General features: G+C 40.1%; 7 protein-coding genes and 1 long non-coding RNA gene across 15 annotated transcripts; 4 read left to right on the top strand and 4 right to left on the bottom strand.

Annotated features, from left to right (window-relative positions):
• Nucleotides 1-9,713: 9,713 nt before the first annotated feature.
• On the bottom strand, nt 9,714-24,554 carry CMC2 (C-X9-C motif containing 2). Of its 5 annotated transcripts, none has more exons than XM_069026776.1 (4): nt 24,472-24,554; nt 18,050-18,186; nt 13,870-13,941; nt 9,714-11,958 (listed from the first exon to the last, which is right to left on the bottom strand). In XM_069026776.1, exons 2-4 carry the CDS (start codon nt 18,128-18,130, stop codon nt 11,884-11,886), a joined length of 228 nt encoding a protein of 75 aa, XP_068882877.1. In that variant the 5' UTR covers nt 18,131-18,186; nt 24,472-24,554; the 3' UTR covers nt 9,714-11,883. The 5 variants fall into 5 exon arrangements, with proteins under 5 accessions (XP_068882877.1, XP_068882878.1, XP_068882880.1 ...); XM_069026777.1 differs by lacking the exon at nt 24,472-24,554 and adding an exon at nt 24,233-24,465; XM_069026779.1 differs by lacking the exon at nt 24,472-24,554 and adding an exon at nt 24,119-24,211.
• A 219-nt stretch (nt 24,555-24,773) lies between these two features.
• Nucleotides 24,774-33,389, top strand: CENPN (centromere protein N). Of its 2 annotated transcripts, none has more exons than XM_069026632.1 (11): nt 24,774-24,909; nt 25,495-25,684; nt 26,797-26,842; nt 27,419-27,475; nt 27,894-27,970; nt 29,005-29,181; nt 29,882-29,983; nt 30,547-30,604; nt 31,022-31,131; nt 31,726-31,849; nt 32,180-33,389. In XM_069026632.1, exons 2-11 carry the CDS (start codon nt 25,514-25,516, stop codon nt 32,293-32,295), a joined length of 1,038 nt encoding a protein of 345 aa, XP_068882733.1. In that variant the 5' UTR covers nt 24,774-24,909; nt 25,495-25,513; the 3' UTR covers nt 32,296-33,389. The 2 variants fall into 2 exon arrangements, with proteins under 2 accessions (XP_068882733.1, XP_068882732.1); XM_069026631.1 differs by having other exon boundaries at nt 31,019-31,131.
• Nucleotides 33,390-35,184: 1,795 nt separating this feature from the next.
• On the top strand, nt 35,185-50,026 carry ATMIN (ATM interactor). Of its 2 annotated transcripts, XR_011154543.1 has the most exons (5): nt 35,185-35,409; nt 40,471-40,596; nt 41,550-41,749; nt 42,691-44,661; nt 44,885-50,026. XR_011154543.1 is itself a non-coding variant. In XM_069027195.1 (4 exons), the coding sequence occupies exons 1-4, from the start codon at nt 35,197-35,199 to the stop codon at nt 44,519-44,521; spliced, it is 2,370 nt and encodes a 789-aa protein (XP_068883296.1). In that variant the 5' UTR covers nt 35,185-35,196; the 3' UTR covers nt 44,522-50,026. The 2 variants fall into 2 exon arrangements, 1 of the variants encoding a protein (XP_068883296.1); XM_069027195.1 differs by having other exon boundaries at nt 42,691-50,026.
• Nucleotides 47,740-52,765, bottom strand: LOC138117146 (uncharacterized). The gene is made up of 3 exons (XR_011154544.1): nt 52,681-52,765; nt 50,678-51,404; nt 47,740-47,814 (listed from the first exon to the last, which is right to left on the bottom strand). It is a non-coding gene; the product is annotated as an uncharacterized lncRNA (long non-coding RNA).
• Nucleotides 52,766-59,825: 7,060 nt separating this feature from the next.
• On the top strand, nt 59,826-67,681 carry LOC138117145 (protein phosphatase 1 regulatory subunit 3E-like). Its single transcript, XM_069027196.1, has one exon. The coding sequence runs from the start codon at nt 59,914-59,916 to the stop codon at nt 60,862-60,864; it is 951 nt and encodes a 316-aa protein (XP_068883297.1). The 5' UTR covers nt 59,826-59,913; the 3' UTR covers nt 60,865-67,681.
• A 6,577-nt stretch (nt 67,682-74,258) lies between these two features.
• Nucleotides 74,259-81,327, bottom strand: GCSH (glycine cleavage system protein H). The gene is made up of 5 exons (XM_069026673.1): nt 81,185-81,327; nt 77,746-77,825; nt 76,653-76,716; nt 74,968-75,099; nt 74,259-74,388 (listed from the first exon to the last, which is right to left on the bottom strand). Exons 1-5 carry the CDS (start codon nt 81,303-81,305, stop codon nt 74,291-74,293), a joined length of 495 nt encoding a protein of 164 aa, XP_068882774.1. The 5' UTR covers nt 81,306-81,327; the 3' UTR covers nt 74,259-74,290.
• A 290-nt stretch (nt 81,328-81,617) lies between these two features.
• PKD1L3 (polycystin 1 like 3, transient receptor potential channel interacting) lies at nt 81,618-118,176 on the bottom strand. Its single transcript, XM_069026728.1, has 43 exons — nt 117,726-118,176; nt 117,015-117,179; nt 114,213-114,398; nt 113,319-113,429; nt 112,752-112,899; nt 111,947-112,176; nt 110,901-111,305; nt 109,702-109,800; nt 108,931-108,980; nt 107,729-107,834; nt 106,927-107,134; nt 106,216-106,336; nt 105,821-105,962; nt 105,112-105,312; nt 104,780-104,925; nt 104,110-104,304; nt 103,152-103,277; nt 101,738-101,920; nt 100,583-100,707; nt 99,656-99,782; nt 98,634-98,768; nt 97,742-97,967; nt 97,274-97,467; nt 96,594-96,824; nt 96,282-96,383; nt 95,901-96,079; nt 95,411-95,557; nt 94,700-94,899; nt 94,318-94,544; nt 93,587-93,800; nt 92,413-92,641; nt 91,414-91,645; nt 90,874-90,970; nt 90,047-90,187; nt 89,160-89,345; nt 88,020-88,347; nt 87,795-87,928; nt 86,759-86,886; nt 86,262-86,422; nt 85,358-85,568; nt 84,737-84,838; nt 83,470-83,601; nt 81,618-82,699 (listed from the first exon to the last, which is right to left on the bottom strand). Exons 1-43 carry the CDS (start codon nt 118,174-118,176, stop codon nt 82,574-82,576), a joined length of 7,587 nt encoding a protein of 2,528 aa, XP_068882829.1. The 3' UTR covers nt 81,618-82,573.
• Nucleotides 118,177-126,337: 8,161 nt separating this feature from the next.
• BCO1 (beta-carotene oxygenase 1) lies at nt 126,338-141,730 on the top strand. 2 transcript variants are annotated; one of them, XM_069026585.1, is made up of 11 exons: nt 126,340-126,491; nt 129,218-129,346; nt 130,669-130,798; nt 132,041-132,188; nt 133,063-133,210; nt 134,169-134,389; nt 135,244-135,501; nt 136,646-136,748; nt 137,342-137,436; nt 139,046-139,157; nt 139,334-141,730. In XM_069026585.1, exons 1-11 carry the CDS (start codon nt 126,428-126,430, stop codon nt 139,510-139,512), a joined length of 1,587 nt encoding a protein of 528 aa, XP_068882686.1. In that variant the 5' UTR covers nt 126,340-126,427; the 3' UTR covers nt 139,513-141,730. The 2 variants fall into 2 exon arrangements, with proteins under 2 accessions (XP_068882685.1, XP_068882686.1); XM_069026584.1 differs by lacking the exon at nt 135,244-135,501 and having other exon boundaries at nt 126,338-126,491.
• The last annotated feature ends 488 nt before the right edge of the window (nt 141,731-142,218 follow it).

The raw sequence follows: 142,218 nt of genomic DNA, 5'->3' as shown, positions 1-142,218 counted from the left end.
AGCAACCAGTGGTCACATTCTATGCTCTAGAGCAATAGTAGCTTTTCATTTAATTAAGAGAAAATATTTAAAACGATCACTGCCTCCATGAACTGTTCTTCTCTAATACAAATGAAGGGAATTACCATGGTGTCTATGATCGACAAGTTTTTCATACTACTTTTCTCCTGTCTTAAACCACTCTCTAAGTGAAGATGTTTAATTGCAAATGCCGATGTAGCTATACTAAGATGGCACTGCAGGCTCCAGAAACATGGAAAGCACCAGCTTTGAAAACTTTGCCAGTTTGAAACTGTTTAAAAGTTTAGGAAAACAAATGACAAAAAGTGATACTGAAATTAAATACACAGAAATAACTGCAAGGCTACATTAAATGTATGTGCTGTGTACCACAAAGCCAAGGGGACAGGATCAAATAGGTCTGCATTAAACAAGGGGGAGCAGGGTGGAAAAAAATACTTCAGGAAAACAGAACAATGGCATAATTTAGCATATTTGTACTTGGGTCAGATCCAGCTGATTGCTTTGGAAAGGATTCTTCTCAAAGTGAAAGGTAAATGGAGGAAGGGAGTTCAGGCAAGAGGCAGGTGTTTGTGTTTAAAATAAATTATGTGGAGAATGCAATGAACAATGAATGTATTACATTGCAGTAAACACTCCAAATACCTCAAAAATACTACAGCAGTGTCTTCATTGCCTTGATTGTTATTAGGTAGTTGGCAAACAAATGTTTCTTTGTGGAAAAAGAACTTGGAGCTCTGCCAGGAATGGTCATCACGTTAACACACATTATTTATGACTGTATAAAGTGCAAGAATATTAGTCACTTAATGAATAGCTGGAGGACGCCTGTTAAAAGACATGAAATGATCATAACTTGTTAAAGAAGGTTGAAAATGAGAATCCCTTCAGTCAGGAAGCTGCTGTGAGGCTCCGCCTCATGTCTACAGAAATGAAGTTTCAAGCTTCTGCCAAAACAGACATCAATGCTGACCTTTGTAAATTCAAGACTGAACATTTTCTTCTCCACATCTCTTACACACCCCCACTGACATCTTTGACGTCACAAATTACCCATCTCTCCCTAAAACTTCCATTTGGTACACAGTTTATACTGTGGGCTTCCTCCTTGCCTTTCTTTTTAGAGCTCCATTCAGTGGTCTCGTCTTTCTCGTCCTCCCTTCATACTCTGTGGACATTTTCCAAGGGGCTCTTCTAACCCACTCCTTTTTCATATTGTCTATTTTTACCCTCCTGTTGACCTCATTAACTCATATGGTCTCTCCTCAAGCAGGGACCGACAGCCCTCAAATATTCCTCTTTTGCACATCTGTACCCTGCTACCTTTCTCTTGGCTCACAGATGCTGCAATACTAAATATAACAATAGAATTACACATTTATCCCACCTAACCTTATTCCAACCATCACCTTCCTCTCCAAAAGAAATCTTTTACCCAACTACACATGAAGGTTTTGAGACAGAGCAGTCATAAGATAGATGTTTTTCCTTTATGTATATCTCACTTTTTTCCACTTTATATTGTTTATTCTGCATGTTAAAGAAGGAGAAAAAAAGAGCTGTCTGAGAAGGAGGAACTCTCTTTGGATTTATATTCAAACAAGGAGATGAAACAGGACAAGAAGAAACAATAGCTTTTTGTTGTTGTTCAGAAGATAACTGAAATTTCGTGAAATGCAGAGCTCTTTGTACCTGGAATCTAATTACATAAAGTGTTCTGTACCTCTGCCACTGAATGCTGTGGGTTATAGGGTTTGTTGCTCAGGGGTTTTAAATTGTGCTTTTATATTATTTTGGCTCTTTTAAAGCAGCTCCCCATTTTCCTAAAGAATGGCTGTTTCCAGCCATCAGACTTTGCTACCTCTGCTACAACAACGTGACCATGCCTGGCTAAGTACTTGCTCAATCTATTTATTCAGCTTCCAGCACAGCTCAGCACCATGTATCACACACATCGTGCAAAAATTTCACTCAAGCATAATCATGGTTCTTAAAACTCAAACTTTGCCACACAATGACAAGGTCTCCACATTACCAGAATTACTTTCCCTCCTCCTCCGCCCCCATCCAACTCCTCATCAGTCTCTAGCATGACTCAACCCCGTTGAAAAGCTGTAGGTTTACAAGTCATTTCATTTCTTTCAAGTGAGATACATCATATGGAGGAAATAAATAAAATGTTTTCAGTGCCTGGTCCCCGGTGGATAATAGGGTCTATCTGGTTTCATAAGCTGCTTCTAACTGACAATTTTTCTCCATTAGTTTTGGCTTAACCAGAGTGAAATCCCCATTTTGAAGCCCACTCTCTGATGGCAGCAGAACCTCACCCAGTAGCACGTCAACATTTCCTTCTTGCTCTTTGGGCTGACCAACGTATTTTGGAACTGTTCCTGTTAAAATTCCCGCCTTATCTCCAAGACTGCGGGCAGAGTAAAAACTGCCTTTGGACAAATGCATTTTTCCTAAGGTCCTGTGCTGAGAGCCATCTTTTACTTGCCAAAACCCCAGACTTCAGCTACACTCTTGAGGTTTTCAACACATTTTTAACTATTTCACTTCCAAATCCTAGGCAGTTTATTGGCTATCCAGGAGATATTTGTGTATGTCGTCTTCTCTGTCTCCCTCTCACTGGCCTGTGTTAAAATTTACACAAAATGGGGAGGCAGGGGGTGGGGGGTAGCAAATTACTATCATGTATCATCCTAAGGAAAATGAAGTTAAAGTATCTTATTTTCAGTAGTCATGAGGGATTAAAAACAGAAGCAAACATTTATCTGGATCAACTGATATATCATTATGATTGCAGCTGCTTTTCCTCTCCCCAAGAGCTTCATAGTGTTAAAATTTTGAGGATGAATTATGTCAAGTTTTGAGTATCCCCTGCTAGCTGCTACTTGCCCTTACTTTAAGTCAAATTACTTGAACTGCTCACTGTCAGCACCATGCAAAATTAAAAGGCCCATTGGAAAAGCATCCCCAAACCTACAAAAATAATTGCAGAAGAATCAAAAGGGGCAGATGTGAAAAAAGAGCAATGAGGGCTAACAGAGGAGAGATGGTTCATTGAATTGAAAGGGGCCAGGTAGTAGCTGAAATTTCAGTATTATAAATAGGACATTATGTAGCTGAACTAAAAATAGGAGCTTTATTTTTACTTGATGTTCCTTGCTGCTGGCTGCTGACCCAGAGAAAGAGGACTCAGAAAGGAGAATTAAACAATTCCCCACAACCATGCAAAACAAAACCACTAGCCAGGTGCCAGTGCCTATTTGTAAACTAAGAAAAACACAATTTTCTTAAATCAATTTCAGAAAATGTCTAATTGAAAGAATTCCCTAATACTGCTGTGAAAAGAATGTAATAGAATACAACAATTTCTGCAGAAAACCAACTGCAATTACAAATTCCCTGTCTACATACTTGCTCATAAGAGAAAACGGCTGGTGTATGTACTCTGATTCCTTCACCCACTCTGTATGTGTACAAGTGCTCTCTGTGCTGGAAGCACTCTCTGCACAGCAGTAATAACACATTATCATTCCAGTACTCAGTTTCAAGTCAAGACTAAGGGGCCCAGCACAGGTCTGGAAGAAAATGCTCTGCCAACTTGCCACCTGCCAACTATCTCAGGACAGTATCTTTTGTTCTTCCCTTTCCTAAAGGCCAATTTTACAGTTAAACAGAGAATCCTAATTTAGGTATGGTAAAATGGAAGCTTTTCTAGCCAGCTGCTGAGGTGGTTGTTCATACTTTGTTTCATTTTAGAAAGAAAAAAGAAAATTAGCACAAGCCTAAACCACCAAATCTGGATTTAAGTTTCAACCCCATGCATCTAATCCTCGGGACAAAAGAGACTTGAAACCATGGTTTTGGTTCTGCTTGCAAAGATAAGAGGAAGTTGTAGAACAAAACCAGATCTGAATCTGAACTTAAGCTCACAGCTGTTTCAATCCATGGCTTTCGGGGGAGCCCATCACTAGCTAAAATCTAAAGGACTCAATAGACTTGAGGTTTCCCTGGTCTGATTTTGGCTTTATCTGCTAAATACTGGCTCTTTGCAATGTACAACAGACCCCAAGGGGCTGTGCTCAAGTATTCATCCATCACCACTTCTGTAGAAAACTCAGATGAAGATGAAACATGGTGATTTAATTTTGAAGAGTAAGCCATAATTACTTAAAAGATTTTATGGCATCAACAAAAATAACTTGCAGCACTTGCCATTGCTGATCAAATTGAAATAAAAGTATTTATTATAAGAAATTATTGTAATTATTTAAGGAAAAACACTTAGCACTTAGTGTAGTCCATATCTAAAAAATAGTAGATCTAAATCTACTAGTCAGTCATCCTTTCCCACAGACTGAAAAATACCAAAATTCTTACTTGCTGTATTTGTACACCATTCACATCCATCACTACATACAAATCAGTGATTTGTTTGGGAATGGTAAGACTCAGAACATAATTCTGCACTTATCTTAAATAATTCTAAAATGCAGGTTAGCACAGAGGCAGATGATATTTCGAAACTTCTTGCTGCTGCTAAGCTATTTTAGCTTCTCTCACTATCAAAGCCAAGTCAAACACACCTAAATTAAAATGCCTATTTGCAGTGTCTCAAAAGACAACAGAAAGATTAACATATTTTGTTTTCACTCTTGATTTTTGGTAATATTTTTTTACTTTTCATATGTTGAATCAAAATCCCCAAATAAAAAAGTAAATGCCCTCACTAAGGCTGCACTATTGTGTTACTGGTGGGTTTTGATCCATCAGACAGCTTGAGAGGAGAACAAGGAACAAAACACTCCCATACTGGAAATGCTGGCTAAATAGGCCATTTCCTTTCTTTCACCATTGTACTAATTTTTATACATTTATACATACACATACATACAGATATAGGTACACATATACACACACAACACTACTTCAAATCTAGTTTTAGATGCTACGATAAATTTTGTCAATCCAACATTTCTGCCTCTACTTTTTCCCCTTCCCCTTCCTTAATAACTCACTTGCATAAAACAGACAAGGGTTGCTGGGCAACCTCTGGAACAGCAGCAAATGGAAGGAATACAGCTAAGGAATGGACATAGCAGAGACCCAGGTTCACCTGACCCACACTTGCCAGGCATGACCTACATCTCTTAAGCACCATTTTTGGTGTAAGGGCACGAGGAAACTTCAACTTAGCAGCACCACAATACACTAAAACTGGCCTGATGATCTATAACCATATCAAGTCACAAATAAAAGTCCTGATGATTAATGTTCCACGTTCTTCCTCAGATATTCAATCTATTAAAAGACATATTTTCATAAAAAGAGGTTCCCTTCCTGCTACTCTGCTCAAAGGGAGAATTCTCACTTCCCTTGCAGGTATCTTCACTTTTCTGTTTCTGTACATACAGTACACAACTTCTGTGTGCATTATCTTCTAAAACACTGTAAGACCTAATAAACAACTAGAAATAAAATTACAACATCTTCAGTGAGTACTAGACACTGGAATTGGTTTCCACTCAATGCACCACTCCCTGCAGTAATATGCAACTACTTCCTAACCAGGAGATCTAGATCCACTACATAATTTTTGCCCTCACCTTGGACACAGCCCCAAGCATGGAAACAGAAGGTCATGAACACAAACCCAGCACAAAAAAAATTCAAGGGAGAATGTCTAGCTCTTGTTATAACCAGATGATTTAAGAGTCTCCATTTTGAATTTCAAGTATCTCCAGAGGAAAGTGTCAGGTTTCCTTGTTGCTGCCCCTCTTCAGCCCTTACCATCTATTCTTGGCCATCCTGCAAACAGAACCAACAGCAGCACAGCTGCATCACACTGAGGACAAACTGGCTTTCTGAAGAAACTTCTAATATTCACATCTTCTCCTTGCAGGAAATATCATGACTCAAACGAGCCTTTTCTATTTTCCTAGTTCAAATAAACTCTCTTATCACACAAAAAAAGGCATCTTGACACCCGTTCTCCACAGTTGTTCCCTCTCTTGCAGTGAACAGCCGAAAGGCTTTGGACTGTTTGCTGCCACACACCACACACTTGTACATCCACCTAAATGAAGCCACTGTGGACCAATTATGAAAGATCTGTTATTCCATTTGGAGTTACTCATTTGGGGGTTTGATTTTTGATTTGTTTTCCTCTGAGATTTTTTAGAAGCACTAGTGGGATGAAGTTTAAATTAAATTGGGACCATCAGCATCCCAAAGACAACTATTCAGTAGCACACATTTAATATTGATTTAATATGATTATGTGGGCTGTTTGTAACCGCAGCTGTCTAACTAATGCCACTTAGACACAAAGTACTTTATATATTCATTACCAGGAATGTTAGAATATGAACCAAACCAAAACACAGCTAAATAAACCACACAAATATGCAGCTCTGAAAGCTAGAGGAAAGTTAAGAATTAAAAGCTGCAGTTTTCAATTAACAGAGACAGCTGAGGTGGATTGTTTTGTGCATTGCATGAATGGTCTAAGGTACCACTGGATAAATAATTACAATATTACAGAATACCCAAAGCAAGTGACAAACCAACCATTATGCTACACAAAATGAATTGGTAATAAATCAAAACTGCATCCATGCCAGTTGTCTTTGAGGATGACCTTTTATTCCTGGCTGCTTCCAGAGCCAGGTTAATCAACTAGTTCCAACATCCTGCTGAACTTTGGAAAACAGGAATGCCTGTATTAGAGCACAACATAGCTGTTTCTAAAATACATCTTACAGCTGTAGCTACCAACCCAGGGGGATAGAAGAGAGTGAGGTCTAGTCTTCTAATCCTACCAAACACCATAGAGAGGATTTTTGGTAATGTCAGCGCCGATCCCCCGTGGTTTGTGGCCACATGTGGGGCCCTGCACCAGGGCCCTGCTCAGCACTGGACACAGCAAAGTCCAACTACATTTGCTTATTTCAACAGTGCTGTTCTGAGCACAACATGGCCTTGATTTAAATAAATAAATAAAGTGGGTGATAAATAGAAGTATGATTGTGCAATAGAATTCAGCATCAACGAACGATCAATAGCATGCAGAGTATGTCAGAGCACGGGGTTAGTTGTGACAACTTGTGGCCCATGAGGGAAGAGTGTGGATGTTGTTTTAGCCGAAGCAGACACTGTGGTTGGGCTGCACAGAATCCAGTGGCGATGGCACCTCACCAGCACCCAGCACCCTGTTCTTACGAGGGCTGAGGCCATTCCTCAGCACAGCCCCAGCACCTGGGCAAAAACCAGCACCTCAACACCACACGGCTGAGGGAGCACAAGCACCCAGGGCCCCGCCAAGATGGCGGCGCGGCCTGAGGGAGCCCCGCCCGCGCGGCGGAGGTGCCGCCGCCTCCCGCGGGACGGAGCGGCCGCTGGGCGGCGCTGCCGAGCCCCGCGGCGCGGGGTGCGGGAACGGGATGCGGAATGAGGGGAACGGGATGGGGGAACGGGATGGGGGAGGCCGGGTCGTGGCCGCCGAGCCTGGCGACGTTCCCGGCTGCCAGGCGGCGAGCGGAGACGGCACTGGCGATCGCGGTGATCCCGCAGCGCCGAGCGCTGGCGGCTGGCCCCGGGAGGCAGCGGAGGCCGCCTTGTGCAGCTGCGAACCGGCCGCCGCCCCCGTCTGGGCACGGTCACGTCCGGCGTCTGTCGGCTGACAGCGAGCAGTTCTGCCAGCGCTCGGGAAGAATACCAAAACATTCCCAATGTTCTTCCTGGCAGTGTGTAACGAAGGGCTTCCCAGTGGCACCGCAGGGATGGAGCAGCAGTCACTGCCGGCATCGTGACACACCCGGAGCGCGGTGATGCCAGCGCGGGGAGCAGCCGCCTCAGCCCAGGGCTGGAGGGGAAATCAGATTTATTTCAAGTCAAACTACTCAAGCCCCGGGCTGCTGGCAGCAAAGGTCAAGAATAGTTTGCAGTCGAAGGTTTTTGTAAAAATTAGACCTCTCATGTCATGCTAACAAAACAAGTCCCTTGCTCTCAGCACCTCAGTTTCGCGGATGACGTGGTTATAATCAGCGTTCCTGTAGCAAGACATATCCATACTCTTTCAGGCACTTGACGCTTTTGCCAAGCTGAAATAAATCTCCAGGTTGTGGACAGCTGATGTCTGTACTGGGGATGAGTTCTGTCAAGCCATCAGTAACATCTTTCCAGGTAATGAATGTCCCAAAAGACTTTTCTGCTCACTTGTATCTTTGAAATGTATCTTGTTTTATCTAAGGGTCTACATTAAAATACCTATAAAAGTCTCACTGGTTAAAGCAAAAGCACCACATGAAAGTTACCAGCCTTTAAAATGTCACCAAATAGTTCAAAAGAGTAATTTTAAAGCATGATGGCTCCACAAGAACCATTTTCAGGCTAAATATATAATTTTGTTCCCACTGATATTTTTTTGGTACACAGCAATTTAAGTAGGTTTGGGGAACCTGATGTGAATTTACTATTCACTTTCAAGTTTTTATTAGTAGACCTTCATGTACTGCAAGGCAGGTTCTGTTGATGAGCAGCATGGTTATCACAGAGCCTGTAAAATAATCTAACGGGACCACTAAGATTTGCTGATACTCCATTTTAGTTCATATTAATAAAACTCAACATGTAACATTAAGTTGCAGCACTAAAATCCATTATGTTGTCCAGGTAGAGAATCTCCTTTGCTTAAGCACTAATGTTAAAAATTCATTTTTAACTCAACTATCAGAATCTGGTATCAGTTTTCCAGTTGTTTAAATCCTTTTAGGTGTTCCACAAAAGTGTGTTTTCACTTGTATCAGAAAGAATTTGTATTAGATATCATGAATTTTTTTAAAGCATGGGCAGTGCCAAATTCATGATTGCCTGACTGTTGAATACACTTTATACAGGAGGTGTGGAGCTTCAGCAAAGTGTGTAACACATTGGAAATATTCATTACAGTGATTTCCAATAACAGGGGGAATAACTAACTCACAGGACTAGTCCTCACCCAAACTGTACAGTCAGCTCAACTAAATCAAGGCTTTGCTTCAAGGTCTAGAAACTACACATTATCTTTATCAGCAACAAAGAATTTCTTGAGGATGTTACCAACTAAAGTTTACAGGGAAAGACGAGCAGTACATTCATAACATATTAACACTCAGCACTGCAGCTTAACAGGACCACCAGATTCAAGCCCTGTTGTATAAAGAACACCAGATCAAGAACTCGTCCTGCTGTTCCTACACTATGCTGCTGCTATTCAGCAGTATATTTTTCCTTCTACTAAAAAATAAATTTAAAAAAAATTCAAAATAAGGCAAACAGAATGTCATAATTTAGTTTTCCAGCAAGAAAAAGTACACTATGAACAGTGTTACCAGGTGTTTCTGGTAAAGCTGGAAGGATTTTGTTGAACAGTTGTAATTCCCTTTACTCTGTCCTCCTCCTGTCCATGGATCCTAGACTTTTATGGTATTTCAGTATGGAAAATCCTTACCACTCTGGCCAGAGCTGCCGTTTGCCCTCTCTGTTTCCCCCTTCTTCACTTTCCGACATGAAACACCTATGAGCTTTTCACACACATCACGACAAAAAATTACATCAGATTTCTTTTTCGCTTCTCTCTCAAATATGCTCTTTCAGAAAGAACAATGGGAAAAATGCTCCTATAGACAAATGACATTACAATAAAGTGTCTTCAAAGTCTATAGAGATATATATTTATTTCTATAGAGATAAGGTTTATTTCACCCAAGCTTACTTTAGGAAACAAAACCCCACATTTAGTATTTCACCCTTACCTCTTTCTCTGACAGATAAATCGTATGTATTATTACACCAGTGGTTTTCAGCTTCAAGATTACATTAGCAACATGAATTCTGTCAAACAAAAGGAACAAAACTCACAGGAAACAATGGGCACTCTCATATCACACTACTAGTGGGCAATTAGTAAATAGAAACAGAAGGATGACCATGATCAGACTTTCACTAGGTAAACAAAGCTGATTTCTAAAATAGATTTATAAATAAATGCAGTTGAAAGTATCAATAGGAATTGTGTGTGCCATTTGGTCTTTCATTCACTAAGCATATTGATCTTTGCAAACATGATTGTGACTAATGAGCTGCGTTAAGTGGCTCGGTTTCTTATTCTGTTGCTGTGTGAAAGATCAGGACTCACAGAAGCTGATTAAAGAAACAAAAGCTTCAGTGCTTCTGCACTCAGATATCAGGTTCTCAACCTAATCTCTAGAACAATTCTCTATTTATTTATTTACTTAAAGGCTACAATCCTATTTAAGAAGTAGGTTGTGTCCTCTCAAATGGAAGAAGTATCATGGATGCAGAATTCCCTGCATAGGGGAGTTCACTACAAAGCACTCTGAAAATACTCCGAAAAGTACCAATAAAGAGTGCACCACTTCCAATCATTCAAGTATGAATTCAAACAGTGCATCATTTACTTGTTCCAAAAAACAAACAGCATGTCAAGATGCAGAAACAATTGCTTCAGCTTCGCTTGGAGCTTTCATTGAAAACATTTGTGGTTAAGTTTTACTGATTTAATTGGGTCCATCCAGGTATTGAAAAATAAGTAAAATTATTCTATCTAATTCACCTTTCAAAACAGATCACAAAACACTGTTTTATTCCAAAAATAGGGGCATGTACCAATTCCAAGACTGAGTATCAACAATGGTTTTTACAACAAACCATGTAATTCACTGTAGAATAGACACCTTTTTTTCAAAAGGTTTCTAGCCACTTTGAGTATTTGGCTCAACAAAATTTATTTTTTTAAAAAGTATTTTGCTGCTAGGTAGAACAGAGGCATTATTTAAAAGGTGAATCCAGCAGACACACAGAGAAGCAGCTCCATCACTGGACAAACCAGTGTATGTTTTGATATCAAATCTTCTGAATTCTGAGACTTGTTCTGGGCTTTCAGCAGTTTGATGGCAAATAAACACCTTTTATAGGCTAACAAGGCAACTTGGTAACACAATACATATTGACTTGCCTCAAAAGTTACACTTTTCTTGCACTTCAGTGTCAGCTTTGCTTCAACCTCAATAGTCATAACTTTACCTTTGTACCAGAGAAAATGGAAGAACTTTAGCTTGTATTTTTGGCAGCACTCCTCTTCAAAAATCACTCAGCACACATTGACTGTACTCAGTAAAAATCAAGGCGAAGCTTTGTAAATCCCTGGAAATGTTCCATTCTGGATTTCTAAAGCCACATGCTTTGGGTATGATGAACAAATTGTCTTACAGCAGTCTACACTGTACATATGGTTGGCAGGGAGGATTTGTAATCTCCTCAGCTGAATACAGTAGCTTCATCCTTTTAGCTCCAATAAAAATACTAGAACTCCAATTATTCCTTGATAGGCGATTTCCAATTTCAATCCACATCTGTTTAAAATTTCCTTTTCCTAATCCATTTGCTAAGTGTTATCACAACACTACAAAAAGTGATGGAAAAAGTAATTTAGTGTTTTGCAATGAAAAACAAACAAACAAAACCCTACAAAACCCAAGATATGTAAGAGAAACTGCTAAACACAAGGAAATAAATGCAACTCAGTAAAGTGGGGAACACAGCAGCCTTGAATATATAGTACCTCACACACACCGATTCCTCATTACTTAATAATCATAAAACTGTGCCAGAACAAAGACTTGCCACAGTAGTTTTCTTTTAGAGGTCAAAAATTAAGTTAGGTTGTGAGTGATGCATTTATTTCGTCACCATTTCACAAACCACAGGCTGGACATTGGTGATGAAACACAAGTATTCTGTCAGCTTCCAAGTGAATGTCCCTATGGAGCTCCAGCTGTCCAGCCACAGCACAGCTCACTTCTCTGAGGCTTTGTGAGCATTAATTATCCTCTGTCGTTTCTCCCGGTTTCTGAGCCTGTTTTCTTCATACTGGAAGACAGATAAGGAAATTAATAGATCAGCTGTTATCATTAAATAGATATGTCAAATTTAAAACTGTAGAGAGCATTTTTTTACCCAGGAACAGAAACAATATATTTGACTGATGCATTAGAAATACATTGCTCTTGTTAATATATACATACAGGTTCATTTTTACTTTGAAATTAACATTTATTCCATTAAAATACAGGTTTCTAAGTTTGAGGTTATTAAGCTGAAGAGTATTAGAACATTCTAATAAAGAAGATTCAGTTAATCTTAAGGAGGAACTTAATTATACAGAGATCTAACAATGACAGCTACACTTCACACGAACTAGGAAAAATAGTTGCTCTGGTGCTATTCTAGAGCACAGGTCAGGCTCTTTTCCTTTCACAAGATGCTGATTAATGTGTGTCTGCCTTCTGAAACATGAATTTGTCATCACAGACTTGGTCTATTTTTGATCCTGGTCATTAATTATATGCACAGATAAAGCAGGATACCAAGACGAAAGGAACAAAGGCAAATTTGGATTGAATAAGTGTAAGGCATGTGGGGATTTTTAATGGTTTAAACAAGAACCACATCAGAGGCAGGACTCCAGTGTAAAATGGAACGAAGAAAGCCTTCACAGTTAACATACATGTGTAAGACCACCATGCTTTCAAGTATGGCCCTGCACTAGCAGAAACTTGAAGAGCCTCTCTTTCATTGCAAACAAAAAGGAAACATTTTCATGGCTCAAATAAATGAAAAATTAAAAATCAATGCATCATCTGATCTGTATTTCACAAGAAGCAAATTATTCTTATCCTTAGGTTAGAGCATATATTTGTTCAATTTTTTAATAATTGGTATCAAGAATAAAACTGAAGTAAGCCACAAATATTCAGTTCTCTATATAATGTAATAAACTACTAAAGAAATTGATTTTGAAATGGATTTGCAGTTTTTCATCCATTATACTGATTGGTCTATAACTGAAATAATGACCCGAAACATTACTTAACCTTTACAGAATGCTTAACTTTTTCCCTTGCCAATATTTAATTTTTCAATAACCCATCCATGTTTGTACGTAGAATGAGAACAATGGATCTTTAATAGCTCTGTCTTTACCTATTCAGTATTTCTGAACAACCTTTCAGGGGCTTCCTAGTAATGGCATATCAATATAGGCACATTTTAAGAAGGCAGACAAATATAATCATCAAGAACTCCTTTAATGTAAAGGCTTCAATGGAAGAAAAAATAAGAATAATAAGATTATGTAGAAACTTTTTAGTATGGTGAAATTTACGTCAAAATTAGAAAGTACAATTTCAAGTTAAAAGGTGCATGAAATGTTCATTTATATGTTCTGTCATGTAGGCACAACCACCATAAATATAAAGAACAGTTGACACTCTTCTGAAAATGTGTCTATTAAGACAGTTAATCCACTTGAACTCCCATAGTCTTCATTCCTTCATATCTGCAGATGTAATACAGCAGTATTTTCATTTAGGGCCTAACTCAGAAACTCATTAAGTACTTTCCATCAGTATAACTGACTTCAGCTTTAAGTGTTACTTACGCAGAAGTGACCATTACTGCTTTCTATTTAATTCTGTGCAAATATCACTACTAAAAAAAATTAAGAAAAAAGTCAGAAGCAATCTGTGAAGTGCCAGCTCCTATCTGCAATATTTGTTTCATTAAAATGTGTTTGCCTATTTTTGTGTATCAAAAAATACACGCCATTTGTTGATGCCAGATTTTACTTGACAAATTTATCAAAAAAAGTTTAAATTTGGTCTCAAGTGCCCACACCAGAATGTGCTTACATTTATTGATTCGTACCATTTAGTAAAAAGCAACTCTAGTTCTCTCCCATTTTTTATTAAGCATTTAACTCACAGTAAATTTATTCCTTACCTCTTTTTTTAAGCACTTCCGCATCTCACGGTCAATATCATTGCAATGACCAAAAAACTTCAAAACATTGTGCTGATGAGTTAAGGAGAAAAAAAAAATTACAATTCAAAGGTTTCTTCCTCTGAAGCTCTAAATTTATTTCAATTCATTTGCATTTTTCAACATATACTGGTTTTCTTTTCCTCTCCCTTTCTTGTGAAAAGTGGTGTTTGGTAACTTTTTTCCCCCAAGCAGGAATAAGTTCGAGCAACTCCTAAAGCTCACTTGAGCCATCCCTACCTTGCTGAAAGTTGAAGGTACTCACCACATATAACAAGACTAAAGGAGGACACCTAAGCTGAAGCTGTTGTCTAAACGAACATACATTTTATTATCTAGAAGTCAAGTCTCACAACTCTCACTCACACTAAATTAAATAACGTACAAAAAATAAATATTCTGAACTCCAGGTTGTGATACAGAGCCAACATCCTCCCTGCTTTAGCTTTCATTTTTTCTTCGTGACCTAGAGAGGCAAAGGATTCACTGCTCCATTATCGCAGCTACATCAACAATGTGGTGTTGGTCCAGAAGATGCAGGCACTAGGTTTAATTGACTGGAACATTAGAACCAGTATAAAAAATCTCTGTGGATCTTGAGGTTAATAAATAAGATGCATTTTGCATCTTTATGGCACAGGTCAACTGTGGGCCTTACGCAAATTTAAGTGTGCCTTAGTTTCTGAAAAACTGCGGGCCTTGTCCTCATGAGGGCTCTCCACAGCTAACATGATGACATTCACCATAAAAATCTGTCCTCTTAGCCCACATTTCCTAAAGCAACTGCATACTATCAAGCATTAAACCTCTCTCAGAATGCATGGTTTTAGAAGGACTGCTTTTTCAGGGGGGTGCTTGTGCCATGCCACAGAATCTCACGGCAGAACCTGGCAGCAGAGCATCAAAGTGATTTAGAAGACCTGAAGGGGCGGCGGGTTTAGTAGATATTTGCAGCTACACAATCAATGGAGACAACTTGGCCAATCTTGCAGACAACTAATGAACTTTAATAAAAAAGACCATGAAGAACAAAACAGATGCAAATGAAGACACTTCCATATTTCAGAGGGAAACCTATGTGCATTTCCATAGCTGACCAGCAGCCAGGTGGATTTATACAGGTGACACAGGAAGACTATAAAAGATTCAAACAATGAACAAGATCTCAGCCAACAGAACACAACTGGAAGTAGGAGCGGGTTAATAAAGTTTATGACAAACACTTAACTATAGCAGTGCTATAATTAGCTTGTTTATACCTCTGTGATTTATAAAGGGCATCAGATGACTCTGAAGCAGTTGCATGGTATAAGTGATCACTTTACTGCACGCTAATCTTGCTTTTACAACATTCTTATTTCAGCTAATACAGATTTAATTTTGTGTTCTACTCTCATACCTGCATATGAAATTTCAAGGTGAATGCTCACATTTCAAGCTAACTCCACTCTGAATAGTGCATACAGTGGGTTTAATCTATGTTTATTTAGCCAGATTCCTAAAATGTCAACTTCTTGGCTGAGATTATGAGGGAAAAAAAGAATCAGTTTCTCAAAAATACCTATTACACCTATTACAGTGCTACAATTGCAAGAAAATATACATATCTTTGAGCTGCTACCTATAAAAATTAGTCTACTTATAGCACATACTTGGCACCAGAGTGGACTTATTAAAAAAAAAGTGACATCAAATAGGAATCCCATTAACCTCTCTTCACTAGATACAAAACTTGATATACAGGGCAGGTTCTAGATTAGCGATAAAAGAAATCAAATTGACTGTTGTGAAAATGGACACCCAATTAAAAAATAATGCTTTTCATCCCTCAGGAACAGTGATTTATAGATGAAGGTTCTTAAGATATTTTGGCATTATAAGAAAACAGCAAGTAGTCACCAATAACTCATTAAGATCACTGACTTCAGTGTCAGTGACTTCAATTTAAAAAGAATATTTCAGTACATTCCCCTGGAATTTCAAATGAAAAAGTATTGCTCCCTTTCAACTGAGTGTGAAAGAAGTCATCCTCACCCTTTCTGTTCTGAGACTGCCAGCACAAATATCCTCTCCCAGCTGAGCACAAGACTGACAAAAGTAATTCCTCTTCACGTAAAGATCAACTTCAAACACAACTAAGAGAATATAATTCTGTGCATGACTATTAGTGCTGCTCCTAGTCCCTTCAAAAGTCAGATTAACAATAGATTCCTTTGAATCACTTGCTGCCAAGAAGTTCAAGTGCACCTTCTAGTTCCAGTTCTCAAGGCAGTCTAACAAGCTATGTCCTACAAGTCCAGGGTACTTCTGGACATTCATTTAAAACAAAAAAAAAACCAAACCACAAACAAAAAGCCAGACAACCATTACTTTCAAGTAGTAAATCACTACTGCTGCCTTCCTACTGAAAGCATAGAAAGCCCAGCTTTGTATGTACCAAAAAGCAGGACAAATCTGAATGTATTTTCTTTCCTGATTGGATTTGTTTTCATAATTATGAAAAAATAATTACAACCCTTTAATTTTATATTGCTTACATACTGCCTATTTTCCTCCTAAATGATGGTCATTTTATTTCGCAATCTTACCAATACTATTGTACTTAATGCACACAAAGTGTTCTCAATTCTAGCTATTGAACACTTACCTACAACATTAAAGTTGCTGGGAAAAAAAAACCAAACCAACTAAAGAAAGAAAGAAAGAAAGTCTCTAAATCTCTCAAATTACCTGAAGCATTTTTAGGCAAATTAAAATTTCTGAACTCAGAAAAAAAAGCGTAACTTGTACATTTAATACAACTTTTAGTTTTAAAGCTTGGAGATGTTCTGTACAGGAGCAGTGGAATGGGAAGTATCACCTATGGGATTGTATCAACAGACTGCAGTGTGCTTATGTTCCAAGATACTGCACTCCAAGTGCCAACAAAAACAAACTGCATGTTGCTGAAGAAAACTAGTACAATATACTCCCTGAAATGTATTTTAGTATTAAAAGTCTGCTCCCTTCATTGTTGTAATTTAGAAATCACAACAAAGTGTGGTGCAGAAAATGTTTTTAATGTTACTTTAGCTACTTTAAAAGCTTGAAAAAATGTTGTTATCCCTCTTTCACTTAAAACATCTTCTCTCACATTTTGTGAATTATCAGCCTTGTTTCTCATCCTGTTATGGCTTTTGAAAAATAAAATTTACAATTCTGCTCAAAACAGTAAAGCTAACATTTGTATTGTCTTAGAATCTAACTAACTGCATTAGAAAAAAGTATCAACGTCACAACTGAACATGGAGGTGAAAATATTGTAGATTGCATGTAGTGGTGCAAATCAGGGTTTTCACATTCATAGTGAATATTTAAATGTATTTTTATCTCAGTAGAAACTATGAAATTTAACTTTTTATGCACAAATACAGCAAGATTATCTCTACAGAACATCTCTTTAGAGTATACTAGGAAAATAATTAACAACATTGCAATGATGCAGCAGAAAGCTTTCAATGCAGTGGGCAAATCTTGTACAGCTAGAGATGCAGAAGACATACACAAAGCAATTTTTAAAAAGGCCTTTAAACAAGTGAGATGACTATTCCATTATCTTGAAGCAATGAAGAGCCTGGAGAAGCCTGAAGACAATATTACATTTCACATCCTTGGGTAGGTGCCTATTTAAGAAGATGGAAGACAAGCAGTAATTCCCAATTAGCTCTCCAAGCACTGAATGTCATGCAGGAGGCTGTTGGGATCCCCATCAACACATCTCCTTATAACCACACTGACCAACTGCCCCAGGGACAGCTGGAATATGGAAATGCCACGAGCATACAAAAAGAGGGCACTTGATGCTGATTTTATTATTGTTTTTTTGAGGGGCATGCAGTACTAAGAGCGGAAGAAGTTATTTCAGTCCTTAAAATAATTCCCTAAATGTTAAGCTGTAGCATAGAAAATTTTAAGGTATATTTCCCAAATAAATCACTTTACATACAGTCATCAGACAGCTCTTCAGTGAAAATGCACCAGCTATATTTCATGGCTGTTCTGCCTAGAGGAGGGTTTTCTCTTCACAATCATATAATATCATCACTAATTTATCTGACACAAATTTCCCCAACCCACTCACTCTTAGCTCAACACTCCTTACCTCTTTGTGACACTTCTTGAGCAGACTGATAATTAGGTTACACTCTTCAGTGTGCAGATGAGGAGACAGGTCTGGATGCATCTTTAGTTAGAGATGATCTTAGTAGCACAAGGACAAGAATCTGAGAAAATTTCCACCTGCCAACATTAAGACAGTGTAACTAGCAAGTCTGATTTAACACAAAAGGTATTATCACAGTAATATTTTAACAAAAAATATCTGAGGTCAAAATGCAGTTTAATGCATATAATTTATATTACATGGTTACAGTCATTAAACCCATACATACCTGATCTTCTACAAAACCCAAATGTTAACAGTCAACTAGAAGTTCATTATCTTGACTATCACAGATGTAAGCACACAGCTGGGATTTTAATTTTCAGGGACACTCTGGCAGCATTAATCTTTCTTGAACTCCAGATTATCTTTTCACTTTCCTACTTCAATTTTCTGCTTTCTTGCTTTAAAAAGCTAAGTGTATGTGATTTTCTTTCTACCTTCTACAAAGATTACAACAGGAAGCACAATGCTATTGCATTACAGCACTCTGAGAACTGGCATTTTTTTTAGTTATCTACACGGTTTAAAAAAAATCCTAATCCAGACATTGGTGATGCTTTAAATACTGGTATTTAATCACTTCATCAGTAATGATATTTTTTTTTAAATCACTCAGAATTGAAATGTCCCTTCTTGCAATTCCATGGTTTTGCCTCTTGCTCTTCTCTGTGCTCCTTTGAAAAGCAACTGGACTCGTCTTCTACATGAATCCCCCACTCTGTCAGATAGTGGCAGGAAGCACTTCGGCTTCCCTCAAGTTTTCTCTCTGGAACACTACAAGGGAACACCCTTTCCTGCAGGGTTCTGTAGGGAGGGGGCAAGTTCCTTATCCGAAATGGATTGAAAGCATCATGTGACAGTGGCTGAAAGAAGCTGACATCTTTGTTCAGGAAGACCATCAGGAAGGGGAGGAGAAAAGTCCAGTTCACACCAGGACAAATGGGCTCATCTTGGCAAAATTTTATTTTTATGGCCCATACTGCCACTGAATTAGAGAGATGCCTGTTTGTTTACTTAGCAACTTGTCATTTCCCCTTCTCCCAAAGGGATCACCTTTCCAGTTGCATATATCAGGCAAACACCACTACAACTTGTATTAAACAGCCATCACTGTCTTAACACTCCTACAAGACGGACTGTACAAATAAAAGTAGGCAATGGTCAGATTTTACAATTGCAAAATCCCAAAAGTCAGCTGAAGTGCTCACAGCTATAATCTCCACTGCTATTCCTAAAATGCTCAAGGAATATGTTCTGCCTAAAGAGCCACATACATTCATATACCCAGCAGTTCCCATCATGTGTTCAGCTTAACAAGAGTTAGATCCCCACAAGCAAACTTAATTTTAAAAATCCAAACATTTAAAAGCCTCTTGAGAACCATGAGAATATGTTCCACATAGTAGTGTAGTGATTTCTTCCAAAAACCTTCCCCCAGACTATCTGGAAGTCTAACGTTACACTACACTTACTCTTAGCACAGAAGTTGTTGGAAACTGTACAAGTTGCTTAAGCATTCTTTTCAACAAATTAACAAATGAACCTTTAGAAATATGACAGCAGGAGCACGGCTGTAACAGCAAAGTGATTAAGAACCCTGCTGTGTTATTGCTACCAGCTTTTGATTGCATGCCACACAAAGTCAATATGTTTTAAATTTATCAGTAGAGCTTTTCTGATAGCTCTGGAGTTAGCATTCCCCTGAGAGGGTGACCTGCTCAATGGCTGTGTGTTACTTTAACATGTGTGAACCCAGATGATTATTAAAGCTCTTCATCATTCAGCCTCTGCCCCCACTTCCTAAAACTGTCATCGGAGCTGGCAGTCTCAGAAGAAAGCAAGAGCAGTGTCCTAATGCAACAGGGAATGCACATCGGCACCGGCCAGGAAGTCAAATGGAGCATTTCAAGGAAAGATACATTATTTCTAAACTAAGATTAGTAGTCACTGCCATTGTTTACAATATTATTCTCAGATTATGGATGAAAGCCATCAATGCCACAAACAGAGGTGATGGTGTGTTTCATCAATTAAAAGCCTTCTAACAACTCCAAGGGATTTTCCAATGGCACCTCTTGTAGAATAGATGCTACAAATCAAAGGTGTTAACTGTCACACCAGTTCATAGACCAGTACCCCTGACATTTTCAAATGATATTCTAGTTACCAACTAGCATTAGTCAGCTAGTATTAGAAAGTTTCAAGTTCAATTAATAGCACTCAGTTCAATGCAGGCTGCGATGGACAAAACATCTTTCTGAGCTTCCCTGGAGCCTTTAAGCACTTCTGAAGTTATGACGGAGCAGTGTTAGCAGTGCTAAATATTAAATTGCTGTTTAGAAATGTCAGATTAGACAGTGATCTATAAATGAGCAGGGAAGGCTAATCTTTTTGCTGGAAGGGAATGACTGATTTCAGTCATTTCAAAGAGTTTCAAGAGAAACGACAATGTGTGTGAAGAAAGGACATTGGGTTCTTTAGTTTCTTTTTAATAACATTCTAATGAAACATAAGAATTGCAAGTTGCCATCTTATCAGAATTTAAGTCCAAATGGACAGACTTTTGTATAGGTGGTAGCTCATAAGGAATTGAAGTATAAAAGAACATTGGGAAAACAAACAAAATAAAAATCATGGGACAAAATTGTGAATAAGTAATATAAAATTTCTGTACAAGAAATAGTAGCAGTGAAGTAAAAGAACAACATTTAGAAAATACAGGAATTGCTTTAGGACTGCAAAATGCTAAGCAAATGTTAATATCTGAAATGAATATCTGGAGAGAAGTAAAGAAATTATCTCTTTACATAATGGCACTGACATATTTCACTGGTTTGCACAGAAATGTTCTTCCCTTTAATGTGTTTGATATGAGATTCAGTGCAATTTTTTCTTCCTTGTTAAAAATTGCATTAAAAATATCTATCTCAATGATTTGGTTAAAATACCTTAAAAATGCAAATTTCTGTAAACTATTAGTCTCTGAACATAGAAGACATGGATAAAGATAATTAATCTTTCAACTTCCTAAACCAGTTTCTAAATCTATGCTATTCTTCTGGGGAAAAAAAATTAAGAAATTGTCTCGTTCCAGTATTATATTCTGTCTGGTTTCTCCTTAAGTAGGGAAAACACTGAATATTCTAGCTTTATGGTTTCCAACATAAACCAGAATTTTTTCTAAAAAATCAAAAGCCTAAAGCTTGAAATTCTCTAATAATGACACTGAACTTCCAATACTAGTATTTCTGTTTAGAAAAATAATGAGATAATTCCTTGTGTAAGCAATCTTGGGACACCAAGCAACTCAAATTTCCGAATAGCAATCAACATATAAATTATCAAGATGTGATACTCATACCAAGTCTGAAAATTATCTATACATGTGTTCAACACATTAAATATTTAATATTAATTGCAAAAGACACCTACATGTACTACAAAATTCAAATAAAACTGCAGACACCCAGGAAGTAGGCAGAAACCAAAGGCTGACCCAAAAGAGCATGGGAGAACACTGTGGGCATTTCATATTTCCCACCAAAATTTAGGATCAAGTGCTCATTTCTCTCCATGTGCCGATTTCTCCTCCTGACCTCCTTATGGCAAAAGGCAGCAAAAGGACCTAGCTGTGTGGAGAAACAAAGGGTTCGGTACATTCCCACTTCTTCCCAAAATCAAGTGTGAGGTCAGCATGCCAGGAATCCACGAAAGTTCCCTTCTTTTCTCAGAATCTCCCATAAATATGAACTAACCAGTTCCCTGATGCAGCAGGATAACTAAATTAGGTTCCTGTAGTTTTGCTGATTAGCCTAATGTTTAATATTTCCACACTTGAGGGACAACAATGAAGGGAAGGTTTAAATCTAGGTAATTGTTTCCATAAGATTCTTCTTCCATATTTAATTAAAACTTGTTAAAAGCCTACTTTTTAAACCAATTTTTAGTATTTTCCATAAGAAAAGAACACAATCATATTTTTTTCAACTTTCTAAAGTCAACGGTAAAAAAATCCCCAAACCACATGAATTCACACACTGTTCAGAAAAATGACCTCTTAAAGCAAAATGCAAATCCTTGTTTAGCAACCCTGATGATGAAAAATTACATCTGAGCACCTACATTGCTAATGATGAAGCTCTTTAACAAGAACACAGAACTCTGCTTTCTACAGCGCCACAGAAAACAAACATTTGCTGCAAACACTCAACTAACACCCACAAGGCGGCAGCAGGACCGTGCAGGGAGGGGAACAAACCTGCAAATTCCTCTGAAGCCACTCTACTCTCCATGTTTAACATTTATTTTTGCAGTTAATGTCACTGTCTAACCTGAGTAAGACAAAACACCTGGAGTTTCACATTCTCAGTTACACAGTACTGTTCTGTTTGGTGTTTAGAAATAAATATTTACAATCCAAACAACTTTTTGTTTAGTCAAATCCTTTCTGTTTTCTCTAAGATTGTACAAAATTTTAGCAAAGAAAATGGATTCAGCTCCATACCTAACAGGCTGGTGTTAGCTCAAGGTATCATTCATGCCACTTCAGCAGAACTCCTGCATTCCTAGTGTTATCTCTCATACACAAAGAATTTTGACAACAGCTTTGAGTCCTCAGAGATCAGTGAAATGAGAAATTGCAGTTGATGCATATCATTTCAAAACCCAAGGGAACTCAGAACTCAGGACTTTGTCTCTACCTAACAGTAATATCATTAACATCTTCCAGACCAGGACATTGAAGTGTCACACTGTGCTGCTGTCCTTAAGGCTGTGATTAGGCACATTGACAATAACCCCAAACTTTCCAGCATCTCCAAGAAATTTTAAAATCCACTTTAATAAACCAAGCTTAGCTAAATCTTACTAAATTTACTCATAACCTCTTGAATTTTGGTCTCTGAAACTATGCAGTGGTTTCCCAACATTACTTATTAGAATGGGGGGAAATAATTTAGAAACGTGTCTATGAAGACTAGAAAGGAAATTGAAAAAGGGTCAATTATGTCTACTTCTAGATCTTTTTCTTTATGTAGAATACATTTACTTTGCCTGAACCTAAAGAACAATCTTTTTTTAAAAATTTTATAAATAAGATTCATCCTGATTTTATCATTTTACATCACCATTTTCTGTCAACAATTCAATGTCCCTCATGAACTCACCTGCTACTTTTACTAGTAAGTACCTGATGAAACTACATCCTACCTGATCTCATACTTAGCAAAGCAAATTAAGGTGTTAGTCCTAAGAAATAGAGCAGGTTGAACACCAACTGAATATTAATATCTACAGTTTTATTTAAGGTTATCGAGTAAATCACAATAAGGCATTTTCACTTCCTGGCAACTATTTAAGGTCGTATTCATACAAGAAACATCAGCAGAGTTTTGGGACATTTAGTGGGATATTTTTATTATAACATACTGCAAGTACCGTTGCACAATACAACACTATATCACAGATTATTGAACCAGTCTCTTCCTATTCCTGCTATGCCTTTTCAGTACATACAGTTAAGAATAAAAAGATCCAGGCAGAAAAAAGTAAAGCACTGTCTAGTGGAAGGTGTCCCTACCCGTGGCAGGGGGTTGGAACGACATGATCTTTTGAGGTCCCTTCCAACCCAATCCATTCTACGATTACATAAGGGCAAGGTGCTGTCACCAAATTCCTGTTCTGGCAGCTGCTCTTGTACTTCAAGAGCAAGTACATCAGCTGCATCCACCAGACCAGGTTTCATTCCATCTCATCTCCATTTCATTAATTTCCCAAAGAAGAACATTATGAACCTAACAGAATCTCCTTGCTTACTGTAAAACAGCTTTTCCCCTTCAAAGAGAGCAAGAGGATCACCATTGCCATGTTGGAAAAGACAAGCTCTGACCCCTCGAGCAGCCCGATCCCGTGACGAAAGGCAGGTAGCACTCGGCAGAAAGTAAACACAGTTTAGTAACACAGTTCTGCCATGGGGTGCGAGGGGCTGGCTGGGGCAGCTGCTGTTACCAGGTCAAGGCAGGGGGGTCCCACTGAACCAGCCCGCGCTGTCCGCAGCTCCTCACTACTCCGGGAGGCCTTAAAGAAAGGACGGGACACACAGACACAGGAAGAGCAGCTTACGGCAGCCACAACGGAGACACCCCTGATTCCGCTCAGAGCTGCCCTTCCAAAGCGCTTCGGAAGCCCAGGGGCCGACGCACGGTGAGCGGAAGGTCACAGAAGCCGGACCCGAGCTCGGCTCGTCACGGCCCCCCAAGGCAGCAGGAGGAGGAGGGTCGCGGGATGTTTCCCTACACACCCTCTTTTCCCCGAATTTTTCTCTTTCCCGCTGGCTCTGCCCGAGGCCGCCCCTCACTCACCCCGGTGCAGGGCGGGCGCGGTGACTCGGGCGGTCCCGGCCGGAAGCCGCCTCAGAGCGAAGAGCGCGAACGGCGCCGGCGCCGGGGCGGGGCGGGGCTGCAGGCGGAGAGCTCTGTGATTGGGCGGACGGGCACGGCGCGGCGTCTGATTGGTCGGTTCGAAAGGCGGGCGGCGGGAGCGGCGGGAGGCGGCCGGGCTGGGCCGGGCTGGGTCGGGTCGGGCCGGGTCGGGCTGGGCCGGGCCGGGCCGGATCGGGCCGGATCGGGCCGGATCGGGTCGGGTCGGGTCGGGTGAGGTCCGGTCCAGTTCAGTCCAGTCGATCACGGGGTTCTGCGCGCTTGTGCCCGCTGTCTGAAGGCCCCGGACACTCACGGACCGGACAGACAGCAACAGCCCTGGGCGGGACCCAGCGCCCCATCCCTCTGCACCAGGCCTAGGTCAGTAAGGGAAATTTCTAAGAGCGTGACGTGACTTGGTCTGTTCAGCTTGAAGAAGAGGAGACTGAGGGGGGAACTCATCGCAGTGTACAACTTTCTCGTGAGGGGAAGTGGAGGGGCAGACAGTGACTTCTGACGATCAGTGACAGGATCCCAGGGAATGGCATGAAGCTGTGTCAGGGGAGGTTTAGGCTGGGTACCAGGAAAAGGTTCTTCATCCAGAGCGGGGCTTGGGCACTGGAACAGGATCTCTAGAGCAGTGGTCACAGCACGAAGCCTGACAGAGTTCAGGAAGTGTTTGGACAACACTCTCGGGCACCTTGTGGAATTACTGAGGTGTCCTGCGCAGGGCTGGGAGTTGGACTCAGTGATCCTTGTGGATCCTTTCCAGCTTAGGATATTCAGTGTCTATGTAAGTTATTGCACGTATTTTAACTTGCCGCTGTCTAAATCTGTGGTAGTGCTGCACTTAGGACTGACATCAATGTCAGCCAGTTGTGCCGAGGTGCAGCTTAGTACATCTTCGAAGGGAGCAAGTCCCCTGAGCTTGCCTGCAGCTTGGTCTTATCTTCTTTAACCTTTCAGCTTTCCAGGTGGTTCCATCATGGATGAAACTGTGGCTGAGTACATCCGAAGAACTGTGCTAAAAATCCCAAGGGATGAAATCAAGATGGTGCTAGAGAAATGGGGCTTTCTCTCTGAGGCACAACTGCAGACTCTAAATTTCCATCAGATAAAGGACAACATTTCTCAAGACGTTGTTCAACTCTGTGAGGTAAATCTTCTCCTTCAGAAACTGTTGGTGATGTATAGGATGCATGTAGAAGCATCACCAAAAAAAAAAAAAATATCTTTGGCCACAACCCAGCCTCAAATGGCACTTAGTAGTCTGGAAAATGTAAAGCTGTAAATGTAACACCACTGATTTTGTTTGATCTATAGGCATGTAGAACGAACCCATACTAAATATGGAAATACATGGAAAACATGGAAATACATGTTTTGAGCTCTAAATTACATATGGTAGATTAAAAGCTCAATGTGTTAAACCTTTAAAAATGGGTGTGTTTCTAAATTGTGAAATAAAGGCATTGATTGAGTTGTCTACTCATTACATAGTCCTGATTTAAATCTATTTAGTGTGGGTAATAACACTAGTTTGTATCTTTTAGACTTTAAATATTTTTTTTTAAGTTTCCTTGGCCAGAATTACTTCCATTCAGCATGCTGTAAGCAAAAAACTTATCTGATCTGATTTTGGTGTACCAGGAGTCTTTATATATAATATCATAACCTTGATAGATACAGTTATTACTGATATACCTTGAATTCTACAGCTTTTTGTATCATTCCCTTTAAATCTCTTACTTAAAGATTAATTACCTGGAGTGTAGATAAAACTTCAGGAAAGAAACTATTAAGTTATTCTCATAAGATAGCAAATGTTGTATTTTAAAATAACATTTTTTTTCTGAAATACTTGTATCTGTAACAAATTTTCATTCAGTTTCTTAAAAATCTTTTCAAGCATAAAAAAGCAATAACCAATTATGATAAAACTCCTGACAGTGAGATACTAGTCAGTGTTGCATTATGTCACGAATACTCATTAACTTTCTTTCTAATTGCTTGTACATCATAAGAACATATAAGGATTATGTTCCTCTTGCTGCCTCTGCAGAGGAACACTTAAACCTTGCTGAAATAGTTTTCATTATTGATTTCTCAAAACCTGAGATGAGGTGTGGTGCCTTTAAAGAGAGTGTACATGCTGTGGGCTTCAATGCAATATCCTTTAAACTACCAATACTGAGATTTTTCACTTGCTAAACAGTGTGATTGAGCATTCTGGACCTGTAGTTCACAATGCACTCTTGTTCTTTCCAGGAAAATTCTGCAGACATAAAACAAGCAGCTGTTCTAGACATAATTTGTAAGTAAAAAGTGAATTTAAATGACATTTATTTTTTCTGAGTAGATTGATAGTGCCTGTAATTACACAGCAATTACCCTAGTGTGGTGCAGATGCATGTGGGGTAAGCACATCATATTTTAGATTCATCTTTTTGGATGTGACCTCTTTTACAAAAAGCTCGAGATCAACAGAAGTATATAACTCTTAACTCCAATATTAATTTACAACTTGGAACAGGTGTGAACAATTAGACAATAGTGAAATCTCAAGGTTTCTTCTAACCATCTGCATGTCTTACATTTGAGTTTTGGGCAGTTTAGGTAAAACCCTTCCTTAAACATTGAACCCCAGGGATGCCCTTTATTAGCTGCTCACTAAATTGCTAAATAACTTTACATCTCTTTTAATAAAAAAACTATTTTGCTGTTATGATTGCTATGAGTGGTAGTTTAAGAATGTCAATACATTATATTGCATTATCAGAAGTAATATTTTTTAAAGTAACCTGTCAGTAAAAGTATTGTAAAATTCTTTGTTCCTTTAATTACTGTTTGATAATACACTGTGTTATTGAGCAATTCGTATTTTTCTTAGACAACCACATCTACCAAAACAAAAGAATGTGGAGTGTTTACCAGATGAAAAAATCAGGTAAAATGTCTTTCCTTGCTGTAATCCCATAATTCTCAGCAACTTAGTGTTGTGCTGCCTCATATCCTACATTTTAAACACAAATGTAGTCTCATCTGGATTTTTTCTATACAGACATTAACATTTTACTGCAGCCTAGTATGAATTTTTCACTTGAGATTATCTCTAATGTTTTTAGAATACTTTCTATTAACTTCTCAAGCAAATACTAGATATTAGTAACTACTAATTAAATATTAACCTGTTCCCTGTATAGCAATAACAAGGGTCAGAATTAAAGTGCAGCTCTTTGTATAAGGTTATGCAACTTCAACTGCTTCTGCTTAATTTTGTTTCAGCAAAACTGAAAACATCTCTAAACCTGCTTCTTGTAAACACAAATTTTATTTCTGCCTCGGTTTTTTGTCTCATGTAACAGGAGAAGAATTGGAATATTTTGACATAACAGATTTCAAAAAAAAGTTTAAAGGAAGACTTCGGTTAGCCTTGAAAAATGTAAGAATAAATCCATTCCAAATTTGCTTCACAGCTCTGGTGTCAATATGTTGTTTTCATAACTGTCCCTTACAGTTTGAGTCTAAACTTAAATGGAATTATTCATTTGGGAATGATAGGAGCTGCATGTGACATAGGAAAAATGTATTGCATGTCTGTTGTAGCAACTTCACAATTATCCTGGAAGGAAATAAAATGTAAGTTTGTCTTAAAATGTGACTGGCTTCAAGAAAGGCAGCATGTTCATGGTTTTTTATCAAATCTTAGCCCAATCTGCAGGAGCCTTTAGTTGCTTTAGCTCACCAGCTTCATTTGGGCAAGGTAATAGAAAATGCCTCTGGCTGATTACTTGTGTCACTCCTTGACACTCAGTGGGTTCCCACTGACAACAGGAGAGGGCAACAAAAACAAATCACACTCAGCCAATCAGCTGCAGCTCACATCACTTATAATGAAAAGTTTTGCAATACTTTGGGGTTTCTGTTTGTTTTTTTTTTCAAAGTCAGCTTTCTTAAATCAAGGCAAAAAGTAAACAAGGAGCAAATCAACAAGAATAGGAAAGGGAATGTTCAGACTTTTGGTTGTGTATTCTTGAGCACTGATAAATACTATATTCAGGTCTAAAATCACAAGTTGATAAAAAGTTTAGTTTCTCAAAAAAATGGACATATTGGAATTATTGCCACTAGCCCTCCTTCTAAACAGACATCTTTGTGTTGTTTTCCCAAAAGAGAAATCAGTGCTTTTGTAATAAGCTATTTTCAACCTTCAGAAGAAAATGTATACTGACAGGAAGAAAAGCAATATTAGAGTTTGAAAGGTGATTCTTCTTTTTATCCCAGTTTGTGAGGTTATTGTTTTTCTGTGGAAATTTTATTTAAATACAATTCTTACGACGCTAGTGGGTTTTTTTCTTATTCAAGTAGTGGTACTAAATTACGTTTGGGTCTTGTGAACACAGATGTTAAGAGATGAGAAAATCTTTATGGATACCTAAATGGGTTGGTAAAACAAAGCTTTTCTTTTTCCATCAGGTCACCATCACCTTTAAGGAATATGAGGATAATGCAATCTGGATTAGAGTTGCCTGGGGAACACCATATAAAAAACCAAACCAGTACAAACCCAGCTATGTTGTGTACCATTCACAGACTCCTTATGTCTTCATTTCTGCCTCAGTGCTGAAGAGCAACTTGCCTCTGCTGTGTCAGGTACAGAATGAAACTTAGACCCTGACTTCACCACAGTCATGTAGAGCTATAATTGGGTTAGCTTTTAAGAGGATGGGTAAAGACTCCTCACTTAACATAATTTGCTAAACTACATCCGTTTTTTTTTTCCTCCTTAGCTCATGATAAAAATGGGGCAAAACCCATACCTTTGGATTGGTGCACTGTGAATAAATTCAGTTTATTGGAATTTTTACTGCTCCTGAATTTAATTTCTTAACCAAGTCTTGAGCAGTATTCCATTAAATTGTCTCACAGAAGTTGAAGAATACTATATCAACACTGTTAACTTCAAGAACTAAGCATATGAGCTCATCAGGGAATGCTGTTCATTTCTGTTAACTTATGGTGATCTGCTTTGGTAGTCTTTTTTCCTCTATTTAGAAATTTCCTCAAATTTCTGTAGTAGTAATTCAAATATTTTATGATTCTGTTTGTTTATTTTTCAGCTGGTAAGACAATGGGATTTAGCTTGTTAATACTGGGAAGGCTTTTAAATATTAACCTGAGCTTAATAACAATCTCTGCAACATTTTTTCAGATAATGAAAATTTTGCTAGTTAAAGAGCAGTTGCTTACCTTGAAACAGACATCACAATGTCTAGAGATGCTATGTTTTTTACACATTACAAACAGTGATGATTAAGACTGATGTTAAAACAATTTCAATTTTTATTTAAAGGCCCTGATTGTTGCTTCCAATTACCATGACATCCGTGAAATGGAGCTTCGAAGTCATTCTTTAAACTCCCTTAAAGATATTGTGTTTAAGAGATATAGCCAGGTGAGCCACTTCACAAGTAAAGCCTAAGATAAGTCTTGCTTTTTGTTTCAGGCCTAGTTCTCACCCCCTAGCAAGGGGGAAAAATCACCTTTTCCAAGAGAGCATCAAGTTAAAATAATATTGAACTACTGAGGTCGACAGCCTTTCATGAAGGTAACATTGCAATGGGGATGTAATTATTTGGTGTCCCACATACTCTTTATTATTGTTATTCCTGATGGCTAAACTCAGACTAAAAATTATATGAACAATTCAGTCCTAAGTATTTTTAGCATCCTTTCATTAGGCTTCCTAGAGCCATGAGTTGAAGGCTGTTGGAATGGGTACTTAGCTTGCTCATCCATGTAAAACTGGTAAATAGTGAAATGTTCACAAATATCCTAAGACAGGCTTTTTTTTTCAAAAGTAGGTTGGCTTTCAGCCTTCTAGTAATGGTCAAAATTTGGAAGATCATTCTTGCAGAATTAGAAATAAAAGGAAGTATATTAAAGTTCTTTCCAGCTAGAGGTTCTAAAAGTAGAACTGAACTAAAATCTATTTTCTCTCTCTCTGTCTCCATTTAGAACTTCCAAACTTACTATGCAAAACCTCTGCAAGGAGGGAATGTAGAACCAGAAAGTGGTACGTATGTTTGGAATGGAAAGGCTGTTTATATGTCATTCCTGCTGGCAAGTGAAATGAGACTGATAAAAGGAAATGTACATATGCTCCATTCCCATTATGTTATCCATCCCTGGTGCCTTAATACTGGCTGGCCCTGGGAGAGGTCAGTATTTCCCATGACTGGCCTGGGACATGGAAAACAAAACCACTCAATGCCCAGTATGTCATATTAGCTTGTGTTTTTCTCTTGGTAAGAACTGAAGATATAAAAGGTAGACACAACTGCCTTATCAAAAAAAAAAAGAGTGCACTGAATTCATTAAAACTATTATTTTCAAATTTTCATTGGAATAATCTGATCAGAAGAACAGTATTGCAGCAGCTGACAACACTGTCTTTCTGTTTTCTTTTCCCTACTCTTTTCCCCTGCAGCAGATATAAGGATAGTTCAAGAAAACAGAAGTGAGAAAGAAAGAATCCACAGACTGAGCTGGGAAGTTTTTGGTGGTGGTCCTCAACCAAAACTCGAATTTGCACAATACAGGGTAGGAAAAGCAACCGATTTAATTAAGGGTTTCATAATTTTAAGGTAGTGGTAATCAGATTAAATTTCAAATTTAAGAAATCCTATGGGTTTTTTAAACTTTAGGGAGGACATTTTAAAATAAATGAGTTAAAAGTCTCTGTAAGAAACAGATTGAAATTTGGTCAGAGTTTTCAATTGTGTTTCAGTCTTTCAGCCTTGTGAACTCAGCATTTTGACCTGTTTTTGTAATAAAGGTAGACTTAGACCAGCAGTGTGTTGGAGCATGAGATATTAGGGTTATTTTAAGTACATGCAAAGCTTATGCTATGTATAACACCATAACTGACTTCTCGATGATGCACAGGTTTTATTGCATGAACAGATAAATTGAAAATTCTAAAGGATACTTAATGTTTTACATTACTGAACAAGCTGCTTCTTGTTTCAGCAGAAAGTCTTTGCCACATGGTGGCACCCTCAGATTTTACTACAACATTTCTCCAGCTGGAATCATTACCAATTGGGAATGGTCTTATTTAAATGTTTAAATGTAATAACATCTGAAAAAATATATTCATTGCTTATACTCACTGGTTAAATTTTGTGTTAACAGCTTGAGACAATGTTGAAAAGTGATCCTAAAATGGGTGTTTTGGATAAAAAAGAACCATTCAGATGTTTGGTCAAGTTTTCTAGTCCACATCTCTTAGAATCGCTGAAATCTTTGGCACCAGCGGGTGAGTGTTCCAACTCTATAAAATGGAGGGAAATTCCAGAGTTTTAAGTGTTTTTGACATCCTACATTCTGCTTGTATCTTGCATAAGGGAGCAACTTCATAGTTTGTTTAGAAAAAGAAACGTAGTAGAATAAAAATGTTACCACTTTAAAAACTTATGTCTAAATATATAACATTTTATTCTTAGAATTACTGGTTTGTACATGGATACTCAAGCTGTGGTTTTAGTTTTAGTGGTTTAGTTTTGCATTTCAGTTTTATAACAGTTATGAAAGGTAAATAATGGTGGAGTACAGCTGTAATTCTGTCTCTCTCTCTCTCTCTCTCCAGGTATGGCTGATGCACCACTTTCACCACTCCTTACATGCATACCACATAAAGCTAGGAATTATTTTAAAATTAGAGATAAAAAAGGTTTATTTCCAGAAAGTTTTCTAAGCCCTTAATTTAAAACTGATTCATAGAGAAATATGCAACTCATTTATTACTGGTGTTAATCTAAAACGATCATAAGCTTTTAAAAAATAACTCTTTGTTAATAGCTTAAAGTTTTTTCCAAATTATGGCTCTTCCTTGAATTATTTTTCCACAGTTGTCTTTAACAGAAGTTAACCTTAACTAATAAAAAAAGCTAATTGGAAAGTTTTAAACAGAGATGGTGGTTATTTTAAATGTGATGACTGGTCTTAACTGTATTTTTAATAGTATTTGTGTAGTTAAAGCTTCATAAAGATGCAATAATAACTGTAGCTATTCAGTTTGCTATCATAGCTGTAGATGGCTACGATATTGCAGGTGGCCTTTTGTATTTTGGACAGAACCTGCCCTGTTTGGAACAGGTGAATAGTCCCATTCAAATGGGTGGGGCTCCCTGGCTGCAGCTCAGGCATGTTTTTATCTAAGTAGATGGTCTGTATTCAAAGACTATTACAGGGCATGGAGGTGAATGGGCTTTTGGAATACAGATGTCAATAATAAGCTTCCATCCAGCTTTAGGAGGTATTAATTCAGCTTCCAAAGTCTTTCTCACCAAGGGCAACAGCCAGTAACAAATACTTGAAAATCTGCCTATTGCTGTTAATGTCCTGTGAAACTTTATCTTGGAAGAATACAGCGAAAGAGGCAATTTTTTCTTTTTAGGAAGGTACATGTTTTAGAGTATCTCAATTAATCAATTAATTTATCCTTCAGAAATCCTTGCCCATTGCTACTAGTTTTTTGCTTGGGGACAGAGATTATGGAATCAAGATGGCAACAAGTAACAAATGCAAACAGCTTTGCATTGGAGTTCTTCAGAGCTAGTAAATGTTGGTAATTGTATAAATATTTGCTGCTTTGGATTTTGGGATGGATTTGATCAGAAGATTCAGTTAAAATGTACAAGTGTTTCTTTTTAATTCTGTTATCGGGACTGTTTTGTGTGTAGTTGGTGTGTATAGAATTCCAATATACTTTCAATATCTCAGTGTGCAGAAGCAGCCATATGTCCAGAGGTTGTATGGGCATGTTTTTGTTTTCAGACTGTAAATAAATGTGTAAATTAAGCCTTATAAACGTTTGTTTGGCCTGACTTTAAAACATTACTTGTCATGTACTGATTTTTGGTTTGGTTCAGGTTTCAGCACCTCTATAACTCACACATGAAAAGAGGTTTAGGACTATCTGCTAGCAGTATGGATTTTAGGAATTCCACCTGTGTGATTTAAATGTTGCTTTGACAAAATACTTAACATAATGTCAGGATTCTGGAAGAATTCCAGGTTTGGTGTGATAGACATTAAGAGCTGGCTCTTAGCATGTCTGGCTCATACTTCCACGATTCAGATCCATTAAGATTCCAACGTGCATTTCACTCTGTGCAACTTGTTCTTCATAATGCTCTCTCCCAAATAACCTAAATGCTTGAGCTGGCAGTGATTTACCATAAATGTAAAGTTCCCAAATGCTCTAGAACACTCTGAGTACCTGGACTACTGCCTCTTGTTTCTGGGAAAGGCAGTCTCCATCCCGTTTTCAACATCCCCTTTTTGGTATTTCTTATTTTCAGAGTTGTTTCATCTCTAACTTCCTGTAAGCAGGGATATTCAAGGAACTATGCAGTATTTCCAGCTGTGTATTTATTAATTTTTCAGGAAACATCTTCAACTCTTGGGTTCCTTCTTGCTGAGCAGGTGTCCCCATCAAGGGAGGTGAGGAGAAGGTAAGGCAAAACGGGGAATGTGGGGACCAGACTTGTCATCCCCACTGCAGTTGGTCTCTTCCAGCAAGTTGGCAGTTTGGGGTTGGACTAGATGACTTTTAAAGGTCCCTTTCAACCCAAACTACTCTGTGCTAACCCCAAGCAGCAGAACACAGGCAGCTGAGGGCACAGAGGCTGCAGGAGGAGCACTCATCCTGGGGCTACACCTATGGCATAACTCCTACCCAATAAATGGTGTTCATCTTTTCCCTCAACTTGACCTGCTATAGGGGAAAAGCCTCTGTGTGTTGTGTTGGTGATTCCAACATCCATAAATCTATTCTGATTTGGAAGGGATCCATAAGGCTTGTCAAGTCCAGCTCCTGGCTCTGCACACCCCAACAATCCCACCCTCTGCCTGCGAGCATTTTCCAAATTGCTCCTGGAGCTCTGTCAGCCTGCTGCGGTGACCACTTCCCAGGAAAATCTGTTCCAATGTCCAGCTACGCTCTGGATGAAGAACGTTTCGCTAATATCCAACCTCACCCTCCCGCCAGAGCTCCAGCCATTCCCTCGTGTCCTGTCGCTGATCAGCAGAGAACTCAGTGCCTGCCTCTCCAGTGCCCGGTGCAACACAATAAACGCAGCCTCTCGGCCGAGCCGCCTGAGCGCGGCGTGCGTAGGGCCGGGTCCCGTGCCCAGGCGGGCACGCGCGGCTTCCCCGCGTGTCCCGGTGCTCCCGGTGCGCAGTGTGCGGGTCCGTGCCGCGGTCCCGTGCCCAGGCGGGCACGCGCGGCTTCCCCGCGTGTCCCGGTGCGCAGTGTGCGGGTTCGTGCCGCGATCCCGTGCCCGGGCGGGCACTGGCGGCTTCCCCGCGTGTCCCGGTGCTCCCGGTGCGCAGTGTGCGGGTTCGTGCCGCGATCCCGTGCCCGGGCGGGCACTGGCGGCTTCCCCGCGTGTCCCGGTGCTCCCGGTGCGCAGTGTGCGGGTTCGTGCCGCGGGAGCGCGCGCGGGCCCGCGCTCGGCCCTGCCGCTCGCAGCCGCCGCCGCGGGGCGCTGGCGGGCGGGGGCGGGGCCGCGCCACGTGCCTCATGAATATTCAGCGCCGCTGCCGCCGATTGGCGGCCGCCCCCGGAAGCGGAGCGGGGGCCGAGCAGCTGACAGCAACATGGCGGCGGCGGCCGGGCGGCGTGGCGGGGGCTTGGGGCGGCCCCCTGCGCCCGTGAGGGACGTGCCGCCCGCCGGGGAGCTGGTGCGGCCCTCGGTGACAGAGCTGTCCCAAGTGCGGACCAACATCCTGTGCACCGTGCCCGGCTGCGGGAAGGTGCTGCCCAACAGCCCGGCCCTCAACATGCACCTCAGCAAGGCGCACCCGCTCCAGGTACCGCCGTGAGGCCGGGCCGGCCCCGCCGCCCCCTCCCGCTCGGCCCCTCACCGTGGTTGCGGGGCTCTGTCGTGACGCAGCGCCGTGTTCCGCCCCGGGGCCTGCGGCCGGCTCGGGTCCGGGTCCGGGGGGCGGCTACGGTGTTGGCTCTGCTGGGGTTTGGTTCGTAGTGAGATTGAGGAGGGGTGTGATTCCCCACCCTGAGAAGAACTAGGATTCTTCCGAGAGATTCTGAGAGAATTGGGATTGTTCAGCCTGGAAAAGAGGATGTTTTGGGGTGACCTGATTGAGGCCTTCTAGTAGCTGAAGGGAACTCACAGGAAGGATTGGGGACAAGAGCCTGGAGTAGCAGGACAAGGGGGAATGGGTTCAAATTAAAAGGGAGTAGGTTTAGATTAGATATTAGGAAGAAGTTCTTCAGTGTGAGGGTGGTGAGGCCCTGGTACCCGCTGCCCAGAGAAGCTGTGGCTGCCCCATCCCTGGAAGTGTCCAAGGCCAGGTTGGACGGGGCTTGGAGCACCCTGGGATAGGGGAAGGTGTCCCTGCCCGTGGCAGGAGAGTGGAACTCGATGATCTTCACGGTCCCTTGTAACCCAAACGGTTCTGTGATTCCAGATGAGAATAATGAAGTTTCTCGTGTCTCTTGTTTAAATTTCCCCTTGTGAAAGGCCTTTGCAGGTTCATGTATAACTGCACAAGTGTGTGTGTACACAGGCTGACCAGTTGTGTTGAGGATTCCTCTAAAATTGCTTACAGAAAATAACCAGTTTTGTACATTTTTGTAAACGTACCTCAGGCAGTTAAGAGTTCTTTGGGACTCAGCTTCTGTTGTTTTACTTGCTTATCAACTATCTTTCTGCAGTAAGACTTTAAAGCCCCACTTGTGAGGTGCTGTGCAAACATGCAGCATTTCCTAACCTTATCAGCTGGCAAACCATCTCCATCCCAACACCGAGGGCTGTTATGCTGGGGTTTTGTTTGTTTTTTTAAAAATGTCTGAGCTAAAAAAAAATCAAAACAGATGGATGCCATTTTGGAAACAAGCCCTCATTTCCATAATACTCCTGAGCTAAGTATGTGCTGGGGGGGAGGAGAATCACAGTTCAGCAGGCACACATTGAGAGTGGGCCTTTCCAAAAGATATCCTTGCTTTTCCCAAAACCGTAATGCCAAGTGTGCAAGGACAAATTGTATTCCTGGAAAACTTCAAGTGCAGCATTCATAGCTGCATTCTGAAAGTGCAGCCTCAGTGGGGGAACAATAAACATCCCTGTTTTGTGAAATGGCTACAGAGTCAAGTGTGGATCACACGTGCTTGTTGGTGAGGAACAAAAGGAAATAGTGTTGAGTGTACTTGCTGTCTGTCCCCTGTCTCTGGCATGTTTTAATTTCATTTCCTATATGAACTAACAACTTTACTGTGGGTTATGTGTTAGATCTCATGTGTTCGTGTGGGGGGAGGTACAGCAGAAGTTCAAAGTGTTCTTTCAGGTCAGCGAAGTCATTTTGGCTGTGATCTGATGCTCTGAGCGTGCACTGCAGCTGGTGGGTTACATAACTCAGGGTATGATGGGTGAGGAAATGCTGCTTTCTCACCCAGCTTGCTGTTAACCATGAGTGCCTTGTAGAATTAGAGCATACTCCATACACCTAGTTACTGAATCTTGTGATAGCTGGGAATGAATACTAAACTACAGATGGATGCCGATTTTCAGAAACTTCTTGACGTGTTTCAAGGGCATTGCAATTGAGACTAAAATGTTGTTGAGGCTTAAGGGAGGCTCAATATTTTGGTATTGCTGTTCCCTTTTAAGAGATATCTGATTCCCCAGATGAAAAGACTTTAGTAGATTGCATTTTTTAGTGAAATATGAAACTAGTGAAGAGGCATCTTGGCAGATGAGGTGGTAAGAAGCTATTGGGGAAGGAGAGAACGTAGTACTCCTGAAGAGAAGGGAGGATAACTTGGTTAATTTTCATTAATAAAAGTAGCACAAATAGGATGTTTTGATACCAAAACCCTTAAGGGATTGTTGTGGCAGAGGAAGGACATTTACACAGGAAAGCAAGATTACCCTGTAGAAACAGAGTCAAGTGCAGGAGTATGAGGTTTTAATCTTGTGAAGTGATAACAAACAGTTTGATCAGCGCTGTTTTGTAACAGAAATAAGCTGATGTGGGAAACACTTGAGAAACAATTTGGTCATACATGAATGAGCATTTAGGGTAATACTGCTGGGAGAAGGGCGATCCTAAAATATGGCAGAGGGATATTCTATGTCAGTGTAGGGTAAGAATATGATTCAAATAAGTTAAAATGAACTCAGAAGATGTGTAGAAAATAACTGCTAAGGGTGATGAATGGCAAGTGTTTCTGACAAAGGGAAATTAGAAGAATTTGGCTTGTTTGGCCTGATGAAGAAGATATGAAATGTTGATACACTAATTTTTTTATTTTGTCTCCTTGACAGAGGATAAGCCAATAAAAAAATGAGAGCAGTACATATAAACTACACTTAATATATTAGGCTTAATTTAATTCTTTGGTCTTTTGGCTGTATTATTTTATGTAAAGAAGGGAAACTACTTCTGTGTAGCTTAAAATGAAGCTAGAAGAGTTCATGTAAAGGAGAGTTTTCTGCAGATTCCTGTGATAATAGGGAGGCTGTAGTCAGTGTGAACTGGAAAGGATAGCATACCCTTAGGATAGGTTATTCAAATACTGCACTACCACAATAGTTGTTATAATAAGAAGAAATGCACTCTCTTCATGTCCTATTTAGTGAAGAAATGGCTGAGCTTCTGCTGCAAAAACCCCCATGTGTTAAATAGTTGACTATAGTCTACTGCAGCATCATTTAAAATTAATCCTTTGGAGTAAGCCTTTCTGGGGCAGGAAGGCAAGACATCACGAAATTCACCTTGACTAAGTCCGTAGCAAGGACTGTTAATTTCCCATTTTCCGAGTTGTTGTCACAAGCCATACCCAGATTCTGTACAGTGCAAGTGTCTGCTTTGGGGGAAGTTCACTGGATCAATATCTACCCATAATTATGGTGGGTGGATGTTGTAGAAACATGGGGCATAAAATCAGATAGGTAAGGAAGGGAGCTGTGAGAATGTCTGAAATAGGACTGGCCAGGTGGGCTTTGAGAAGATGCAAGATTAACCATTTAAAGCCATGAGGACTTGGGATGGGTCAAAACAAGATTACTGTCCATATACGATATCTTACATGTGTAGAGTATCTCTCAACTTGTCACAACTGATTTGTTGTGGTTTCTGCCACCAAAGGCTATGTTCCAGCTGTTAAAAAAAGCATCTTACAGGTGTTTATAAATCTTTTAAACACTTGATACTATTCTATACCTTAGTATTTCAGTAGTTTTAAATAACCTGACTGTGGTTTACCTGTTAAGTGCCTGAACATGTTTGCCATATTACCCTGCAGTTCCTGGGTTGTGATATTAAATGTTACACACTTAATAACTTTTTATTTAGGAATTAGTAACTCCAGTTGCCAGTTACTCAGCATATTGGTTTCATCTGCCAATCTAACTATTGGTGGGAGAGGCCAAACATAGCTTTGACTTAAGGACAGATCTTCTGTTCTGCTAAGGACTTTGAGACTGACATCTGATGGAAGTGTCCTGTGAAAAGGCAGGGTTAAAAAGTGGAATTGGAACTGGAACAACTTGATTTCTTTGTGTCATGTTCCTGTTTGGGGTAGTGGCTCTAGGAGGTACAACAATAGTCACAGTGATGATGCAGCAGATAGACCAGGCCTGTTTATGAATGGGCTGTCCACAGGAGAAACTGCTGTACATAAAGGTGTTTAGGTTAAGCTGTTACATGAAAACATCCTTTTTAGACAATTAGTCCAGGTTTTCTTGATACGGAGCTGTGAGCAGTGAAGCCCTTTGGGCCCTGGCAGCTGAGGTACATTCTTTGTTTGCTTCACATGGGAGGACTGTTGTGCTTTGTGGATTCTCTGTGTTTGGGGTAACCTGTGTAAACACAACCAGCTGGACATCTGCCCAAAGAGGTAGTTAGGGAGTGACTGGTGTGAAATCAACCTTCCACTACTAGCTGTGCTCACTGACCTTTTGCTGTCATGGACAACAGTAACTAGCTCTGGGGACTCTTTGGCCTCCTATTCAGTCTCAGGATGAAAGGAGACTCACAGCTACTCTGAGCATTAGATTTTAAATCGTTCACTTTTAACTTTTGGCGTAGACACAGATGCCTGATGCTTCCACTGAGACCCTTTCAGATAGGGTATGTCTAGAGGTACATGTCTTGTCTGGTTTCCACGCCTGTGTCCTCAGTAGCAAGGGATTCTGTGTGGTTGAACAATCTGGACAATCCCACTAGTATGTCCTTCTTATATGTACTTTTGAGGTCCTCTTTGAGCAAGTAGTGTTTCTTTCTTCTGTGTACATGTGAGGGTCAGTGAGACAGCTCACATGGAAAACCTGGCTGGATAGATTGGTCACTTAGTGTTTGGAGGGTCAGAATTAGCATACCAGTTGTTTCACAGACTTAAGTGAGATTTGGTTTATGATCTGAATTAAGTGGCAGGGCATACTTGGCATTTTTTATTTTATTACAAGTAAACTCTAAATAGTGCTAACAGAATTCCAGCATCAAGGAAGTGTTGTGTTTCTGTGACTAATCTTAATGGAGCTTCACGTACTGTGTCACTAACAAGTAAAACTACATTGATTCAGCAGCCTAGGATAGTATCTGTAGGGAAATTGTTTTTACCTCAAATAACACAAAACATGGGGAAGGGAGTGTCTTGGTAAAAATAAATAGTACAGTACCACTACTTCATAGAGCTTGTTGTAATTGCAACTGGTAATTTTGATGGGATATTTGCAAAGTGGCATCCATGTAGGGGAAAAGCTCCATTTGAACTTTCAAATCATGTAGGAAAGAGCCTCGAACTCACTGAGATGTGTAAACTCATTGAGCCATAGTTGATGTGTATTGTGAATATTGTCTTGAATATGCAAACCTGTAGAATTGTCAACTTCTTAACTGGTTCTTTTTCAGGATGGAAAACTTAATGCACCAATAAGGAAGGGTTTGAAAACTTCACAGAAATTCTACTGCTGTCCTATTGAAGGCTGCCCTAGAGGACCAAACAGACCATTTTCCCAATTTTCTCTTGTAAAACAGGTATTCCTGTTTCCTGAAGTATTTTCACACTAATTTAGTCTTGTCTCTACTCCAGAGGGTATGCACTTTTGCATACAGGTATCAGCAAAACCTCTCAGCATATATCCAGAAGTTAGAGAACTGTATGCAGCAACTCCAGCTGCACATATGATTCATGAGTTTGCATGTTGATATTAGAGGACTTGAACATTTTGATCAGACAGATGCCAGTATGTTCTTCTAAACTAGATCAGAGCCCCTCTCCACAAATTAAATAGATGGAGAAAGATTAAAGAAGAGGGGAAAAAATCACAGTAGCAACTGATGAAGGTTTAAACTGTGGCTGATGCTTTTAACTGCTTTTTCAAGTGGTCAAGGATTAAGAGCTTTTCTCTGCTTTAATATCAAAATGCATTTGTTTACTAGTTAACCTGTTTAAGAAAACATGTAAAACTTGTTTCTGCATTAGTGAGCAAAAAGAGCACTGTGCTGCAGTTGGTTACCTGTGCTGAGCTGGGGACCCTGTAGGGAGCTGAGTGGCTGCCACTTGGTGCCATAAATGAAAAGAAAAAATTGTGGTGTTTGCTCTGGTGTTGACCTGTATGACTTGAGATTATTTGCTCAGTTATAGATCTTCAGGAGTGTGCACATGTTGCAGCATAGACTTACTGTGCTCTTTTGGCAAGGTTGATCTATAGATTCATTGATGTCCTCAGGAAACCTTCAATGGCATTAGGATAGGTAAATGTTTATCTATGTTTTTAAAATACAGGTAACATCAGCAGATTTGCAAATTTCAGATTCTCTATTGACTTCTTTAAACTTATTTGTAGTAACACTTTAAAAAAAAATTAATGCTACACTTCAACACTACTTAGCAACTAAAAAATTGCAAATATTTTCTCCCATAACCATGATTTTCTTTTTTTAATCTTCACTGAAAGCTAATGTTTGCTTTCCCTTGTGTATTCTAGCACTTTATGAAAATGCATGCTGAAAAGAAGCACAAATGTGATAAATGTAGTAACTCCTATGGCACAGAATGGTATTTGAAACGGCATATAGAGGTCTGTGGCAAGACTTTCCAGTGTACTTGTGGGTGCCCTTATGCCAGCAGAACAGCATTACTGTCTCACATTTACAGAACTGGCCATGAAATTCCTGCAGAACACAGGTAAAAGTGAAGCAGTGAAGTAATGATACATTCATCACCAAGTTCTGTGTGTCTCACGTGCTGCCTTTTTGTCTCCTTTCTGTTGATTAAATAGGAAACAGGATCGTGTTGTTTTAGGTGCAAAACAGTATGCAGTTTCTTTGTTGCTTTTAGGAGTTTCTGTTTTGTTGAAGGCGGTAGTGATCATCTAATCAGTAAGATCTGGTTTCCCTACGCAGAAAACAGAAAGTACTGATGACACTGCAGTGCTTGGCATAAATGTTGGTGGTTCTTATTGCATCTGCTTTTACAATTCTCTGACAGTAGAGATGATTTGGTAGCTGGTAACTGAGATGTGGAATGCAGTTCAGGTTATTTTCTTGTACAGTCTAGTTATCGTTGCAATTGTTGGTGGATTTATTTTTTAATGCCTATCTCTGCATGTTTAGATTTATAGTTTTAACATGTACACGTATTTTAAAGGGCAGTCTACTTTCTGGGGCCTAGCCTGTCTGTCTTTGAGGTCCAGCTGCTGCAAAATTTAAGTTTTGTGTGAAGAATTGCTAATTTTATCTTCCATTTCCATGAGAGACCATTACCTGTACACTGATTTCAAGAGCTCTGTCCTTTCAATGCTCAGTCTGAGTGTTAAAATAACACATTAAAAGTCTTCAAATCAGAGTGCTTAATGTACAGAGGGGAAGAAACCATCCAAACTTGCACCTCAATTTGGAAATAGGTCTCCATAAGAGGTAATCTTTATTCTTTTTTAAAATGAGAGTGAGGGATAACATTTAACAAAACTGAACTTCATGAAGTCTTTTTGTTTTAATCTGGATTGTCTTCTCATATCCAACCTCATCCATGACTTCAGTTTGTATTTCAATGCAATGACTTAAAAGAATGGAAGGCAGATGTTCTGTGTTTGAAAGAAGTATAAATTATTGATCTCATGTTCACAGGGATCCTCCTAGTAAGAAAAGGAAAATGGAATCCTCCGTACATAACCAGCAGTTGGCAGAGAAAGCAAATGAAGCATTCATCAATACACACAATACTGCTCCTGGCACTCAGGAATTGGAGTCCTCTGAAGTGAAAGTAGTGGCCTCTCTTGAAGGCTCCTGCAGTTCTAACTTCACGAACCAAATGCAGCCAAAATGTGCACCAAAGATGCTTTTACCCAAGCCCAAGGTGGCTTTGGTTAAACTTCCAGTGATGCAGGTTGCTCATTTGCCTGTGTATGTATCTGCAACGGACTCTTCTGTCAAACCTGCTGTAGTGGCTGTTGATAATCAAGGTTCAGTTGTAAGTACTGTTCATTTATTGCCTCAATCTATAGGAATCCTGATTCCAGCCCTGGAGGCAGAAACACTTGTATTTAAAGATAGTATGCCTGTTTCAAAAGTAACAACTTCTGGTGATCGTGAACCAGTAAGTACTGGTGTGCAAGTTGAATTGGACAAGGTTATATCAAATAACACAGGGCAAGAGCTGGGGAATGTTTGTCACAAGAACAAAATTTCTTCAATAAATATACAGACTGACTTATCTTATATCTCACAGAACTTTGTACCAGCTGCAGCCTGGACTCCCAATTCTTCTGTGTCCTCTTGCTCTCAGACAGATCTGTCATTCAGTTCCCAGGTTTCGTTACCCATCAGTGTACAGACACAGACACTGCTGCCTGCTTCCAAACTGACTTCATCCATAGCTGCTCAGACTGATGCTTTCAGTCAGGGCTGTTTTCCAACATGTGGCATTTCCAGAGAGACTCAAACCAGTAGGACACAGGACTGTATTGATGGAAGAGTACAGATGGACCAGGCTGTAATGTCCAGTGACATCTTTGATAATGTTCCTTCATCATATAATGTTTCTACTCACATTGAACTTCCAGAAAACAATTTAATGCCTGCAAATATAGATCAAACCTTGCTGCAAAGAAGTAGTTGCAAGAGCCTCAATCAGGATACGGTAAAGTCTGAATCCCTTATCAGCTTCAATACACAGACTAATATACTTCCACCTCAAAATACAACAGATAATCAAACCCAGACAATGGACCTGCTAAGTGATCTGGAAAACATCTTTTCAGGAAACATGTCTGGCCAGACACTGGATAATCGTGGCCTTTTGTCTGAGACAAGTTCTAGTGCTGACACACATCTTCCATCTGGTCCATCACAGAGCACAGGGATAGACTTTGACATTGAAGAGTTCTTTTCAGCATCCAACATCCAAACTCAGACTGAAGAGAGTGAGCTTGGTAACCTGAACTCTGAGCCAGTTTTGGAGTCCCTGGACATTGAAACTCAGACTGATTTCTTATTTTCAGATAGTGCCACTCAATCATATAACTGCCGAGGCAATTCTAACTTCTTAGGCTTGGAGATGTTTGATACACAGACACAGACAGACTTGAATTTCTTTTTGGACAGTACTACCCATCTACCTTTAGGAAGTATTCTGAAACAGTCCAGTTTCTCTATGAGCACTGACTCATCTGATACAGAAACCCAGACAGAAGTATATATGGCTACTAAAAATACACCTGCTCAGAATATTGAAAGCAAAGTCCAGCTCAGTAGTGCTGAGACACAGACTATGGATAGCTGCTTTGAGAATCTGGGGAGTTTATTCCTTACCAGCAATGAAACACAGACAGCAATGGATGACTTCCTTCTGGCTGACTTAGCCTGGAATACAATGGAGTCCCAGTTCAGTTCAGTAGAAACACAGACCTGTGAAGAGCTGTGCTCCTTGTTCCAGAGCTCTGACAAGCCCAGCCACTGAGTGCTACATAACATAACTGTTACCTGTGGTTTGAATTTAACTTATTGGGGTGGGACAGATGGCTTTACCAAGTGATCCACTTTGCATTGTTGAATGTACTTGTCATGAGCAGTTGACCTAAGAGACTTTTCATGCTGAAGGTACTCTATTGAATATATAACTTTACGTAAACTATGTGTATAAATAGAGGGGAAAGGGGGGGGGGCTGTAACGTGTTAATGTACATTTGAACCTTAAAAAATTATGTGGTGCCTATGTTTTTCCCTCAAACTTCTTTACAAAGCTGTTACTGGTTTCATCTAAGTGGGAGAACTTTTAAAGTTGTTCTCTATATCTCTCTCTCTATTCCTGGCTTACATGCAGGGTTCCATTGTGCTGGACCAAAACCCTGACCTGTTCAATTGAGATGTTTCCCTGAACTTACGGGGGAGGATTCTATTAGTGTAAGCTACTTCTGTTTACTTTTTTTAGTAGCTTGTATTTTAAATCCGGCATGAACATAATCAGCCGTATTGTCTTCTTTTACTTTATGCCTTCACAGCTCTTTCTCCTGCATAAGCTGACATTTTCCAAATACCTGTCCAACACTCTAGACACATAGAGATTCTTGAATTGTTGAAAATATTTATTATTAAAAATGTGTAGAAAGCAGTATTTTTTTTTCCCTGAGTGGCACTGATGCTCTTTGAAGGGTAGGAAAAGAACTTGGAATTCGTAATTATAGGGGAAATTAGTATGTCATCCTTTTAGCTAGTGTACTAAACGGGACTAACATTTTTAGAGTCTTCAGAAGGGATTTGCTTAAATTATTTCTGTCTGTAAGATGCAAATGTTATAATGTGTGTGCCTCAGAGACTGGAATCATTAGGTTTTGCTGAAATTCTCCTAGCTTTATTGGGATATGAGTTGAGAAATGTTACAGTGGTTTATACCTCTACTACCTTAACACAAATCTTTAAAAATGGGTAATTAAATTCCTTAAAACACTCACCTTGACTCCTGTTTTTGGACTTGCTGCTTCCAAAAACAATTGGAATCCATACAAGAGAGCAGGGAGATCAGCTCACAGAAGCCTTTCCAGAACAGTTCTATCTTGCTTTTGCATGTTGATCTGCAGCCCTCTGTTCCTGCAGCTTTTAGAGTTTCCGTGAGTATAGTCAAACTCACACAAACTAATTTTTCAGAGAAGAAGCATATGACCTCTTGGCACCTTTTTTTTTAATGTTTGTGTTGCCCCTCATGCCACTCTTTGCGGTTTTTCATTTTAATGAAAATACATTAAGCCAGTTGTGAATGTATGTTGGAATTTGGCCTTAAGTAATTTTTATCTCTTACTATAATATAGGCCTTTGGTTTTGTCCTGGACAGGTTTTAGTTTTGTAACCTTAAAGGAAAAGAGAAAACTCTGTGTCAAATTCCTGGGCCTGTAACAGACTTTACTCCTCCATTGTTAGAGGAGAGGTATTGGCTGCATATTTACTGTGCAGCCCAGCAGCAAATGTATGTCCAAGCCTTAGGTTTTGAGGACTCCCTGTGCTTTGTGCTGCATATTCTCAACTCAAGGATGTGGGAGTTAAGTTACTTATCCATTGCAGCCAGGTTGTTTTTGTTGAACATGGGCGACACCTTTCTTTTTTCCTATTTTTTTCTTTGACTTTTCCTAATGCTCTTTAAATTGCCATGATGAGTGTCTTTACCTTTACTGGAAAGAATCTCTTTAGATTAACCCTGAAACTCACGTTTTCCTTTTGAAATCCCAGCTTTGTTGCCTGTTTGATTTTTCAACATTTCTAGGTGTGATTTCAGGCACTTTCAGTCTGGCTGAAGAAACTGCAGAACGGAATCTTGCAGTTCCCCAGGAGAACAGTAATTCTGGTGTGGGGAATAACCCCCAGGTTTCACAATGTCTGTAGAGTTCTCATCTGAAGGGTGGGATAAATTTAAAAAAGGAAGGCCTCACTTGTCATTTTGTTTTTTTCTGAAGATATGACTGACTTTCTATTTACCTGCCTACTTGGAAATAGGGAAATAACATAAAGAACAAAATTAGGTTAATTTATTCAATTACAATATCTTTCTAGTAATGTTGTGGCTGGGATACCAGATAACACTTCTTCATACGCTGGTTTTTGTGTTTCTCATGTGCAAGTTGTCTGTACTGACCCATGATAGAGAGGCAGTTACTGTAAGCCTGGTTTGGAAAAGGGGTGTTTTCCACAGCTGTAGAAGCTGTTCATTACCTCTGAATTTAGAAAGTCAGTCTTTACAAGAGAAGGAATCTTGGGTGCTGAGGAGCAGAATTACTGAAGGCTTTGCATCGTAGCTATCTGAGAGACCAGCGAGGTTTAAAGTACTTTGAAACTAATTTACAAATTAGAGTGATAATTACCATGTTATTGTGTAAGCCAAAGCTCTTAGCATCATGGACTGTCAGGAAAAGACCCAAAAGTTTGTGTGGACGAAATCTTATAATGTAATCATTACCCAGTTATTGTACTTAGTAATTAAAAGTATTTATGAGCTTTGTGTGTTTTATTAGAACATGCAAATCACAATCCTTTCACTCATTCCATTGGTTTAAAATATTTTGGGTTTTAAGTAGGTGAACACAGTACTACAGCATGAAGTCATTTATTGAAAGTGCACTATTAAGAAACTATTAAATGTCTGCACTGTCTGAGGGAAGTGGGTCATTCTGACCAAAATTAACTTCTTTCTTCACAAATTTGGTTCTCCATAAATTATTCATAAAAGTGAGAAACAGGTGTGGATCCTGTATTTCATATGTCACTCAGTTTGGATTTATTAAGTATTTTTGTGAAAATGTGGAGACTACAAACAGACTTCATAGTTTGGTGAACCCCCACTAAACTTCATGAAACCTGATCTGAAACGCTGTTGCTGAATATTGCGAATCTTCACATTTGAACAAGTTCTTGAAAGAGGCTGATTTTCTGTTTCTGTCTTTATTATAAAATAAACTTCAGACAGAACTACTTCTGGGTAGAACTAAAATGATACTTATCTCCCTTCTTCTGCAGTTTGTCTCTGATTTGATTTTCAAGGCACTGTATTGTAAGTATTGGTCAGCAGTGACTTACCATCTTACTCTTTTTTTGTATCCTCTGTTGCCATTAGAGCTGCTGTAAAGTAACATCAGATTCTCTGTAGCCTCGTAGCACAATTTTTTATCTGGAAGTGACACTAATGTTACATGTACTTACCGTTTGTGTTTCCCGCTTAATTCCCTTAAGCTGTGATTGCTGGATCTTGATTTGGGTGCCTGTGTAACACTATTATAAAATTGAATTAGTACTTTTGTAGTTTCATTTGTGCTTTTGTTTAATATATAAAGAGTCAAAGGAAACAGCAGATTTGGGACTTGCATTCTATGAGAACGTAAGCACAAATAAGCTAAAAAATGAAAGGTCTGTCTTGTTGCCTTCTAATATTTGTCAGAATGCTAAAAGTTTGTATGACAGTAGATGTTTCTTCTTCTTACAGCTTTTTTTGTGTCTATTTCTGCTAATACACCTGTAAATACATTTTGCTGTGGGTAGGGAGGGAGTCCTCCCCCAACTCTTTGTGTCAGCCTAGAGAAATTGGTAGTTTTAAGTCAGAGTTTGCTAACACTACATATTCTTAGTTATGCAAAGCTGCTTGTGTCTAGAAAATTTTCACTTCCAAAGGATATGAAAGCATTTTTAAAAATGTATATAAACTTGCAGCTGTAAATTAAACAGCTGCAAAAGAAACCTTGTGGAACCTCATCTAGTTTTGAACAACTTGATATGTGTCTGTAACTTAATGTATGTAACTAACTCGTTACAAATTTTTATTCCAAGGCACATACACAGTCATTTTTTTTCTCTTGGAAGTAAGAGGCTGAATTTCCCTGTTAGTCATATGGACTTCAGTTGTGTAGGGGCAACAGAACAAGGAACAATGGCTGCCTTCCTCTGTTTTAAATCCTTATGCTGCTAATGTGTGAATTGAATTTTTTGGTGAGGTTAGGTAGAAACGTAAGAGTTGGCAGGATTCGGGTCTTAGGGGGCTGGGTGGGGGGGTTTAATAGCCTTTTAAATGTAGGGTAAGTCAATAGAACTCCTACTGAATCAACATAGGGTGCTCAACTTGCAAAAGAACATGTTCCTGAAATGGCAACTCAGAGGTGAACCAAATGTACTTGCCTTTAATCATTAAGGTTGTACAGCTTTCTTTGCTTTAATATATTTCTGACATGCTGATTTTTTAAACATGATCTTAATGTACCATTTACTGTTCCAAATACATTGACACCAAAATGTTGGTAACGTTCTGGGCCTTGCAAGCTTTTTCATTCCTGTTTGGTTTAAGGTGCTGCTATGCTTGTGTCCTGGTGGGATGGGCCTCCTGTGAACAGGCTGCCATTGATGATAACAGGAACACTGTGAGGATACGGTCATTTAATGGTAGCAAACCAGTGCATGATGCAATCATGCATCTTCTGTTTCTTTTTTTGTTGTTTTTTAAGAGTTGATGTGAATTTAAATGTGTGTGAGAAGGACTTGCTGCTTAGAACATGACTGAATTCTCTTGTTTCAAGTGCCATTGCTATGCAATGAACAGAACTCAGCTCTCAGCCCCGCAGTCAGGGTGAGGGAATGTTTGTATTTGTGTGTGTGTCTCTTCACTGAAAATGTAAGTGGACAACCTGAAATAGTGGAAACTCCTCAAGGAACTGCTGAGTTAAATAACTGAACTCCCTTTACTTGTGATCCTTTTTCATGTGCTGGCTTTACAGTACCTTCAACAACTAGCAATGGAATATAATAGATGACTTGTGGTGATGTCAGCTCTACATTTCACAACATCCAGTGCTTTACATGCTTCAAGCACCTGCATGCAGAGCTAGATTGACAGTACTTCTACCTACAGACATTTGCAAGTGCATCTGTGATAAAGCTAGATTTGAAAGATGGCCATATCTTTCCAGCTTAAAGACTTCAACACTTGATTACAATCTCATTTAAATTTGTAATTATTTGGAGTGAATGAGTAATAAATCTCATGGGTGAGTCTTTCCCAAAGCATGTGTGAGTTAATCTCAGCAAGGCTGAGAAATGTCCGTAAAATATTTTTCTTTTCATTACTGGTGGGATTTTTTTATTTAGTGGACAAATCTAGTTTTCAAAGGATGGTCATGTTTAATTCTTGCTATTTAAGCCAGTAAACTTGCTGTGAGCAGACAAAATCAAGCATTCATTTCTTAGACCTATTTTACAAGTGACAATCCCAAAGAAGGAATGTTGTCCTAGTAACTGTGAAACTTGTAATTACATTATTGCATGCAGAGAAAACCTTGTGCCAAAATACTGTTTCATATTTCCCTCTGTTTGAAACTGAAGTGTTACACAAAGCTACTAGTAAGTTATTCACAAGTATTGAAAATGTTTTGTTCACAAATGAAGCACTTATTCAGTCCTGTAAATTATACATATTTTGGAATAAAGCTAACTTCAATCATTTTTTGCCTTCTGTTTTAATGGCCATGATCTCTGCCTGCAAAGGCCTGGGTGGGGGATTCAGTGCCTATTGGCAAGTACCACCCATTGCTCCTGAACATCTTAGTTTTAATTTACAAAATCTCTACCAAGTCAAAAGCTTCCAAAAGGTGTCTTACAATGTCAGTTCTTGATCTCTGGAGGTGCAGAAAGGTTCTCTGTCTCAAACTTCTCATCAGCATGTGCAAAATGTAATTTTTAATTACCTTTTACATGCAGTGGAATGAAAACCTCTGCAGTTTCAGCTCTGAGACAGATGCCTCACCTCTACAGCAGACTCTCAGGACAGGATTCCTTTGCTTTCTTCCTCAGCCTTACCATCCACCCCTCCTGTAGTTTTTAAGATCTCTACTGTCATAACACCAAGCAGAAATTCACCTGCATTATGATGGTTGGTTTTCAAAGTATCCTATTCTCTCTAACACATTATTATTTTGTAATATATTTTATATAACTGAGAAAATATTTTTTGCTACTGTAAGTATTTAAAAAACCCCAAACCTTAGAGTAGCTTGGTTTGAGTATGGGTTATAGTTGGTCCTTTTTCTTCACAGTTCCCATGATGCCACCATTTTCTGTAAGTTGGAGGATATAAAATGCTGATTTCTGTTACCTGTAAATCTTGCATGTGTGATGATTCAGAGGAGGTGAATGAGCGGAAGATTCCTGACTGAAGGTTCATCTGCACTGTTCCCTCAGCTGTAGTCCTGAATGAAGCATTCCCTGATAGACAGCAGGAGGCTGCTGTGTTCAGCCCCGTCATAGTCCGAGGTAAGCATTTGCAAACAGCAGCATTCCGGTATTTCCAGAGGGGAGGATGTCGTAAATATCTAGAAACTAAATTTCTGTTCAGAGCGTTTAAAATCATGGAACAGTCAGATGTGTAAGATCCTTCTAGGAGTAACAGCCATATTCCCACCATAGTGATGGTTCTGCTTTAGATTAGGCTGTTATTTCAGGCTTTTCATCATTAAAAAGGGATTTTACTTACAGGCAAAAGTCAGATATTTTGACAGACTGTACCTTTGGAAACGACAAATGGTAGTCCAAAAGGCAGGATAAACTAACTCTTGATTGACAACACATTGAGAGGAAAGTGACTGTTCAGAGACAGGGAAGCCCCGTGTATTTTCAAACACATTCTTACATGCTGTTGCTGAGAATTATGCTGGCAGTGAAAGTGTTCCTGACTGGTTTGGGCTTAGTTCCTGAATTTCCTTCACTTGGAGAAATTGCATGCTGGCAAGCTGATTGTTTTCTGTCAGAACAATGCAGTTAGAGATTGATTTTCTTTCTGGCTTCAGGATTTGATAGTGAATCAGTCCTTTGGATGTTTGGACCTAAAACAATAGGAGAAGAATGTTGATTTAACTTTCAGGTGTTCCATCATAGCATTTTTGCATTGTTGTCAATAATTCACTTCTTTTGTTTTGGCACCTTTAATGCAGGAAGCACTTCTGGCTGATCCAGCCTGCAACTTTATTTCCTTTCCTTGAACAGGAATGGTGTTGTTCTTGAGAGAACTTAACACAAAAACAAGAAGCTGCTGTTTCCTCTGCTGGAAGAACGCAGTGTGTTCAAAGGCACATAACTTGATTAAGCTTATGATGGCTGAAGTGTTGTGTATTTGTTTCTTTGTGCTCTAGGCCTTTAGTCAGCAGCTTTTCTGGCCTTCTGCTGCAGGTCTTGTAGAATAGTCTGTGGTGTGGTCTTTGTTCTTATAGTAAAACCTGTCTAATCTGTCTGATCTGACAGTTTCAAAAAACACAGCAAAACTCTTATCTGGCGTGAAAAACTGGAAAGCATGGAAATAATGCTTATCGTTTTCCCTGCAACTTTTTTTTTTTTATGTGGTCCTAAAAAACTGACTGTCTGCAATGGCTGCAACTTAAAATTAACGTGACAAACATGTTTGGCTTTAGTTACTGTTGGTAATGCATTAATGGTAATGCATTAATTTTTCAGCTTTCTCATTGAAGCAGCATGATTTTCAGTTGTCTGAATGGAAGAAATTATCTCCTTCTGGACTTTGAAAAATGTTTCTAGTTTCACAGATATATATATATATATGTTTGCATTTTCTATTTAGTGGAAAACGAATGAAACAAGCATGTATGAATTTCTTTATCTTGGGGCTGTTTGTGAAGGATGTTTTGTAGAGCTTGCATTTTATATCTAAACATGGAAAACAGGATTAGAAAATATTTCACCATAGGGGGAAAGGTACAAAGAAGGGAAGAACATGGTCTATTAGAGGGATTTCTGTCCTGAGGGATTTATACTGCACTTGTGTAGCTGCTGCAGCGCCATGATCAAATAGAAGTTAGGACAAGTTACTACAACAAAAACAACCCCTGTTTCCTGCAAATTAAAAACCAAGATATAGAGCTTGACTCCAGACAGTCATTGGCTGAGATTTTCAGACAGAGTGCTGAAAGAGATGAAAGTTGCATATTGTTCAAAGTATCAACAAATAAAGACCTAGTTTGTAAGGTTTTAATAGTTTCTTTATAACTTTCCCATTTGACTTGCAGCAAAATACCAAATAGGTACAAAAATTACTGCCATTTCAGATGGAAGTCTGTAGTTTGGGCCCTTTCTGATGTAGGTGCTTACTTTGTTCACAGTTCAGTAGGTGACACTCCATTCCTCTCAAAGGGACTGTCTCTTGAAACTCAGATTTGCTGCCAGAAAAACAGTGATTCTTTAGCTCTGATGTTGAGATACCTGAAGAGGAACACAAGAAACTGATGTCAGAAAACTACTAAAAATTACATTTATGCGCATGTTTACTAATGAAATAAATCTAAAAAGACATTGAATTCCGCCATTTCTGTGTTTTGCCAAATTAACAAGGAATGCGTGGAAATGTTTATCTGAAGCTCAAGGGGATTTAGCAGCCTTTAAGATAAGAATATTGTTAAATGCCTTCTCCTTAAGGTTGGGTCATCACATGGAGTAGGGCATGGATTTAGGAATATTCCTAAAGTTAGGCATTGCTTCGGTGCTCAGCAGCATCAAACACCTCGTTACCATACCAGGCCAGCCATAGTCATTCAGAGTGAATCTAAAGGAAGAGGTTGCACTTCATCCCCAGAATAAGCTCTTTAAAGCTCTAATGAATCTATCTTACGGCCAGGAGGAAACTAAACCTATGTGGTGGGAGCTGGTATTCATCAGCTTATAGCTCTATTAATAGTATCTTCAAAACTACAAACATCCACAGTGCTCAGAAGGAAATTTTATTGTTTTCCTCAGTCTAATGAGCTTTAAAACAGCATGAAATTACAATATAGAAATGCTAGGTCAGTGCAGACAGCACTGCAGCTCCCCAGCATGACTGACTGGTGAGGAAGTCCAGAAAGCAGTGGAACCTCCTGTATTTTCATTATTCCTGACATTATTGGTTAGAGAGCCTCGGATGTCATCATGTTTAGTACACTGGTTTGGGTTTGCATGTGGAATCTGCACACAGGCATGAGGACTGTTCTATTCAAAAGCAGTAGGATTAGAAACAGCTGCAACACTTCTGTCTGGTGTGAGAGCACAGTGCCAGTGTAAGTGCTCAGGATCTTCTTGCCAGGAGTGAGACCTTTGTGTGGCTTGAGATAAATGACAATTCATGAATTTCTATGTTGTGTCCCTTCACTTTATCATTCACAATGTCAGCTCCTTTTTCACCTTCAGCTCTCTTGCTGAAGCCACAGGAAGCAATCTCAGCTAAAGTACCATTGAGCATCTTCTGAGAGATAATGGCTTTTGTGTTCATCCAGGAAAGGTTTGAAGGGTTGTTGGAAGTGCATCTCTCACATGTAGACATACTTGTGAAGACTTAGTTTCAGAATCATTTGGACCAAACAGGTCAACCTAATTAATGTCTTTATCCCTTATGGCTGCTGGATTTTTCACATCTTGAAGGTTCCACACTCACTGTTCTTTTTTATTGGTGCATTCCTTATTTCACCTGGGAATGTTTGAACAGTGTAACTTGTTATGTATTTCCATTTTAGTGCTGTGTGTTGTAAGATAACAGACTTGCTAAACTGGGTTGAAAATCTCTTCCTTTTCTGGAGCTGCATCAGCTGTGGAATCTGCGCTTGACTCGCCTTCTGATTTTGATTGATTTCTTGTGGTCTTGGCTTCTCGACCTGTACGGTTGTCAGGGAATTGAGACATGTCTAAGCAAAACTGGCCATTGTGGGGTGTTTAATCTCTTTTTGCAGCTGGAAGCTGGCAAGGGGACCACTTTTATCCTGAGATGATCAGGTTAATCTGACCTCTGGTGTGCTCCCTACTCTTCACACCTTCTCTTCACCATGAGTGCAAAAGTGATTGTGAAAATATCCTCAAATCTCTGTACAAGGATTTTGGAGTAGTCAGATGTGACCTTTGATGTTTGGTGCCTGAAAACCAGCCAATCACAGATTATCCATATCCAATATCCATGGATATGGGAGAGCCTCATATCTGGGAGCGGACACTGGGCTGAGGTGGTGGGAGCGGGAGAAGGAAGGGCTGTGAGGGAGCTCCCCAGAGAACAGGAATGGGAGAAATGACAGAACTGGGAGGCTTGGAGGCAAAAACACGAGAGAGCTGAAAGGGGTGAGGGAAGGAGGGAGCCTGTGCAGGGGTGTAAAAAGATGAATAGGAAGAGAGTATTGCATTTGAGAAGAGTGGATATGAAATGACCAAGTAGAAGGAAAAGCTGTGAGAAAGATGAAGAAAGGAACAAATTAAAAAAAAAAAACAGTGAGAAGACAAATTACTCTTAAAATATAAGGAATCTAAATAGTCACAGTGAATCACTGCCTGACCAATAGAACTTTAACTGTGAAAAAAAATAAAATCAAGTATGCAACAAGCTTATTTTTGGGTCTAAAGTCATGAACTAGTGCTACTGAGAACCATTTGCAGTGGTTATAACATGGCATGAAGACTGAGTCACGAGGACTCTTACCAGAAGATGGGATTTGGGGACATCCCTAAGTGCATTTTTTCAGATATTTGCTTGAAGAGCTGTGTTAAAACTTCTAGGACTGAAAGAGTCCCAGACCTGCTTGCTGTTACTTAATCCTTGTTAAGAAAAGTCAATCCTTCTAAAAAGTGCAGAATTATTTATATAAGAAAAATAAATGCTCTTTATCATTTTCTCCATAAATGTGATATGTTAGGGTATTTTTTTCTTTTTCACTGCCTTAACTGGGTTTTTTTTAAGGTTTTTTTGCTCTCTCCAAAAGTCTTAAGCCAATCACTTAAGAGTCAACAGACAGTTAATGCTTAATTAATTAAATTGTGTGTGAGCTTCATCATACTCTAAGGCAGATTCACAAGGTCATGAACATAGGTAAACTCTTAAAATTCTATTGTCTTGTTAATGCCATGTCTTCATTTGGATCCCAATATTTAAAAGGAAAAACAACAACAGAACAAAACCAAAACCCTAGAAACCAATACCCAACCACAAAACACCCTTTCCAAGTGTCACATCTCTTGTTTAGAAGAACTTCCAGCCTGTTGGAATTTACTCACTGATCTTTGTTTGACATCAAATATCCCTGATATAACTATAAATCAAAGAATGTTCACCTTAATAGATAAAGACTGCATAACCTGGTTGGGTAAAGATAATATTTGATACAGAATCAATACCACTGTTCTTTAACAAAATACTTAATTTTATATATATATATATATATATATATATATATACACACCTCAAACGTGCTATCTAATTCTAATCTGGCACTTCTTGAGATGTGACTAAGATATTTTCTTGGGGAAATAAATAAAGTCTGAGTTAATCATCAATGTGGGAAGGTATTTTTAAAGTAGAAGCGTGCAAAACAGCTGTATCACGCAAGGCTTACAGACTGCCAGTGTAAATACCATTGTCACCTTCATGTAGTCACCTTCGTAAGATCATTAAACTCAGGGGTGATATTCTCATGTAATACCTACATAGTTCATCAGCTTCAGAGGAGCTGCACAAATGAGAGTAGAAGCTGACCTTTACAATTCATGCACTGAGTCACAGCTTCATCTCCAAAACTGCTGTAACTGTAATGCACTTCGCCTTTACATCCATTTTATCTGCCTGCAATTCTCATTACTAAATATAAACCTGTTCTGGAAAGTTAAAGTGGACATGTGACAGTGACCACTTTGGATAAGCCCCAGCACTCAGACACTCTGCCCTATTAATGGTTCCATTGTAGTTCTGCCTAATGCTCCCCAGCGCTGGTGTTTGCTTTCTCCTAGATTACCTGAACTTGAGACAATCAATAAATGCAGCAGGAGAAAGCTCCCCGTTCACTTTCTGCTACAGTTCTGCCTTTTTCTTTGCAAATCCTACAAAACAGGACCAAACATTTCTGTTCATTTAGCTGGAAATTCTCAAGCATCAGACGGATTTTAAATGCACTTTGGCACGGCAGAAATGTCAGGGGCACTCAGCTCATGTAGGCAAACAAGAGGCTGCCTTTAAAATTTTTGATGTCAGCTGGAAGATGCAGAGACAGGTCAACAAAATGTTATTAGGGCGATGTTAATTAGGACAAACCTTTATCCTGTGACCGTGCTATTTAAATCTGCCAAGGGAGAGGAATCTGGATGAATGAAAACAATGCCTGAGCACCATTTCCTAAGTCTGTTGACACTAATTCCAATGTAAGACCTTCTGCTCTTCTTGCCCTATAATAGAGCAACCCTGTATAGCTCTAGAATTTACAGAGAATTTATCTCTGTTACTGCTGGCACCTTCAAAATTATCTTGTCATAAAAATAATACTTTCCAGCAAAAAAGTAATACGTATTTCTGCAAAGGGTGTAGCTAGGTCAGTACTAATGATTTTTGTATCAGCTTGGTTTTGACAGTATTATTTAGAAAAGAGCCTTAAAAAATGTCCTTACCATAGTGCTATAAAAGCAGAGACAGATTAGACTTTGAAACTTAAGTGTTCAAAATTTTGTGAACTAAATTAAGATCGAGAGGGGGTGGTGGATGGCTGCCTACTACTGCATACATTAAACCATAGTTTCTCTGTGTGGTAGTGCTTACTCGCTTCTAAGGACTTCAGCATTTGCTGCGTACAAATATTTACAGTAGGCAAACCCAAAATTTCTTTTTAGATTTCCTTTTACAAATTGTGCCTGATGCTTCCCATTTTTAACTCAAACCAGTTTCCGCATCACAGAAGGATGCAGAAGGCTGCAGGCTATTTGAGGGGATGTCTGTGTATCTATTTGTTACATTTCAATGCTTAAAACTTTCATTTACTGCACCTGTCTTAAAATTCATCAGAGGAGGAAGACAAGCCTGGTAGTAAGGACACCCTCAGAAGTGAAAGGCATGAGTAAGAGTTCCCACAGCTCACTTGGCAAGTAAGCAAGAGTTAAAAGAAAGCAGCAGCATCCTCAGATTCAGTGAGACTTGTTGAGAATGTTTGGATTGAGAGAACAAAGTGAAAAATACCACTGTGAGGATTCTGGTGGTGGTTACATAATGACAGTGCTTGAGACAAGGCTGAGGTGCCCCTGTATGTCATGTTGCCTTGACCTGGCTGGTCCAAAGCTTATTGTGTTGGTTTGGGTTTGGGTTTTTTTTTCTTTCTTTTCACTGTATTTTCATGGGTTTTATGCTAATTTTTGGTTTACTACCTTTGAGGAATCTGTATTTTCAACTCAGTTACATGAACTACATCACCTGCAGTCACCAGAGAAGACGGAAGTTGGGGTTTTGGTTCCATGAAATACCATGGTTGTGGAAGGAAAGAGGAGACCTGAGAAAGCCAAAAAGCAGGAGTATTACACAAGTTTATGATAAGAAGAAGTTGGGCAAGTAACATTACTGGAAGAGGGGAAGTGAAATTTTACAAAGGCACCCCAATTCTGTAAAGTACAGCAGAAGCTAAATTACTCCAAAGTTGTGTTCCCAGGCATACCACAAAAACATCCAGACCTGACTGAACGTGTAATTTGGTTTAAACCAATTTAGCTTATTAGTGCTGGTAGTTTCACAATGGTTTTAAAATGCAAGGACTTTGCATATTAATGTAAAAAATAAAATTCTCTCTACTTGATTTAAAGTGAAATGAATATCAGCAAAACCAAGTGTTAGTTCGTTCAAAAATGTTGAAAGAAAGAGAGAAATTACTGAAAAAAATTCAAAAGGCTGTAGCCTTAAAACCTGTTTGAACAATTATTTGAGTCTGTTCTTGTTCTCCCCCAAATTAGCATGAGCAGACAAAAAACAGACATGAGTTCATGTTGTTTTACTGAAATACTCATTTCTGTGAGGGAGACACAGGAAAGAGACCTTAAAAACTTTTCTCAGAGTGTCTGTTAAAGGACAAGTGAAATAATTTTAAGATCCTGGGCTAATGAATTCAGATGTACTTATTTATGTTGTTAGTATTTGATTTTTCAAAACCTGTAATCAGGCTGTGAATGTGAGACAGTGGCACAATGAAACATAATGGTGTCAAATTTAACACCGATGGGCATAATTTTCCCTACTTATCTGTCATTAAAAAGATTTGGAAGCCAGCAGCAATAATCTAGGAATTATTTTCATGCTTATTAGTAAAGGAATTAAAGCTGATTGTTCTGATACGAGACAGCGGGTAACTTTTCCCTGTATTCTGGTGGCTTTTTTTCCCCACTCTTATCAGGTTTACTTGTCCCATTCTTAATCTTAGCAGCCGCATTTCCACTGCCTAGGCTGTCAAAGGAACACCAAGTGCTGCAGATAAAATGCTAGAGGTGTAAAAAGCTTCTGCTCAGAAGCTAAATCAGAATCACATGTCAACACAGTTCAGGCTCAGGCTCTGGCAGAATGGTAGGATCATTGTTTTTAATGCCATTTACTAATTAAAAACGAGTCCCAGATTACGGAAAGTCTGGAATGAAGCGGCTTACTAAAATGGTGGTTTAACTCCTTGAACTGGCTACACCAGAGTCTATCATTAAGCTATAATTTATTTGAATATTGCTCAGCAGTTACCAAATGTTCTTCTGGCAAGAGGCAGCGCGGTTTGTGTTTCACACAATCATCCCCCCTTGTTTCGGCCGGAGCTGCTTTTACCCCCGATGGAGACGCGTGGCAGGACTGCGGCAGGTGTATTTTATTCGGCAGATGTACTGTAAACGCATTACAGCAGATTAGCTGGATTTCTTCCTTTAAATGTACACTGTGAGATCCAACTTCCAAGCCAGCTGTTTCTTATCGGCCCGTGTAATCTTCCCGAGCCCGGCTTTGCCTCTTGCTCTCGCAGCTATTTCTGTAACGGGATCGGACGAGCGAGAGCGCCGCTATGAATTTTAATGCTTCCACTGGGGAATCCCTGCCGCCTCCTCTTTTTGGATGAGATCCTCGAGGAAAGACCCAGAACAGAGCGAGGAGGAGGAGGCGGAGGAGGAGAAGGAGGCGGAGGAGAAGAAGAAGAATAGGAGGGACAGCGTAGAGGGAGAGAGCGGGAAGGGGGAGCCGCGGGGTTTAATTAGGGACCGTGGCGAGGCCGACACCGAGGCAGGCACTGGGGCGGGTGAGAGCCATGGGGAAGGAAGGATGGTTCTGGGCGTGTGTCGCTGCCTGACCGCGGCACGTCACCAGCGGCAGCAGCCGGAGCGCTGCGGTCCCGCCGCCGCCCCCGCGCATATGCACCCGCCGGCATCCCCCGGGGCCGGCCGCGACCTGGACATCGCCGAGGGCATCCCGCTGGGTCCGGGCGAGAGACAGAGCCCGCGGACCGGGCGGTAATACCGCCTCGCTATCCGCACGCCGCGGCCCGAGAGGAGGAGCCCCGGTGCCGCGACAGCCGCCGGCACCGCCGCCGCTCCTGCCGGCACCCCATGGATAAAGCGGGCTCGCTGCACAGCTCGGTGCCCGCGCCGCCGCCCCGGCTCTATCTGCCGCGCAACTTCAGCTGCAGCGCCTGCCTCTATGGCAGCCTGGCCGAGCAGTGCAGGGCGGGCTGCAGCCCCGACGGCGACGCCGCGCCCACGCCCGTGGTTCGGGAGGCGGCGGGCGAGAAGCCGCCGCCGACCCGCGGCCGGGAGCCCACGCTGCCCGCCGTGCCCCCCAGCCCCACGCAGCGCCGCCGCGCCAAATCGCTGCCAACGCCCGGCGACCGCAGCCTGCGCCCCGCGCTGCAGCAGAGCCCGTCGCGCCGCAAGACCGTGCGGTTCGCCGACTCGCTGGGGCTGGAGCTCACCTCCGTGCACCTCTTCTGCGAGGCCGACCTGCCGCGGGTGCCGCTGCCCGCGCCGCCGACGCCGCGCCCCGCCGACCTCCTCAAGACCAGGAAGCCGCCGGCGCTGGGGGACCTGGAGCCGGTGCTGTTCGGGCCGCCGCCGCCGCTGCTGGAGCCGCTGTTCCCGCCGCATCCCGGCGCCAGCCCCGGCTTCGCAGAGCGGGTGCGGCAGCACAAGGTGAGGCTGGAGTGGGTGCGGGCAGAGCCGGTGGGGCTGCGCGGGGCCGTGCGCGTCCTCAACCTCGCCTACGAGAAGGTCGTGTCGGTGCGCTACACGCTCAATGGCTGGGCCAGCTGCGCCGAGGCTGCCGCCACGTACCAGCCGCCCGGGCCGGCCGACGGCATCACCGACCGCTTCGCCTTCCTGCTGCCCCTGGGTGCCGCCGCCGAGGCCACGCTGGAGTTCGCCGTCCGCTACCGCGTCGCCGGCGCCGAGTACTGGGACAACAACGAGGGCAAGAACTACCGGCTGCGGGGCCGGCAGCGCGTCCCGCCCGCCGACGGGCCCCCGCAGGACCCCGACAACTCCGCCTGGATCCACTTCATCTGAGGCGGGGGCAAGGCGGAGCCCGCGCAGGGTCGGGGGGACCCGTCCCGGGGGAGCTCGGCGCCCTCCCCCCGGCGCCTGCCCCGCCGCCTCCCCGCGAGCCGCCCGGAGGAGTTCTCCCGAGTTCCGTTTACAGAGGGGTAATTTGTGTTTTCTGTGTCACTAGCGGTGACGGGGGGAACCCTGGCTCGCCTTCCAGGCGCTCACGGGGTGTGGGCACGGAGGCCGGGCGTGGGTTCCCCCTCAGTGTCCTGAGCACTGTGGCTTCCACCAAAGCAGCGGCTGCCGGCCGGGCTCCGGTGACAGGGGCCGAGGAATGTGTGAGGAGGAATGTGCCGGTCAGGACCGGAATCTGCAGGCATCCTCCCGGCCCCGGAGGTCAGGCTGAGCTGCTGTTACCTCAGCCGGTAACGCGGAGGGCACTGCCGTAGGGCATCCCTCCGTCCTATTTGCCTAATCCTGCTCAAGCAAAGCCCGCCTCCGGCGAGGGGCTGGATCCGCCCTCAGCGCCTCGCTGACCCACTCGTGTTAATTGTCCCGCGGGGTCAAGGGCCTGATAGTGCAGGCTAAGGGACAGGTTATAGTTTTGAACCCAAAAAGACAAGAGTACGGATGTCCCAAGCCACAGCTGTGTTTCATTTTGCAGTGAAAATGTTCGTTTTAAAGCAAAGATGGTTTGGTTTTGGTTTTTTTTCATTTTGAACCCTCTTTCAGGTATTTAAACACAGTTAGAAAGAAAAAAACCAGTATCACATCCTATTTGAAACGCAACTCACCGAGAGATTTTAAAAAGAAAGTGTTTTGGTTTAGAATTCGCGTGATACGTTGATGGAAAAGTTTGTCAGGATCTGGCGTTTGTTTCGGTAGGATTGGTCCCACAAAGCTGCTTGTGTTCAGGTCAGCAGGAAAGTCGTGGAATTGCACCAAAGGAAGGAGAGACGGCAAGAGTTGAATCTGTAATTCTAGTCTGCATTACAAGCAACACCTTCATTTTTATTCCTGTTAAGAGTTTAATTAAACAGTATCAGTGCAGGAGCCAGCTTTCTGAATTTCCTGCTCCAAATCCTTCTTAATAATTTCAGTAAGTGATGGATTTCACAAAACTGGTGAGGTTTAATCAGACAAATCAAAGAAAGTTCTATCTTGCCATATAAAATATATCAATCAAAATTACACAGCATAGTGACTTCTGCCTTCAAAGGTATGTTTTAAATTATACTAGCACTAAGCACAGCATTTTCCTTTTTAAATTTGCTTTTTCAGGAGTTCAGCTGAATACAGGTTGTGCTGGTGCCAAATCTGGGTGCTAATTTTCCAGGATTGAGGCATGTGTGTGTTTGCTGGAGAGGGGCCTCTGCAAATATGACTTCTGAGAGTGATAAAACCATGTCAGTGTGATTTTCTGGTTATGGAGGGCTGTAAGATCAGGCCTTTAAGATCTTGGATTTTCTGTAGGTTGTTCTGGAATGAAATGCAAATTTTTACACTGCATTTTTATGTTTCTTGAAAGGGTTAAGCATCCCAAGCAGCTTGAGTAATGTCTGGAGTAGTGAGTTCTCACAGAACCTTTTGACATCGGTGAGAATTGAGAGCAGTTTTGTCTCCTGAGCGTCTGACTCAGTCAGAATAATTAAACCCATACATTCTGGGGGAAAAAAAGAGGTCTGGAAACTCGATGGGAAAAGAGTATTTAATTTCATTTCTGTAGATTATTGGTTCTGATTTAATGGAAGTAGTACCAAGACTGCTTTCTGTAGTATTGGTAGCTTGGTTTTAATTTCCCAGTCAGTGTTCTAATCCCTGTGCTTTTAATGAAACAGAACTTAACCGAAATACACCATCAGTATCTTCTACTGAGTATTTCACAAGTTAGTATATTAAGGTCCCCATCTTGTAATACAGTAATCTTGTAAGTTGCTAGAACACATTTATAAAGCTAGAATAACACAACTAGGGTCTTAAAATGTTTGTGATTAAAACATATTAAGTGGTGTATTTGATAAAGAAAGCCCAAGTGTCTTTTAGTTGAATTTATGCTTTTTATAAGAGCCTTAACACTGGAGAGAAGGAAAAGGACTTGTCTCCATTTGAAAGCACTTTGAAATCTGCTAGAAGTATAGAAAACCATCATTTATTTATATGTTGTAGCTTTCCAAAAGCTTGGCCTTTTTAACCAACAGAGTGAACCAACAGCTGTTATGTGGACTGAAAATGCTTGGAGAAAAAAGTAGTTTCTATGCATTTTAGAGCAACTGATGCTGCAACTTTGCTTATAAAGTTTTAGCAAGATTTCCTGTTTATTGTTTCAATGGCTTTAAAAACACAGGCAGTGCTAAAGAACGTTTTTAACACTGAAAAATTCTAGAACTCCAAAATTATTTTCCAGTGATTGGCAGTTTTCATTAACATTTGATTTGTGCAGTTTCTGCAGGTCTCTAAAAATTCTCTAAAAGTCTCTAAAAAAGTTTTAAAATCTCCTTCTCACACCTGTGTCTTAAACACTTTCAATTTGGATTACCTAAATGGACATACATGCATCAAGTGCTCAAGGAGGTTGTTGTATTACACTTTATTTTTTATCATAACTTGGGTGAACTTACTATTGTTCTTGGCTGGAATTTTGCAGGCAGAATTGGCCTATGGCTTTATAATACTGTCCAGATATTACTATTCTTACATTTATGGCCACCTTTGCCAAGCACAATTCTGAGTACTAAACCTTTTGAAGTTGTAGCATACCAGGACAGTGTTTTGCACAACAGTTTCCTAAGCTTTCAAGCGGTTAATCCTGACCTCAACCTGAATTTTGTGAGTAGCTTTATGGGCTTGATCAGAGATAATTGATGGTACATATGCTAGTCCAGTAAAAGACATAGTCTTGTAGAAGATTTAGAGACAGATCCATTGTAATGCCTGGAAAGGGAAGGCTGCACCCAGCCAGCTTTGACCTGGGAATGCTATTGATGAAGCCTGTGGAAGGAGATTGAGGTGTTTTCATAGAAATTATCAGTGGCATATGCCAAAGCTGCACTACTTTGATTACACATTTGCACTTCTGTCACATGAATTTATCTCCAAGAAAGGTTTATTCGTATTTCCACACACGTGTTCAGTTGTAATGGCTGTATTTTTCCACTGGTAGCATTCATGTAGTTTTCAATCCATTAGATTTCAATCTGATGCCATCCATGCTATCTAATACTTGCTAGAAGCATTGTGATAAGTGGAAATGAAATAAAAAACATCAAATTATGTTTGTATAATACATAAACAATGACTTTGAGGAGAAAAACCTGTGTTGAAGGGGGTCATTTTCAATTTGGCAGGCCACCAATCATTTTATTGGGAGCATGAGCCAAACAACTTTTTAAAATTATATTTCTAAAGAATATTGTTCAAGAAAAAGAAGTTTCACAAGCAAAGTTAAATATTTGAAAATTTTCAAGCCTATCTGTTTCTGGAAAAAATGTTTTCATTTGCAGGATTGGAGTTCATGCCACGTCACTTTCCAAGTGATACCAGAATGGTTTAGGCAAGACAATAATCCTTAGGTCGTGTACTTCACTTGTAAGTGAATTATTCATTGCTTATGTCTCTGCAGATGTAAAAATGTGTCTGTCATTTATGGTGCAAAGCTGCAGCTTTATGAAATGTGCCATGTTATTTTATGTGCACTATAATGTGGATTTATACAGCGAGTCGAGCTGTACTGTATGTCTGATAGACATGGATGTTTGCTGCTTCACACTGGAACTGGTAGGGGTTTTGCATGCGATTCTATGCCTTCTATGGTAATATTTTGAAAATTTACCCTAATTATTAGAAATCCTAAAATGAATCAGAACTGTTAAGCGACTGTAAATGGAATTTCAGCTAGCTAAACATATTATTTATTAGCATTAAATCAGTTACTGAAGCTGTTCTACTTATTTTCACTAAATGTATGTAATTCCAGGTAAATTAAGTTTTTTCTCCTTTTACCATTTGCAAGTAACTTTTGATGTGAATGTGTGTGCCTCAGTATCTCAGTAAACAACAGAGTAAGTGCACACTGTTGTTTCAGCAGATGTGAGGGCAAATGTATCACTTGAATGAACAAATGTCTGTCCATGAATAAGCATCATCCCTTTACAGATACATGAAATGTTTTTCCATAATGCCAAGAGGCAAGCAGCTGCTAATTTTAATGTAAAGTAACCTGCAGAAATACTCAGAATCTGATTTTTTGAACAGCTTATATATTAAAATTTTTATGTGCCTTTCAGCATTTCCTAGAAATGAAGCTCACGTTCCTTAGCTCTCCCACCAGAAGCCCAATAATTAATTTGTCATTAAAATGAAATTTTTTGCAAAAATATAATAATCTTAATTCCTGACACATTTTCAGCTGTGCCAGAAATCCTGTATCTATAGCAGCCAGAGAAATCTGATAATATTTTCCCCTATTACAGTGAAAGAAATGTCAGTCAGAAATGTTTCCTTGGTACACCTCTACATTCATGTAGTTAAGTAAAAAAGAAACCAATTGTGACTATAGTTAATATAACAGAATATATTTATTGTATATATTCACCTCTTGCACAAATATTCTAAATATATATTCTATCTGAAACCAGAAGTTCTAGTTTTCTATGAAATCTGTTTGTGGAGACCTGGCCTTTTCAACTTTTACTGTAATTTATCTGATGCTGCATAATGCACATCGTTAAAACTTTTGGATGGATTTAATCTGTCTGCAGAGTTTGTATCAGGAAACAAAAGTGCTCACTGCAAGGAAGATCTGAAGTAAATTACTTTTACCTTCCAGCTATTCTGCATGGCTTTTTGGCAAACCCTCAGTAATTCTGTTTCCTGTAGGTACTTCATGTGCACATGTTTGGAGTAAATGGAAGGATTACTTAATGGAATGGAAGTATTTTTGAGCACTGAAATTAAGGATTTTCCAGCATCAATAGTTCCAGGCAAGAAGTAAATATAGTCAATATTGCTGTAAAACAAAGCCCACTGGCCTTTTGTAGAGCTGATCAGTATTTTGTTTAAAATGGAAAATGATGGCATATTTCAAAATTCAACATGTTCAGGGAAACACACCTGCTTCAATTTTCTCAGGTTCAGCCAACAGGAGAGAATTGCCCCAAAATAAAGAAGTGGTGAGAGTATTTCTTTACATCTGTGTATGGACTTGAATGTAGGTCTTCCATGAGCAAAGTGGATACTGAGCTATAAACCACTGGCTATTGCTTGGAGTTTTTCTTTATCCAACTTATAAATACTATTTTAAAATTACTTCACAGAAAGGATTTTTGACCCTGGATTTCCCCACCTTGTGTGAATATCCTCTTCATTCAGTCACTGGCTTTTGCTTGAGGCCTCTGTTGTTGAGGGAAGATTTGATTTTATTTTTATGCTACATAGGAAGATTATTTTACATTAGATTTTTGGAGGGGAAAGCAGGGAAATTTTTTCCTTGCAATTTTCATGTTCTAGTTATTAAACAATAGCATGAAGTATAAAAATTGCTTGAAATTACATATGCACTAGTGATTCCAAAGAGTATAGCTAAGAATAATGTCAAGTGTGAGATGTGCTTTTTAAAAAACATACATGCTTTGATCTAGAATGGCAGGGAGAAAGTCCTAGTCTCCAGTGCAAGCTATTAATGCCAGGGATTTCTTTCTATGCAATTCTATGGTGCACCTGTTTTTATAGGGATTAACTTGATTGGTGTCGTTCGTGTGTCACTGTGTTGTGTATAGGATATTCAGTTTAAAGTGTCATTAAGGAAACTGTGTGTCTTAAATGGTGTTATAACTTCAGGCTCTTTTTGTCCAACCTGACTTCACTAAATCATAAGAAACTCCTCTGAATAACAAGACAATATTTCATAAAATTGCATAATCAAGTCTCACACGTTACACTTATCACCTTCTAGGACAAAAGTTGTGTTACTGTTGTGAGTTTTAAAATGTTTATATTTCTGTATTTTAAAACAAAAAGCCAAATCTTACTACACTTTTAAACTCAAAGAGCTAGTAAGTGTGTTTTTAAAGCTGATTGAAAGTAGACAAACTAAAATTGGCTGGGATTACTTGTGTGTCAAGTTTCTGAACTGTGGTATAACAAATGTTTGTGTACCTCCTTCATGGGGGGCACCCTGGGTGCAAAACCTGCCAACATCTGGGCACAAATCCATTTTGCACTGCAGGAAAACTGCTGTGACAGAGAATTGCTGTTCTTGGAGAGGTTTGAACAAACCAACTCCTCCCTTGCAGTGTTACACAAATTGAGGTTCTGTCTGTTGAAGAGAGTGTTCTTCAACATGCAGGTTTTTATTACTGTTTCTTTGATTTACTGTGACTTTGTTCTGAAAAAAAAATTGTTACTTAACTCTGTACTTGACCAGTAAATTACTTTTGGTTGTAGTGTCTTCTGCAATGTTTATATTTCACCAAATAATGTTTGTTTCTAATGTTTGTAAAAGTTAATGTAATATCACCAAAAGTCAAAATCAACATTTTCTAATAATGCCTTGTAATTTACCTAGCCTTACAGTATTTCAGAAAATTTTCCACCAAAACTGCATCTAGTCACTGCTTGTCACAATTATAAAAGAGATATATTTATAAACCTGTAGCTTCTAGCTGCCATTAAAGATTAATGAGACAAATCATGAGCATGTGGTGACTATAAAACTATTTTTTTTCTTAAACTGACAAACCATGATGTCTTTTTTTATTGAGGATCTGAAGCAGTGATGTTTCAAAGCCTCCACTGTGCATGTTGTGATGTACCTGCAAATCTGAGACAAATACCTGATATTTGGGGCACTTTTCCCAGCCAGCCTGTCCCGAGGGTGTCTCCGACTGAGTGTTCTCTGTGGACGTTGCTGGAGGAGTTCTGCTGGAGGGATGGGATGGGATGGGATGGGATGGGATGGGATGGGATGGGATGGGACGATCAGTGGGTGTAAATGTATGTGGCTGTTTTTATTGTCTTGTTTCAATAGCACCATTTCAGCCCCGTTTTAGCATTCTGTGGTTGAGGAAGGGCTGCCTGAACTGCAGAGCTGAGGCTGTCCCAAGTATCAGCTAAATGATCCCAAGTACTCTTCCAAATATTCTTTCTCTGTTCATTCCCAGCTTCAAAATACTTGTTTCTTGAAGTGTTACAATGTGCTGCTATTCAATATTTCAGTGTACTCAGCATCTTCTCTTGCAATGCTAAGAACAGTTTTCAACTTTTCTTTAACTAACACTTTTTAAGGCTTTTTCAAGAATACAGATAAAAGCCATATAGCTGCAAGGAGAAAAAATGTTCTGTGTTTGTTCTCATGTAATTGGTACAATTTATTTTTCTATTCTCTTTCAGAAACATGTGCTTAGCTGTCTCATTATTAATAATTTTTTGTATGTATGTGTTTTGTTGGAAGGGCAAAGTAATTAATTAATATTAGCTCTAGGTTTCTTTTTTTTTTCTAGGGGGAATGTTTTGTGATTTACCATCCATCTAATCTTTCTGTTCAAGTAAAAATGAACTCTTAGTGCACATAAATTACAGAATCTAGAGCTATTTTCTTAAGGTACCATTATATCAAGATTAGACCGCGTTAGTTAGAATCACAGAATGTAATTTAGATTTCTTTTTGGTAAGGAATATGCTTTGAATTCAAAACTGCTGTTATACTTGAGTGGTCCTGAAGTAATGAGATTACAGTTCTGAGTGATGATTATAATGAAGATTCGTTTTACAGTGTTCTTTAGTCTTGGATTAATTTTTCATTATTTTCACTCTTACACAGGACAGTATATGACTATGGTAATTCATCTGTTGATTAGCCAGAACTAAATGTTGTAGATAGAAAGTCTTATGAATAACAGGAGTTAAAATAAGTGAAGTATTCAGGCAGTTGTACTACTACTAATGATAATAATAATAATCCCTCTCTCTAAACGACCATGTCTGGGGGCTTCTGGGAGTCTATCAATGATTTTTGGTCAAGAGTTGAATTGGCTCAGGGAATGAATGGAATCCTACAGCTCTCTCAAATGGGGGACTTGTCCCCACCAGAGCTGGCAGGAGTGGGGGGGTCAGGTACAGAGGGGAGGCAGAGGCCAATGAGGAGGGACGGGGAGCAAGAGCCTGGTCCTTCAGTGTCAGGGAGCTTCTTGATCAGCTCAGGTTCTCCTGCAACATCATCCCCATTCCTCTTGTGCTGTTGCCATGACTTAGAGCCATGGTCCTCACCTCTCCTTGAATCCCTCTTCTTCCTTGCAGTGCTCCATGTGCACAGGGGCAGGGAGGAAGGAGAAACAGGATCTGGTTGTGCTGCCTCTAAGGAGGGGCTCTTTGCAAGACTCTCTTTGATTCCTTGTAGAAACACTCCTTCAGCTCACACAGAAGCAGGGACATGCCTAAAGGACCATGTTGTCCTTAAGCCTATGGAAGATGAGGGAAGTAGAGAAAAAAAGTCCTATCAAGGCTTTGAACAGCAGAATTTTCTTTTTTATTTAACATATTTACCAGGCCCATGCCCCATGGCCTAATAGAAAGTTGCCAAAATGTTCCAGTTGTGGATGAGGGTGATGCACTGCAGGAAAAAAAGAGCTGTGCAATGGTGATATTACAGCAGTTTTATCATTGGCTTTGCCTTACCAGTGGTGGCACAAGTGAGGGCTTCTCAGAACAGCCCAGGGATTGCCAAGAATGCTTAAATCTGTTATTTTCTCTTGATCCAGACCCATGAAGTGAAGAAGGGAGGCAGGTGATGGCAGAAAGCAGAAGTTCTCTTGTGTCCTGAGAAGTGCAGACTCATCCTTCTGTCTTGTGGATTGACTTTCATGGTCAGAGAAAGGTACAAGTGCTGTACCTCCATTTAAATGCTTCTCTAAGCAAACTACATTCAACAGCATGAATAATTAAACACTATTAAAAAAACGACAAATAAAACAGCCTAATAGCAGAGGATGTAGGATACTTGTGCTGCATTAAAGTAGATCAGGTCTGAAGTGACTGAATTATGCTTTGTCAGGAAGAGAGAGACATCAATATTGTGGGGCAAACTCTAAGCAATCCAGATACCACAGAGTCAGTTCTCCTGCCCAGGAATATTCTTAGACAAGAACAAGCTATTCAAAAACTGTTGAATATTAAAGCTATTAAACAACTGTTCTTAGACTGTGTCTCAGTCAATGTGGGGAGAGTGGAGAAAATTACATTAAGGACACGCCTAAGCTGCCCTCAGAATTTGCCTGTGCCATCTGCAGAATATCTTGGTGATGATTTGCAATGATTGGACGTTGCTCGAGAGTGTTTCAATATTGCCTTACAGCCATGAGGTCCTGTTCCCTGGAAATACCATCCCCAAGGATGCTGTTTTCCATCAGTTCAGTCACATCATGCTGGGTACAATAAAACGAGGTTCAGGTTAATTCCTTTGTTACATACAGTGCTGTGAGAAGTGTGTCTGTGTGTTTTGAACATTTTCAATGGAGCAGGATGTTTTCATCTTTTTTGCTGCTCTTACAGTTGCCTCGGGTGCGTGCGTGGCCCCGGAGCTGCGCTGAGCCCGCGGCGCTGGGAGCTGGAGGCCCGGCCTCTGCTCTCCCTGCCCGGGCTTCAACGTTCCGAGTGCCACCGTGTGGTGAATTTGTGCGAAAATTCGTATTTTCAGTTGCAGTCGTCTCAGTCAGGTCACCGTTTGCGACCTGAAGCATTTTTTCCACTGGTGTCCTGTGTTTATGAAATAATTCTGCGTTATTCTTAGATTTTCTTTCTCTTCTCCAGAATATTTAGTGCAGGTGGTGCAACTCCCTTTGCCTCTTTGCTGTGTGATCTCCCCACATCACAGCAGAAAAGCCTCGTGTGCTCAGCAGTTGATTTATTGCTGCAGTACAGTTTATTCACTCGGCTGGGCTGAAGATGGATGTCGTGTCCTTTTTGTGTCAGTTTGGCAGATTAAAACCTTGTGATGGGAACCATTACTACAGGGAGGTTTTAGATTCCCAATCTATCACTCTGAAGGAGAAGGAAAGAGGATCCTTAGCCATGGGACATCACCTGTCTGCAGACACCAGTTCAGGCAAGCATTGGATACTGAGATTTGCTGCACTTCTAATCAGAGCTGCTTAAGATTGTCTCACTGGTAATTTAGTGAGAGTGAAATTGACATTGCCCTTCTTTTATGCTCATCAAAACACTGCCCAGTGTTTTGATGTATTTTTGTTCTTTTATTTTAAAACATTGATTTTTTTTTCTCTCTCTAGTAAGAAGTAACAATTACATGATTTTTATTTATATAATGACACGCCCAAGATTCACAGAGAGATGCAGCACTCCATTGGCTTAAAAACAGACAAAATGCAAGGTATGCAAGCTTTTGGGGACTGATGTTGATAGAAATATTAGCAAATAAAATATGGATTGAAAAACTTGGGGAACTAAGTTTAGCTTCTGTAAGTCAGATAGATAACTGGGGAGAAAAAGGGGTTGATACTTGTGGAACAGTGAGGAAGTGTTGGCACAAAGAAAGGAGATGATATAATTAACCCCCAGGAGATACAGAGATGTAATTATTGGTTGTGGGATTATAATTTGCCATAAACTAAATCTCTCTATTGAATCTATAATGTATATAAATTATCCTGTAATTGTAATTGTTACGTTCTTAAGTTCAGGATCAAGACTTAAGAGGTCACAGATAAAGTGATTATTTTTGTAAGAAACACCTCCTTTATTAATTTTCTGTAGGAGCACACACTGGCGAACAAGCTTGACATTTTTCCCAACGATTTATACAAAAGCATTTAAAATCGTGTCATAGACCAAAGGTAATGCACATTCACTCCATCTCTTTATGTTGATAAAGACATTAATTGTGGATTCATGTCAGCAAGTGCTGTATTCATACTCTTGCAGTGTGGCTTCTATCAGTGCTTGGTGGTCTGCCTGAGCCTTCCTGCTGCTGCTGAACATAGTGAAGTTATGGGATGCTTGGAGCTCTGCTTGGGTAGCAAACATTAAACAAGGAAGAATACATTCTTTTGGCAGCATAATTCAGGTAGTTGAGCGAATTGTAGAAAGGTATAAAAATACTTGGTCCAATAGACATCATTTGTCCTAAACAGCAGAACATCACAGCTCTTGGCATAAATCACATGGAAAAAAAAAAAAGCACCTATGTACTGCTGTTCCCATTTTAAGAGGAATAAGTCACTTTAAAGTTGTATAAAATTTTAAAAGGTTTTTGTTTAAAATGTTTTTGGTCCTCCTCTTTAAGCAACAGAACATCCATTTTCCACCTGTACACCATGAAAGAGAGGTTCAATTCTGTTTCAGGTGCTTTTCCCAGACAGTTGTCATTTATCCACACTGATGTATGTACACTGCTACTACAGTTTAATTGGGCAACTGGGTTTTTATTGTTCCCCAGGTTCCTTAGGGCATTACAGAAATTACTATTTTATTGATCAAAATTTAAAAATACAAACATTTTAAGGGGGAAATGGTATAAAAATGGGTTACAGTGCTCTGGACTGACCTCTACAGAGATCCACAAGGATCATGTATTACACGGCAAAGAATGAAGGGCCTGTTACCCTCTAGCCAAGTTGGAAAAAGATGGTGAAAGAAACAGTATCAAATAGAAACATTTTTCTGCATTCCTATCTCCGTTTTCCTGCACATACTGTATTTGAAACAAACTTTCCCTTCCAAAGTGCACAGGAGGTGAGAGACTGAAACTGATGCACAGAGTCTGTAAGAGCCCAGGACCAAGCTCCCAGCTCTCTGGGCCCTCAACGGTGTCACAACAACTACTACATGGAGCTGTGAATAATGGATAAGTACTGAGGGTTTTTGAAACATTTACTCTAGGTTTACAAGAGCCTTTTGTTTATCTACCACTGCCAAGTTAGAACTCCTGTGGAACAGTCAAACTCCCTCTTCCCTCTTATTCATTTTGCAGTTTAGCTCCTGCGGAGAAGATGAAACCATCTGAAATACACAGTGCATTCTCTCTTGGCAGGGCTTTGATGTGTGACTTGTGTAGCAAAAGTTTGCTCCTAGGATTTAAACCCAAAAACCACCAAGCCAATTACTTTGACATCCCTTCAGATCACAAAAGAAACCCTCTTTTTATACATTAGAAAGGTTTCTGTATTACCAGCAATGTATTTCTGCCCTTTAGAAGGGCTGTGATTCATATCCCTTTAGAAAGAAGGAACTTTCAAAGGAACATGAATTTTGCTTTAGTCATCTTACATGAATTAAGCAGTCCCCTGCTTCCTCTTAGATCAACTTAAATCATTGGTGTTTGTTCCTATTTTGTGCTTAGCTGCTAATAACCATTTTAAAATTGTGGGGAATGGCTTTAGACCAAAACTCTGCTGTACTATTGTGTTTTCCTGAAGTGCAGGTGTGTACAACTCCACCTTACCCTTAGATGTCACATCAACTTTGAGAGCACATTTGTGGATTCATTAAATATTAAGTCTAATGGAATCAGCTGCTTTAGTTCACTGGTTTGCAAAGGGGAAGTTTTGGGTTCAGTCCTGCGATGTCATTAGGGCAGTTGCCCTAATTGATCTTAAATACAGACACACATGGATACATATGTCAAACTATTCCTGATCACACAATTTCCACAAGCCTCTGCTCTGCTGAAATCACAATTGCCAGGCACAAGATGTAAAATTAATTGCTTTATGAGTTGTGACTTAGGTAGTGTTTGCTAGACAAAAATACAGCCTAAATAATCCACTGTAGAACCTGGATAAACAATCACTGCAGGAGCTTTGCACACTAAGAAAGCACAGAAAGGGGAAGGCAGGGCCCCCATCCCTCCTGTCTCACAGGCAGGACTATTTGATTACACAGTGGAAAAAAAAAAAAAAAAAGAAGGAAAGCAAAGGATTAATAAATTCTGTAAAGAAATAAAAATCACACAGAGAGGTAGTTGATATGGCTTCTCCTTTTTTGGTATCATCTTTACAACTCTAAGAAAGAAAAACATGAGGAGTTTAGGAAGACACTGCTTTTCAATGGTCTGGGAGCAATAGAAAAGTATCTCAGGGAAAACAGTAGTCCAGATTATGAGAACAGTCACGTGCCTATGACAAAACTGCCATGTTAAGGCTGTTGTTACTAAATTTGATGTCAAATGAATCTGTGCAACTATGTATTTTAGCAACTGAATTTTGTTTCCCAAAATATTATAGATAACATCTGGAGTTACATGAATCAGACAACAGAATAAAAAACCCTCACGGGTACATAGATGTGAAACACTTATATCACTGTAATTATTTATAGTCTTGTATATGTGATCTTAAGTGGTGCTTTTCAAGTTGCCAAAACTGGATATTCAGTACTTCCTTGATTGATGACAAACTACACTGAAATATTTTGTATGAATTTATTTCATTATTCCAGCTCAGTCCTCAATGGATTTTATGTATTTCTCATAGGCATCTTCAGTCATCAGTTCATCAAGTTCAGCAGGGTTTGCCACAGTCATCTTGATAAGCCAACCTGTAGTTAGGAAATTAAAAAAGAAAAGGTTGCTAATATCCTACAAGAAAGATGCATTCATGTTACTGCTTTAGGAAAGCACTCCCAGCAGGAACAACCAGCCTTGGAGCACTGGAGAATCAGCCAGGTTTTTGTGCAGGCAAAACAATGTTTCAGTATTTGAAAAAATGAACAACCAACCATCCCATCATAAGAAATGGCCTTTGGGGTCAGAGCAGTTGTGTAATTTAGTGCTGGCTCTGACAGTGGCATAGGGAGATACTGTCTGGAAAGAATAAAGGAGCCTGAGCTCAGTATCATGAACTCTTACAAGATCCAAAACTAGAAATGGAGTCAAGGGAAATAGATTTAAATTCAGCCACAGTGTATATCTGAAAATAAGATGTTGTAAAACCATTGATCAAAGATAAGACTGTTATAATGCTTTAAATGTTAAATTTTATTGGGCTTGAACTATATTCAGTATATTCCATTTAGGTCTCCACAACATTAAACTGGAAGAACAGGAATTGCAGAGCCATTTGTAGTAGCAAGAATCCACATAGTATTCATTATTGAAAGATAAAAATGACATCTTACCATCTTGATAACAAGATTTATTGACAAGCCCTGGATTATCTGCAAGGGCAGCATTAATCTCAGTCACTTCTCCTGAGAGAGGGGAGTAGAGTTCACTAGCAGCTTTCACGCTTTCCAAAGCTCCAAACTCATCTGAAACAGAGAATATAATGGAATGTTTCTAAGGGGAAAACACGAAGCACTGCAGTTTTTTCAGTCAGACATCCTGGTGATGACCCAACCAGTGAAGAAATATCTACATCTTGAGCAAGAAGACAGACTGAAATCACCCACTTTATGACAAGGATCAGCATTATTAAATTTGATGTTTATGGTCTTGAATTCTGGGGAACTTGTGCTAGCTGGCTGCTACAGAAGGGACAGGAATTCCTTACATTTGGTTAATCCTTTGCCTAAAGCCCCACAGCACATGACATGATATTAACTTAGAAGGAACAACACCCAGCTCTTGCTGCAAGAGGTTTAAATGTCCCTTTTATCTACAATTTAAACCTTTTTATTCGTAATTTGGTTACAAAATCAACACAGCCATAATTTCAGCAATCCCATTTTTCCTTCAGAAATGCTATCAAGTGTTACATTTGCACTCACTGGAAAACACACATTAGTATTCAGAAGCACCACACTGGAAGCACCCAGCAGCTCTTCCCTTTTTCCTGTTTTGGAGGGAGTTATGGAAATGCTGCCTGGAGCAATGTTAGTGCAGAGCAGTTCTCAGCCACAAGCAAACAAGACAGAGGCTGAAGGAACAGGGACCTGTCAGAAGAGTAGATAGGCACCAGCACAAGGGATCTGAGAACAACTTGTTCTGGGAAAGCTTGGAATTAGACTGAGGCCAGAATGGGCAGAAAAGAGAAGAACTTAAACGGAAATGAAATTCCTTCAAATAAAGCAAAACTACAAGTTGGTTAATTAAAATCCTACACAGAGAGACCTTTTGTCTAGCAGTCAGCATTCAGTGTAACAGATTTGGCCAAAACAGTTTGATAGGGAGCTATTCCACAGTAAGGATGGCAGAAGAAAGGCCTTCTCCTTTACCTCATAAACCCACATTTCTTTTTAAAAAATTGTCTAAAGATAATGACAAGCTTTTCCTCATATACTACCCAGACAGCTCTCAGTGTTAATACAGGAAAAGGCCTTTCATTTCTACCTGTTTATGTTCACTTTCTTTAACAAGAAAAGTTACATAATTGAAGAATGTAACAATTTGTACATCACTAATAAGCAAAAACCTGTGATTACATTTAATACCCCAAAATTACTGAGTCCTATATCTGTAGAAAAGTTAGACCTTGATATCAATTAGAAGTTTCACATCATGCAAGTCACAAAGTGTATAACTGGAGAATTACAAATAAACACTTGCAAGTTCAGATCAAAGCACAAATATTTGAAAAACAAAATATAGATAAAATCATTATAAAAATATTTTAAATACTGTGTCTTTGAATAAATTTCTTCACAGTTTAAAAAGCAGATATTTTCTGCTGCTAAGCACAGTCTGACAGTGAGAATTTCAAATTAAAGCTGTCTCTTGTAGAAATAGCTGAGTTTATTTTGCATACAGAAACTTCATAATGATATTAACGACCATAAATATTATTTCAGAAAATGCATCTTTTCAAAGGAAGAGTGGGATGAGTAGAATAATCACTTCAAGAGCAACTAGAACTGAAACTTACCATGTTTACTCAATTTTGTCCCAACTTCTGGAAGACTACAGTAAACAACATCTCCTAATGCTTCCTTAAAAGCAAAACAAAAGCATCAGAGCATACATTAACAAAACTATACATAGAAGAGAACTGATACAGTAACTCTAGAATCTGCATATCAGTAGTCTCTGTCTAAATGTTGTTCTCATTCTTTAAGGATTGAGTATTTTTCATTTTTTCTTAGCAAATGCTTAATATGAATAAACTGTTTTGTTATCATAGCCCAAATACCAAATTACTGTTTCTCTATTACAGTGCTAATAACCCTCAGGCTCAAGTTCTATGGAGATTTCTTCTGGCAGAATGAGGAATAACATCTGCTGATCTTAGCATCAGCTACAGAGAGCTGTTAGCACAAAATTTGTCCTTAGTGACTTAACTGGGACCTGTATCACCATAAGAATTGGCTCAACTCTTCCCTGACACATGTATCCTATCTCAAAAAAGACCAGAGATCTCACAGAATATTAGAGTTATTGTCAGAAAACTGAGATTAAAGGAGATGCTGCTTGTCCTAAGAAACATTAGTTCCATTTATTGCTGGCTTGTCCCATTCATTTTTCTTAAGTTTCACATACAGCGAATCTCTGCCCAGAATTTGCCTGTGACTATTCCAAATCAAGTATCTGCATGAGAACAAAAAACCCAAAGGAATTCCTGTCCTAGAGTAAGAAATGTATGCCATGCTGTAAATCTGTTCACAACTGTTCTTTAGCCAGAGGGATTTCACCATATTTGTGTTCAAGGGAAATTTGACCTAAAAAAGTACGTGATGTCCTCTTCTCAGCCATGTGAACTGCTCAGGCTTAGAGCTGAACACTGAAGTTTCTCACCAATTTCAGCTCTCCACAGGTTCAATCTGAAGCTATTAACACCAGAATGCTGAGATAGCACAAATATCACAAATAATGTGATAGACCTAAGTCCAAAAAATCATGCTCAGTGTGTCGCATATGCAATTAAAACAATAAAAAAACCTGTAAATGTCCAAAGAGCAAGGACAGAGCAGATAGGCATAAATAAATATTGCAGACTTGGAGAAGGGGGGACGGATCAATACCTGTGCAAAATTGCTGATTCCTACTGTTCCAATGCCATTTTCCACAGATATCCATTCGTGCTTGTCTGTGAATTTGCGGGCTGAAAGGAAACAAACTTGGTATTTCAGAAAGAAGTGACATGTTGCTCACTTAAATACAGTAACACATTTGCAGCTTAAACCCTGGGGCTTTTCACTGAGTTTGTTCATTTTTCTTGGAAAATATTTTAAACAGCCCATGCAATTTAGAGAAGCACCTTGTTCTGCTCAGGACATAGTGATGGGGCAGAGGCTCACTGGGTGTCCTGCTCAGAGTATTATCAGTTCTTGTGCAACCATCTGGAGACTGATAAAGTACAGGACTAAAAGGACCAGCTCTCCTTCAAACAGAAGTGCAAATCTAAAGCTTATATGTGTATTTTACCCATAGTTATACATTTCTGTGATAGCACAGTGACTTTTCAAACGTATTTAGTGTTTATTTCTGATAACTTCTTTATTATGGCTGGGAAGGCCAGTGTTAGTGACTCTAGAAAACATTACAGCATCTCATTCAAAGTGCACAGCTGGCACAGATCTATGTAAAATTAAGGCAAATTAATACAGGACAATTAATAAGGTGACCTACACAGACAACTGCTACCTAACAGAATTTGCTCTCTGTTAATTTTGCTACTGTGAGAAGAACACAGTAGTTATTCTGTATCATTTTAAAATAAGCCTGTTTAAAACCTTGTTAAGTCTTTTCACAGCAAGGTTACAATTCTCCTTACATTTCAAATCTGTAAGATTCAAGACAGCTTTATTAGAGCAATTGTTTTTATAAAGTCATATGGAAAAACTTCAAAAGAAGTAACTGAAACAGGCAATATTTTTCTTGCTAACATTATTCCTGGAACTTTTCTTACTCTGAGCATTTTCAGCCTGCCTTGTCCGTTTTCTCACTTCTATATAATTTCCCTACAGATACCTTCCTACTTTATTATTATTATTATTATTATTATTATTATTAATTTATTTATTTTTATTTTTCACTTGCAGCACCCATCCAGTCAGGTAAGGGATGTTGCAGAAGCTGAAAAAAATAACTTCTGAAATAGCTCCCTGAGTGATGAGTGCCATAGTACCGCTGCACATTCCTTTTGAGTTCAAAATTCTCCTCTCAAGCTCATCCTGTGGGCTGGACTCTTTATGGCAAACACCAGAGAAACTACACTTCTGCAAATCCTTGTACATCTTCTAAAATTGTATGTGAAGGAAAACAGAAGTTCTCACTGTAGACCTGCTAAAATATTTCCAGTCATATTTTAAGCTGCTTCAATTGCAGTGATCCTCTTATTTGTGTTTGAAAAGTTCAAGAGTAGCAAGTCTCAGGTTAAATGGTTTGTCTTAGAATAGGGCCCAGGTTTTCTAGAGCTCAGTAGAACAATACGTGGTTTTGCAAGTATAGTACACAAACAAATATGAGTAAATTGTAAATATAAAGTATTTACCCACGACTTACCAGTCAAAAATCCACAGAGAATTTCATCTAGCATTACTTATAACTACAAAAAATCTCATGACACACTCTAATGAACAAAATCTTAAATGTCTCAAATCATTTCAGGTCAAGATGTTAAACCCATGGGAATTCTATTGGAAATGAGTAATGAACTGTAAGAATGGAGAATGACGGTTGACAAATCTCAAACCCAAGCTGAACATGTCAAAAAGAAGCCAACCAGCACATTTTTATTTAGAATAATATTGTATAGAATCTGTTTATAAAGCAAGGCTAATAAAAAACCAGAAGATTTTCACACCAGTTTGGAATACAGCAGGAAAATGTCCTGAACAGTTAGAAGAGCATCTAACTTTCTTGCAGGCCAAAAAAAAAAAAAAAAAAAAGTGAAAAATTAAAATTCTGAGCATGCAACAAAAACCACTGCAAATAAAGTAAAGGTCAAATTAAAAACAGTTAATAAGTAATCTCAAAATCTGAACTTTGAGCTGATGTGGTCAGCCCATTAAATAAATCAAAGGAATATGAAATGTCAATCTCTCTGCATTCTTTTTCAGAAGAGCAGCTGAATTTACTCTAGCTTCATTCATTTCAACAGGACTTTGGTTTCAGCTTAAGAGCACACTCTGAACTCAGGCCTTCATTTAGTGTAACCTGCCTCTGTTAAATATTTCATCTATACCTGAAGAGCGAACTCACACCTCCACAGAGAGGCATACAAAACTTTTCCTCTCTGCCTAAAACAAAAGCACTGTTTGTTACTCCTTCAAGTGATGTGTATAGAAAAACAATGGGTACATTGAATAGTGAAAAAAAGTTTAGATCTTGACTCAGTTTTGCAAGTAATGACCAATAAATGTTATTTCTTTCACTTGCAGCAGAAGGCAATTAAACAGGTAGGTTTAAGATTATCTGGAAAGAAATGGATGAGCTCTTCCTAGTGGCAGTCATTACTTTTAAAGCATATTCTCCTCGCCTACTTTTTAAACATTTCTGTTTGCTAGAGTACCACTGATCCTGTTTTTCAGACTTTCATGGGTAACTTCCATTCAAAAAGAGCTTTGACAGCAGTAGATGCTTTCAGAATTAACTACCCCAAATGCAAAAGCACAGCAAGCACTGATGCGCGAGCCCATCCCCTGCCGTGCCCCTGGTGCAGCTGTGGCTGCACAGGAGCCAGAACCAAACTCCTGCAGCCCAGAGCGGCTCAAGGCCCTGCAAGCCTGGCTGGGGCTCCCCGGCTGCCCACGCCAGTCCCTGCTGCGGCTCTGCCTCCACCAGACACCCACCCTTGGCCCTTTCTTGTGCTGCTGATGCTCCTTGGAGCCAACATCAAGCTGTTTACGAGCGGCAATTCCGGGAAAAGCGATCCGCTCTTTTGGGCAAGCTGGTGAGCTCCCCGCTCGGCCCGCTCTGCGAAACCTGTATGGGACCAGAGGGGGACTGAGCCGCCTTTGCTAAAAACTGCACTGTGGAGATGCCGATAAAAGTTTCTGGCCAACTAACGGAGGTAAACCCGCTCGTGTGGGAGCGGGATCGGGAGCGCCAGCAGCAGGGCCGGGGGCAGGTGAGGGGCCCTCCGAGGCTTCAGCCATCTTGCGAGGTTCTCCGGCCCCCGCCGACACCGGGGGGCTCCGGGCGGCTGCAGCATCGCGCTCCGAGGGGCCGCCGGGACACGGCACGGCGGGAGGCAGGGAAGGAGGGAGGGATAGAGGGACACAGGGATAGAAGGACAGACGGCGGCTGCAGCCCGGGGCCGCCGGCGGGACCCGCGCTCCGGCCACTCCGCGCACCCAGCCCCGGCTGGCGGGGGCTACCCCGCGGGCTGGGCCGGGGCGAGCTCCCGCAGCCCACCCTGCCCACCCTCCCGGGCAGAGGCACCGCCGGCTCTCCGCAGCACCGGGCCGCTGTCCCGCCTGCCCGCCGCTCACCTCCCTCCCTCGGGCCGCCACTCACCGGACAGCAGCAGCGAGCTGGTGCCCAGCCTGCGGGCCGCAGGCCCCCGCAGCGGCAGCGGGAGGCGCGGGCAGCGCGGCGCCAGCACCGGCCCGACCCGCCGCAGCGCTCGCCACGCCATCTTTGCCGGGGGCGGGCGGGGGCGGCACCGGCGGGAGGTGGCGATGGCGGCGGGGCGGGGCCGCGGCCGGGGCCGGGGCGGGCGGCGGGGGCCGGGGGGCCCGCGGGCCCTGAGAAGCCAGCGGCCCGGGCCGGGCTGCGCGCTCCGCTGGCAGCGGGCACTGGGGCGGCCCGGGCCGGGCTGCGCGCTCCGCTGGCAGCGGGCACTGGGGCGGCCCGGGCCGGGCTGCGCGCTCCGCTGGCAGCGGGCACTGGGGCGGCCCGGGCCGGGCTGCGCGCTCCTCTGGCAGCGGGCACTGGGGCGGCCCGGGCCGGGCTGCGCGCTCCGCTGGCAGCGGGCACTGGGGCGGCCCGGGCCGGGCTGCGCGCTCCGCTGGCAGCGGGCACTGGGGCGGCCCGGGCCGGGCTGCGCGCTCCGCTGGCAGCGGGCACTGGGGCGGCCCGGGCCGGGCTGCGCGCTCCGCTGGCAGCGGGCACTGGGGCGGCCCGGGCCGGGCTGCGCGCTCCGCTGGCAGCGGGCACTGGGGCGGCCCGGGCCGGGCTGCGCGCTCCGCTGGCAGCGGGCACTGGGGCGGCCCGGGCCGGGCTGCGCGCTCCGCTGGCAGCGGGCACTGGGGCGGCCCGGGCCGGGCTGCGCGCTCCGCTGGCAGCGGGCACTGGGGCGGCCCGAGGGAGCCGCCATGTTCCGTGCGCCGCCTTGGAGGAGAGGAGGAGGATTTAGCCAAACAATGCAACAGCCGCTCGGTGTTTATTAAATAAATACAGGTGCCAAGTCTACAACAAGTGCACGTGGGACGTTGCGTCTTAGGGTTACCGCTATTTCTTATCTATTACTCCAGAATAACACGCCGGCAGCACTTTGGGGGTGAACACGGCACCATTTTCCCAGAATCACGGAATAGGCTGAGTTGGAAGGGACCCACAAGGATCAAACTCCAGCTCCTGGCCCTACAGAGGCACCCCAAAAACCCCATATGTGCCTGAGAGCATTGTCCAAACGCTTTCTGAGCTCTCTCAGGTTTGGGGCCGTGACCATTCCCTGGGGAGCCTGTTCAGTGCCCGACCACCCTCTGGGTGAAGAACCTTTTCCTAATATCCAACACAAACCTCCCCGACACAGCTCAAGCCGTTCCCTTGGGTGAGCCCGTTTTAGTCACAAGCTGTAATAACGTAAGCCTATAACCTAGCCTAAGTCTAACCACTGCAGCTGGTAGCAAACAAGTAAATACTTTGCCCACAAGCAAAGTGACTTTTCAATGTGGTCTTCGTTCACTCGCTGACTGGTTGTTCCGGTTGTCCATTGGTGACTGGCTTCTCTTCCTTCTTGCATTTAATCCCAAAGAAACTGAAGAGTTTCATTAGCATTAGATCAACAATCTCCTCTTCTTCTGAAGCCTGAAATAACAATGAATAAGTTACGAAGAGTTGCACATCCAAAGGGTTCAGTGTCTGCTGAAGCCAGAGCAAGTTGCAAGACAAAATCTCTACTTGAGGTGAAATAAGCCAACTTTCAGCAGAGCACGAGTGGCTGACAAGCAAAACATCATGCCAATATTTTTATTCAGACAGAAGCCCCGAATGAGTATGGACACTATAGAAATTTTGATTGTCAAATCCTATGGAAATCTCTCTACAGGAGCCTGGAGTGCACTTGCCAGCTCGTATACAGGAGTATACACAATGAGACACCCACCATTTCTACATGAAGTAAATGAAAAAACTCAATAATGTCTTCTATCAATCATATTCTTTGTTTTCATCTCCCTTGACTTTATTTAAAATGTAGAGGAATTCTGGTCAGTACTGGAGTATTAAGCTGGATTTCACACTATCAGTAGCTTGAATGGGTCAGGCACTCACTGTGAGAGTTTTAAAAGGAGCTGTAAAGCCTCTGGCACTTCAGTAGCAGTTTTGGCACTGATTTCAGTATAGCCCAGCACAAGCCTAAGAGTTTATTGCTGGATTTAGTATGTGAACAGAAGGCTACAATTCAGATCTGAACAGGAATGGACAGTGTAAATCTGCAAAATCTGAAGTGTACTTTCTGAACAAATGTTGCCTTTTAAAGAGTGGGACTGAATTTACATGGTTTTCATCCATGGTTGAATACCTGAGTAAGCACTGAACAAAAAATGTTAAAAGCAGGAGAGCTTAGATGAACAAACCTGGTAGTGCTTCTGCTCCTCACTAAAAGCAACCAGAATCACCGAAATGAATAGATTCAGTACCACAAATGTCATAAAAATTATGCAGGATCCAATTAAGAAGGAGCCTAAAATTGGATTATAGTCCAAGACCTGTGTAATGCATAAGGTAAGACATCATATTGTGATTGTGACAACAAACAAACAAAAAACCACACATACATACGTACAGACATACATACACACTTACATACAAGCAGTTAAGACCCAATAAGGTTTGTCACTTTGAAAATCTTGTATGTAATCAATTATGTCATATGTATTATACATACATAGAAATTTTCTCCTTTAGTCACTGTGTTGATACAATATAGTACAAAGACAAGAGAATATTTATATATGTGTGTGTGTGTGTGAATATGGACAATTTTGGGGTTTTTTTAAGCATTTGCATTTGATTGTAATGGTATGACAGTTGCACATGAAAGTTGAGAAGCCTGAGATCTGTTTATCCACAGAACAGCTGAAGCTTCCTCCTGCCTCAGCTTTCAAAATAGATGAAATCTCTGTATGCATTTACTTTATTGTACTGTATGCTTTGCAAAGAAGCACAGTCTGACTGTCAGAGACACTTATAAACCAAGGGTTGTGAAAAATCTGAACCCTAATCTTCATATAAGCTACGGTACAGGAATGTATTTTCAAGATTAACATGAATGGGAGAGGTGGAAAAGTCTGTGCCCAATTACTGATCTTCAAAGCCACCCATATCCTATTGGGTCCATGGTCTAAAGACATCCACCAAGGAGGACTTCTTGTGGATTTCTTTTAATCCACAAAGAAGTGTTCAAAGGATATTGAAATATTTGAAAGATTTTACTGAAAAACATGAAGTTCCCTTGTGGAAGGCCTTGCCTTTCTTGGGAAGACAGAGGGGGTGCTCAGGACAAACACAGGGCTTTGTTCACATTTCTATACATAGCTTTCTAAGGAAATTGCTCAAAACTTTCAATCAATTAGTAACATCTCTAGCTGAAATGTGAGCAGGTTTCTTAATGAAAGGTTCATTATGAGCCTCCTCATGGTCAAAATAGGACATGAAAGAGATTTCACTTGGCGTCTTTTTCTTGCTCAGAAAAGGTGGCTGCTTTAGGAAGCTGCAGAGCTTGCAAAATTACATTAATGTTTAACACTAACTGAAAGTCCTTCTATTTGCTGGGTTAAAGCATATTTGATAGCTGAGATGCCAACTGTATGGTTGTAAACTTCTCAAAATTAGATGTGGTACCTCCTCATAGTTGAAGATTCCCAGCTGAAGACTGACCATGGTCTCTGCCGAATCAAAGAGAGTTTTGTAAGAGTAGAGCTTCCATCCAAATATCAGGTTTGCCTGCAGAGGACAGAAGCCATGTCTTGTGTCATGATCAGAGTCCTTGCTGCAAAATGTGTTTAGCTCTAAAGCTTTTATCACAGGTATGAGAATGTGTCTTACATCTGCTGAGCTTGCCACTAGATATGTAAAAAAGGTACTTATTTCCCACTTATGAACTAGCCAAACAGAAAATGGCACTTTCTGAACTCTCCACGATTTAAGTTTTGTCCAGAAAATCTTTTTTTCTGTACTTTGTTCTTAGTCACATCTATTAAACATAACGAATCCTTATTTTTCAGCTCAGTGTTTGATTTTTCACTAAATTTCAGTTTGCAAAGAACAGACAAGTGGATGTTTTAACTTCACTTTCACTCATACAGAAGACTTGGGCTCCAAGCTGCTAACCTAAGATTTAGACAGGCAGCTTATTCCATTTTACATGGTAAAGTTATGTTGCTTTTAGCATTCAGAAACAGTTGATTTAACCTGACAGTGTGGAAGCAGACTGCAGAACACAGAAAGCACTGTCATACTCACAGCAATGGAATAGGCAAGGAACATGATTGCAATAACAGTGATGAATCCAGAGATATCACCCCATGCCCTCCTTAGTGCTGAAGTGATCATGTTCAGTTTAGGGTTGAGCCTCAGCAGATGCCACAGTTTCACTGTGGAGAGAAGCACCAGGAATGCAATCAGGTAGCCAAGAACTGCATCAGCTCTCGCTGTTTCACTGAAGCTTACGGAGCTGTTAGGAAAAAAAGAAAATACGTAATATGTCATGCATATGGAATCCTTTGAAGTGCATAAATGGGTATGCTGGAAAAGCCATTTACCCTGTCCTTGGTTTCAGTGGAGGCCTAATGAGTTCCTCCTTGCGTGTTCCCACCTGCACTTCCTACTGTGTGCACACAAAAAGCTCAGTTGTGCATGGCTAAGTTGTTTTTTTTTTTTTAAGGAGAGGAGGTCTAGGCTATAGCCCGAATTCTGCTCATTATCCTGTGATTCTACCACCTCTTTCCTATTTGACCATTTTAAAAAAGATGTCATAATTTTCCATTCTGTATGAAATAATCCATTATTGTCCTCTAACCAATGGCTTTTTACAACATAGAACAAGGCAGATTATGTGCTTTCTGGGTGGATGTCCCATAGCAGAAAGGCTTGTTGGTTCACAAGAGGGTGACACAGAGAGGAAATTAGGGGCTAAAAAAGGGAATTTGGTGCTCAAGCCTGCTGGATTTTACTAGAGCAGTATCAAAAGAAAATCCTATTGGTGACACAAATCTAAGCCCTGACACACTCACAGGCTTCATGAATATAAACATCTAGGATAGCAATATCCAGCACAGACAAGGTGCTGTCTGGGAAGAGGAAAAATAGATTTATTTCTGCGTAAGCAGCAACAACAAAGGATGCACCAAATAGCATTAGTACTTACTCCTCCTTGTGTTCCTGGTAGTAGCTGATGTCTCGGGTCCCAAGGACTGTCCGTTTCACAAACACTGACAGAGCACTCCAGCTAATCAGTATAATGGCCAGCTCCAGGAGATTCCACTTGCTATGGAAATATCTCCATCTCAGACTCTTCATCAGCTTGACCTGTGAGGAGTTTTACTGTTTCAGTCTCATCACTCCATATCATACAGTGCACCTCTGAAGATTAGGGCAATGCCCTCCACAATTAAGCAGACTACTCTGCATTAATAAAACTACAGCTTGCACTAGGTTCTCATTATCTTTCTCAAAAGAATCATTCCAGCCAAATACAGTTTTGCATTCCTAATATTTAATACTGACACTGTATCTAATTCAATCTTCCATTGGTGTAGCAGCACCAGCACTACTGAAATCAAGTACAGTCCTAAACCTTTTGTGAGTGAAATCAACAGCAGGCACAAGGAAATGCTCTCAGCCAAACTTTCCATTGGGCCTCACCTGTACTCTCATGTAGTACACAATGAAGAGGAAATAAATGACTTCTGCTGCAACCACAAAGATGTGGAGGCTGTTGGTGTAGGGGTAGAGCCGGACACTTTGCAGCTCCGTGCTTGTGAAGAAGGCCCCTAAAAAACAATCGGAGGTCACCTCAAGGCTCTGATAATGACACTTTTTTGCTTTCATTCTAACAACTCAGTTCACCAGTAAGACTTCTGTACTTGCTTTCACATCAATGTGAGGCTGAATCCAACCATTGAACTGAGATTTAGACTTGACTATGTGAGTAACCCTCTAAGTATTTGAAATTTTCCTCAAACAGGAATTTCAGAGAGTCAAGGCTTTTGGAGTGGTAGTGCTGTCTGTGTGATAGCACAATAGTAATCCCAATAGGGCTCAGTTTGGATTGGACTGCAAATGCAGAAATACAGCAGGAGGACTTGGAATTTTTTAAAAAGCTGAATCTCATTCTAAACCCAAAATTAGCTTAGTTTTGTGGTCAGTTTGGGCATTTTCTGATACTTGGACACACCAAGAGAGGCTGCTGCTCAGACCAAATGTTTTCCTATAGCCTTTAAACCAGAATTTGGTTTCACTATTCTGTTTTATCCACATTATGTATTACATATTTACATAGCTATATATTAGAAGTCATCTGGAAGAAAAAAGACAGACTGTTATTTGTATTTTTTGTCTTAATATTGTATTGATTAGCTGAAGTGATTAGGAAACAGAATTTTTCTTGTTCCTGATGTGTAAGTTCTGGAGATCAAGTTTCAATAGCATGTTTTCTTCATCAATAGATGACCACAGCGCAAGCAAACATAAGATATTCCATTATGGTCTATATTACTGTGATGCTGCATGTTTCCTAAATGATTTGTAAAATTTGCATTGATTCTCTCATGATTAGATTTATTAAAACACTTGTCTTTACTAAAGAAAAAACTAGGAAAACACTAGTAGTGTGTAAATCTACCTTCTCTAGGTGCACTGCTTGCTCTCTTCATAAATGCAACTTAGGAAAAGTTCTCACCTAAAGCATTGCTTTCAAACATCAGGCTTATAATGCAGAACAGGTTCACGTTGGCATTGTAGACTGTAAATTCAACAAACACTGCTCTTGTGAACGTGTCAAGCCAGACATTTTTGAAAAGGTACTGGAGAATTCTGCCAAAAGAATTGTAGCCAGTGATCTAACTCATACAGGAATGTATCACGTGGAGGATGCACTGATAATTTACAAGAATACAAGTGGTACCTGGAGGCATTTTTAGGGTCAGTTCCCAGGTGAATCACATATCCCCCTCCGCTGTAGATGGCAAATTTGCCCCAGATAGGGTGTCCTCTCAGTTCGGACTGACTCTGATACTGCCATGCTGAGCTCAAGTCAGAGGAGGTATCAAAGGCTGAGGTATTCCAGTGTTCCCCATAAGCTGATGTATCTTCTGTTTGTAGGGAGTATGGAGCATGGCATTCCTCAGCTACGTGCTGGAGTCTGGGAGAAATGGGACAGGTGCCTCCTCTCACTCTTACTTGGCGAATTCGAGCACTACCCACCAGCTTGGAATTGCCATCTGTAATGAATCCTAAACAGGAGATGGAAAAGAGCAGCACTGGCAATATGACAAAATTAATAATATTAATTTCATTTATGATTCAGTGGTGCCTTAATATTTTGCCATATATTCTTGTCTCAGAAACACTGTAAGCAAAATAGTCATGAAAATGAAACCCTCATGTTGATTTGAACTGAATTCTTAAATACGATTCACACTAACAGAGTTCTGTGTCACTCCCCATCTGTATTTTATACTGAAGAAAAGTGGGGTCTGGGGGAGAAAAGTGACTTTATACAGTGTTCATGTGGCCTGTCATGCCCAAAGAACAACTATACTAATATATTTCAATATTTACCATTAAATGTGAGCTGGAAAATGGGTCATATTTTACTGGATACGGCTAGATAGAAACATGCTGATATTGCATAATTTGCCTTCACATTGACCCAAGTCCTGATGCAAACAGCTCTCCTGAGGAAAAGCTTTATGGTGCCACCTGTCTGCCATTCTTTTTTTTTTTTTTTTATTGTGGAAAGAAAGCTGTGTAAAACTGAGGATATATCTGAATATCTGGAGTAAATAATGTAAAATGTGAAAAATTTAACGTTGCAGTGCAGAACTTTTGGGTTGTATTAAACATAAGGAAAATATCAGGGGATGTTTAACTTGGGGTCAAGCTGTAGGGTTTTGTTATCCACTAGTATTCGTATTATAAGATTTCTTGCTAGCCTCATATACTCACAGTCCCTTTCTCCACTGAAATATGCAAATTAGAGATAAGTATTAAAAATAATGTTTCAGAATCTGACAAGCTGAAGGGAAACAATGTGACTCTGCACCTTTATATGATCCATAAAGGTTTTTAAGTAAGGTAGTGTTTGCCCACACGAAAAAATCCTGGTAACTGTAGACATCATGGAATCCATCTGTAAAGCTGTCCTCAATGTGTTTGTTTAAATAGTAGGAATTGGGATCTCTCTGCCCATAGGCAATCAGTAACAGCATCCATAAAAACCCCAGATAGGCTGGAAAAAAAAACAGAAAGAGACAGCACATGTGAGCTTTGAGTTAACAATGCTGTTCAAAATAAATTGTGTGAATGATTACTGCTGTCAGCACCTATTAGGCCACGGAGGTGCTTTATAGACTCTTAGTGACCAGTGCCAATGAATGCACCCAAGCTGCTTCAATGTGCTGCAGTTTGTTTCACATTTGGAATACGAGCAGCAGTCAAGAAAATAAGTGGGAAGGCTAAAGAGAAGTAGTCATGGCAGCTGTAAATAAAATGAGCAGTCTGACTTTGTTCCAAGTGAGGTTGAGGTATTTTTGCCATTGAGTTTAGAGGAAATAAAACAGGGGCATAAATCATTATCTATAGATACTATCTGCTTTTAGAAAGATGGCCTCCATCTGCTCTTTGATTTCAGCTTCATTTAACTGTTGACTTCCTCCTTTTATCCTTTCTACTTTTCTTCAACCTCTCATGTGTGTGATGTGTTTCTTTACCGTAAAATGAAGCCTTAGCCACACTTTTCTCTCCAGCTAACATTCCCACCTCCTTGCAGCTCCAGCTGCCATGGAACAGCCTGTCTCTACATCATAACGTCTGGCAGAAAGCTGAAGATATGCCAAAACTTTGTCACCCAAGAGAACAATATTTTCACTGATGTAAAATTACTGATGAGTATTACTGAATAAAACAAGATAATCTACATATGGATAATACCCAGGATTTCTCTGATGAGGGCAAAAGCTTTCTTCTCCTTCATGCAGCTGATTTTCATTTTCTCCACATCAGCAGCAGGAGGTGGCCGGTAAATATTGCTTCTGCTGTCTCTTCGGGCTCCAAAGAGAGGGTGTGAATCACCTGTGAGGGAGAGCAGTGAACCTTGGAATTAGTCAACAGATTATCCATGTCCTGCTTTTTGTTTCTTTGGACATTCTAAGGAAACATTTCTATTTAATGCTTTCCCTTAGGAAGACAGAGGATGTGATTTAAACCATTACTATAACAAGGCAAACAGCGGGGAGGGAAGGAGCTCACAAAAACTGTGTGTTGGGTTTAGGACCAGGTGTAGTCCAGGTGTCTCTAGGCTGAGCATGTCAGAAGGTGGTGTATTTGTAGCCTGAGGCTGAACAGGGAGGAAGCTGTAGATCAGATAACTTTGATGTGCCCTAGGATTCCTGTCTGCTAGTCAAGGCTTTATTTAGATATGATTATGACTGCAGAAGCCACTGTTCAGTTTAGGGGAATGATACAGATAACTGTGGTTGTGGAAAAGTATGTAACCTGGGAACCTTTATATAGGCCTTAAAGGATGTGGGAAATTTCTTTGTGAGAGGTTTTATTTATGCTTGTCAGATAAAGAGCTACCAGTCTACATGAAGGTTGTGTTTTGCACTGGGTCACTTATTTATTTTCCCTAAGTTGTGGAATAGTTACAGGTTTTGTTGCAAGGCAGTTGAGCTGAGTCATATTCATGCATAAAGCACACCAAAAGCTAGGAGAACACTGCACTTTCTTTAATAATTTCTCACTTTACAGGCAGTTACCTGGTGCAGATAAAGACTCATCAATAGCTGTGTTTTCTTCATCCTCATGTTCCACTTTCTTCAGAACCAGAGCAAAAAACGCAGCAAATCCCAGCACCTGGAAAGAATCAGCTATAGACTCACCATATGCCCATTTCATATAAAGAAGCTCAGGCTTTGACCTGGATCCCTTTGGATCCAGGCACTGCAGGAAAACAACTGTGCTTTGGGCTTGTTGAACCCATGCAGCTGAAGCCCATAAACAAGAGAACAGTGCACAGTGGTGGGGTTTGTCCAGCTAAACTGATTTTGTGACACATCCTCCCTATTGAGAAACCTCATTAAACCCTGACAAAGCAAGAGAGATGTAACTAATGGAGTTAATGTCAGCGAAAGCCAGCAGAACTCTGTAAACCAACTGCTTCCTCTTGTTTTAAGGGCAAAGACTTCTCATTTTATATCTTAAATCCTGTAGCTCTTTAGAACATGTTACATTGTCTTTCTGCAATGGCAGCAGATGAGGTTCATCTTGGCCAGTGGTTGTATTTCTGAGGCTCTCACCTTTAAGGGCTGTGTGATGAAAAGACTTTCCAGGAAGGAGATGACCATGGAGATCAGCCACTTGATGGAGTTCTCCTTGCCGTAATGGAGTCCGTAGAGCATGGTAAAGAACCCGGCCACACCGCTGGTGGCTGCCACAAGGAACCAAGCAATGAACACAAACCACCAGGGCAGCCCTCTGTGAGAAAAACTTTTCTTGTCATTATTGGAGAAGTTTGGAGTATGGGACCACCTTGAGAATCAACCAGAAGAGAAAAAAATCAGTCTGAGATGGAATAGGAACCAAAATCACAGTCATCAGGTTCACTGGTAATAGGCAACAACTTACGATATAAAATCAAAATATTCTAAATTCTTTTAATTAATGTAGTTATATAAGATATATGGATAGCAAAAACTACAGTGAGAAAAAATAACGAGGAGGCGTGCAGAGATCAGCTAAAACCAAAATAAATGTGATGGGCTTATTTACTCCTCAGTTCATGCATAATTGAATCTCCAGTAGAATTATTGACAAAGCTATGAGTGCATTTAAGCTGCCGAATGCATCTCTTGTGATCACCGTGAAGGCCAACTGACGTAATTAGTGCAATTGTTTCCAATACTTCCAACTTAATTAGCATATTTCACTGAACTATTTTTATCTGCTTATTAATTTTTCTTTATCCATACATTTTAAGAGTCTTCTGTGACTTTGGAGCTTGGTGATTATCCCAGTCCTTTACTATCACATGGCATTGTACTGTAACTTTGCACTTTGGAGGCAAAAATGACAAACAGCAATGATAGGTCATTATTGCCTTTGTGTGCAGTTCACAGTGCATGGAAATTTCTTTGTAGCTCCTGAAGTGGTATAATAGTAAGGCTTATTTTTACAGATATAATGATAGTTATCTAGCACATATTAAGCAGTAATTATTTGAGCTCTGTCATCTTGTCCAATTTTGAATAAATGACCTGAATTTACTTATACTGAGAATGAGATGAGAACTGGGTTACCCCTCACTGATGGATGCTGGTGAGCAGATTTGGTTCTCCAGGAGGTTCTTCAAATGCTGAACCTGACAAACAGCTTGTGTGTAACTCTGAGGCATCTGAAATTTATGGGGCCCCAGCAGTTCCAGCTCCATCTCTACATGCTGGAGTTGCATGTACAAGCAGCGATGGTAATCACTGTATTTCAGCTGCTCACAAATTCTCTTCTCTGGAGTTGGACTTCTTGTTTTTTCTGCAGGCAAAGAATTATTCATTGATTTATTGAGAAAATATATATTCTTAGATTGAAATATTGTTCAATACAAAGGGTGGTAGAACTGGAGCTGAAGATCATAAGTGTGATGAAGTGAAGAGTAACATTTGAAGGGACGTGTAAAAGCAACTTTAGTACTAGAGCATAATGCTCTTGTGCTGGAATGGCTTGGAATTTTTTCCAGAAGGCAACTTAGTTAAACAGCAGTCCTAAAAGCTTAATAGACAGGTCAGATCAGATCAACTGTTAATTTGTTCTTGGGTACCTGTGCAATTAGTAGCTTGGAAGACTCACTGGAAAAGCCAAATGTGAGTCTTAATGAAATCAGTGATATTGTTTACTCATACATTCTTGTTTAGTTGAGAGCCAGAGTGAAAGGAACAACAGCACAAGTCCAAGAAGAAATAAAAGGACAGGTCAAAAAGACAGTGAAACAACTGATATTTGTGAGTCTTTTCATTGGTAGATGCTGGTCCTGCTCCCAAGCCGACTGGTAGCAAACATTTGATTCTACAGCATAAGAAACAGATTTCACAGTTGTCTTTACTTAGTTGTGCACTCAGTGGTGCAGTGAAAGAACAAGAGGCAATGGGCACACCTTAAAACATGCAAAATTTCTGAGCATAAGAAAAAACTTATGTATTGGACACTGGAATAGGTTGCTCAGATAATTTGTGGAGTCCTCATCCTTGGGGAGACATTCAGCATCTGACTGGATTTGATCTTGGACAATTCTGCTCCTGCTGACTCTGCTCTGAGCAGCATGGTAGGATCCAGAGATCCCTTCTAAGACCTCAGCTATTCTGTGATTCTGTAGTTGCCTTTGAGTCAGAAAATGTAAGAAGAGCTTGGGTCATGACATCCAGTGCTATAATAATTTTCACTGCAAAGGTTTCAGCAGGCATTTCACAGTGTGTTATTTACCTTGGATATCCACAGCACCTAATGTGACACTTATAGGACCATCCTTCTTGCTCTCATGATAAAACCCTTGCCCAGCTCTGTTCTGCTGACAGATGATGTCCGCAACCAATGACAAAAGTGTGTTGATGTTAGTTGAGTTTTCAAGGTCTGGTGCTGAGGTGAGAGATGGAGTCTTCAGGGCTTTAAAGAGTGAGTTGGCAATTCTTCTTACGTCCTAGGAAAGACAGCAGCAACACAGCAGTGACTCTGGCTGCAGTGGCTTATGCTGATGTGATCTGACAGCACCACTGGCTGGGATCTGCACCAATTGCTAAAATCTCCAGAATGGATAAGAATAGCACATCCTACAGTGCTGGGTGTGACAGACAGATTTCAGTGAGTTCAGGAAGGCAGCTTTCAGGGTTCGAAAGGGCAGAGTACCTTCCTGAGGACCTAAGCTGAGAAAGATGTGGTCCATGATACCTTCTATCTTCACTGTCTTGCTTAGCATTTGCTTTAACTCCTGAACACGGTGATTTGGTCACACACAATAACTGTGCAAGGGCTGGGATGTACAAAGATAACCTTAATGAAGGATTGCATTTAGGTGGGCAAATGAGTGCTTTGCACCAGTGGTAATTGTCTTTTCTCTTCAGACAGGCTGAAGTGCATCGAACAGGGATCATTTGTGGAGTTGGGGAAGCCGGTAGTGCGTGGCAGCAGAGGGCAGTACAGGACTCATTGGGACTTGCCTTTGTCACAGCCTCTGGAGTGAGAGAGGCAGCCTGGGTGGCCCGTGGGGTGGGAGGCAGGCTTGGGGATACACGACCATTTTTTCCCGGCTTCTTCTCTCTCCCCTGCTGGGCTGGCCGGGGTCGTATGTTCCTGAAGATTTGCACAATGAGCAGGTTGATGGGGAACATGAGGAGGGAGCTCTCAAAGCCAATCATCACTTCCTGCCATGTGAACTCGATCTTACCTGTCAAGGTCAAACAGAGGGGAGAAGGAAAAATAACCCCAGGCAAGATAAACCATCAAGTCTCTTTCTTGTGAAAAAGCCCATTTATTCAACTCTTGCTTCCAGATTCTGCTGTCTCTCTATTTGCTTGCCCAAGCAATGTTGAAGATTGTTACCCAAATCCATCTTCTGCTCAGCAGGATCCTTTGGCACACCCCAGAACATGATGCTGGTCAGCATGGTGCAGAGGAGCAGTGAGAAGCAACAGGACACGCGCTGGGCTCGCGTGAAGGAGCTTCGTGGGGAGCGGCTGAAAACCGAGTACCAGATGTGCCCATCCTGGAAACCCTGGGAGGTCTTCATGAAAAACAGATTGCTGGGAAGGAGAAGAGGGAAATCAAATGGATTCATAAAAAGGAGAGGGAAGAACAAAACTCTAGTTCAGGGTCCTAATCTGTTCATGCTTCTAGGCACTATCAGAAGAAATAATAACTAGGAGAAATTATCAAATATCATTGCTTGATTTGCATGGAATGGTCATAGCTACTTATGTCCTATCCTTCTGGCCGCAGCATGGAGGGAAGGTGAATAGTTCCTACCTAAATTGTTAAGAAAATTACACATAAGAGAAGATGTTTGGGTTTCTCTAGGTCCTGTCAGGCTATCCTTCTTTAGCACCAATATTTTCAGTATGGTACTACTGTTAGGGTAATGATTAGATTTACTTAATCATCCTTCTTTTTTCTCTTGTTCAGAGCCCTTTAAGGGCAGTGGAAAAACCTTCCTTGTTTTCAGTTTTTTCTAGGGCTTTGGTCTGTTTTTTCCATGCTTGCTTTTCTAGACTGACTGCTATCAAGAGGAAAAAAAAACTGTGAAATAGGGGGTACCTGAACTGCTTCAGGTCCTGTTCTGTTGCTACCGGGAACACTTTATCTAGGACACATTCTCCAATATCAATGGCTAGCCAAGAGTTACAGAGGAAGTACCATTTCTGATCCCATGCCAGATCATGGACTGATACTCGATTCACATACCTGTTGGAGAAACACACAGGGCACAATCATATGTCACTGAGTGTGTTAAATCCAGAACTCAACAAGACTGTGGAGGACAAACTCTGGCCTTTGGCTTCTTAGGGCGACTAAACTGTAAGGCACAGAACATATCCCATCCTGTATTGGACCTGGGATATGGGAAGCACTCCTGGTCCTCCAGTTTAGACTATGATTTGGTCTATTCATCTGCAAAAACTAGAATCTAACACTTCTTTCTAGAACTGCACGAAGTTTTTTCAAATGCTAGAAAAGGAAAGCTGTTGTCATTATAAAAAATTATTTGTGGATCTTTACTTACCAGGATCTCCAGACCTCCACTTACCAGGACGGACTGTCCCCTGAATTATCATGCCACAATCTAATACTCTGCAGTTCCCCAAGAGGCAAGAAGGTACAGAGGAGGAAAACATCCACTCCTCCACGTTCAAAGACTCGTGTATCAGGATCATTTAGATGGTGGGGCTCACTCTGTCCATCCAGTCCATAGAGGGTGAGAGTCACCTGGAAAATAAGAAGGTAAAATGAAGATTTGCACATCTTGTGTGTTTATTTCTCTAGCATACTCTTCCAGTTTTCATCAAACCTAAGGGCTTTCTGGCTCAAACAGTGCATTTGTGCTGTCCTATTAATAGCCTCAGGTGCTCCATTATTCATCCAGTCCCCTAGACAAATAAACTCTCTTCCCACACAGTGCCACTGATACCTTGGAGGTTGTGGCTGCACCACGGCGGTGTCCTGTGAAAACTGTCACAAGGTAACGATACTGAGCAAAAGGGTCATTGTCTTCCAGGACAGTGATTTTCACCTGCAGAGTGACACAGCACAAGCAGTGTGTTAGCAGTCCTGTAAGTACAGATTCCTGAAAGCTGTGAGTAGGAATTTGTCATCTTGTGAACAATGTTTACTTACCAGTTACAGGGAAAGGAGTAGGATTGGTTAAAGACTTCCTATTAAAACAGGCTAGGCTTAGTGGGCATTGGCCTGAATACATTGACTTTATTAGCTGGAGACTTACTTTGGCATCATCCTGGAGGTCTTTCCTTCGAGCCCAAATAACTACAAGCACATATGTCAGAAAGATGAATCCTACAGTTGTCACCACCACAGGATTGTCCACAAATGTACCAAACAGCTGTGCTGTTTTGCTGACATCTATGGCATTGGGTATGACAAAGAAGGAGCTCCCAAAGAAGGTCAGATGGTTGCAGAGGCACTGTGTGCTGCTAGGATTTGTTTTTGGTCCTACCTGAAACCCAGAAAAGATTGCTGATAAAACATCTGGCTTCAAAGTATTAGGTGACTTACCAAGGAAAGGAAAAGACAGTGCTGAGATGGAAAAGACAGTGCTGAGATTGGTAAGTTAGTGTAGAGAGCTGCTGTACACAGAATTGTTCAAGTTCCAATAAGGAATATTAATTCTAACACCTAACCAGCAAGGGGCATTACAATATATCATGGAGTTGTCAGAATGGTTCCATTTCTTCTTATGTAGAGGTTCATCCCATGAAATAGAGACGGAAATGTTGTTTGAAGCTTAGTTCAATATGACTAAACTTCTTGAGTTTATTAAAACATCTCAAAACGATCTTGTTTTGTGGTGTCAGTTCAGTGCTATCATTTTACTACACGATGGTGGTTATGAGGGCTGGCTTTGAAGTATAGAACAGACACATTGTTTTGTTTTGCTCTACTTACATGACATCCATAGCTGTTCCAGCCTCCCTGGTGCTCATCCCAAAACACACAGCGGGATGCAAAGCAAGTGGCATTTATGGTTAGCCCATCATAGACTGTGGAATCCATTCCCATGTCTTGTAAAACTATGAAATAGTAGATTCCCTCTCCAAAAAGGAGTTCTTCTGGGCTGAGAACCCAGCTGTTTGTCTCACCTTGAACATAAATATTTTAGTTTCAATGTATATACAGAAAGGCTAATTCAGAAGTATGCAGCTGTACTGCATGTAACAAATAAACCAAAGAAACAGGTGTGAAATCATTCTTAGCAACTCATTGTTCAAAGCATCCCAATCTTTGCTCCTGTTAGTGAACACTTTATTCTACAGATAGGAACCTTGAAGCATGAGGTTTCTTTCCAGCTAGACACCTGAACTCATGGCCAAGGCTCATTCTGCAAGTTCATGGGTCACTAACCACTTATCTTACCTCCAGAAGTTTTCTTACAGAACAGATGATTTTTCATATCATAGTTGGTCTCATTTGGGTGATACCCATAGCCCAAGTAAAGTATTAGTGGAATGTCATGTTCAGATTCCAGGTGGATCACTATAGATGTGTTTCCTGAGGTAACATTGACTTGAAAAGTACTATAATTGCCCAGATTCAACAGAATCTTATCTTCCTGTGTTGCTGAAAGCCTTGGTAACATGATCTGTTTTTAAACAGAAAGACATAGGTTTAAATACAGAAAAGCATTTTTCTTCTTAGCATGCAGACACATGCTAGATTTTATTTTTTCATAACATCAGGAAAGCATGGCCAGCAAAAATATCACTTTCAAAGTAGTTTTCTCGATAATGTCAACTAACCTCTGAAAAGTTAATTTGAAACCTGTGTAGACTTATCACAAAGCCTGTGACCATTAGTGCATTTCTGACCTGAGAACTGTGATTATGACTGAGACATTGGCTATGTGAAGCACATGTATGAATGATTTAGATGTCAGTTTATACATGGACTAGGAAGCCAAAGAGTAGTACAATAAATACAGAGGTTGGATGTTGAAATCAGACTTCACATTGTGCTTTGGGATGACTGTAATCTGGAGTCTGTTTCCACAACCATTAGCATTCTTATATTCATTTAAATGAAGAATAAAATGCTTCCTTTTTAAGAAAAGACAGAAATATTATTTCATTCATCCCATCACACAAATCCTTCCATCACAAATGCAGACAGCATCATCCCATTATCTGAAATAATGAACACTACCAGCATCTGCATTCACCTCACAAATGATAACACAAATGACAGTTCCTTAATGGAGAAAGGAAAAAAATGTGAAAAGAGGATGAGGGTTAGAAAATAGTGGATTTACCTCAATGTTCTCTTTGAGGTTGCTGACTGGTATGGTCAAACCATCCAGACCAGTTAGACTTAGACCTCCCACTGTTCCACTGATGTCAAAACTGATGTCACTGGAGAAAAAGGGATTCATGGCAAAGCTCACCATCTGTTAGAAGACATTAACTATCAGACAACTGAGCTATTGTCAATATTTCATTATATTCACACTCTGAATTGCTGAACAGTGGGAGCTTGAGCTCAGACCCAAACAGGACCTGACTTCCAAAAAGCCTGCATCCAGATTTAAATAAGACTCTACCGTATCTCTAAGGTTGGTCTACAAACCTTGAAAGTGATTTTCATTCTGAAATGTGTACAACAATCTTTATTGTTTCCATACACTGTGACACTTTTTTAGCAGAGTTGGAAAAGGTGCAGTGAAAACAAAATGTTTTCAGGTGGTCTCCTGAAAGGGTCAAATCAACTAGAGAAATCCTTAGGAAATTTCTTATGAAAATATGACAATTATATGCAGCCTATTGTTCTGAGGGAAAAACCACCATGTCCTGATTCAGATGAGGGATGTAGGGATGTGCTACCATCAGCACATTTGTCTCCTGCAGGATCTGAGTGGCCCACACTCATGTATTTCTTGCTGAGATGAAAGAAAGCTGATGTAGGTTAGTTTGAATGTAGTAATGGACTCTGAGCTGTTGCATCTTCCTCAGAGCATAAAATGTAAACAAACAGCGAATAGATTTGTAGGTATTGACTCATTCCATTGCCTGCTCCTGCCATGCAGGTGTGAATCAAGTGTATGTAAGGGACTGATGGGATGGGGAATTTAAGCTTTCAGTCCTCCTAAACAACCTCATGCAATTAAGATAAATTAGGCTTCTTTGACCAAAAAGATTCCAAATTATTTTCTTGACATGACAGGAGGGATGACTGTTGCTTGTCTGTTCATTGTAAAAGGATAAACTATTGTAAAACCATTAGATTGGGAATGCAAGCTGGATATGAGATAGAGTTAGATAAAAGTTATTTACTTGCCCTTATATCCACTGTTTCATCATCAACTCCTGAAACATTGAGAGAGGAAGCAGGTGGGAGAGTAAAGCTGGCAGAGTTGGAATTGGAGATGTTAATGGATGTGCTCTCCATCTTTTCTGTTTGTAATCTGTCCAGTTAGGGTTGGTCATAAGCAAAGCAGAATAAAAGAGAAAAAAAATAATAAAAGGGAAAAAACCACCAAGAAAACCTCAAACATCAATAGCATGGACTTCATATCTACAGAGAAAGCTTTCTCATTTTGTAAGTGTAACTTAGGTACAAAACTATTTCTAACTCTGCCAGTAAATACTTTGTACAAGAACCTGTCCCTGTTCTTTTCCACAGAACACTATCATAGAATCATCAACAAAGGGGTGGAATTGGCATATCTGGAGAGGAAGTTGTACCAAGATGTACTTATTTTAAAAACTTGGTTTATGTGTGAACATGCTCTTGATTTGCATGCACAGTTTGATGTGGATGAAAACCAGGCTCTCAGGGAACAATTTAGGGATGATTATAAGTAATGGAGAATGCTCATCAGGCTCCTCAGGATTATATTTGCTTCTGCCAAGCTGGTTGCAGTTCCATATAACATGTCATTATTGGCTACTTGGAAAAGATAAAAACTCTTAACTGGCATGAGATGAGTTTTCTACATACATTCAAAAGGAATGGACTGCTGCCTCATTCAGGAAATGGTAGTAAATTCTTGGCTGGTTAAAGGAGACACAGCATGGGAATTTCTAAGGTGGTGTTCCTGGAGTCCAGGCTGTTCTTACTATCAGGCACTAACAACAGCCTTGTTGCACTATTGAAATTGTCATTATGCTACAATATTTAGTTGGTTCCAAACATTCTGTTTAAGCACAATGGAATTTATATTTGTAGCTCTCAGAAGCTTCAGTGGGAGACACTGCATGTTACCTGTGCATATACATTGTGGCAGAAGGAGAGGTGAGGACTGTTGGCTCATCACCTGGTACCTTCCCAAACAGAAGGGCACTCTGTAGATTTTCAACTGTACTTAGGAGCTGGTGTGACACTGAACTCTGGAAAAGGATTAGAGGAGGAAACTTACAACAAAGGTGCTCAGGATCATCAAGCTGCACATTATTTGTCATTGCTTCATTTTAATTTTAGTGTCTTACTAAGCTGAAAAACTTGGTAATGGGCTCCTTAATCTCAGAGAAGGTTATTCTATTGCAATTCAATTTCTGTAATTCTCATTGAAGCATTGCAGACAGCAAATAAATGTCTTACAGATTTTACATTTATATTGTAGTATTTATAACTTCTACACATCGAAATTACAAGCATGAAATCAATCAATATATTCATGTACTTTTGTGTATTAATGCCCTTTAGCTGCACACTTTGGTGTTTAGTTACTTGGAAAAACAGGGCCTATTTGCATATCAATTGTGTATTACTAGTGTGTTATTGTTGAGGAACTTGTCCAGTTCATAATCTTTTCTCTCAGGTTAGATTTATTTCATCCCTACTCTCTTGCAGTGATGAAATTAAAGTATTTATATAAATTTCCTGTTCAGCCCAGGAAACTCACAGAGTCAGCTGTGACAATTCACATATAGATAGGAAGGGGAGGACAAAATAAAGATGTTGCATGTTTCTGAACAGGTAATCAGAGCTTTCTGCCCAAGTTTAAGCAGCAACCAGAGCTGGTTCAAGCTGTGAAGTAGTGGTGGCAATCGTGAATATTTAATACCTGTGGCTTCCTTGAATTAAGGGGCAAAAGGAGGCAAATCTGAAAAAAAATCACAATGTTCTTGTCATTGATAAGAGGTCAGAGCTGATGCTGTGTTCTCCAGTGCTCTGTCCTGTTCAGCTTTCAGTGTAACAAATCTTAAGAGGCTTCTATCATCTTCATTAACAGACATTCAGTCTAACATGTCTAACTGGAGAGAAGTTCTCTCTGATATTCAAGTCCATCATGGTATCACAATGAACAGTTCCCACTGCCAATTTAAAAATATGAGAGGCAGCAGAGCTCTTAAAAACTCCCAAAGCAAACAAATATTCACACATAGTACAGTACAAACTGGACCAAATCTAAATTACCTGTTCTGCCTCTGGCACTGAGTTGTTCCCAGCTCTGATTTCTACAGAAGCTTTAAGAACATTGCTCACTGCATTAAACAGATAGTTGGCTGCTTCCTTTAACTCCTGACCATCTCTGCTGTGCTCTGTGTTTACAGCGAGCAAGGAGGCACTGATGTGTTTCAGAGTGTTGCTGGCTTCCACCTGCATGAGAAACACAGGGAGCAGTTTATATGTGCTGGCACTGCAAGTGACAGAAGTGACACTTGTGTCATTTACTGAATATTGCAACATTAGTAATCTCTTGTGACTATTAGTGGCTAACACTGTTTTTACTATAATTATTTTAGCTGGGGTAATACTTCAAATGCTAATAAAGGTGATATACTAGATGGTACAGGCATGAAAAATGCAGCCTGCTTCTACCGATGCAATCCATAAAAAGATTAATAACATCTGTCTGTCAAACTCTGGGCAAGGATAGCTTTTAGATGTACAGTAATGTAGCAAATTAGGTTGTACATTTGTATCTTCGTGCCAAAGAAGAATGCGTTTTACAATTTTTATTTTGTGCCTGGATGAAGCTTTGTGACTGTGAAAGCACTGGCCAGATTTTAGCCCAGGATGGTGAAGGGGCCAAGCAAATTCATTGCAAGCTTGGACACATCCATTCCCACAGCCTGTGAATGCTGAGCAGCTTTTCTCTAGGGTGAGGGCTGGACCTGAGCTATGTTCTTGTCTTGCCAAAGTTAACCACATCCTGCTGAAATCCTCCCAAGCCATTGTCTGGCTCCAACTCTATAATACATCAGAAATCAGGACAGCTGTTTTTATTGCCTGCATATTTGGGAAACTTCCCCCAGTGACAGTCTGTTCTGTCCTGCCATATGTTCACCCCATAAGCATAAATAGCATCATCTACTAATAATGTGATGTTGCCAGATAAGATTCAAGAGACACTTTTGTGAGACCAACCTGCACATTTGTGCCCAGTTCCTCTGGGTGCTGACATGTTCCTTGACAACCTACCTACATGCATTTTGTGGAGTGCCTGGATCAGGGATGAACAAGCGTGGGCAATTCTAGAAAAACCCTCTTGGGGCAGTTGTTCTTCAGGGTTCTAAAAGTGCTTTACAAGAGAAAACATGCATCCTGATACATTTCTGACTAAAAGTTAAGAATTCTATCTCAAAAATGTGTGATAAATGTCATGCTTATAGCCTGGATTGCAGATTGCTGAGACAATATCTGAGACTTGAATTTACTTACTCTGAACTGAGTCAAAGTACTGATGGTCAAAATGCACATTATGGTACAATTGAAAAAAATGGGTAAGACCAGATAATTATAAGGCACTGAAGCTCTTCCAAGGTCAGTGGGATAATGAGAGTCTCTACTATAAGTGTGAGGAGATAGAAGATGAATTTGTTCTTACCTGTGCTGAGACAGACAGCTCTTCACTCCTGTAAGTGATTTCTTTCAATACCTCTGACATCTTCAGAGCAGTCTGCATTGATGTTATGTTAACAACAGAGAGAGTTGTCAGCATCAGCCCTCGGAGCTTGGGATGAAAAGGGATAATTAGGCAAAGGAACAAGATGCTAATTAGGACTGTAAAAGTAGTGCTGTGTATTGACAGCCAGGCATGCCGTAAGTTATGCTGTGGAATAAGGCTCCACAACAAGGATCATTTGAGCTGATATTAGCTCTACTGACAAGATGCCACTTGCCCTAGTAATTATATAATCATGAGTTTTATGTTACCTCCCAGCACAGAGAATTCATACACTTAACATCCATTAAGAGCAAGGAGAGTTACTTGTGAGAATTTGTACTAATGTATGTGAATTACTGTGTAAATGCCACTTCCAGAGAAAGCAGAGCCATGTGTGATTGATGTTATTCGAATAATGAATCTTAATTGAAGGATACATTGCATTTCTCTAGATCTCTTCATCTGAGGCACTCAAAGCACTGTACAAATATCAGCTTATGACTGAAACATCAACTGGTGGCTAAAATGGACAAAAGAAAATTACCTGCCATCTAATGCTTTTGGGGGAAATTAGATAGGATATTTATCCCACTGGAGAGGCCATTTTATCGATATTTAAATTGTTTTGGGAAATCAGGTTTAGATTAACTACTTTAAATTAATGAAATAACAATTGAGAATTAACTGTTTTACTGATGAGTGATAAAACAAATAATTTACGTAGGCAAATAGTGACAACTAGCTGAAGCCTGTGCCAAACACTGAGACACATGCTAGAAACTTGAAACCTTCATTGATTTCAAGTGGTGATATGTGGGCTTTTTATTATTTAAGAGCTGTCAAAGAATATGATGGGTCCATTATATGGCATTGTACTGCAAGAAAGCGTTTCTCTGACCTCTTTTCGTGTATTTGTCTGTAAAGACATGTTAAAACTTTCCTCTTGGATCTGTTGATTCAGGACAGATGTCACTGACTTGTACAGCTGGAAAAGACTCATACTGTTGTTCCCATCTCTTAGGATGGTGTTTGCCTTCTCAGATATGACAGCCTGCAGGGTCAGGTTCCCATCCATCATATCTGCAGGTCCAACCTGATGAAGAAATCAGATATGCTCTCAACATTGCCAATGCTGTTATAATTTTCTTTGAAAAGCTTCCATGATCATCTTAATGACAGCCTAGATAGAGTGGGACATAAAGTTTTGTGTTTCCCATTTTAAATGTTTTATTTTTAATGGCCTGATAAGGATCTCCTCAGTGGGGCACTGGGGAAGAAACACAAGGCTTTTGGGGCCCACACAGAGCAGTTCCAAACTCAGTAAACATGCTTACACTGCTTGATCAATGTTCAAACAATTCTTTTAAACTTCTGTTCTAGAAAAAAGGGCAGTGGAAGATTTTTTGACCTTGAGCATACAGGGAATAGTCCCTGTTAGACAGGAAAATTGTGATTATGGCACTTTCAGAAGGAAGTAATATATCTAAAACAGGAAGAAGCTCCAAAAGTCAGTTGTGGGTTACTTATCAACTTGAGAGTTCTTCAAATAAATGAATTCTACCATGTACCTTCACTGAAGCATTTGTTTGAACAGTATCACCAAAGTTATTGCTGACAATAATTGTCACATGTAAAATAAAATTATTTTCCTCTTCTCCAAGTGGAAGATAAACTGGGAAGAGTCCAGGATCCGGGCTACAGTCCAGGAGAGAATCTGAAACAAGAAAGAAGGGGTCATCGACCAGACAGCACAGAGACACCTCCTGCTCCCTGAGAACAGGGGACTCAGGGCTCGCTCTGTGCAGGCGTGGTTCACTCACGATCAGTCTCCCTCCAGAGCAGGGCAGGTTGTGCCTTTGCTCTTATTAGAAGAAGCCCAACAGTTCACCTGGGGACTTACTCGGTGTCACATAGAAGCAATATGTGAGCTGCCTGCTGGGACTGGACTGGCCCGAATCCTCCAAGCCTGGAGCACTGCAGGAGACTCTGAAGGCGGTGAGCACCGATCCATGCTCGGGTGACACGGCACAGCCGGGGGCTTCGGGTGCGGGCACGGTGCTCACCAGGAACCATCCCTCCCCGTAGCCTCGCTGAGTCAGTGCTGGGAGGGGAGGGAGCAGAGCGTCAGCCAGAACCGTGCCCCAGCAGCACCAGTCTGCAGGCGCTCATCTCACCTACTGAGCAATGGGGCTGTCTGCTCAGGCACCACACACAGCAGGGTGGGCCTAATGAGATGTGAAATGCTGTTACTGAGTAAACCATACGAGGAAAATAACTATTTCAAATATGTTAATGTTTGCATTATAAAACCAAGCTCTATTATTTGATCAAGCATTTAACGTAACTTCATTTCCGATGAGACTTAACAAAGTTATTAACAGCTTGGAGTAAGATAACTGAATTTCTCCTGCTATGTGACACCCCAGGACAAACTTATCTCTTCATTATTTTAAAGAACCCACATATGAAGTAACACCTTTCAACTTGTAGACTAATTTACCTTCAGATTTGTCAGTGAGGCTATGAATGTGTGACATCAATGTGATGTCGTGTCAGGAGAGACTATCTCAAAGGAGTCTGAAAAGCCCTAAAACCCTGTTAGCCCCTACCTGTTATTTTAATCAGAAAAGCTTCTCCCTGTGTCTGCAAGAAGGAGCTGGTTATTCTCAACACGGACGTGTTGCTTTGAAGCAAATTCAAAGAGTTCTGCTGGAAACCAGTCAGACCGCAGGCTAGAGGGAGAGTTGTGGACTGGAAAATCAGACAGAAAAGAACACATGGTAGTAGAAGCCCTTTGCTGTGCTTTCTGTTGTGATTTATCAGAAGCAGGATGGCAGTTTGGTGCCCTTCATTATAACCCCTCCCAAACCAGGCACCCCATTGTCTTGGTCTTCACTAGTATTTTTAAAGCATCCGCTTGACAAAATATCCCTCTGAGGCCATATGGCTTTGTGGATATTTATTTTTGTGTGTGCAGTATTTTTGACAAATCTGGTGCTCTCACCTTGTTTTGGAACGTGTTATCTAAATACCAGTTATAATATATGGCCTGGGAGTCCTCCTGTCCAGAGACACTCAGAACAACATCATCACTAACATTCACTGGTTTGCAGTTTGCCTCACATCTGTAAGGGAGTAAGATGGGGATTATACACAGTATGAAATGTCTAGGAGAAATTTCAGACATATCTTATGACATTTATTCCTGTTGTTTCAATGAGGCTAGCCTATTGAAATCTCCAACACTGGAAGGATATATTGGGGTCAAAAACCCTAAATGGTTTTCAGAAGAATATTATTCAGTTTATGAAAGGTTTGTGTTCAGGAGCATGGACTGAAATTGCAGCAAGGCTCGTTTGGTCAATAATTTTTATAATGGTAAATTGTAAATGGATTTAGAACAATTAGTTTTCTTTACTGTGAGGGTGGTGAGGCCCCGGCACAGGTTGCCCAGAGAAGCTGTGGATGCCACATCCCTGGAAGTGTTCAAGGCCAGGCTGGATGGAGCTCTGAGTAACTTGATCTAGTGGACAGTGTCCCTGCCCATGACTGAGGAGGGGAACAAGATCATCTTTAAGGTCCCTTTCAACCTAAACCATTCTGTGATTCTATGATTCTAAAAGTACAATATCACTTTATTATTGGTAACTGTGGCCTTGTACTATGCTTGTGCAATAATAATATTAACCAGTGAATACTAGGTTTAAAGCCAGACCTGATTTCCAATTGCAGTTCTTGTTTTGCAGTCACATAGAGACATTGCTCGTCGTGCCTCTCTCCATTGCCGTGGTTTCGGATGGTAATCCTGACAGTCACTGCTGATTTCGGAGGAGGAAGGCAGAAAGGTGGGATTTGCACCTCACTTTGGTTGATTAGGATTATCTGTTGCTTTACACATTCATTCCAGGCAGGCCAGCAAGCTCCTGCACAAACATATACTTTATAGTTAGAACAGCATCTTATTAAGGACTTTGCTGCCATAAGTTTCAAAGAGCTTTATAGACAAGTTTCTTGAACACAATTTAGAGTCGGTAATCTGGATTCAGAGTACAGGCTTTTTCAAAGTCGTGTATGAGGTCAGGGATAATTATGAGGACAGAGCACAGATGGCCTGAATCCCAATCCCATTTTCAGCCAGAAATGTTTTTGCATCATGTTTAATGTTAATTATTGCTGTTTTATTGAGACACATGTACCTTGCAAATGCCTAACTGTGGAAGTCACTTGGGACTAGTCATTGGCTATGAGGGTGAAGCTTAGGACCGGTAGATCTTGAAAAATTGAAACCTTTGGGAGAAGACAAAATGGAGTACTATACCATATTATATACCATAATTAGTTTGATGCCAAAAACAGGGTTAGGTAGCAGACATTCTTTATGTACAGTGAGTGGCAAACTTTAAAGCCAGAAAATAAAGCATCCTTTAGTCAGATTTTCAACACTTGATCTGACATGACAGTGAATTTGTTGCTCATCAAATACAAGTTGGTGAAAAAAGTTCAGGAAATGTACAAACCACAGGTCCAGAGAAAACTGGAATTATTGTTTTTGTCTGGCCAGCCAAGTGTAACAGTTGTGAAAGGATCCACATGGCGACTTGGTTTAATATATATTTTATGATCCTAAATAAGAAGTAAATGTATGTAAGAACAGGAACACGTATAAACACACACATGCGTTGCTTCTTTATAGTGAAAAAGGTCTGAAATTTTATACCCCAAATCACTGGATGCAAATCTGTAGTTTAAATGATCTTTCCCAGCTCAGAGGTAGTATGGAAGTAGAAGCTATGGGAATAGAAGCAGATGGCACAGAAAAATTTTGTGGCAATGTTCTCCCAAATGCAGAATTGGTTTAGGAGTGCAGCTCCCATTTTCAAAACTAGGAACTTAGGAAACTAATTCCTGTTAATTCTTCCCATCTGGACCAAGACTTCTTGCCCTCGAACAACCATTTGTCTTCTAGTGCATCCCCTTTTTATCTGAATTTGATACATTGCAGCTACAAACAAAGAGAAGAAGGGGTAGCTGAGTTTGTCTTTCTGTGCAACAAACTGTGATAAACTTGGGTTTGGATTAGATTTATGTTTCCCTGATGCAATATACTCTTACAAGCAATTTGTAAACATGATGGCTTCTTGTGAAGCAGTATATCTCCCATAGCAGATGTCTGTCTGCTAGCGTTACAGTTAAAAACTAGGCCTTTGAGATGATAAAATATTCTATCTGGCATTTTTATTATTTAAATTTGGACAGCTGCTAGCCATTGGTGCATCATTAACTTCTTAGTTTGCCATAAACTGGAAAAATTTTTATTGCAAAGTAATTTAAACACTCCAATACAGAAGTAGAAAACACTTGGTAACAATATGGAATACATTAAACTCTTCTTGAAGGATCACCCTTCAGAGAGAGGTTTGCATTAGTCAAGTAGATGAATTAAAAATTCATCTAAACACATTTTAACTTCCAAAACTGAATTGTTATGAAAAGTTCATCTTCTTTAATCTTTTTTATGAATTATAGATGGAATGCCTGTAAACACATTTGTCTCCAAGACTTTTGGTGTAGATTTTGTGTTAAGCCATATGGCGAACAGAACATCTAGTCCATAATTTACTATGCTACAAATACTTTTTTTCAATGTCTTCTACGGCACTTTCACTGGTAAGAAAAATTTCTAAGCAATTTTAAAGAAAGATCCTTAAATAATACTTACATTTTTCTTTTGGGTATTTGTTTTGTAGCTGCCTTCTTCCTTAGCAGAATCTGTTTAATGCAAAAAAGAACAGAATATTTTAGTGCTACCTGTAAAGCTTTCAGACATCCTCAGTGAATATGACTTAAATCCACAGGATTTGACTACTGACAGTGTGAAAGATGGGGCTGTAAGGATCAGACCCTAGAGGCGTGATAAACAGTCCAATTAAATAGGTAAAATGGTAACAACAGGCTTATCACAGACTGTAAAGGAGATGATCCTGATTCTTCAAATATCATGGTATAAATCAGAATATACTCACAGGAGGTGGTGGAGTTTCACTGATGTACAAAGGAAAATTGATGGAAAGCACTGGAAAAGTTTCAATACCATTAGTGCTAAGGTTATATTATTTCTGGTATAATCTGCTCTTGTAAATGTAAGGAGGAGCCATCTAGAAGCCATTACTGACAGCAATTTATGAGACTGCTGTGATGCAAATATTTTCTGGTTTCAAAGCTATGTCCTGAGCCATAAACTTCACTAATTATTTCTAGGACAAATAGCAAATGTGCAATGTATTACATATACAGAGTGATGCTAATTTATGACTACTTCAAAGTCAGGGAATCTGCCTTCATCAGGAGCAAGCCTCCACAAAAGTTTTCAACACTGTTGCTGGAAGGAAAGTGATTACTAGATACAAACCATAAACACTCTGTGAAATGCTCTGATTGCAAAAAGACACTTGTGTGGTCAAAACCAGCATTGTCAGATTAATGCAATTACCTTTTCTGTGAGAACTATTTGCCAACACAGTGATGAATCCAAGATCCAGACTCATGTTTGAGAAGGCATTCATGGCCACCACTTTCACTAGAAAAGTACCTAGAGAAGGCAAAGGGTCAGTTAAAAGTAGCAGTGGGGCTAGTCCAACAGATTTGAGGTATAATGTCCAATTTGTAAAGAAAATCCCATTCTTTTCTGTTAAGAGTTTTCAGGGGGCTTTATGATGGGGGTTTATGCTGAAAGGCTTGTCCAGGATTGTTTTTTCCCTTTATCTCAACTTTTTAATAACTCATCTGCCCTTTTCCTAGCCCTTGTCATGCTATTCTTTGTCAGCTGACTAAGATACTATCACACAGGAAACTAGAGGTGTACAAACACTGGAGGCCAAATGAGTTTAGGCATCTTGAGCAAGCAGCTATTTTGTTTGGAAATTTCTGCCTATGGATGTTCAAATGGGTACAGGGAGAACAAATAAAACTTTAATATTGAATAATTTAAAAATATGAAATGAAATCATAATTAGCTTCTACTCTTCCCACTTTGGCGTGGGATTGGAATAGCTCATTAGGGGTGGAAACTTTTTTGTCTTCTGCCACTGTTAATTAACTCTTAACCACAATCTCCCTAATTCCACATTTTAAAGGCTTTGACTATGTAATAATGGAAAGATAATATTACTAAAAAGTTTATTCATAATTAGCTCCAACAAAAGTCATGTGTTGGTAATGGACACACAAAAAACTCCCCTTTTCTTTGTCATCTCTACTGAGAACTCCTCAGATTATGAATTACTTCAGTGTAAAATGCAGAACAGTCTTAACTTGAAACATTATGAACAAACACGAGGAAAACACTTTGGTATTCAAGAAAACGTCCTCATTTGTGCTTCAATCAGATGGTGCTATGAAAAAATAAAACCTATGTCTTTTCACTATGTCTCTTCCATTGCCAGAATGAGGTGAAGCCTTGCTTTCAGTCTGCATATGCAGACCCATTTGTCAGTTCTGTTTTGTAGCTCACTTACAAGTCAATACGACTGTGCCGTTCATCCTGTTCTGCAGACTAAGTTTGAGCAGTAAGAAAAGCTACCAAATTCTGCTGTACATTACTGTCCCCTAGCCCAGGATGCTGTGACTCTTTATGTGAACTGTACCCATCTGTGGTGTCCTGGAAGCACAGGAGGTGTCAGTGTGCTGTACCTTCTGAGGGCATGGGAACGCTGTATGTCCGCAGCTCCCCACGAGGGCCGTCGGCTTTGTGACAGTGGGTTTTGTTGGATCCAGTCACCTCAAACATCAGCTTCTCTGGGGCACCACGGGACACAGAGACATTCACCTCCAAATCCTCCCCCAGCTGCAGAGTGTGGGAAGCTACTGCAGCTTGAATTCCAGATACTGGCTCAATTAAATGAACAGCAATACTCTCGGAGATCTCTGACACCGTCGTGTTCCTGGATGCTCGGATTTCCAGCTGATGTATCCCTGGGCCTAGCAGCTCTTGAGAGGCACTGTTGAGTGTCAGGTTATAAGGGGCAATACCTTCCCTTGCACTGGATTCAGTCAGCATCATGTTATCTGCTAGCATACTGTAGGTTACCCCATTGCCTGCAAAAACACAGATGAAAATTTCTTACAGCTTCTGCAATAGGCCAACCAATTCCAGCTGCTTTGTGCAGCATTCCAGTGTTTGTACTGGAGTCACAAGAACCCTACAGCAATGCAGTCATTTTTAATAAAGTCATTTAAGGTGACTTAATGAAATAATGTGTTTTCTGCTGGGAATGTTTTGAGAATTCAAGCATACATTTCTGAATTTTATTTTTTTCAGCATATATGTGACTTCCAGGAACTTGAAGTGAGAAAGAAATGTACACCAGCAAATGTGTCCAGCTCAGAGTGGAATCTTCTTACCCTAATCAGAGGAGCATTTCCATGAATTTCTAACTTCAAATACAGAAATATTCTGACTGGCATCACATGGATTTGTGTGACTAAATTTATGCTCTTGCTGCCAGCTTTGTGAATAGGAAAAAAGGGTTTATACTTATGTTTTAGGTGGTGAAATACCTCTGAGAAAGAACCCCTCCAATGGAACTGAGAGAATTCAGTTGCAGGAATACAACAATTAGAGGGAAAGCATTCACTAAAATGAAGGATTATTTTGCATAATAAAAGTCCTGCTTCTATCCCACGGATGACAAAATTTTTATCCTTCCCTTTAAATCACGCAGAGAAATTATCCTCACCTCCACTGAGCTGAACTTGGATCCACAGCACCTCCCCATACAGCGTACGGCAGTGGGAGCTGTTCCCAGTTTCATACTGGCTGTAGCACCCAGTAATGCTGAGCTGATCCATCTTATCTTGAACAGTCACCTGCCTCTGTGCCATCACGTGCCATTCGCTGGTGGTGCACTCCACAAAAACAGTAAACTCCCCAGGAGAGGAGTACCTGTATGAGATGTTGCTGACCAGTCTAGAATAGAAAGAGAACAACTTCTTGTTGTGGAAGAGCACCCTGGGAAGTCCTTCTCCTTACACGGTAACACTGGTCACATCCCCAGATTTCCTTCATTCAAATGCCATTCCTACCACTAAGACAAAATCTGATTTTTAAATCCAGCAGAAAAATGTTTGATCTTTTAAAGACAGGATTTTTATGCAATTAAAACAAAAGAAAAACTACAGAATTGCCTTGTTATATTTTAATTGTTATCAAAAAACACTCTTTAAACTTAAGGAAATAATATTTGCTCATTCTTTGGCAATTACTGACGTTTTCAGTAATTTTGAGTCTTAAGATCTGGAATAAATACTCTTAGAAACAGGAGACACTTGTATAATAAAAGAAAGATTGTGGTTGGCAGCTTAATATAAAATTTTATATTGATTTCAAAACAGGTTTTTGCAAAATCCAAGTCTCTTGTACGTATGGTCTATTATTAAGATACCTAGTTTTTAACATCTCATTTGTGAGACTTGGAACATTCAATAAAGTGCAAGCAATGAAATGTACTGTTTGTCTGAAGGGAAATGAAGGCTATATCTTACGTTAGAGGGTAGTAAGGATCAATAGTGTGACCATCTCCAGTGCTAATGGTACAGGAAAGATTCCCAGAGTATGGTGAGAGCAGCCAGTTCAAAGTGACTGTGATATTTTCAAAGACAAAACATGTGTCTGTCATAACCAGCTGCAGACCTGAAAAACAGAATGATAGAATTCAGTGCAAGTGTTGTCTACTTTTCTTACAAAATTCAATTTTCAGGCATTGAGAGCCAGCCTGCTCCAAAACAGAGCTGGTATTGCTGCCAATTTGTGTGCATTAGTTGTGTGACAGGGAGCTGATTCTTTTTCATATCTACTGGTCAAGATTCTTGCTAGAACATAATTTCATTTAAGTGTATTTTATGGGTCTGAATTTCCAGACTTTGTATTCTACCCAAAACCCTCAGTTAGGATAGGGAATCTATGTTTTTGTGCCTATTTTTAGTGGTCACCGCTCTTCCAGTTTCTTCCCTGAGGATGGAACAGTGATTTTTAAGATAAATATCAGTGGCCACAGTGTTACAGAAAAGAACAGGACAGAGTTTTGGTGTTGACAGCCCCCTCCCTCTTACCTTCCTTGCAGTGGTATTGAATAGACAAATAGCTTCCCAAAGCTGGACAAGGATCTCCAAAGAAAGTGCCATCTGCAGCCACCTGGCAGGCCTGGAGACCGTGACACTGGCCTGGAAAGAAGGAGTGTTTCAGATCAGCTAATGGCTTTTGCCTTTACTGTCACAACAGCTCAGATGAAAGATGATTGAGAAACAAAAAAGGCAGTAGGAGCAGTACCATGTCACTGATTTCTAGAAAAATTTCCATATCCTTTTGACTTTAGTGTGTTGCTTACTGTGTGGCATTTCTTAGCACCATTTCCTTTTATTGGAACAAAGCTGAATTTGAAAAGGTACAAAAAAAAAGACTTCTGTGTCTCGTTTAATTTTGGCTGGAAGCCCTAAGAATCACCCTGGGGACAGGCCACCGTCAGTGTTTAGTCTCCAAGCCCTTGGCTCCAGCAGGGTGGGTGCTCGACACATGACAGGCAGCAGCAGGTCCTTCCTGCCCTCATGTCCCTGTGAGTGCCAGCCTTTTTACCCCTGCTGGTTTGGAGTTAGGTTTGTCTGGATGTGTTGCCTTCCATCTCTGTCAAACCTTGTGTATCTGAATTTGTCAAGGAATCAGGATGCCCACATATTTTCCTCATACAGTGAGAGGAGCCAGGCACACCCTTGTCCTTCATTTGCTCCTCCCCACCTCTGAATCTTTGCTCCTTACAAAACCTCTCCTTTCCATCCAGCCTCCTGTAGCAACCCCGTCCCTGTCAGAAGTTCTCTGTTATTCCCTTCATTTTAGGAATAATCCACTTTTCCATTCACTAACTCTACTGCAATACAAGATAAAGCATTTGAGGGACAGGGAACTTTGGTACACACTCTGTGTTTCCAACAAGCAGTGCTGTAAGATACCACCTGCTACTTCATCTTTGACACTGATCCAGCTGCAGCCTTCATCTCTTTCATCCTGGAGAGAAGTCTCTGACACACAGTAATGAGGGGTCTTCCGCCCATAGAAGCTCTCTTCAATTTGAATAACTTCTCCTGATCCACACTGTACAGTGGCATTGTATTTATCACAAGCAATGCTCTGGCCAGATTCTAGTAGGAGAAAAAAAAAACCCCATATATTACCTTTTTGAATTTCTGAAAAATCCTGCTACAATTCTACTGCATGTCCCTTTTGTTTTGTTTTTCTTTCTTCCCTTTTCTCCCTTTTAAGCTAAACAATTAACAAAATTTAAGAAAATTGCAAAAGAATTAAACGTTTTTATTTTTAAAGATTCAAAATTAATGATTTAGGTTTTTACTGCCTTAAAACATTGAGGATATTTTCAATAAGTAAAAATATTTTAATTATAAAAATAAATAGTATTTTTGTGGAAAACTCTTAGCATTTGTTTGACTTGAAATACTGGAAGGTTTAAAGTTACTCCTTACTTCCGAAACTGATTCATGGATTGCATAATATTCAGGTAATTGCTTTGAAGAATAGTTTGCATATTAAGTACGGGAGCTGATCCCGTTTCTGCTACAGAGACTCCTTTGTTCCTGTGTGATATTTGACTGACTTCATTCAGCAGGACTGCTCAGATGAGTAAGGTCATAGCTCTAAATGCATACACCTCATTCTTTGATTAATCTGGGACAGTTAATTATCTTTCAGAATTTTTAGTATCATGTAATAATCAGGATACTTAATACCCTGAAGAGGAGGATGTGAATAACTGCTCTCATATGAGAGTGTTGCAAAAGAATGTTTTTGTTTTGGCTGTCCCAGGTTTAAATACATTGTCCTCCAGTTGCTGTTTGGATCATTCCCCTCAAGTCCCTTGATTAACAGCGCCAATGCGTGCACACTGCAATAATTGTGTGCTATTGTTATTTAAAGGGTAAAGCTAAGCCTGGCTGTAACTATAGCAACATGATCAGTTTACAGATTAGAGCTCTCTAAATAAGCTTGAAAAATAACTCGCTGTTAAATTCTAGTGTGGAGTGTTATCTCATGCATTTTTTTGTTCTCTATATGAAGATTTCTCGCAGTATTTACTGTCTCCACAACTTTTACATGGAGACATGTACAAAACTTGGTCTGTGTTCCTATGTACAAACCCTGATTCAGTACATATATATTTACTACAATAAACTGCTAATCTACAGAACACCAGTGGTGGAATTGCCTCGATCTGGTCTTGGTTTCCTGGGTAGTGGAATGATGAATGTAGTGTAGGATATTGTTGTTCTTTGAATTTAAGGGGCTCTCAGTTAGACCCTTGATAACAGATGATAGTTTCCTCACCAACAGACAGTTGTCTACCATGATTGTAATGGAAAAATAATTTTAGTCTGCTTTTGCTAGGAAAATAAGCTTAAGGGATTGTGCTGTCTGCCAATTTCCTCTCCCCCAGTTATTTTTAATGTTAGTCATCTTCAGCCAAATTTGATATATAGATATAAACCTCCAACCACCCTAAAATTTCATGAAATGCAGTATCTAGGGAGAAGAGAAAGAGTTACATCAATGCCTCTGTGAGGAGTGGGGATTATAACCCTACGTTTACCTATTCTGTGATGTGGGATTCAACTGGCTGGTACACACAGCTGGAGCTCTGGAGCAGCTGCAGGGGAGAGAGCTGAGGGAGTGAAAAGTGGTGGAGGTCCCAGAGGTGGGACGTGCTGGAGATATGGGAGGGAACTGGGAGTGCTGAGGAGGAGGGCAGGGAGGGGATGTGGAACAGAAAATCAGGATAGGAAACAAAACTTTATTAGCTTTGTTTATTGCAGAACAACTTGTTATTTATGTCAGTAGCAGTAGAGTGCTGGACAGGGCAGTAGCAGTTCTAGGGCTTGTGGAAACCTGTACTTGATTCCAAGCCTTTTTGTATTAGTGAGCCTATAGCCAAACGGTCCTTCCAGTGCTTGTGAGCCCAGTTCTAGCTGCAGTTTAAAGTACTCTTGTGCAAAGCGTGAGGAACACAAATTCCCCTCATGTTGAAAGGGATGATATTGTCATCATTCCTTTCCAGAACTGTTTGTTCCAAGTCACACTTTAGGGGACACAATGTCTGTGGATTTTCTGCCTGAGCACAGGAGGGACAGGTTCTTGTCTGCTTCCTTAACCTGGGGAAAACCTTGAACTTCACCTGATGCAGGGTCTGAGAAGAAACAAGAAAAACTTGCTCTCTCTTTTGCTCACTCCAAGCTGCAAGAAGGTGGTGCCTCTGGAAGCCTGCCTGTATTTTTGCTTCAGTTACAAATGGAAATTATTCTGGCACACATTAATGAGTGTTTTTGCAGGGCAGCCATACAGGTCCCACCTAGCCCAGGTGCTGTGGTGTTGTGGGAATTTATTCTTGCAGCCATGCTTTAATGGAGCCAGCTTATGTCCACTGAAGGTGTGGACAGCTACACATTAGATTCACACACAGATCCATTCTTATTTTATCTGCCCTCTGCTGGAACCCTGGACCTTAATGTCTGGTTTCTGAGCACCTACATCTCTCAGATGTATTTGTGGGTTCTTCCTTCATTGGATCAGGTCTTACTTCAGCACACTGCAAAAAGAGCACCCGCTGGGGTTGTACAGCTTTTTGCTTGTTCATATTTATTAAGATTCATTAAGTTATTTCCCAGCTACTTTGAAAGCAACAAGGCAATTTATGCCCCATTGTGATCATGGCACACTCATTTCACTGTTCCAGCTGTTGTGTATCTTACCAAACTCGCAAATGAAGTTGAATTCCTGGCTGCAATTTTCAGTCACACCCCACCGATACTTGGCATTCTTCAGGATGTACCCACATGTGGATGAGAAGGGAGATGGCTGATCCTTGTACCAGTTACTGTAGCTTATATTTGAAGTGTCCAGCCAAATTATTGGCCCTGTGAAAAAAGATATTGTGTCCTGAATGTTTATTTTCCTCAGCAATACAATTAGAGTCAGAGCCTGCAGTGCAGGACTGTAGCCCTGCTCCTATTGAAGCAAAGATGGTTTAGTCTGGGTAAGGATCTTCAATTATATTTTATATTTAACCTGATACAATCATGAAACAGACACTGCCACTTCTACCTGCACTCCCAGCCTCAAGATTTCACCACTTCCCTTGCATCAGACCTTGCAGCATTTCCTCGTGGGATGAATTGGCTTCCACTGGAGACCTAAGCCAGCACATTTGTTTCACTGGGTCAGCAAGCTAGTCTCATTCACCATGTGTTCACACAACCACAGGATCCAAAGGAAAGGGTGATAACATGCAACTAGGAAGTGAAGCAGGCAATTAAAACATCTTAGTATAAATGTGGAGTTACAGCAACAGAAGACAGGCTTTTCAGCAGATATCTACAAAGGGACTTACTGCATTTTCTACAATGTTAAAAAAGCATCATGTGCTGACACAATTTTAAGGACATGATTTTAAATCCACCTACCATCAGTAGTTTCATTCAGCCAGGAGTTTGAGATCAGTCCTATCCACCATTCCTGATCCTCGGCAATATGTTTTTGCAAGAACTCTTGCGTTTCCTCATTTTGAATAAAGACAAGGTGCCCTCCTCCTCTCTCACACCAGCTCTGGGCACTTGTGAAGGTTTGCTGGAGTCTAACAAACTCATAGCATGAATGGTTGAAAGCTTGCTGGTACTTCGAACAAGGTATTCCTTCATCAGGTGCTTCCTCCCCAGCCAAGCCCACGGCAAGAGAAATCAGAACTATGACCCCCTGCCACATTCTCAGCTCAGTGCCCTGCATCACACTCGTCTTGCTTACCAGGGCACCACTCTTTTTGCTGCCTTCTTCAAAAGCTTGAGATGTCATCCTTGTCATGTCATCAGCATTTCTCCTTCCTCTTTGCAGCTTGCCACAACAGCAGCAACAGAGCATGGAACAGAACAGAACTTCTAATATATAATTGTGATTGCGTCTGAGGGGTGTTGCACTGATGCTAAGCCCATGCACTGGCCCTTTTGGGCTCTATTGTATAAATGTCACATCCCATGTAAGATCAGTTTGAAGAGAAGACATTAAATCATTGCTTTCCTCATGAGCAGAGAAGATAAAGTTGATATATGCTGCTGTTGGATACATGGAAAAGTGAGATAAAGCTCCTCCATCAAAGGCTTCATTGTGTGGTCATTAAAGTTGAAGGTCTTTACAACAGCAAAGAGATACAAAGTGAGAATGAGAGGAGAATGAGGAAAATGAGAAACACAAGGAGTTATGAGTTTGGAAAACACACGGCTTCTCTAGATACATTTAATTGGTCTGGATTGCTTTATTTTTAATAATTATTGTTGGAGGTGCTTCTTTTGCATGCTAATGCAATGTCTATAATTATTGTATCATATCCATCCTGCCCACCTGTTTACGCATGTGCAGATTCATCTCAGCTGTTCCAAGTAAGTTTCATTTTGAACTGTTGTGTCTGCTTAGAATTCTACACCCCAAGCGAAATGCTCTCATCATCCCTTAAAAGATAAGCTGCTCAACTATTTAGAGCCACAGTATTTATACCTGCTGGGAGGCAGAAGAGAAGACCATGAGTTATAACAATGATTTAGGAAAGATGAAAATATTGCCTTAATCAGCAGAACTATTTGGGAGCTCTATGTGTACATTCCAAGGGCTGCTGATGGACTTTGGGAAGCAAGCCCAGTAACATTTTGGAGCTGAAATCTCTAAATACATCTCAACTTCCTTATAAAAGGTATTCATCAGGTTTACAAAGCCACCAGCTTAGTAGAAGCACAGTACAAATAAGGATTTTAGCTATTGTGATCCTCCTGTCCTTGGCATTAGCTCCATTGAGTTTGATGCCATTATTACTAATTTATAGCTCCATAGTCTGGAACTGAGAGAACATGCACTTATATTTAGACATAGATCAGTGAGCCAGTTACCACAGCACAGAGGAATCAGTGCTGTGTGATTGATTCCTGCCCTGCAGAAATGCCTCCTGCATTGCACTGCTGGGCTCAAGGCAGTGCTCTTCACTGCAGAGTGCCAGTCCAGCTCCAGCTCCAAGGCTTTCTGCCAAAGTCAAGTACATCCACTGCATTCAGCCAACATGTAAGAGTGAACTTCAATCCCAAGACCTTTCTGGACCTCCAGTCATCTTGCCCAGCTGGAAAAAGCAGGACTGTGATCAGGGTTTTCAAGATAAAGTTAATAGGAAAGTGTTTAATGGGTAGGAAAATTGTGGAGGATGAGATGAAAGGAGAAGAAAATACACTAGGCTAGGTGTCTTCCTTCTCACCACACCTATAAATCAAGACTTCAGCTATGGAACCCTTGGAGCAGATCCCACATGAATTTCTGACTGATTAATAGGGAGAGCTTATGGAGCAGCTGAGATGTGAGTATTCGGACTGGATTTCCCAGCTCTGGAGAAGGCAAATCAATATTCCAATTAGCTAATTGGCCCAGATACCCATCCCCTTCCTGGATGAGACCATGTAACTATGATTATCAGCTGTTTCTGTTGGCGATGTCTGCAAATCAGGAGTCCTTTAAGGCCCCATACAAAACTTCACAGGCTTCAGTTTGGGAATACCCAATCCAACTATTTTATATTCAAGCTGTTACAGCAGTCAGAGCTGAGGGCAGCTGCTCTTCAGTCAGTTGGCCACAGTATATTTGCATGATGCTTTCTCCAGACTCCCTGCTTCTTCTTGGGTCCTTCTGGCTTGCCAGACTTTGCAGCAGCTGGCAGCCAACCCTCCCACTTTGTCCTTCTAGATATGAGAAACACAGCCTGTTTTTGAAAGCACAGGTGTGATGGAGGAGACTGTACTCAAATGTACAGGTGATACAGACATTTCCAGGAGGAGACTTTGACTCACTTTTGTGATGAATGTATTCTGTAGCATCGTCCAGTTCTTTCTCTGCTACTGGAAATCCAACTACATGAACATACTGCTAAAATGCCAGGGCTGAGGGTGCCACAGGCTCTCCCCTGTGAATCTGCTCCAAAGTGATTGAAATTAATGGAAGTCTTGTCTCTGGCTTTGAAGGATTTTGAAATAGGTTCTGAAAAAGAACAAATAATGTTTGGAAATGTCTACAAATAAAGCCAAGCTCTCCAAGTGAGTCTACTGTTAGCAATTTCTATAGCAATGTGCATTTTTTTCCTAATCTACGGTTGCTATAAGTTACTCTTCAGCTGCCTGCCGAAGATGGAAAGTAGAAAAAAGACAATTTCCCTCTTTGGCAGTTTGTTGACTTCATATACTTTAGTGCCAGGAAAGCATTCTGTCAGTTTATTCTGTTTACCACAAGAATGAGAAAAGCATTTACATGAAAAGAAAATACTGCTTTTAAAGCATCAAAATTAGCAACTAGGGTCTTCAGGAATACAGAAACTTCTGAAAACCCTTTCCACTCATAAGAGAGAACTCACTTGATGTTGACTAAACAGCACTCCTTGAACTTACTTTCTTGTGGGAAACATCTCTTTTGCATTCTTCCTCAACAGAAAGACAATTTTTTTTTAAATAGTTTTCTTATGCCAGAAGTCATTGACTTTGGGGTGGTCCTGATCTGTACCCCAGTGCAGATCACAGCTGCATCATGACAGCCTGAGAACATCCTGTGATTCAAACTGCAGCACTGCAGAATAGCTTGACAATCCATAATAGAGACCAGAAAGTGCTAGATCTGAAGAATTAAGGAAGTGAAGAACTGCTAAAAAGAAGGAATAAATCACACCCCTGTTCGTTTTGGCTGTTGTTCATTTGCCTTGAGGAAGAGCAAGTAAATTTACTCTCTATAGGAGGATATTACCATCTTTACATTCCTGAATATTACTGAATGTAATACACAGATTTTTATCAGGAATATAAACATCTTTGTGTTCTATTAATTGAATAAACATAAAAATGGAAAACTAATTTCTATTACTTTGACTTTGAGGTAGAAAAAAGATTATTTTCAGGTATCATTAACTTGAGACAAGATTATGAGTAGTCCATTTTACTGTGTCATGTAAACTACTGCAGAGTGAAGAACATTTTTACCCTGATAGGTAGAAAGTACTGAGTCCTGAGCAGACTCTACACCTACACCTACACCTACACCTACACCTACACCTACACCTACACCTACACCTACACCTACACCTACACCTTCCCTCTCTTCAAATGGATTTAAAAATTCCCATTTGCCAATTAGCTTAAGAAGGTGATCACAATCACACTTCCTTCCTTGCTCCTCTCCTGTGCTGCTTGTCCTGATGGTGAGACCCATTTATTGCTGACTGAAAAGGGCTTGGTCTTGTTGCTTCTACTGACTGATTTTCCATGAGGCAACACACTGAACTTACCAGTGATTCCCGCCAAGTTGCAATTTTGATGTTATCTTGTTTATAAAAACAGGGGAAACATTTCTTATCTGTACAGGGTGCAATAATTAAATTAGGCTATTTATTAGTTCATGCTTGGTGTGATGGGGTCAGGATAAAGATAAGTAGGATTACATTCAGGATCTGTTGGGTTAAACATAATTTCTGTTTATAAAATGTGTATGGCTACCTGGGTAAGTCACCTGGAGAAGTCCCTGAGGATCTTCTCATAGGAGCTGTCCCTTTGGAAGTGTCTGGCATTGCCTTTAGGCTCATGGCTGGCCTTTCCTCACTGCCATACAGTTCATGCCTCAATCCCTGCCTCTTTCCCAGCTAGTTCCCCTGTGTTACTGCCTTTCAGAGCAGAGCTTTGACTGTTAGGAAGAAGGGGATGAGTGTGCCCCATAAAAGTGTTTATTGAGCTGGAGTTATTGATGGACACGTTGAGCCCCAAGTTCAGACAGAAAGGAGCAGAACTATCTCAAGAACCTGATGACCCCTCATGTGTCCTTGTGATCATGTTTGACTAAGTGGCACAATTTAGATCTGCCTATTAAGATATTAATATTGCCTTTATATCTCTAATTAGAGAACTGTCCAAAGCATTAAAGGTGCCCTCCTTGGGTAAAACATTAACTGATAGATACAAATGGACTGAACTTTGCCCAGCACACACAGACATACAATAAATTGCTTGGATCTGAATTTACAGCCATTACAGTGTCATCATCTGGTGTCTCTGCAGTGCCTCCAGATTTCCACAAGTGTAAAACTGGCCAGACTTCTAAGGTGTTTCATTTTCCACCTCTTGTTTGTTTTATTTAATTTGGTTACACATTTTTCTTCTGCCTATTATGAGCACAGAGCTTACAGGCTGTGGAAAGAGAGAGAAAAAAGCTCTATTGCGAGCTGTTTTCATTGATAATGTCTCTTATGAGTAGATATCCAACACCTTACAAAAGAGATAATCTTCACAATCCCCTTAATGAGAGGACTGAAGGTCCAGCAGCCTCTGTTCAGGAACACTGTTTTTATGTTAAGCCCTCTACACTCAGGTGCCCTTTACTAAAACCAGAAAGCAGTTCTTTTGAGTTTTTATTTATGTTCCCCCAAAGATGTACTGTAGGCTACCAGGTAGGATAGAGTGCAGCAACATTAACTTCTGTCGCTGTACACATTTGTGACCCCATTTCCTCACCTTCAGTCATGGAAGTGAATGCCAACCTTCACGTTGTCATTCTGCCCACTTGAAAACACACGACTGAACTGTATAATTTACATATTGAAACATGTAAACAGGGATGTTGAAAGGTGCAGATAAGGTTATAAAGTCTTACAGCGAGGAAGTTTATGTGGATGCTGTGGCTGTTTATTTGTTTTAATGTCTAATGTTTAAATATTTGGGCATTATTATCACTGGGCAGGCTCAGTCTGATGAATACCAGTGTGGGTAGGCCATCAGTTCCATGCCTCAGCATTTGAAGAATTTTAATGTTAAGTTACATTATATATTTATTTTAATGGACAATTCAGTATTTCTTGTGATATGTATTAAAACTATGACAGTAAAAAAGAAAATAATGCTTTTGTTTATCAAAGAAATGGTGAAGTTTCACAAAAAACTCCCCCTCCCCAAAATTAGATTCTTACCAAGGAAATTAAAATTCCACAAAAATAGTTATTTTGTCCAAATAATGAACAGAACAGTATATGATCAAAACTGGTTTGACCCAAATAAAATCTGGTCCGAATAATATAGGGAAACTATTATTATTTAAATTTGAACAAACTACGTTAGTAATTTTTGCAATTATATCTGCACAGTGCAAGAGACGTGTTTCTAAATAGTCTGGTGGCAGTTTCGTGAAATGAGATCATGCCAATAAAAGAGTATTTAACAAAGATAAGAACTTGTGTTTCTAGCAAGTGAGATACCAATCAGTGTGATTTCAGCAAGAACAACTCCTAAGTTCATATCAGTTTTAGAATTGGAGTTTTATTTGGTAGTAATAGATAACTGTTGATAGCTGAAAGTTCTTAGCACATCTTAAAGTTGTATATGTCAAGTAATCTGACCTTTGTTAATGGGGTTTAATTAGAACTCAAATTCTATAAGCAGAAGATTGAGATTAAAATAAATTAAGTACAAAAGATATAAGGAATTATACTGGTTTCTCTGTGATATAAAGCAATAACTTGTTTCTTGTGAAGTGAACCAGAAGTACAAAGGTAGGCACATGGCAATGACGTTACTGTTGTACTGAAAATGCAGTTAGCCAGCTCTGCTGCCTTGGAAGGTTTTGTTTTGATTAACCACAGCAATCACACCCAAAATGTAACCCCCAGCCTCCGAAGATGTCTTCATGACCCTTTTAAAGTCTGAGAGAGAAGCTCAGGGCACGAAGGAGGGAAGTGAAAGCGAGAAAGGACCCAAAAGGAAACAGCTTGTGGCCTTTGCCACAGTTGTTTAGAGCAGAAAGAAATACAGTGAAGCAAATCCACATGGTGGGGAGCTGGTGACTTCAAAAATGTTGTCATGAGGGGTGAATAGAGAGAGGAAACTGTGGAGAAAAATGTGAGATTCAGTTGGGGGAAGATTTATATTTGAAGGGTTTTGCAACAAGAAGAAACATTGTGAAATAATAAAATTAGAAAAATCACCTAATCCACCTTCTCTACTGCTGATAATTGCACATTATAATTGTAAATCAATGCTTTGATATTTTGCCATTTCAATGAAAAAAGGGGGGAAATCACACAGTTGGCAATATGATTAATCTCCACATACTATACTAAACTGCTTATTAGTCATTAGCATGATGAAAAACAAAAAAAAGTGTTTTGATGCTAGCTGAAGTATTTTTTACTGACAAGCACGAAAAATTAATTTCACAAATCTTGTTTATTTAAGTTGTACAACATGTGAGACAAAACTTTCAGTCACAGAAACCTAAAATTAGCTACCAAACACATTTAGGTTGATTTCAGAAGCTGTCGGATATATGCAGCTCTTTGTTCCTCCATTCAGGCAATTTATAACAAGGTTTCCAATTATCTCATCTTGGCTGAACCTTAACCTGCATGAACACTTGTGGTGGAGGAGGCAAAAGAGGTTTGAATTAATCTTTTTATTGCTTGCTTGCTCTATGGAAATCGTAATATCACTACAGATTAGACAACTCACAGGTCAGATAATTAAAATTGTAGTGTTAAGAGCTACACCCATAAATGGATGAGGATACACTGAAACAAACATATTAAAGCAAAGCAGAACATCGTGGAGAGAGGAAAAAGTCCCCATGGTGTAGTGAGAGTAGAGTTGGGCAGCTTTGGTTTTTTGCCAGATCCTTTTCAGTCCCTAACATTGCAGAAAAATCCCTTACTTGGCTTTGTGTATAAAGTGAACCAACATCTCAATGCACACACTCACACTCTCACCTATATGCAGGTACACACACGCATCTACCCAGTGTATATGTGTGTTTATGTGTATGTATCTCCATGTATTTGTGGATTTGGATCCCTTTCATCTCCTACAGACTTCTGGTTCAATCCTGCTGTTTATTAGTATTACCAATTCAAGCAAAGACCTTATATTTTCTCTTCTAATATGGGTTTTTATTTTGTTATCATCTGTTTCTGTCAGTGCTTTCCAAAAGGAGACCAAGGCACGCTGTCCTGATGACCTCCTGGGGTGAAGATCAGCCATCAAACAGACAGTAGGTTTGGAGGAGAGGAACAATGTAGAATACATGTGTCAGAAGAGTCTGTAACACAAATTGTGTTTTGAATAAAATAACTGTTATAGTTCTAAGAGATCAGTCAGTCTTAAGAAGTGATGTTAAACATTTTGGGAACAATGGTGATTCAGATGAAGAAATCGGATTTTAGGGTAACCCCGTTTGAAATTGCATAATATATAATTGTGCAAAGAATTTCTTTATCCTTCATGGTCAGCGGAGCATATGAATTGCTCTGCAATCACATGCTTTATATTGAAATAATTCTCTTTCCAGAGGATTTTGAAATTAACAACATTGAACTCGGTTAAGTACCTTATCTAGAAACAAAAGCATGAAGTTAAAAATCTGCCTTAGTTTTAATGAATCCTGCCATACTTTTATAGGTGGATTGAGGTCACATATGGGAGAATATGTTGGACTGAAAAGATATTTAGTTCAAAGATGTGCCGCTCAGTTGACTCTGGAACAGCTTGTATATAAAGAAATATATCACAAGACTATTCAGTGATGAGAATTTGTTAATTTACAGAACAGCCCAGTTTAAAACCACAGAATGGAAAGAAAAGTATGATCCCCTGCTCTGAAGTGTTTGTCACTCCCGAAGAGCCAATCCAGAACAGTGAGTAGAGATTTCTTTTCTTTTCCTCCCCCTACCAGCCAAATGGGACAAGCATCCCTAGCAGTGTCTAAATTTACCTGGAAAGCTGCAGGAGATGTTTCAGCCACTCCAGCTGTCTCCTGGCTGTGCCTGCCTGCCTCTGCCAGGTTCATAAGGAGCAAACTGCCGGGCCAACATTTTTCTTACTTCCCCTTCAAACCAGTGAAAGAGTTAATTTTAATGAGAACGTGCAAGAATTAGAGTGTATGTGCTAGGGATTAAAGATCAGCCATTATAAATTGTCAATCTATAAGCCACTGGCCACCAGCTCACGCTGCACTTTGACCTTATCTTTATATGTAACAGGAAAGACCCGTCCTTAGCCCAGACGGGGGGGGACAACCGCGCCTGCAGAAGCGGCTGGGCAGAGCGCAGGCACTGGGAATTTCGTCAGAGATGGATACGCTATATGGCAGGAATAAGGAAGAACACCCAGAGCCCATAAAAGCTGAGGTGCAGGGTAAGTGAAAGAAAATCTATTGTAAAACATGCCGCTATTTTGGTGTTTTCCAATCCATAAAAACTGCGACTCTTGTTCACCCGACGCAGCACTAGAAAGGGAAACTGAGAGAGAGGCGCAAGGGAATTTTGTTGAAAGGACTGATCTCAGATAATATTTGTGACCCTACTGGGGGATTCTTCTCACTCCATGAGAATTTCTGTGTACTTTTCAGAAGTCTGTTTGAACAGGACTCACTGAAGTTGGTGGTGAGGAAGAGACCGGGATTCCATCTCGAACACCCCCTCCCCCATGGCTCTGCTCTGACTTTCGATTTCTGTGACCCTTCCCTGCCCTCGACTCTTCCGGGGCTCCCGGGGAGGGTCTCTAAATTCGGGACTCTTCAGCAGTGGTGCTCCTAGGTAGCAAAGCACCAGTACTGAATGCCACTGGGTAGCGTTAAAAAGATGTTTTAGAAGATAATCCAGGAGAAACTGCAGAGTATTTTTCAGCAAGACCGATTAAAGTGACTGTCTAAGGATGACACTCGACCAACCTGTTATTTTTCCCAATTTCTTTACTTTATAGAAGAGTTTTTTTGCTACAGCTACAGGAGAGGTTTGTTGCTGCGAATCCTTATCTAGTAAATCTTGGCTGTGTTGTAGTCCAAGAAATTGTCGGAATCTAATGACACTTCCCAAGTATAAAACTTAAAGAGATGATGATTAAAACTTGCAGGGCCTTATTACTGTTCAGTTCAGTTTCAGCTCAGTATTTTATGCCTTTATGGGTTTATGCCTTTCAATCTTTTTTTTTTCCCTCAAGATAACTACTTATTATCAAAACATTTGAAGTTGTTTGCAAACAACAATTTATCAGACCTGATCTGTATTATGAAATAGTTTATTTGAACAAAGTCTACATATTTCAGAAAGTAAAGTTATACATACAAAATATTTCTTCATTGCAAAAGAAAATTAAAGAGAACTATGACCTCTTTAAATATTTTGGTAGTTCTGAGCTCTGCCAGTATTTTGGCTCCTTGTTACTCAATATGTACACTGTAAATATCTATCACACTTCTATCATCAGCTGCAATTTCACCCATGCTCTCCTACAGCCATGTGATTTTTTGAGACTCTGTTGTTACAATAGTTATTAAATGTCCATAAAATCCATATTTGGGGATTTCAGTGTGTTGCTAATGTGTCCTCACACACTGCAGAAAAGAAAAAGGTCCACATTTTTAAAGATATATAAGCACTTTTGGATGCTGATTTGGTACCCTGTGTGATTTACAGAAATGCTCAATTCTCACTAAGATGAATTATCTGAAAACCTCACTAGATGAGCCTTTGCTCCTTTTGTTTTTGTACTGAAATTATGCCAGAAATTACATGGAATTGCACCAGGAGTTTCAGAAGCTGCATTAAGTCCATGGTGCTTTAAAAAGATTTTTTTCATTTTTTTATCTTTTCCAGCAAAATTATCAAATACAAAAATGTACTGTGGTTATTGCTTTGGAATTCCTTGTGTTAGAAAGGGAAGTAAGGTTTCGTTTTCCAGGCTCTTCTAGAAAATAACAACAACAACAATAATAATGATGATGATGATGATGAAAGTTCATCTGTCGTGCAAACAATTTTTTATGTTCCTTGTGTATTCCAGAACTGTAACCCTAATGAAGTTGTGCTCTAATGGTGGGTGCCCCATCCCTGGAAGTTTTCAGGGACAGGTTGGATGGGATTTTGAGCAACCTGGTCTAGTGGACCTGGCAGGGGTTGGAACAAGTTCAAATTTAAGGTCCATAGGAAGACATTTCCAGCTGTTGTAAAGGAGTTTTAACAAGAAGGTGTGTCAACATAATCAATGTGGCGTCACAAACTAATTTATAAGGAGAAATACAAGTTCTGAGGAGCTTTTCATGCAGAGGCAATATCCAATGCAAGAATTGTCTGGAGAAGCAGTATGTGATCTTAAATGTTCTCTCAGGAGTCATACTCACAAAGAAGCAAGTTAAGCTTTTTATTTGATATCTGATATGTCTTTGTTCATCTCTTTAACCCTCTTGATATTCTCTAATTGTTATTATTCTGTGAGTCAAGTAGTAGTTAATGCATTTCTTGCAGGGATTTGATGAGGACCATTTATGATTCAAATCTCAACAACACTTATACATTTTCACTATAATATTCCTATACTTTATTTGTGTACAAAACACTACATTATGACAAGTGTCACAAAAGCACTCCCCAAATGACACGACTTTATGCTGTGTAATCTAATTAATGAAACATTTTGTGGAATTAATTTAGCCTGAAGTCCAAGCTGATGTGCTGAAAGCCAATGCAAGTCATAGAACCTATAAAATATTATTTCTGATAAGCTCTAGTTTTTTCTGGCATGAGTAAAAGGGTTTAAATTTATCACTGTAAAATCTGAGAGCAGGAAAGAAAGGTTCAACTTTATTTACTTGCTGATAATTAACAAATTACATTCCAGCAATCTCATTTTCTTATAGTAATCTCAGATAGCAATAGTCATGCAGAATGTCACTCGTGCCACATTTTTGAGTAGGGGAAATTTTAATTAACCCGAAGTCCAATAACATTATATGGTACAGCAAATCTTGACACACCAACAGTCTGTCTGACTACATGAAGCCTCTGCCATTAGGAAACCTGTCCTGGAACATTCCCCTCACCTAAATGAATGGATGGTAACTGGTAACTTCTTTCTGTTCATAGGGCAGCTGCCTACTTGGTTGCGAGGGATCCTCCTCCGAAATGGCCCAGGGATGCACACGATAGGGGAGAGCAAGTACAACCATTGGTTTGATGGGCTGGCTCTGCTGCACAGCTTTACATTTAAAAATGGTAAGTTGTTTCAGATCAGATTGAAAGGAACTCAACCACCCGCATTTTCCACATTTTGGTGCCTTATGTTGCTAATTCTGTTCAGAGCTGGATTGGAGTGTTTTGGGTTTTGTCTGCAGAGCGGTGTGTGCGTGAGGGGGGAACTGCTGTGGGGAAAGTCTCCCCACACACCACCTCACAGCTCACCCTTCACAGCAGCAGCTGGAGTGTCTCTGCAGGGCTGTTTGCAGGGAGATGTTACACTGTCCTTTCTTCTGCAGTGCCAAAGCTCGGTGCTGTTGTCACCCAAGGACAGCAGAAACCCAGCTCTGGGCAGGTCACTGCAGGGCAAGAAAACCTCTATTATTTTGAAAGGATCAGCCACAAGTATTGTAGTAGCCAGAGGTTTTCCTGCTGTGGATGAACAGCCCAGTTTCAGGGATGACAGCACTGCCCTTTTGGGATTTGGTTGCAGCTATAACAGCTGCCAGGGGAGAAACTGGGCCACTGTGTCACTTCACATGTCAACTCTCACTTAGTATATTTGACACCACTACAGTCTCTCCTCCTGCTTCTCATCCTTATGGAAGAAAAACAGGCAGCTCCTCTATCCTAAACAATTCAATTTTTTTTCCTATTAAAGCATTTTTCACCCATTGAGCTGTTTCACAGTGTGAGACAGGATGGTTTCCACCTGGATTCTTGTGGCAAAAAGTATGTATTTATAAAAAAAAAGGGATTTACTCCTGTCATCCTGTAATCCTAATGTTTACTTTTTTGTTTCCATTTCTGTGATTGGAAGCATTTCATGCAACTGCAGGATCTCTTGCCTGTTCTGCTCTAGACCCTTAACAAAATAACCTATAAAGAAATAATCAGTGCTTTTTAAATTGCCAGTATATCTTACTTACCTAAAGCAAACTGAGCTCAGTTAGTTCAAGTATAGTGGTTCATTAAATTGTTTAGGACAGACATTGATTCCTTCAAACAGTCTGTTACTAAATTTTGCCAATAAAGGAAATTTATCACCACCCATAAATGGATTGTATAATTAATCATTTTTGCACACATTGTTTTATTTTGCTGGAACAGTTTACCCAAATCCCTCCTTTCTCCTCAGAAGTACCCCAGTATTAGTAGTGGGAGTCAGCGAATCTTGACAAATTGTTATCAATCTCAGCAGCTATAAAGCCTTTAGCACAGGAGGTTAGGGACGTTATTGGTTTCATCCCAAACTATTGTTGGCTAAAGGACAGCTGCTTGAGAAACTCTGGCTCTACCTGTGCTAATTTTTTGAAGGACTAAGTATAAAATGTGACTGAAACTTGTTTGTTCTTCCTCAGGTGAAGTCTACTATAGAAGTAAATATCTCCGAAGTGACACATACAACTGCAACATAGAAGCAAACAGAATTGTCGTGTCTGAGTTTGGGACTATGGCTTATCCAGATCCATGCAAAAACATATTTGCCAAGTAAGCAATGCTTTTCCCAACAAGATTCTTCTATCTACTTCTCTCTTCAGCACAGATGTCTTTCTGTTTACCCTTGACACATATGTACAAATACAACATTTGCTTTGTAAATTTACAATTGCTAAATATTGAAAAGGCCAAAAGATATGTACTGCCTATGGGTTAGTCTAAGGCAAATATTTTAAATTCATTTTATCACCAATATTGCCTGCTTTATTCAGTAACACAAGTAGACTATATAGAAAACAAACATTTTCTTTTCTCCAGTGTTAGTGAAATGTTTTGATACTCTGTAAGGGGAGGAGCAGCAAGAATGAAAAAGATTTAGAGATGGAGAAGGTATTAATACAAAGTCTATTTAACAAAAAAAGAGAAGCATCAATAACTGAAAAAAAAATCAGAAAAACTTTTTGATTAAAGATGGTTTTATGGAGAGGTGAGGTGTAGGCCATCATGTTATACTCAGTCTTGTAAAATTGGCTGTAGGGATTCCCTAAGAAGTGCATATAGGTCACCCTTCTCTCCTTCCTGGCTGAACTACCTCTAGTGACCTCGAACCTGGTATTTGGTAAGGACACATACACAGACAGTTATTGCAAAAGAGCTGATATGTTGTAAATTGTTCCCCTGAGATAAGATTTTCTTCCCTCTTCCAAGAGTAAAAGAATAACTCTGGCATTTTAAGTTCAAAAGGATTATAGAAACTTTGTCTTGGCTTCTAGTGACTATGATGAAATCATACACTGATAAAGAAGACTGTCAAGCCCATATGTGAAGTTCAATCTTATTTGAAATCATAATTGTGCTGTGGAATTTCACTGGGAACAAAAATATTCCTTTGGGGAATATATTAATCCATCTATTTTATGAAGGCATACACTGAAAAACCTACCAGCTTTTAGGTAGGAACTGGTAGGCCAAATTTTCCCAAGACAGGCACAGGAGAGTGTGTAATTAACCCATCCTGATAAACCAGGGCATGTCCTAGAGCTGACAGCGGGAATGGGCCTGGATGCCCTTTTGTGTGTGGAAAAACAGTCACTTGCATGTCCTTAACCCTCACCCAGGCCAAGGAAGCAATCCATCTCCTCTGCTTTCCCACCCTTTCCAGGGAGCTGCCAGCAGTGGGCACAGCAGGGAGAGGCAGCCCCAGGTCTGTGCCACTGCAGGGTCACTTGTGCTCCGTGTGGGGGAAAAGCAGCTCCGGCTTCTGTGGCTCTAACGAAATTTCCCTCTGGACAGGGCATTCTCCTATTTGTCTCACACCATTCCTGAGTTCACAGACAACTGTCTGATTAACATTATGAAAGCTGGGGATGATTTCTATGCTACTGGCGAGACTAACTTCATCAGGAAAATTAATCCACAGACTCTGGAGACACTGGAGAAGGTACAAACCACCATCTGTCATTCTGGTTCCTTGTCTGCTGGTGAATAAATTTCAAGTTGACTCATAAAGATCCTTTAACATGTGCAGGACACAAAATACTTTTCTTCTACTGTTGCCTTATTTTTCAAAACCTGGTAAAGTGAAATAGTGACATACCAGAAGATAAATGGTATCTTTTAAGGACTCCTGAGTTCAAATTTAAATTCTGTTTAGTTTGGGAAGAGCTGGGCTTTGACCAATTTCACTTGTACATAATCTAGCAAGGTTGCAGGAATAATACCACAGTTACATGATTATTTTGGATGATTGCCATTATTATGTATCTGTAGTTACGAAATTATTTGCATAATTAAAAATTCAGTAGGTCAGTTATATGACTACTTTTTAAGGACCTTATGTAAGATATTACTTAATTATTAAAATGAAAACTTGAGATATTGAAATATATACATCGGGTTTTTTTTCTAGCCTGCACTACAGTTTGACTACAACTTCCAAATTTTAGATAAAATAGAAATCTTTTTGTTCTAGCATACTGCCAGAGTCAGCCCTGTTAAATAAACTGCTTTCAGGGTGAAATGGGCATTTGCAGAGTAACTTGCTTAGCTAATCCTCCCTGATGTTATGTGGCTTCAAGGGAGAGGTGACTGTAATTCAGATTCTGTAACTTGTTTAAGCCTTGAATAAGGAAATCATTTGAATACCTAGACAAGTCATTTGGTTTAATAATTTAAATTTCAAAGCCATTTGTAAATGGGGTGCCAATATAAGGCCGGCCAATAGGGCTAAAAAGCTGGTGGATTTGTGGTGTTAGCTGAGATCAATTTTCATTCTCTTACACATCTCCCAAATCACTTATTGTATCATTTTCCAGGTTGACTACAACAAATATGTAGCTGTAAATTTGGCCACTTCTCACCCACACTATGACAGTGCTGGAAATGTTCTCAACATGGGCACTTCAATAGTTGATAAAGGGAAGACAAAATACGTTCTATTTAAGATTCCTTCCTCTGTTCCAGGTAACATATGTCTATTATTGGTATTTTCTAGAAACTTGTTAGCAATTTCTTTTCTTCAAAGGGCAAGGGTGGTGATACAGCTCTGCTAGTAACCAATGGTGTTCATCTTCTTAATTTCAACTTATTGTAAACTTCATGTTAACTGCTTAACCTGTCTGAGTATGTGCTCTTACAAAGGCTCACCCTCAGTACTGTGTAAATGGGGTATTTCAGTAGGAAGAACCTTACTTTTAGATGAAGGTTCCAAATTTTCCCTATAGGGCAGCACATATAATTTGAGATTGTAAATTTTAATTCCTTAGTAAACAAAAATTCTCGTAAAATGATGATACTATGATTATAGGGAAGCATGATACCAAATAAAACCTAGCATAGAGTTAATTCCTGTCTAACCTGGAGAACACTGGCCCTTGCTGAAACACTGTCCCTTGTTCACAGAGCAAATCACTTGCTCTTTTTCCTTTGAGGTAATCTTTTTTTGTTGTGTGTTGTTGTTTAAAATCAGCTGCTATTGTGTTGCCTGTCCCTTATTGAACAATCGATAGGCCTTCCACAGCTGAAAGATCACTTTGCAATTTCTAGCCGGGGCTCAAAGTTGGGAACATCTCCTTAGAAGTTAAAAAAAACAGGGGCATTTGAACCCCTTTTTAAAGCTGCTGATTTAATTAAACGTATTTCTCCTCCATGCTGGAACTTCTGAAAACAGTAACCAGTGGAATGAAATCCCAAGATGAGGGGGCTCTGCCTGAATGGATCCAGCACTGTGATTTCACTGTGTTGCTTCTTGCATGCTAAGTTCTGTGTTTATTATACAGGAGTAAACAAACCACTTTCTTAACAGGAAAATGCAAATAAAACTGAGAGGAACCTGTTCTTCCCTGCCTGGGAGAAATCCAAGCACAAGTTTGGAATGGAATTTATTAGAAATATAATTTGAATTTTTATCATTCGTATTCAGAAAAAGAAAAGAAGAAGTCTTGTTTCAAGCACCTGGAAGTGGTTTGCTCCATCCCTTCTCACTCTCTGCTCCACCCCAGCTACTACCACAGCTTTGGACTCACAGAGAATTACATTATCTTCATAGAGCAGCCCTTCAGACTGGATATTGTCAAATTGGCAACTGCTTACATCCGAGGTGTGAACTGGGCTTCCTGCCTTGCCTATAATAAGGATGATAAGGTATTTTTCCTACTGTTGAGCAATGGAGTCATGCAGGCCAGTGACCTCCTCCATGCTGTTCTGTTTTTCATCTGCTTCATTCAGTTCAGTAGTCATTCTTTTTTTTTTTCAAACCTTTACTTTCATATTGCACAGGTTTTTTTAGAAGCTATATGTTTTTGAATACTGTCTCCCATATCTCCAGAAATTTCTCAAATAAATATCTGATGCTGAAGCTCTTGAGAGAGAGGATAGTTTGGCATTTTTAGAAATACTCTGTGCTAGCAGAGAAATTCCAACCTGCATTAGCATCCGAGACAGATCCAGTTGCTCCTGATCCAAACAAAATGCTGTCTGTAGTGGGTGAGTTCTACTCCAGGTGCACTGCATGTGACAGAGAGCCAGACTGGTGGAAAAGCCTGCACTGAGCAAAAGGAGAGTCTTTCACTGTGGCAACTGAGGGAAAATACTGTTTTCTGAGGATCTTATTTCCATGTGCTCTGGGCATCAACGTGGGACTTGCTGAGGTACAGGGAACCAGCACCACAGAAACTCTCAACCAAGGCAGATTTATTTAACTTAAAAAGAGAGCAGGGGATTTTCCAGGCTTTTCTGGAAAACTTCAACCCTCAGCCTAGCCCAAATAGTAATTTGCAACAGTAGAATGAGCTTAAAACTGTTCCACACTCATTTTACTGCTGTGTGTTTTGGTCTCCAGGAACTCCTTGTCTTCTAGCAGCAAACTCTGAGTTCTTGATATCCTTCATTACAAATACACAGTGATTAGAATGTTGATTGTTATCATTACAAAACAATTTTCTAAATAACTATTTGCTGATTCTGAATGGTTTTAAATAATGTTTTCTCTCTTTCAGACTTGGTTTCATTTTATAGACAGAAAGACTAAAAAAGAAGTGTCCACCAAGTTTTATACTGATGCTTTGGTGTTTTTTCACCACATAAATGCTTATGAGGAGGATGGCCACATTATTTTTGATCTTATTGCCTATACAGACAATAGCTTATATGACATGTTTTATTTAAAAAACCTGGATAAAGACTTTGAAGAGCATGTCAAGCTTACCTCCATTCCAACCTGCAAACGATTTGTGGTTCCTCTGCAGTATGACAAGGTAGAAAGAAGATGGGTCTTTAACCTGTTCTTTGATCAGTAATTTAAAATTTTTTCAGTGTGAATCAGTAATTTAAAATTTCATCAGTATGAATAACAGGTGAATTTTTAATTGCCAGCCCTTAGGTGCAAATTTCTGATTCTGTGATACCCAAAATGTGCAGGAGGTTTGGGGGTTTTATGTCCTGTGAGAAATGGCAGTGGGAAGCTGGACGTGGTTATGCGGATCCAGGTTTTGACACCATCCACTATGGAGAACAGGGATGTGTAGAACATGGAATTTTGTTACCAGTGAGATTATTAAATGTCATCAAACACAAGCAGATATATCCACTTGGCTGTTAACTGCAAGGGTATGCATGAGGTTTTGCACAATCTGTTTCTTCCACTTCACTGGAAGCCCACATACAATACACGCACGCTCCCAACTGTTGCAACGGTTCTAGTAAAATTAGAATATCTCATATAAGTGTGATATATAAGCAGGAAGAGAAAAGATTTTATCTTTCAGTTTAATTTAAAACATCATTTTACATCATTGTTTGCAGGGAAGATTTTATACTGCCCAGCAACTTGGGCAAGTTTCTGCCTGATACCTTTGGAATGGATATTACTTTTTCTTTCTACACCCTAGAATCTTGCTGCTCTGTTCTTGTCTCAGAAACAGCTCTGCAGCAATGACAAAGGATGCTTTGGATCACACCAGTTGTTCTGCAGTCTTAAGAATTAAGCAGTAGGACATTAAAGAGTGTATCACACCTATTTTTGCACTTGATTTTTAGCAGGTGCAAAAGCCTAACCTTGGTGACTTCTAGTGGAAATTTGATACCTCATTCCTTGCAACCCATCTTCATTCATTAAATTCTCAAATTTATGGTACTTCTGGACTATAATCATGTGTATCTAAACCTTTCTAAAGACTCGGTGTGATTCAAGATAATTATTCTATGTTATATTAAAATACTCTGAGTGCAACAACATTTCTAATGAAAACCTCAGAATATAAAATGCCATAAGAATGATCTTCTTGAAGCTTGTTTGTTTAATCCCCAAATTGTTAATATTAATATCAAACCTGATGAAAAATCTAAATTAGAAGCATGTTTTTAGAGATCCGTGATGTTTTCAGCATTCTTCTCTTTCAGGATGCTGAGGTGGGTTCTAATTTAGTCAGACTTGCCTCTACTGCAACTGCTGTAAAGGAGAAAGATGGGAACATCTATTGCCAACATGAAACGCTATGTGAAGGTGAGACACATCCTTTAAATATCTGAAGTTGCACCAGTTTTGTATTAATACAGGATTCCAAGTCTGATCTCACAGCTATTAGTATGGCTTGCAAATCTACCTGTTACAAGAGTAATTTTAGTTAAATAAGTCTGTTATAAGTAGTACTTCAGGTTTAGCTGCATTTTATAAAGATTGTCCTTGAAAGTGGATTTTTAACCTTTTATCAGGGGATAATAGCAGGAATATGTAAATATGTGTTTACCTAAGGTGAAAGTAATTTCTTAGAATGGCAGCCTCCAAATCTATCCCATTTGTTCACATCAGGGATTTATAAAGAAAGAAAAAAATGCAAACCAGAAAAACCCTCACAGATTCCAGTCTAATGAATGAAAAACTATTGCCTTTTGAACTAACAACCCTGGCTTACTTATGTTAATACCATCTTCAGCTTCTTAGAAATTCATATATACAAAATCTATGCAACACCTTTATTAAGTAGTGTCAAGGTTTTTCACAGGGCCAAACTTCCTGAAGATTGGTATGTTTATAAAGATGTGCTTTTGAGTTATTTTCTCCTCTTGTTCCTAAGTCTTGAACTTTATTTTATGCAGGGATAGAACTGCCCCGCATCAACTATGACTATAATGGCAAAAAATACAAGTATGTCTTTGCAACAGAAGTCCAGTGGAGTCCAGTTCCTACAAAGGTATAACTAACATTTACAAAGTCAGAGTCTTCCTGTTGGTGGGTCATTCCCATGCAAAGAAACATGAAATGCCTAAATTCTCATAAGTTCATGTTCTACCATTTCCCTCATAAAGTATTAATAAACTCAGGCTTCTTCCTCCAGCTTTATAGTCCTACAAAGTCTCTTGAAGAGTTACTGAGACCCTCACTTGTCTGCTAAATTGGGCTGAACCTTCTGTGATGTGCCAAGAACTATAAAGGAGAGAGTAAGAAAAAGAAGTATTAGATGCATAAATATATTTAATAATTTTTCCCTTTAGGAAGCCTAACAGAAAAATCAGATTCTGCAATGCTACCTAGACATTTTAAATATTAAAACAATATCTAATTTTGGGGAAAGCTTTATATTTTGCTGGCTAGCTCTCTATTTGAGGTAGAAAATGCTTTGTTTAAATGTGCTTGATGCCAGGAGACAGCCTAGAGTACAAATAGATTAAAGGGAAAAGTATTTATATTTAAAGGTACAAGTATTATACAGACAAAATCACACTTTACAATTCTTGTTGTGTGACTACAAGGCAGCACAAAATGGAGTCACTTGGTTCTTGAATATAATTACCACAACTGATTACAAAACAAAGCTGGATTTCTGCATGATGCAAGAAAATTTATTGCAGCACATCTGACAATAACTCAAACAAACCTGCAAGTTCGTGATTTACAGTGTAGATAATCTCTGCTTGACTCAAATATAATAAAAAATGCTGGTAGGAGGATCTTTTTTCACATCAGTTGCAGTTTAATGAATGCAAGCACAACAACCTAATCCTTAGGTAAAGTCTGTCAGTGAAAGTGCTGTCATCTTGGCTAGAAGAGAGAATTCTTTCAAATTCTTCCTCCAGTAATTTGAATAGTTTCACTTTTGTATTTTTTGGCTAAAGATCAAAATGGAAAAGAATAGAACTGTATCTCTATGGGTAAAGAAAAGGCTTTAATGGAATTGAACTGAAAATGCCAGCCATCCCCTCTGGAGATTGGTTTGGCCACTCAATGGGGTGAAAATCCACACTCTGTTCCTTCAGTAAACACCAGTGTCTGCCCCCCTGGTTCAGTCTTTATACCTCACTAGGAACAGCCATTTTTTCTGGCTATGTACCCTACTGCACAGTAGAAGGCCTTGAGAAATATGGAAGCAGCAATAAAAGGAAAATAATTCACAGGGTGAGAAAATGGCAAGTTTAAATCCTGTTTCCTGCTTTACTACAGAATCTCAATGAATTGGAACAAGTCACTTAAATATTCTGTGTCTTGGACTCTCCATAGTGAGGGGCATTACTTTCATTGAAGGGTCTCTTGGGATCTGTTAGCATCTGTGAACTACTAAACACCCATAAATGAAAGGTGCAATTGTAATCTAATGAAATGAAACTAAAAGAACATTGTGTGATTATGTAGCCACAAAATGTGACTCCAAAATTTAACATTTTCCAGGTGTTTTTTTCTTGTGATGACACCTGCCTTAGCTCTTAGCATTGGTTCCCCCCCCAGCAGTCTGTTCATGTTGTACCTTTGGAAAAAAGCACTGTCAGGGTCACTGACCTTTTTGTTTTCTTGTCACAACTGTTTAGATTGCAAAATTAAATACCCAGACAAAGGAAATGCTCCACTGGGGACAGGATCACTGCTGGCCATCCGAGCCCGTTTTTGTTCCCAGGCCTGATGCAAAGGAAGAGGATGATGGTAAAATAATGAAAACATTCTGAAAGCTGAGGTTACATGAGTTTTGTATTAAATCTTACAAGTTTCAGTGTTCTTAGTCGAGAAAGCTGGGTTGATGCTTCCTCTGTGTGACGGGATTATCTTTTCTGCTTGGTGAAACATTTATGTGTTTCTAATTCTTTATTTGTATGTCACAGGTGTTGTTCTGACCTGTGTTGTGAAGAGTGATCCAAAGGAAGCACCTTTCCTACTTGTCTTGGATGCTAAAACATTCACAGAGCTGGGTCGAGCCACAGTAAATGTGGAAATGCATATGGACCTGCATGGAATGTTTATACCAGAGCAAGTTGTGAAAACTGAGACTGAGAAAAAGTAAAATCTATTTGTTTTATTGCATAGATTGAGATAACCTTCTACTGAATATGGGATAATATCCTTTAGGAACAGCCTTCTCTTATAAGAAATGACTTCTTATAACCTCTTCAATATCTATATATAATCTCTTATAAGACATAGAAATTTATAACAAATTATTGTATACACAACTGGTATATCACTTTTCAAAAGAAGAATTATCAGTATGAAGTCCTGATGTTGAATACAGCTTGTGGGGCAGGAAATAGGAGACAAAGGTAACAAGAAATGTTTATTTGAGTAGAATAAAGCTTTCTGAGCAAATGAAGTACTGTATTCATAGGGTGACACGTGGCATGAGTCACACATGTCTGCAGGTCATGTAACTTCCACAGGCTGTTGCAAGACTGCAGCTGACAATGAAAGTTGTCTCCTGCCAGAAAACCTCATGTTAAACTATCTACTATGATACCAATACTCCATGTCAATGTATTCTCTTGGTGCTTGATTTCTTAAACTCTACCATAACCAAAGTATTATGCTGAGGTGCTACATTTTTCTTATCCAGAGCCTAAAACCATATTTTCTAATAATTTCATGGTGTATTTTTTGCTTTTATGTTGACAAAACCAAGTAAGTTTATTGAGATAGAGTACACAGTTATATGTAGCGATTATACTTTAGTGACATTCAATCTTAAGCACTTTGTATTTAAATCAGTTTTCCTTGGGCAGAATATCTGCCATGGCATTTCATGTAATTAGATGATTGCATTGTGTAAAAGATAAGAAGAATTGTAGTATTTGATACTGCTACTAGTCTCTGTTAATAGCAGTATGTATGTGAATGAGGGCAGTGTATTTCTAGCAGCACTCAGACACATGCAACAAACAGTTTAGGGAAAGAGTGAAAGATCTAATTTAGGCCTCATCTGAACCCCACAGTAACTGAAGCTAGAAGCTGTTATTGCCATAAGTAAGCACTTGCTTTATGTCTGCTTAGGAGCATCCACGTTCTCACATGTGTTTATCATTGCCTTTACCAGATGCTTCCTAATAAAAGTGCACAACTCTCACTCACAGTCAAAATTAAAAAGCACACTTCAGCATAAAGTTCGAGTGCCAGGTACAGAGTGACTGGTTGTGGTACAGAAATGGCATTTTTACCCCCTGAGGGTACTCCTGATTTGAGGTATTGAGTTTTCTTTAAGTGAGAGCTTTTTTGCTTTAAACTGTATTTTCTCATTGTAGATATCTTTGCTGTTGGAGACATCTTTACTGATGAAGTAAACCAGGTGCACATCCATCCATTTTGGGTGTTCATCTGCTCTGTCTGTATCACCACACAACTGAGGTACCTCTCACTTTGACACACACATTCTCTCAGTGTCTGTGCTGCTCACAGTGTTTTACAGGTAGGAAACAGAATGAAATTGTTGTCATACACTGCCTCCCCACCACATGAGAATTTGGGCTTTGGTGACTTGTTTGAGATTACCTAAGTGTTTGTGGCAGAGCAGGAACTGAACCAACATCACCCACTGTTGCTGTCTGCTCTGCAACAACCAGATCTCTGCTTCTCTGCTCAAGTTTTTGCACTTTGTTAGGAAAAAGAATATACAGGCTATTTTTAATGTAAAAAAACCCAACACTGTGGTCAGATCTAGTTAAAATATGCAGTTTTGGGCATTCAAAGGTTTACATGTTCCATAAAATGGAAAGAAACACTTCAGTAAGGTGTCTCTGCAGAAATGGTCACTTTTAGTGCTTTCAAAGCATATTACCATTAGTATTTATTAGAATTTTATCTTCTAAAGAAGAAATTGAATTCAATTTTTATAAGCAATATGGAACCAGTACTGGAAGGGCAGACTGACTTATGATATTGGCATCAGTTCTGAGGTTTTTTTCTTTTCATCTGAAAAAGTTTGAATTTAACGAATGTCCACAAATATATTTCTAGAATTAAAAGGTGGCAATGAATCAAAAGTCTAACCATTGTTATAGATTTCCTTCTAAGAGTTTGTCTCCAGAATTTCTTCTGTAGTACTCATAGGGTTGTTTTTGGATGATCATCGGTTTGGATACAGGAGTTACTTGACTTCTGAGGAGCTAACATTTACTGGTAGAGATGACAGGATAGGGGATACACTCATCATAAAAACAACCTGTAATCTAAGAAAATAAATATGTTATTTACGTTATGTAGAAATAATGCAGAAAATAAATGATAAGAACTTGTCTTGTGTATGATTTTTTTAATTAAATGTGACATATTCCCTTGGTCAGTACTACACAGGATTTGATTAGCATTAAGTTTGTATTTAACCTGAGGAGAAAAAAGTGATGTAAAACTGCATTTGCTAATCCCAGTATCCTCCTGCAGCAGAGACAATAGGAATAAAACCATACAGCTAATCACAAATTTGTTCAAGAATGTTTTTAGTGGTTGCAATACCAATCTGATGAAACATTTACCCTGAATATGGTAACACACTCTATCATTTCTAGGCTGACAGAAGCAAGGGGAAATGCAGATGTGCTTTGCCAAGTGGCTGCAAGGCTTGTAGGGTTTTTTTTTTTGATGTGGTAACATGGCACGTGGTAATGAGTGGCATTTGGTTTGCTTCTGACACCCTTTGCTAAGAATGAAATCTCAAGAGCCAAAAAGGTTTGATTCTTCTTTTGCATTGTCATAAATTAGCCCAGCAAAATTCACAGAATTATTA

The sequence above is a fragment of the Aphelocoma coerulescens genome, chromosome 11 (genome assembly GCF_041296385.1).
Source record: "Aphelocoma coerulescens isolate FSJ_1873_10779 chromosome 11, UR_Acoe_1.0, whole genome shotgun sequence".
NCBI classification, from domain to species: Eukaryota; Metazoa; Chordata; class Aves; order Passeriformes; family Corvidae; genus Aphelocoma; species Aphelocoma coerulescens.
The sequence above is the reverse complement of the archived record's forward strand: the minus strand, read 5'-3'. Positions and strand labels throughout refer to the sequence as shown.

Excerpts from the sequence above, each read along its gene's own strand:
- ATMIN (XM_069027195.1), top strand. The coding sequence starts at position 35,197 with ATGGCGGCGGCGGCCGGGCGGCGTGGCGGGGGCTTGGGGCGGCCCCCT. Across the intron at positions 35,410-40,470 it reads GCAAGGCGCACCCGCTCCAG|GATGGAAAACTTAATGCACC; the intron begins GTACCGCCGTGA and ends GTTCTTTTTCAG. Across the intron at positions 40,597-41,549 it reads AATTTTCTCTTGTAAAACAG|CACTTTATGAAAATGCATGC; the intron begins GTATTCCTGTTT and ends TGTGTATTCTAG.
- CENPN (XM_069026631.1), top strand. The coding sequence starts at position 25,514 with ATGGATGAAACTGTGGCTGAGTACATCCGAAGAACTGTGCTAAAAATC. Across the intron at positions 29,984-30,546 it reads TGTTTAAGAGATATAGCCAG|AACTTCCAAACTTACTATGC; the intron begins GTGAGCCACTTC and ends GTCTCCATTTAG. Across the intron at positions 31,132-31,725 it reads TCGAATTTGCACAATACAGG|CTTGAGACAATGTTGAAAAG; the intron begins GTAGGAAAAGCA and ends TTGTGTTAACAG.
- LOC138117145 (XM_069027196.1), top strand. The coding sequence starts at position 59,914 with ATGGATAAAGCGGGCTCGCTGCACAGCTCGGTGCCCGCGCCGCCGCCC.
- BCO1 (XM_069026585.1), top strand. The coding sequence starts at position 126,428 with ATGGATACGCTATATGGCAGGAATAAGGAAGAACACCCAGAGCCCATA. Across the intron at positions 133,211-134,168 it reads GATTCCTTCCTCTGTTCCAG|AAAAAGAAAAGAAGAAGTCT; the intron begins GTAACATATGTC and ends ATTCGTATTCAG. Across the intron at positions 136,749-137,341 it reads ACATGAAACGCTATGTGAAG|GGATAGAACTGCCCCGCATC; the intron begins GTGAGACACATC and ends TATTTTATGCAG.
- GCSH (XM_069026673.1), bottom strand. The coding sequence starts at position 81,305 with ATGGCGTGGCGAGCGCTGCGGCGGGTCGGGCCGGTGCTGGCGCCGCGC. Across the intron at positions 75,100-76,652 it reads GACAAAATTGAGTAAACATG|ATGAGTTTGGAGCTTTGGAA; the intron begins GTAAGTTTCAGT and ends TCTCTGTTTCAG. Across the intron at positions 74,389-74,967 it reads TAAATCTTGTTATCAAGATG|GTTGGCTTATCAAGATGACT; the intron begins GTAAGATGTCAT and ends TCCTAACTACAG.
- CMC2 (XM_069026776.1), bottom strand. The coding sequence starts at position 18,130 with ATGCATCCAGACCTGTCTCCTCATCTGCACACTGAAGAGTGTAACCTA. Across the intron at positions 13,942-18,049 it reads TCAAGAAGTGTCACAAAGAG|CACAATGTTTTGAAGTTTTT; the intron begins GTAAGGAGTGTT and ends TTAACTCATCAG. Across the intron at positions 11,959-13,869 it reads GGAAGTGCTTAAAAAAAGAG|TATGAAGAAAACAGGCTCAG; the intron begins GTAAGGAATAAA and ends TCTGTCTTCCAG.
- PKD1L3 (XM_069026728.1), bottom strand. The coding sequence starts at position 118,176 with ATGCTCTGTTGCTGCTGTTGTGGCAAGCTGCAAAGAGGAAGGAGAAAT. Across the intron at positions 99,783-100,582 it reads GCCACAATGTATATGCACAG|ATTACAAACAGAAAAGATGG; the intron begins GTAACATGCAGT and ends CTAACTGGACAG. Across the intron at positions 96,080-96,281 it reads GTGCAGCCACAACCTCCAAG|GTGACTCTCACCCTCTATGG; the intron begins GTATCAGTGGCA and ends CTTATTTTCCAG.